Below are 143,885 nucleotides of genomic sequence, written 5' to 3' on the forward strand. Positions count from 1 at the left end.
AACATAGTGAATATTCTCCTCCGCAATGAGTAGCATCTCATCTCTGTCTCCATGTTAATATTTCATTAGGCAGCTTGCCTCCCCATTAAGAGACAGAGTGCCCTGTAATGGGAGCAATCTGAGGAATGTTTGGGCCTTGGGGGAAAGCGTAGCACCGTCTGCTCGCTCAACACTTATTACTGAAATGCTCCTCTAGGGGAAACTCCAAACGGTACAGTAGGAAATATGGCATACACAAAGGGACACAGATTTCCCCCCGGTGAGATGGGAGAGATATACAACAGAGAGCTCAGTTGTCAGGTGTGTGACCTATCTGATTTAAATAAGATTGCTTTTGACAAACACCTTATCAACCTCAGAGGAAATCCACTCAACCTTCCAATTATGCACTGAGATGTGCGGGAACTTGTAAACAGTGTTCCTGTGCATGCATAGTGAACAATGTATATTGATACGCCTCGTGAGCCCAGTATGCTCCAGGTGAATTGTTCTACATTACACTAGAACGTAACCGGCTCAGTGAGTGGGTGAACACAGCTATAAACCCCAGACTCTCTAGGTCTGCCTCTGCTTTGTTCTTAAGTTGTCAAAGTTGACATTTCCTCTAGAGAGGGTACAGTTGTATAATTCTGCTTTTCCACCTCTTCAGATCGCCCCCCTATCCCCACATCCCTCACCTCTCTTCCACCTTCATTTATTATTTTTCTCTCTCTCGCTCCTTCTGGGAGTCTCCACTTTAATTTTTCTCCATGAGCGCACTAGATTTATTGCTCCAGTAAATTTCTGCGAAAGAGAAGCAGGCACATTGGGCCCCCAGGGAATCTCGGCAGGAGATCACCTGACCATGTTGTGGCCACAACTGCAACAAAAACACATTCCTCAGGAGGAGCCATTTGTTATTCCAATTCTAATCCCAAACCTGGAGGAGGAGGGAGGGGGGCAGGGGCATGGCTACGCTACGCTACAGGAAGCAGCGGAACACCAGCAAGGAAATGCAAGGACATTTCCCTGGGAAACAAGGGACCAGAGGACCAGTCTATACAGTCCTGTCCTGACTCTGAAAGCTTGAGGGATGCATGAGCTCACTGAACAACAGAGCATGGTTCTATATATTATTAATTCAGGATGTACAGTATTTACAAATAAATGGATAAAATAAATATGTACATTTGGGATTTTTCCACCTCAGCGACAAATCAATTATACTGTTAAAATGGTTTGACATCTTGGAGTTCAATGTTCTGCTCTAGTTGGGAACATGGATCTTGTCATAATATTTTTCATTGTAATATTGAAACCTATTTTATGTCTTTCCAACGCCCCAATGTTTTTTGCTGGTTAGTTATGGTAAATTAAGAAAGTTGCTTAAAAAATGTATTTGATCAAATCATACAGATGTCATGAACAACATTCAATAAACATCTCCAATGTCATCTAAAGTCAAAGACCATAAATCTCCTGTGCTGGCTGTTCGATTCCTGTAGTGCTGCATATGTTAGCATAGTAATCAATCCCTTATTACCAACCTCATATACAGGCCTAGGGCCTCCTCCCCCCAATACTCGAACCTCGTCTACACAACTAGAAGGCACTGGCTCTCCCTACCCCCATCACAGCAGCTTGTGACTTGTGTTCTGACAAGCTTGGCATCATTAAATCCATTCTAGACGAGTAGAGACACGTTCTGACAGTCTAAAGAGGGCCATGTGTTAGAAAGCTGAATGGAAGTGTGATTGAACACTAAGGCTTATTTGCCAGTAACCTCCCAAGACAGGGTCAGAATAGTTTGGGCAATACATAAAAGGTACATTACATGCATGAATGGATTAGTAGCATTTGTCCTGGTACATCTAGACCTTGACGTCCTAAGGTCGCATTTACAAGAGCTGCCAAGTGAAAAGAAATAAAGTGAAGTTCATTGAAAGTCAATGGGTGAACTGGAGTGAAAATATTTCAATGGACATCAAATGGATTAGGAAAACAACTGGTTTGGACATCCCTAATTATGGTAATAGAATGCGAAGCATCTTATTATTGGTAAGCTATTTAAATGTTATTCACTTAGCAAATAACTATTTGGGTAAATAATTTCAAGTTATTCTTCTGAAGATATAGACATGGTACAAAAAAAGTCAAAAAGGAAAAAACTACCCCTACTACTACTTATTTCCTACTCAAGATTATTTTAGTCAGCCTTGAGGCAGCTCTTTATATAAGATCCAGATGATAGAAAATGTACTCATCTCCATCATTACATATGCATTGAGTCAATCTCCACAAGTTATTCTCTCATCTTTTTGAAAAGAGGCACTGAATGAAATAAGTATAGCACTGGCTGGCAGTCAGAATGGAGAGACCATCAACTGTTGAGCGAAGGGGAAGTAACTGCTGGATTTAGATTGCTGTAGACATGCCAACAAGATTATAGGATCTGCTTGCTGATTTACCTGGGCCCAGTGGCATAGTGAGGAGGAACAAATACTTTCAGATCATTGGAAATGAGACAAATGTAGCCCAAAGCATCAGGAAGTCATTTATACCTGCTATTTTGGTTTTTCACGCTTGGATGGCGGCAATCCTCGGGCAGATGGGATAAACTAATGACACTTCATTAATTGAACCAGCTTACTGAAAAGCTGCTGTCTATTATTCAATACGAAATAGCTCTGCTCCCGACGCCTCTTAATAAAATGCACTCTTTCATCATTCTGTCATCTCATTGTCTATATGAGTTTCTAATCACATGTTGACAATGTAGGCCGTACTGTGTTTCATTACTATATGCCATTAAAAGTCATTTTTCTACCTCCTAAAATTCCCCATTCTGTCTATTGTGTCTCCGGGTGATAGTGTCCCTCTGCAAGGTATAAACATGCATCCAGAGCAACGTTTCTCAAACGAAGACCTGCCATGGCTTTGAGCTTTGAAATGTTCTTGGCCTTGTTCCAGTATTGCAGGCCTGACTGTCTGAGAGACTGTTGGTTGTTGAAACAGCAGACTGCATGGGTGACTTCCCCGTGACCATGGCTGTGCTCTGCCAGCTGGCTGGGACTGGACAGAGGGCCGGACTGGGCCGGCCGAGCAGACTGCTCTGTTAGTGCTCAGTCAGTCTGATCTCACAGTCTCTAATGAACACACTGTTAATCAAGGACATTGAGCCTTCAGAACAGATCAAATCAAATTGTATTCTTCACATACACAGATATGAGCAGCTTTAAAAGGGGCAGTGAAATGCGCTAGCTCCCTCAACAATACAGTACATTAGTCAATATCAATAATAACAATAAAAAGAGTCAAGTCAAAATAGCAAGTAATAGAAGTAATAAGAGAGGTAGTATGCATCAAATCAAAGTTTATTGGTCGTGTAGACAGATTTGCTGATGTTATCGGAGGTGAAGCAAAATGCTTGTGTTTCTAGCTCCAACAGTGCAGTAATATCTCGCAAAAAAAATAAGAAATATCAGAATGAGCAATGTCAGCGACCGAAATATAAATATATATATACAGTACCAATCAAAAGTTTGGACACACCTACTCATTCAAGGCTTTTTCTTTATTTTTACTATTTTCGACATTGTAGAATAATAGTGAAGACATCAAAACTATGAAATAACACATATGGAATCATGTAGTAACCAAAAAAGTGTAAAGAAAATGAAAATATATGTTATATTTGAGATTCTTCAAATAGCCACCCTTTGCCTTGATGACAGCTTTGCACAATCTTGGCATTCTCTCAACCAGCTTCAAGATATAGTCACCTGGAATGCATTTTAATTAACAGGTGTGCCTTCTTAATGCGTTTCAGCCAATCAGTTGTGTTGGGGGGGGGATAAAGAAGATAGCCCTATTTGGTGAAAGACCAAGTCCATATTATGGCAAGAACAGCTCAAATAAGCAAAGAGAAATGACAGTCCATCATTACTTTAAGACATGATGGTCAGTCAATACAGAACGTTTCAAGAACTTTGAACATTTCTTCAAGTGCAGTCGCAAAAACTATCAAACGTTATGATGAAACTGTCTCTCATGAGGACTGCCACAGGAATGGAAGACACAGAGTTACCTCTGCTGCAGAGAATAAGTTCATTAGAGTTACCAGCCTCAGAAATTGCTGCCCAAAAAAATGCTTCACAGAGTTCAAGTAACAGTCACATCTCAACATCAACTGTTCAGAGGAGACTGTGTGAATCAGGCCTTCATGATCGATTTGCTGCAAAGAAACCACTACTAAAGGACACCAATAATAAGAAGAGACTTGCTTGGGCCAAGAAACATGAGCAATGGACATTACTTTTGGTTTGGTCCACATTGGAGATTTTGGTTCCAAACACTGTGTCTTTGTGAGACGCGGTGTGGGTGAACGGATGATCTCCGCATGTGTATTCCCCACTGTAAAGCATGGAGGAGGAGGTGTTATGGTGTGGGGGTGCTTTGCTGGGGACACTGTCTGTCTTTTATTTAGAATTCAAGGCACATTTAACCAGCATGGCTACCACAGCATTCTGCAGCGATACGCCATCCCATCTGGTTTGGGCTTAGTGAGACTATCATTTGTTATTCAACAGGACAATGACCCAACACACCTCCAGGCTGTGTAAGGTCTATTTGACCAAGAAGGTGAGTGATGGAGTGCTGCATCAGATGACTTGGCCTCCACAATCCCCCGACCTCAACCAAATTGACATGGTTTGGGATGAGTCGGACCGCAGTGAAGGAAAAGCAGCCAACAAGTGATCAGCATGTGTGAACTCCTTCAAGAATGTTGGAAAAGCATTCCAGGTGAAGCTGGTTGAGAGAATGCCAAGAGTGTGCAAAGCTGTCATCAAGGCAAAGGGTGGCTATTTGAAGCATCTCAAATATAAAATATATTTTGATTTGATTAACACGTTTTTGGTTACTACCGTATTTGATTCCATATGCGTTATTTCATAGTTTTGATGTCTTCACTATTATTCTACAATGTAGAAAATAGTAAAAAGAAAGAAAGACCCTTGAATGAGTAGGTGTTCTAAAACTTTTGACGTAGTGTATATATATAAATGTATATATATATATATATATATATATATATATATATATATATATATATATATATATATATATATATATATACAGCGCATTCGGAAGGTATTTAGGTCATTCTCCTGTTGGAAGGTGAACCTTTGCCCCAGTCTGAGGTCCTGAGCACTCTGGAGCAGGTTTTCATCAAGAATCTCTCTGTACTTTGCTCCGTTCATCTTTTCCTCGATGCTGACTTGTGTCCCAGTCCCTGCCACTGAAAAACATCCCCACAGCATGATTCTGCCACCACCATGCTCCACCGTAGTGATGGTGCCAGGTTTCCTCCAGACGTGACGCTTCGCATTCAGACCAAAGAGTTCAATCTTGGTTTCATCAGACCAGAGAATCTTATTTCTCATGGTCTGAGAATCCTTTGGTTGCTCTTTGGCAAACTCCAAGCTATCACGGCTCAGGCTAAGACCTAGATGCAGACACAGGAGGCAGATAGTATGAGTCTCCGAGTTTATTACTGAACAAGGGGCAGGTAAAAGGTAAGTCAAGGCAGGCAAAGAGTTGTAATCCAAATCTGCTCCAGAATGCTCAGGACCTTTAGACTGGGGCGAAAGTTCACCTTTCAACAGGACAATGACCCTAAGCACAGAGCCAAGACAATGCAGGAGTGGCTTCGGGACAAGTCTCTGAATGTCCTTGAGTGGCCCAGCCAGAGGCCGGACTTGAACCCGATTCAACATCTCTGGAGAGACCTGAAAATGTCTGTGCAGTGATGCTCCCCAACCAACCTGACAGAGTTTGAGAGGATCTGCAGAGAACAATGGGAGACACTCCCCAAATACAGGTGTGCCAAGCTTGTAGCATCATACCCAAGAAGACTCAAGGCTGTAATCGCTGCCAAAGGTGCTTCAACAAAGTACTGAGTAAAGGATTTGAATACTTACAGTTGAAGTCGGAAGTTCACATACATGGAGTCATTAAAACTAGTTTTTCAACCACTCCACGAATGTATTATTAACAAACGATGGTTTTGGCAAGTCGGTTAGGACATCTACTTTGTGCATGACACAAGTAATTTTTCCAAAAATTGTTTACAAACAGATTATTTCACTTATAATTCACTGTATCACAATTCCAGTGGGTCAGAAGTTTACATACACTAAGTTGACTGTGCCTTTAAACAGCTTGGAAAATTACAGAAAATGATGTCATGGCTTTAGAAGCTTCTGATAGGCTAATTTACATCATTTGAGTCAATTGGAGGTGTACCTGTGGATGTATTTCAAGGCCTAACTTAAAACTCAGTGCCTCTTTGCTTGACATCATGGGAAAAAAATTAAATAATTGTAGACCTCCACAAGTCTGGGTCATCCTTGGGAGCAATTTTCAAACGCCTGAAGGTACCACGTTCATCTGTACAAACAATAGTATGCAAGTTTAGTCAGCTACCAATTGTGCAAGTTCTCCCACTTAAAAATATGAGAGAGGCCTGTAATTTTTATCATAGGTACACGTCAACTATGACAGACAAATTGAGAGAAAAAAATCCAGAAAATCACATTGTAGGATTTTTTATGAATTTATTTGCAAATTATGGTGGAAAATAAGTATTTGGTCACCTACAAACAAGCAAGATTTCTGGCTCTCACAGACCTGTAACTTCTTCTTTATGTAAGGGATCGGGGGTTGGCTGGGTCTAGACAGAGTCTGACACTTCCCCGATCTACAGAGAGGGGGAGTCATCAGACTCGATCTGGTTCACCTGAGTTCTGAGCACACCTGTCAGTAATTAGTGTAGGATATAAGGTGTGCTCAGAAGCTCAGTCGGTGCGAGGTATTGTTCCATTGTGACTTGCTAAGCGTTTTGTTCCGAGAGAGGGAGAGAGTTTGTTGTTTTTGATTACCCGTGTATCCGACCTGTGCCTTGTTGTTTGACTCCCCGAATTGCTTAATCCTCTGCTTGTTTATCCCAGTGATTACCGTACTCTGACCCTGTGCCTGTGCCCTCGACTACGACTACGCCCGCTCCCTTGGTACCTCTGCCTGTCTCTGCCTGGCTCGGTTTTGACCACAGCCCGCCCGACTACGATTAAGCTATTCCCTTGTCTGTACTCTAATAAAGCATCGCTATTCTGCGATTGGATCTTACCACTCTGTCCTAGTATTCATTACAGAATACCTCGCCTTTACCATGGATCCAGCGGAATTACAGAGGCGATGGGAGATACAGGAGAAACGGATGGATGAACTCCTGCAGCTACTCAACGCTGGTGCGGCTGAAGGCACCACCCCGAGCACGGTCAGTCCTCGTCATGCACCTCCGATTTCTCTACCGACAAGGTACGACGGGAACCTGGCAAATGTCAGGGTTTCTACTCCAGACGTCCATGTATATGTCGTATAATCGTACTATGTTTTCCGATGACCGTAGCAGGGTGGATTTCATGATTTCTCTGCTAACGGGTAGAGCACTGGATTGGGCTACTGCGCTTTGGGCAGCTGAGGTCCCCGAGTTGAATGCGGAAGTTCAGTTTAAGAGACTGTTCCAAGAGGTGTTCGACCACCCAGTATCTGGGCGTAGCGTGGGAGACCAACTATGCGAACTTCAGCAGGGCCGTCGCACAGTAGCCGACTACGCTTTAGAGTTCCGTACTATAGCAGCCGGTAGCGGATGGAGCGAGACGGCTTTGCTCACCGTTTTCCAAGAGGGCTGCGCAAAGAAGTACAGACTGAGTTGGCTTGTCGGGGAGATATCACTGCGCTACATGAGTTTATCAACATCGCCATCTCTATTGATAATCTGATAGTGCAACACAAGGTATCCACAGTCCGGGAGCCCTCGGTCACTGGTCCTACGCAATCGTCAGAGCGGAGGAGAGAATCTGAGGAGGAACCTATGCAACTGGGACGGTCACCCCTACAGGGTTCGGGGTGAGACAACAACGTCGGCAAGACGGACTATGCCTGTATTGGTCAGTCGGGTCATTTCATTCGGCAATGTCCGTACGACCAAACCGTACCCAGAATATTGCCTCGGAACTGCCAAACCGGTGAGTGAGACTCACGTTTTCAACATCACATCTAAACAAATGTATGTGCCAGTTACCTTATCTGTTGGAGAGAGAGTGGCAGATTGGAAGGTCTTATTGATTCCGGGGCGGCTGCCAGTTTTATGGATGTGGGTCTCGCTGAGGAATTGGGAGTTCAACTTATCCCAATTCAACCTCCCCTGCGAGTCAACGCGCTAGACGGTGAGCCCATGGGCACTGGGTTCATTACGCACCGCACCGAGGAAATAAAGTTACAAGTGGGCTCCCTGCACCATGAGAACATCATTCTGTTCGTCATCTCCGCTCCACGGGAGCCGCTAGTCCTCGGCCACCCCTGGCTCGTTACCCATGATCCGGTCATCTCCTGGAGATCTGGCGATATCACGGCTTGGAGTGAGGTATGTAGGGCAGAGTGCCTCAATTTACCTTGCAAAACGTCTACTGTGGAGGATGCGCAGGGTGCGGTGTCTACTGTTGTTCCTACAGAGTACCAGGATTACGCGCAGGTGTTCTCCAAGGAGAGGGCTACCGTGTTACCACCGCATCGGGCCTGGGACTGTGCAATTGATCTGCTATCCGGGGCTACACCTCCTCGCGGAAGAATCTACCCTTTGTCACAGCCGGAACGAGAATCTATGAGCAAGTATATTGATGAGGCACTACAGCAAGGGGCCATTCGCCCATCTACGTCTCCCGCTGCATCCAGTTTTTTCTTTGTTAAGAAAAGGATGGCGGATCGCGTCCCTTGTATAGACTATCGAGGTTTGAACGATATTACCATTAAAAATCGTTACCCTCTTCCTTTGATTCCAGCAGCCCTCGAGCAGGTGGGGCAGGCCTCCATCTACAGTAAACTGGACCTCAGGAGTGCGTACAATCTGGTGCGCATTAGAGAAGGGGATGAATGGAAGACCGCCTTCATCACCCATCGAGGACATTATGAATATTGTGTCATGCCCTATGGACTTACTAACGCGCCCTCTGTGTTCCATGCGTTCATGAATGACATTTTCAGGGACTTGATTGATCGCTTTGTTATAGTGTACATTGATGACATCCTAATCTACTCTAACTCTCTGAGTGAACATGTGTCCCATGTACGACAGGTTCTGGACTGACTCCGACAACACTCTCTGTTCGTGAAGGCCAAAAAGAGTGAATTCCATGTCACTATGATTTCCTTCCTTGGGGCCATACTCACTCCCGACGGGGTAAAACTGGATGAATCCAAGGTGCAAGCTGTACGAGACTGGCCTCAACCCCAGACGGTGAAAGAGCTCCAGAGATTCTTAGGGTTTGCCAATTACTATAGACGGTTCGTGCGTAATTTCAGCACAACCGCAGCTCCCCTGTCGGCGATGACCAGCTACAAGGGTCGTGGTCTGAAATGGATGGAGGGGGCAGTGCGGGCTTTTGAGACATTGAAACAACGCTTTACCACCGCTCCCATTTTATGTCAGCCGGATCCTACCTTGCCGTTTATCGTGGAGGTGGACGCCTCGGAGGTTGGAGTTGGAGCCGTGCTATCCCAGCGCCAAGGTGAGCCGCCCAAATCACGACCCTGTGCTTTTTTTTTTTCTAAGAAGCTGAATCCGGCCGAGCAGAACTACGACGTGGGAAATCGTGAATTACTGGCGGTGAAGTTAGCACTGGAGGAGTGGAGACATTGGCTGGAGGGAGCAGATCATCCGTTCCAAGTGCTCACGGACCACCGCAATCTGGAGTATCTTCACAGTGCTAAACGACTGAACTCCCGACAGGCAAGGTGGTCTTTATTCTTCAACCGTTTCCAATTCACTGTCTCTTATATTCCCGGGTCCAAGAATTGTAAGGCGGACGCGCTTTCCCGACGGTTCGAGCGCGCGGAAAGACCCGTCGAACCAGAACCTATCCTCCCCATGAGTTGCCGTGCTGGTCCTGTGAGGTGGGCTATCGATGACACTATTCAGGAGAGCCTCCAAGCGGAACCAGCCCCTCCAGAAACCCCGGTGTCGAAGGTGTTTGTACCAGCTCCGCTTCGACCTCAACTGATGGAATGGTGCCACACGTCGCTAGGATCTGGTCATCCCGGAATCACTTGAACTACACGACTCATCAGTCGAAAATACTGGTGGGATTCCCTCACAGATGACGTCAGAGACTACGTATTATACTGCCCAGTATGTGCTCAGTCCAAGGCGCCTCGAGCACTACCGGAGGGTAAGCTGATGCCATTGCCAACTCCTCAACGACCCTGGTCGCACATTGCTATGGACTTTGTTACCGATCTACCAGAATCAGAGGGCCATACTGTAATTCTCGTGGTCATCGATCGATTCTCCAAGATGTGCCGGTTAGTACCCATGACCCGTTTACCTAACGCCACTCAGATGGCTGAGACTATGTTTAACCAGGTGTTCCGGCAGTTTGGTGTTCCGGAGGATATTGTTTCCGACCGGGGACCCCAGTTCGTATCCCGGGTATGGAAGGCCTTCTGCGAACGCTTGGGCATCTCGGTGAGCCTCACCTCCGGATATCATCCCCAGGCCAATGGGCAGACAGAACGGCTCAACCAGGAAATTGGGAAGTATCTACGGCAACAATGTTCGCGGCAGCCGCAAGAGTGGAGCCGATTCCTTCCTTGGGTAGAGTATGCTCAGAACTCACTCATTCACACCTCCCTACGTCTAACGCCCTTCCAGTGTGTTCTAGGGTATCAACCACCCCTGTTCCTGTGGGATACCGCACCCGGGATGGTACCGGCGGTGGACGAGTGGTTCCGTCGGAGTGCGCAGGTCTGGGAGACGGCCCATCAACATCTCAGTCAGGCCTCACAACAGCAAAAGACCTACGCCGACCGATGCCGGAGACCTACTCCCACTTATCAACCCGGGCAACGAGTGTGGCTGTCTACCCGAGACCTGCGGTTCCGACGGAGCTGCAAGAAGCTCCAACCCAGGTACATCGGGCCTTTCAAGGTACTGAGACGTATTAACCCTGTCACCTACCGTCTGTTACTCCCTCGACACTACAGGATAAACCCTACGTTCCACGTCTCCCTGTTGAAAGCTGTCCACTATAGCCCGATGCACCCCCCAATTGCTCAACAACCTACTACACCACCTTTGGAGGATGAACAGGATACCACCTATACAGTCCACGAGATACTGGAGTCAAGACGGAGACGAGGGGGCATCGAATATCTCGTGGACTGGGAGGGATATGGACCTGAGGAACGGTCCTGGATCCCTGCTAAGGACATACTGGACCCCGCTCTCAAGGCCACCTTCCACGCTGAACACCCAGATCATCCAGGACCCCGACTCAGAGGAAGACCACCCGGTAGAGGTAGAAGGCCGTCAGGAGCCGGCCCTGGGGAGGGGGATACTGTAAGGGATCGGGGGTTGGCTGGGTCTAGACAGAGTCTGACACTTCCCCGATCTACAGAGAGGGGGGGTCATCAGACTCGATCTGGTTCACCTGAGTTCTGAGCACACCTGTCAGTAATTAGTGTAGGATATAAGGTGTGCGCAGAAGCTCAGTCGGTGCGAGGTATTGTTCCATTGTGACTTGCTAAACGTTTTGTTCCGAGAGAGAGAGAGAGTTTGTTGTTTTTGATTACCCGTGTATCCGACCTGTGCCTTGTTGTTTGACTCCCCAAATTGCTTAATCGTCTGCTTGTTTATCCCAGTGATTACCGTACTCTGACCCTGTGCCTGTGCCCTCGACTACGACTACGCCCGCTCCCTTGGTACCTCTGCCTGTCTCTGCCTGGCTCGGTTTTGACCACAGCCCGCCCGACTACGATTAAGCTATTCCCTTGTCTGTACTCTAATAAAGCATCGCTATTCTGCGATTGCATCTTCCCACTCTGTCCGAGTATTCATTACACTTTAAGAGGCTCCTCTGTCCTCCACTCGTTACCTGTATTAATAGCACCTGTTTGAACTTGTTATCAGTATAAAAGACACCTGTCCACAACCTCAAACAGTCACACTCCAAACTCCACTATGGCCAAGACCAAAGAGCTGTCAAAGGACACAGAAACAACATTGTAGACCTGCACCAGGCTGGGAAGACTGAATCTGTAATAGGTAAGAAGCTTGGTTTGAAGAAATCAACTGTGGGAGCAATTATTAGGAAATGGAAGACATACAAGACCACTGATAATCTCCCTCGATCTGGGGCTCCACGCAAGATCTCACCCCGTGGGGTCAAAATGATCACAAGAACGGTGAGCAAAAATCGCAGAACCACACGGGGGGACCTAGTGAATGACCTGCAGAGAGCTGGGACCAAAGTAACAAAGCCTACCATCAGTAACACACTACGCCGCCAGGGACTCAAATCCTGCAGTGCCAGACGTGTCCCCCTGCTTAAGCCAGTACATGTCCAGGCCCATCTGAAGTTTGCTAGAGTGCATTTGGATGATCCAGAAGAGGATTGGGAGAATGTCATATGGTCAGATGAAACCAAAATAGAAGAGGAAACAGGTACAAAAGTATCTATATCCACAGTAAAACGAATCCTATATCGACATAACCTAAAAAGCCGCTCAGCAAGGAAGAAGCCACTGCTCCAAAACCGCCATAAATAAGACAGACTACCGTTTGCAACAGCACATGGGGACAAAGATTGTACTTTTTGGAGAAATGTCCTCTGGTCTGATAAAACAAAAATAGAACTGTTTGGCCATAATGACCATCGTTATGTTTTGAGGAAAAAGGGGGTCGCTTGCAAGCCGAAGAACACCATCCAACCATGAAGCACGGGGATGGCAGCATCATGCTGTGGGGGTGCTTTGCTGCAGGAGGGACAGGTGCCCTTCACAAAATAGATGGCATCATGTGGAAGGAAAATTATGTGGATATATTGAAGCAACATCTCAAGACATCAGTCAGGAAGTTAAAGCTTGGTCGCAAATGTGTCTTCCAAATGGACAATGACCACAAGCATACTTCCAAAGTTGTGGCAAAATGGCTTAAGGACAACAAAGTCAAGGTATTGGAGTGGCCATCACAAAGCCCTGACCTCAATCCTATAGAAAATGTGTGGGCAGAACTGAAAAAGCGTGTGCAAGCAAGGAGGCCTACAAACCTGACTCCGTTACACCAGCTCTGTCAGGAGGCATGGGCCAAAATTCACCCAACTTATTGTGGGAAGCTTGTGGAAGGCTACCCGAAACGTTTGACCCAAGTTAAACAATTGAAAGGCAATGCTACTAAATACTAATTGAGTGTATGTAAAATTCGGACCCACTGGGAATGTGATGAAATAAATAAAATCTGAAATAAATAATTCTCTCTACTATTATTCTGACATTTCACATTCTTAAAATAAAGTGGTGATCCTAACTGACCTAAGACAGGCCATTTTTACTAGGATTAAATGTCAGCAATTGTGAAAAACAGAGTTTAAATGTATTTGGCTAAGGTATATGTAAACTTCCGACTTCAACTGTATGTAAATGTCATATTTCAGTTTTTATTTATTTATACATTAGCAAACATTTCTCTAAACTTGTTTTTGTTTTGTCATTATGGGGTATTGTGTGTAGATTGATGAGGGAAAAAACAACAATTTAATCCATTTTAGAATAATGCTGTAACGTAACAAAATGTGGAAAAAGTCAAAGGGTCTGAGTACTTTCCGAATGCACTGTATATACATATAATGGTGTGTAAAGGCAGTATGGAGCGCATAGTAATAATGGACTGTATTTAGAAATATAAAGTGGGTAGTGACTTGTTCACGCAGTGGAATAAATAGTATATAATAGTGTTGCAGTGTTGTGTGTGTGTGTGTGTGCCTGTGGGTGGGTGTGTTTGTGTGTTAAGTTTTGGATGGGTGGGCAATCAGTGCAAATAATCTCTAAAGTGCAGATAGTCTCTGAGGTGCAAATAGTTCCTACGGTGCAGGTCTGTGCAGGTAGACAGCAACGGTTAGCTGTTCAGCAGACTGATGGCCTGGTGGTAGTAGCTGTCTCGGTGGTGGTGTGATTGGACCATGTCAGGTCATCTGTGATGTGCACGCTGAGGAACTTGAAGCTTTTGACACTCTCCACTGCAGTCCCGTCAATGACAATAGGGGTGTGCTCAATTGGAGCATGCTCCCCCTGTTTCCTCTATTCCACGATCAGCTCCTTGGTTTTGCTGACGTTGAGGGAGAGTCTGTTTTCCTGGCACCACTATGCCAGGGCTCTAACCTCCTCCCTGTAGGTTGTCTCGTCGCCATCGGTGATCAGGCTCACCACCGTTGTGTCGTCGGCAAACTTAATGATGGTGTTGGAGTTGTGCGTGGCCACGCAGTCGTGGGTGTAAAGGGAGTACAGGACGAAGCTGAGCACGCACCCCTGAGGGGCCCCGTGTTGAGGGTCAGCGTGGCGGAAGTGTTGTTGCCTACCCTCACCACCTGGGATCTACCTGTCAAGAAGTCCCAGATCCAGTTGCAGAGGGAGGTGTTCATACCAGGGGAGAATTTAGTTGCTAATGGCAGCCTGCAGTACCCCGGTTGGCCTTCAACTTGAGTTACTTAATGAGAGAGGGCACTGAGCCTAGGTGGAAGCCGACAAAGGTTAAGACAACGGGATTCTAATATCCAATAACTCTTTGCAAACATGGACCAGCATTGCTAGTTAGCAACAGCGCTAGTAGTTATCAACAGCGCTGCTCCCATGAATTTGTTTATTTTCAAACGCTGACGCATGGAATCATTAGGTTGTCTTAACCTGTATTTTGTCAACCTAGCACTGAGCTAGCCTGCAATGTCACTTCCTGGAGTAGCTCAAACTGTGCATGTTATGTCTCCATGAGACGCCATCTTAACCGACTTCATTTGGCTTCAATGCCCTATTGAGTCTTCACATTGCAATGAATGGTGTCACGTGATCAATGGCTTTGCTCATTCATAAATACAGTTATTGGTTCATACCCAGGGCCTTGAGCATAGTGTCGAGTTTAGAGGGGATTATGGTGTTGAACGCTGAGCTGTAGTCGATGAACAGCATTCTCACATAGGTGTTCAAGGTGAGGCAAACTCAATGTGTGTTGGTAATGTTATTCTTTTTTAAATTGTTGTGCCTGCATTATCTCAGCTTTAACTTTTCACTTAAAACAGAGTCAAACATTTAATTGAAATTATTGACCACTCAAGTCATTCACATTTAATAACATTTGCCTAAAAACCAGTGCTGTGTGCCATTTTATCAATGACAATGATATGGCTAGATATTTAGCTGTGGGGTCAAACTGATTTTGGTGGTGTAGCCAACAGCCAAATCAGTTCTCCCTCAGGGTAGCTGCAGCTCATTTCTATGTTAGGATTCCTGTGACTCCTATAATTCATGTCACCCAGGCCAGGATATAATTTAGTTTTTCTGTTATGCTAATAATTTTGTTCCCTGAGCTTGACTGTCCTGCTGGTATTCTGTGACATGCTGAAATAAAATAAAGCGATAAAATGCATAATGGTGCATTGCCAATTGACATACTGCCAAATCTTATCAAACTGTTATTTTACTCAGTTGGGGTCTCAACTTACTGTTGCGAGATAGAATAGTAGAATACACAAGGTGCAATTTCAATATTTGGTTGTGCTCCAACAGTTTTTTTAGATTGGTAAGTTAGTCTAGAGGCCAGCTATATAAACTTGTAGAAATCAAGGTGCCCACATTGATTTTGTAAAGTCAGTCTCACTCAGATACAGTATCATATTAAAAACTGCAAACACCCTGTGGCAAAATGTGTAGAATTGCAAGAAATTAGCTGTAAAACTACTCATTTTTCTCTCCGCCCCATGGCATAATGTGTAGAATTGCAGAAAACTAGCTTTAAAACAGAAACATTTTCTCTACACCCCATTGCAAATTGTGTAAAGTTGCATGCAATTAACTCTAAAACGTTAAAATGTTCTCCGGGGTGGGGGAGTTCAGATATTTTGTGTTGCCCCCACCCCCATCAAAGTTACACATCCCTTATTTAAGACTAATGATAGGACCAGTACATACATGCATTTGGTTCGTAGATACACTCTTAGAAAAAAGGGTTCCGAAAGGGTTATTCGGCTGTCCTCATAGGAGAACCCTTTTTGGTTCCCTCTGTGGAAAGGGTTTTACATGGAACCCAAAAGGGTTTTCCATAGAACCAAAAGGGTTCTACCTGGAACCAAAAAGGGTTCTTCAAAGGGTTCTCATACAGCAGGGGTATTCAACTGGCGGCCTGCGGGCCAGATCCGGCCGATTTATTCATTGAAACTGGCCCTTTGATCAATTCAGAACATAAATAAAAGATCTGCAAAAAACACCCCGCCAAAATCGGACGTTCAGTGCAAAAATGACAAGCACTATTGTGGTTGTCTATAGTGTGGTTTCTAGCACCTGTGTGGCATGTTGATAATTTTTTCTTCATATAAATTTACCTGTAGTGTTTGACCCCATTCCTGAAAGCTATGACTCTCAGGAACACTTATTCTCCTTCTGTTGTCCTCTCTGATGCTCAGAAGGACTAGTTAGAAGGGAGTGTGACAAAAAAACACACAATTCAAAGCATACCTCCTTCAGACTGGAATTTGGCATTACCTGATTTGACATACTGTACCAGTCAAAGGTTTGGACACACCTACTCATTCCAGGGATTTTCTTTATTTTTACTATTTTCTACATTGTAGAATAATAGTGAAGATATAACAATTATGAAATAACACATATGGAATCATGTAGCAACCATAAAAGTGTTAAACAAATCAAAATATATTTAATATTTGAGATTCTTCAAATAGCCACCCTTTGCCTTGATGACAGCTTTGCACACTCTTGGCATTCTCTCAACCAGCTTTACCTGGAATGCTTTTCCAACAGTCTTGAAGGAGTACTTGTTGGCTGCTTTTCCTTCACTCTGCCGTCCGACTCATTCCAAACCATCTCAATTGGGTTGAGGTTGGGCGATTGTGGAGGCCAGGTCATCTGATGCAGCACTCCATCACTCTCCTTATTGGTAAAATAGCCCTTACACAGCCTGGAGGTGTGTTGGGTCATTGTCCTGTTGAAAAACAAATGATAGTCCCACTAAGCCCAAACCAGATGGGATGGCGTATCGCTGCAGAATGCTGTGGTAGCCATGTTGATTAAGTGTGCCTTGAATTTTAAATAAATCACAGACAGTGTCACCAGCAAAGCACCCCCACACCATAACACCTCCTCCTCCATGCTTTACGGTGGGAACTATACAAACGGAGATCATCCGTTCACCCACACCGCGTCTCACAAAGACACAGCGGTTGGAATCAAAAATCTCCAATTTGGACTCCAGACCAAAGGACACATTTTCACCGGTCTAATGTCCATTGCTCGTGTTTCTTGGCCCAAGCAAGTCTCTTCTTCTTATTGGTGTCCTTTAGTAGTGGTTTCTTTGCAGCAAATCGACCATGAAGGCCTGATTCACACAGTCTCCTCTGAACAGTTGATGTTGAGATGTGACTGTTACTTGAACTCTGTGAAGCATTTATTTGGGCAGCAATTTCTGAGGCTGGTAGCTGTAATGAACTTATCCTCTGCAGCAGAGGTAACTCTGGGTCTTCCATTCCTGTGGCGGTCCTCATGAGAGACAGTTTCATCATAGCGCTTGATGTTTTTTACGACTGCACTTGAAGAAACTTTCAACGTTCTTGAAACGTTCCGTATTGACTGACCTTCATGTCTTAAAGTAATGATGGACTGTCTTTACTCTTTGCTTATTTGAGCTGTTCTTTCCATAATATGGACTTGGTCTTTTACCAAATAGGGCTATATTCTGTATCCCCCCCAATCTCAAACATAAAATATATGTTGATTTGTTTAACACTTTTTTGGTTACTACATGATTCCATATGTGTTATTTAATAGTTTTGATGTCTTCACTATTATTCTACAATGTAAAAAATAGTACAAATAAAGAAAAACCCTTGAATGAGTAGGTGTGTCCAAACTTTTGACTGGTAGTGTATATTTGTGTTATTTATTGAGATGCTTTGTTTTCAGATAATTTTAAAATGACTTAATTACTTTTAAGGAGCTTTTAATAGTTGTTTAAATATAATGTAAAAAATGGTGAGCGAGCGTTTTGCCTTTTCCTTTTCAATGACGATTACATTTTTGTGTTGCTCTTCCGAAGAATATTTGCATGTGGAAAATGTCCGGCCCCCCTACAATTAACCTTTTTTTTTTACATCTGGCCCCTGTAAGAATATAGTTGAATAGCCCTGTCCTATGGGTACAGCCGAATAACATTATTAGGTTCTAGATAGCACCTTTTTTACTAAGAGTGTACACCTGTGCCACTCATCTTATGCAAATACAACATTTGCACAGGCACTTTATAGTTCTCAAGCTTGAATACTGTATACATTACATATTTGTAAATACTGTGTGTAGGAGCACAGAAACAACCTATTCTTGTCTCATCCACCTAAGATGTTTTCCCAAGCAATTAACGACTAGACACTGTTCAATGTAATATGTAACTATTTTGTTTTGATATACTACATACTGACACGCTTGCATGCAGGTGCTGAAAAAATTATAAAAGCACAAAGATATTATTTTGCTGAGTGTTAAGAGGTTATTAAAATCATACAGGAGAAATCAAAGCAGCCGCACGGAGCTTCCTTAATTCTACATCACTTTTTAGAAAGCACAGTGTGCTTGACAGTTTTTAATTGCAAGTTGAAATTCACATTTTTTAAAGTAGTCAATGAAAGTAAGATTTTCCCTGCTTGCGATGTGGGTTTTCTATCACCTCATTAGGCTGATAATGATAGTGTGGGCAGGCTGTACCGGTTTGGAGCTGTCTGGCGCTCAATTCTCCGAGCTGTTTCCCTATCATCTCCTCATTCCACTCCTAGGTAATCGCACTAGACCACACAGAGCCATTACGGTTTGATCCAATCTCATCCAGGCAGCACTACAATTGGGATGTAGATTATGTCACAGTTTGCAACCTGTCTGATGGAGCGTCCTCATTAGTGTAGCAGTGTGGGAGGAACAGCGTTAGTTAGGAGGACTGAAGGAGACCTCTACTGAGTCAGACAGAGACCAGCTAAGAGGGGAGAGCCCTGAACAGTGGGAAGAGACTCCAGGGGCACCCAGCTACATGGCACAGAACCACAGGAGGGCTGGGGTGCGCTGCTAGTGCTAGGCAGGAAAAGTGTTTCTGTAACATATTCCTTTTCTTCACTCACCTTTAACTTGTGTATGAAATGACAGTAAGACCTCAAGTTAAGACTGAGGCATGAGCCAAAATAAGTGTGTGTGTAGAAATGTTACAAGGGGCTAAGAGAATATTTAGTGTAATCGTAATAGTCAAATGTACTCAAGTCTTGTTAGTTTAGGCTATTAGAACAGAATCAATAACCCTGTTAACCTCCTATTGTAATTCGTTTGGGAACACTACCAATGCCTCAGGCACACCTGGTATCTCTTCATCTTTAGCTAATGCTCTCTGCAAGTCATCAAGGCCTTTAATTCTAACAGGTACACCCAGAGCCTTATAATATAATAATATAATATGCCATTTAGCAGACGCTTTTATCCAAAGCGACTTACAGTCATGCGTGCATACATTTTTTTTTGTGTATGGGTGGTCCCGGGGATCGAACCCACTACCTTAGCGTTACAAGCGCCGTGCTCTACCAGCTGAGCTACAGAGGACCACATGCTATTGGCCTTCATGCCAATAGGGGGCACAAGGGCACGTTCCCCCTCAGATTGTTTTATTTCTTAAAACATGTTCAGATGTTGAATTAATTACTAAACTTCATTTTTAAACCCACGTTTTATCATAATTATTTATACAAATATCTGTCAGCGGTATTTTGCGGAGGGGGAACATTGACTGGACCAGGCGAAGAGTTCTATAACCCAAAATATTGTATTTTCAGCTGTTTGAAGCTGGTGTCCAAAACCGAAAGTAGAAGACGCCAAAACGAAACTTAAGAACGGGAGGCATAGAAATAGAGTACATAGAACAGATCTACTGCTTCTTAGACTTGCTTTCAACAAGAATGACAGATCTATAACTCACATTTATATGTGAATTTTGTCAGGTCGCCAACATATTGCAGCTTTAAACAGCAACAACAAAAAAGCTTTGCCCCATGCAAAATGTATAGAATTGCGGAAAATGTGTTTAAAAATGCAACATTTTCTCTCCGCCAACAACATGGGTTGCGAGGTGGGGGTTTGTTACTTGCCGATAAACGACAATATCCGTCAGATTTGTGTGACCTGACCTTCACAAATAGTACTTGAGTACCCCTGATCTAGTGCGTGCAGACAGTATAATCAGTGGCGGAGGAGAGAGAGTGTAGCGTGACACACAGCATTTGGTTTGATTTTACCTGCCGGTGTTGGGCAGGACTCGCAGGTATGTTTGTAAATTAATATGTTCAAGCTATGTAGCCTATTGATTCCTTCTTGATGAATAAATAAAATAAAAATGTTTTGTTGTTTCTCTGTAATTCTAGCCACCTAGACATTTTATGAAGTTGGCTGTAGCTAGCCAGCTAGATAGGTTCCCAATCTCCCAACCTCATAACTAGCTACCAAGCCATTTCAAGCTATCAAACAAGTTAGAGTAGCTAGCTTCTCTAACTATCTTAGCTGGCATGCCTGCTGGCAAGGTTGGTAGACTTTACAAAAGCAAGCAATAACTAAATATACTGAATACGATTCATATTCCTTTCAATCTTTTATCCAGATTTTAGCATAGATGTAGAGCAGCATATTTCATTAATTTGTTTTAAAAGAACCACCAATCAGGAGGATACAGACAACTCAAGAGGTATGTTTAGATATGCAGAAAAATACTTGGTTTAATGTAATCTGGCACTTTATGATAATATCATGATATTTGTTTATTCATTATGATGCCACGATATGTCTGTATTGATGATGTGTTTTATGATCCCATGTCCTGTGTAGAAATTAGGATGTAATATCCCAGGCATGTTAGTATTTTGGTAGTTTATTAGGATCCCCATTAGCTGCTGCTTTTGCAGCAGCTACTCTTCCTGGGGTCCACACAAAACATGAAACATGACATAATACAGAACATTAATAGACAAGAACAGTTCAAGGACAGAACTACATAAATTAAAAAATAAATACAAAAAGGCACACGTAGCCTACATATCAACACCAATACATACACACAAACTATCTACGTCAAATAGGGGAGAGGCGTTGTGCCGCAAGGTGTTGCTTTATCTGTTTTTTAAAACCAGGTTTGCTGTTCATTTTAGCAATATGAGATGGAACGGAGTTCCATTCAATAATAATAATTTGGGGACTGTGAAAAGACCCCTGGTGGCATGTGCAGTATATTGAGATGTGTGGTTTAAAACAGTCAGAATGGCAACCTCATTAAAATTACAATTGAAAAGGCAAAGAGGTATACTTAGGTAACCTATGCAGAAAAATATACATACTGTATTTTAGACATAAAATTAGGCATAATGATTATGTTCAAAAAATGCTAAATTTCCCCTCCATTGTCATGTACTTTGTGCCCTCTCTAAAATAATGGGTGCATGATGCCCCTGGGTACACTCAACTGCTACCTTTGACTCCAACTGAAAACCCTCCGCTAGCTACAGACATCACAATTACTTTAACACAACTACCCTTACATACTGTGCTCCCTAAGCACTTGGATGACCGATTGAATGTCTCTCGGCTAAATGACAACTGAATTCCATGTCTCAAAAGACAGCCTGTTTCGGATGGACATTACAATCCTCAGGACTGACAGTGAGCGCAGAATGCACATGGTGGTGATGTAACCATGGGAAAGTAAGGCATCATTGCCCAACATCTTCTCAACCAACAAGGTATTTAACCCGCAGCACCCAACTCAGCGGAGGAACAACTGGAAGACAAAGAAAGTTGACAAAACTATTTTTGTTTGGAACACCTGCTATGGCTCTTCCTTGCTTGAAAAACCATTTCCATGGTAATTGCCAGCAGTTAAACAGTGCAATAAGTAGTGTCAGGCCACTGCTATGTAATTACATGGCTTCTCAGAATGAGCGAGATAGAGAGAGAGAGAGAGGGGAGCGTTTCAGAAAGGAGAGGAGCTGGGTTCTCTCCCTCCCACCCTCCAATGTCCCCCTTGTCACCCTCCAACCTCCAATCAGCCAGAAGACTCCTGATTGCTGCACTGTAGTGGCAGCACTCCTGCCTTGTCATTCTCCCTGTGCTGCTGGCTAGGAATGTGAAAACAGCCACTCTGTCTCCACTAGCAGACATATTGTGTACAGTATGTTCCCTGGGTACAATTTCTTACCATTACCTAACTAGGATATGGGTAGGATATGGCATTAGAAAATGTTGTGCTACGGACCTGTCAAAATGTACTCAAATGGAATGAAATGTCTATTGAAACATATTGATTCATAGTTTAAGTGATAAAATTATGAATCGCTTTGACCATATGGACTTGGGAAGCGGTTGTGCAACCTCGAGATTTGCAACCTCAATTACTGTAGTCAAAGATCACATGGAAATTCCAGAGATTAAATTAAGGCACTGTCTATTCATCCAGAGCCATTACGTTTTCCATATATCCAAATGTACATAAATGGTTCACATGTCAGCAGACAGTCTCCTCGTTTTCAAATTTTCGCCCCCACTACAATTAACCTTTTTTTACATCTGGCCCCTTTAAGAATATAGTTGAAAAGCCCTGTCCTATGGGGACAGCCGAAGAACCTTATTAGGTTCTAGATATCACCTTTTTTACTAAGAGTGAACACCTGTGCCACTCATCTTATGCAAATACAACATTTGCACAGGCACTTTATAGTTCTCAAGCTTGAATACTGTATACATTACAAATGTGTAAATACTGAGTGTAGGAGCACAGAAACAACCTATTCTTGTCTCATCCACCTAAGATGTTTATTTTTTACAATGACGGCCTACACCGGCCAAACCCAGACGATGCTGGGCCAATTGTACGCCGCCCTATAGGACTCCCAATCACGGCCGATTGTGATACAGCCTGGAATTGAACCAGGGGGTCTGTAGTGACGCCTCAAGCACTGAGATGCAGTGCCTTAGACCGCTGCACCACTCGGGAGCCCAGCAATATCTATAGCTATTGCAATGTCCTATATCAGCCACAACATTGTCACACTATTGCTACCCGTGTGTAGAATGGATCTGAAAGATAAGAGACACAGATCTGGCAAGGGATCAGTCATTTATTGATGGTTGCTATTTCTTGTTGTTTATTTGCATCTTAACTTAATAAGTTTATATGTTGTTGATTGGTTTAATTGATCTGTGGGAACATTGGAATCAATAGGCACCTCTGCTTTTGTGGCTTGAATCAATTGTGGAAGAAGCGAGTAGAAGAGGATAAAATAAAATAAATTCAAGCTTAATGACAGACTGCCAAAGGGCAATTGATGTCATTCACATGCAGATAAAAATAACCACAAGCCTCTGTGACTAATTTAGATGCAAATGCTCTTGTTGAGTAATTCCCGAACCCCAGGAAATCACCTGAAGTCTTTCCTCCTTGTGTCTGATTATTTGATTGGGTAGACTGATTAGGACCTTCAGTGAGTACCATGAAGGTAGTTGGTAATTAACATTAGTCTTGTAGAAAATCAAGGCATAAACTACATTACTGAATATGTTCAAGTCGAGTATCGATAATTGTCTGACCTGATGCTCAAGAGCTGAACTCTGGCTGTTTCATTGGATAATGGAGATGCACATCTCTCCGATATCTCTCTCTAATATCATTATTAACATAATTCCTCTTATCTGGGGATGATGACAAAAGAATATTGATGCCGAGAGCGGAGACCCAAACAATCCAATAAGAGTAATTCAATAGCACATGATATAACACAAACAGCGACTAGTACAGAAAAGATTAACCTTGAAATCCACAAAAGATGTACAACGCCAGTATGTGCCAAAGCGTTTCCGAAAGTCAGAGGGTTTCAGTTGAACGATGTGAACACGACAACACAACATCTTATCTAGTCAAAATGCTCACGATCTTTAGAAACAGTCTATTCGCAGTGGTCATTTATCATTCCATGAGGCATACTATTAGAATAGAAAAGGTCTTGGCTTCCATATGCTGCCATTTTAGCTTGCAAATGTTGAACCGTTTTCAGATGTCTCCTTTGTAATCTGTCCACCTTGGTAACCCTGCTGTTTCAAAGCCCCCTTGATCTGCAGTCATTTTAAGCATCATGGCAGGATGCTGCTGCCCTTTGAATGTCAGAGGCAGCGTGGACTCTGTACCCCTGACCTCTGAAAGACATCGCTCCCCACATTTCACTTCATTATCTACTATGATGCTTTACAACATCCATATGGAACCAGGGAACACAAGAGACATGTAGGACTGGTTTCATGAACCCAGATTAAGACTTAGGACAAAATTGACATTTTGTAAGGCTGATCATTAGTTTTCACTGCCATGTCTTAATCCTGAGTTAATGTTAAACCTGCAACCAGGGTTATGGTCTAAAACGTTCAAGTTACAGACTGATATTTCTGATCTCCACCCCATAAATCTCCAGTCTCCTCACAACTGTATGCTACTTTTGCATAAAATCTCAATACCACTTTAGTTTCTCTCCTCAGTTTCAGTATTTGCCTTTTATTTTGATGTATTTTTATTTAACCTTTATTTAGCCAGGGAGTCATGCTGAGACCAACGTCTCTTTTACAGATGAGCCCTGTAATTACAAAAATATACAAAGAAAATACATTATGAAAAGCAAAACCGAGATACGAAACACAATCATAGAAAACAAACACATTCTTCAGTAAATAGCTCCTCAATCAGTCATTTGAATTGCCCTTGTGGTGCCAAATTGGCTTTACCTCCTGATGTTCTCAGAAAACATTTAGATAGTAGACACACTCTTTCCACACGGCAAATGAATTAAGACGAGAGACATCCCAAACATTGAGCCTATCCATGATTTCCTCAGTCTCAGAAGGCTATTTTTCAAATGATCCATATCCATAAAACATTAACACCCTAGCAGTCTATCTCAAGAAGTATGAAAAATGTATGCACTCACTAACTGTAAGTCGCTCTGGATAAGAGCGTCTGCTAAAATTACTAAAATGTAAAATGTAAATGTATCCTGCATTATCCAGACGCCTCAGCTCGGTCCTAATAAGACTATTCTTCCAGCAGTGAGTTTAGTTCAGAGAAACATTCAAGCAGCATTGTCAGGAAATATTGTTCCAACTCATTGGATATCTTTAGTGACCAAGAAAACGGGAAGTCTGCATGGACAAGCAAACGCCTAGAATGGAATTTCAGGGTCATTTATTTATTCATAGTTTTATTTCTGTGGAAGACTGTGCCTTCCATCCAACAGGCAGAGGTGTAAAGTACTTAAGTAAAAATACTTTAAATTACTACTTAAGTAGTTTTTTTGGGTACCTGTACTTTAGTTTACTATTTATATGTTTGACTACTTTTACTTTTACTTCTACTTTTTACTCCATACATTTTCCCTGACACCCAAAATTACTCCTTACATTTTGAATGCTTAGCAGGACAGGTGTCACGACTTCCGCCGAGGCTGCCTCCCCTCCTTGTTCGGACAGGCTTCGGCATTCGTCGTCACCGACTTACTAGCCACTGCCTCTCCATATATCATCATTCCATTTGTCTTGTCTTGTCAATTACACACACCTGGTTCTTATCCCCTCATTAGTCCGTGTATAAGTGTTCCCTCTGCCCCCATGTCCTTGTGGGTGATTGTTTATTGTGAGAGTAGTGTAGCTCGGTGGAGCTACTCGTACCTTGTATTGTCGGGGTAGATTTTTACCCTGTGCCTGTATATTGTTGGAGCTACCCGTACCTTGTATTGCCAGGGTAGATGGTTTCCCCTGTGCCTGTTATCTGTTGTCGCTATCCAGTGCAATTGTGTACGACGGAATAAACTCTGTATTCGGTGATATACCCTCCTGCGCCTGACTCCTTCAATCACACTCATCACTGAATCACCCACCCGAAATGGAGTCAGCGGGAGAGGAGCGTTGTATTTATGTTGAAGATTCCCTCATTCACTAAGTGAATCATGGATGCAGAAGACATTTTGTTTAAATTGTGACAGTCATTCTTCCTCCTTCATGAGCATTACTTTAATGCCCCTCTTCCTGTGAAAGATGTGCAGTAAATCAATGGTTTCAAATGTATTGCTCTCAATAGCTGTGATATAAGCTTTGTTGCCGCAATTCTATCCACTACATTTCATAGCTGTTGTAAATTCCAGACCCTCCAGTTCTCCCAGCTTTATCTTCATAATATATAACATTTTTTTGCTCACAATGTGCCATATTTCCATATCTTAGGTAGACAGAATTTTATGCCTGCAAGTCTTCTGTGTTCTGTCAGGAGAACAGAAATTTCATATTTATGAATAGAATATGTGCTATTATTATTTTTCTTCGGTGGGCACTGACAGTTAAAGGGAGTTATCACTGTCAAAATAACTGTCCTAAGCCTCTAAAAGCCTATTAAGTTATTGGTTTATGTATGGTTTAAAGGTTATAAGCACTGTCAGAGAGCACGGAAGGTTTTGTGGCTTTGGAACACAGGGGGTTGATACGCCTTGGGTTTCATCCTTCTGTCGCTGTCGTGACTCAGAGCCACAGAGAAGCCAGGCATTCCAGGTCTCAGATCCTATTAGAAGGATCTGGTAGTCAGAGCTGTAGCTAGCCCACACTGGTCTGGACAACTCCACTATCTACTGCTTCTGATGAATACATCCAGGCACTGTTCACCTACTCATCACCAACAAGATAAGGCCTAAACACTGGGAGTAATGGCCCACTGGGCACACCACGTCATTTCAACGTAGACATTTGGGTAATATTTGGTTGAAACATTGATCCATGAGATTTCAACCTTTATTCACCCACTCAAAAAGATAGCCAGAAGTTTGTTGAATTCCCAATGTGTTATCATTATGCTTTCAACCATCTAAAAGCACAACCAAATTCCACTGGAAAAACAATGTAAGATTTTTGGTTTAGTTGTCATCTGAATGTGTTATCACTGCACTTCAACCATTTAAAAGCACAACAAGGTTCAAATGGGAATACAATGTCAGATATTTTGTATTTATACAACTTAATGTGTTATCACTGTGCTTCATGTAGTAGCAGAACCAAATGACCTGGATTGCAATTGAGATTACATTAAAAGTACATACTGCAAGTGATCAATGCTGTTCGAGATTCTGTGCAGATTATTACAGCCCTGCGACCTTTGCGCACCACACTACATGACCAAAAGTATGTGGACACCTGCTCGTTGAACATCTCATTCCAAAATCATGGGCATTAATATGGAGTTGGTCCCCACTTTGCTGCTATAACAGCCTCCACTCTTCTGGAAAGGCTTTTCACTAGATGTTGGAACATTGCTGCGGGGACTTGATTCCATTCAGCCACAACAGCATTAGTGAGGTCGGGCACTGATGTTGGGCAATTAGGCCTGGCTCGCAGTTGGCATTCCAATTCATCCCAAAGGTGTTAGTTGGTGTTGAGGTCAGAGTTCTGTGCAGGCCAGTCAAGTTCTTCCACACCGATCTCGACAATTATTATTATTTATTTTTATTTAACCCCAATTTTTCTCCCCAATTTCGATCTTGTCTCATCGCTGCAACTCCCCAACAGGATCTGGAGAGGCGAAGGTCGAATCATGCGTCCTCCGAAACATGACCCGCCAAACCGCGCTTCTTAACATCCGCCCACTTAACCCGGAAGACAGCTGCACCAATGTGTTCGGCAAACCATTTCTGTATGGACCTCGCTTTGTGCACGGGGGCATTGTCATGCTGAAACAGGAAAGGGCCTTCCCCAAGCTGTTCCCACAAAGTTGGAAGCACAGAATCGTCTAGAATGTCATTGTATGCCAGAACCATGAAAACAGCCCTAGACCTCCTCCACCAAACTTTACAGTTGGCACTATGCATTCGGGCAGGTAGCGTTCTCCTGGCAAACCCAGATTCGTCCGTCGGACTGCCAGATGGTGAAGCGTGATTCATCACTCCAGAGAACGCGTTTCCACTGCTCCAGAGTGGTCCCCCCCCCCCCCAAAACAAAGATTCATCAGAAAATAGAAAAATGCTCTGTACTGCAAATTCTATGCTGTTAGAAATGGATTTCACCAACAAATTGTTGCAGCTTTGATTTAACAGTATTATGTACTGTTTAAACTTTAATCTGAGACTGTTCTCACAGCTATTACGCTGTACGCTGGACAAATTCTCTGGATTTCTCATTTTACAAGTTTTATGATCCTAGCAAGTGGTTCTCACTTGAAAACACTTACTTGAACCCATATGAAACAAAGTTGTTATTTGAACACATCTGAAATAACAGCATTATACTATAGGATACCTCACAGAAACAATGGCTGGTCTGTTTTACACCTAATATAATTTCAATGGAAATACCACAGTTCTGGTTATTTTTGTACAGCTTTGGACATTTAAGTTGATTGAGACGCAAACTATCATGCAAAAAGGGACATTTTCAGGGGAGTAGGATAAATACACACTAAGCTTGTGATTAACTATTAATGATAGTGATGTTGCACTAAGTAACACTTTCCGTGACACTTTCAATAACAAAATATTTAATCAGCAGGCTAACACAGCTCTGAGAGCACTTTGTATAATTGTATAATGGAAGACTTGAGGGGAGTAACAGTCAAAATCTAAATTGTTTCCCACATCTAATTCCATGTAAACAGGAGTTAGATGAAGAATGTGGATGACGAAACTGTGGAGCTGGAAGGAGCCAGCTTCAGGAAGCTCCTTAGGGAAAAGGCTTTCTTCCGGCACTGAAGGATTTAATGTCTACACACTTCCCTGTTGTAACAAAGGAGTTTTCTGCTCACTTTCATTCCTAGTTAAGGATAGGCAGATAAGAATATCCCCAAGGAAATATTCAAATCTGTAATATGTTTAAACATGTATGGTGTTTATGACTATACAATTATTTGCATTTAAAATAACACCACCAGCTACCCATATTTCCTCCTATTACACATGTGAATCATCAAATGAACAGTTGTTGTTTCTATGTGTGTTTCCCAGACTTATTCCATGTCTATTCTTTATAGTTTGTGCATAAAAGCGTTGACGAGAACAGATGTATGTTTTCAAAAAGAAATAAGGGGCGCTTAGAGCACTGTAGCAATCTCCAATGTCGCTTGCTCCATCTAATCAATATGTAAATGTCTGGCAGTACTAGATAAAAGGCACCAACCTATCCCTCCCCACTCCACGGCTAGGCACCTTTGGGTAAACTGTGGCATGCTTGAGGTTTCATCTGTTTAGAGTGGATTCCAGTGATGGAGGAGCCAGCCTTATTGCTGTTGTGCAGGGTAACTGCTGCTATCGATTTCCCACGAGCGGTAGAACTCATCCACTGAACCCCTCGGAGCCACACTGGAAAATGAAAGGCATAAACGTGCCAGCTGGTGTGTTTTAACCGTGGCTAGATGGTCAGGCTTGGCTTCGTCCAATCATAAACAACTGGGAAGATGAAAGAAGTAGGGCACTATGCTCAACATAGGTTGGAAAGGGGGGAGTAATATTTTGGGTTTAAAAAAGTGGTTGCTACAACACTACCGACACATAGACTAAATGTTGAAGACAGGAGACATTGTTTACAGGGTGTAAATTAATGAAAACTCTTTGTAACTGAAGGCACCTTCTGAGCTGAAGTAATGGAGGTGTAATATACTTATCCAGGGGGAGATGCAAGCATTGTATTTCAAGACAATGATAGGAATCATTCATCTGATTCTTCCAAGCACAGACAGAACTTGACATCACCTATACAGTATTGATGTTGTTGCCCCACAATCCAATATTGCAGTAGTCTAGTGACTCAAATTGAGATAAGCAGGAAGCAAAACATATTTTGTCAGTACCGAACTCTTCTGGGTGAGCGTCCGTATCATTTAACATAATATCAAACCACTCATTACTTTCAAGTTTTGTGAATGAGGACTTTTGGTAAAGGCTCTGAAGAATTCTGCTTAAAAGAAACAAACCATGGATAATTATAGATTCTACCAGGCATACTGTATCTCTGCCAAATACACTGATGTTATTCCACAGAGTCTCTGCTAGAAGTATGCCACTGTAATTTGTATGTTCAAAGGCACTGCTTTTCCCCCAGTATTACAGAAATAGAATTGTGAGGTGGTCTATATCTGCCAGTCATAGCAGAGCTGACTAGATTGCTCTGATTGCTCATGAAGAATTATTTAGTAAATAGCAGACGATGTGTATCATGTCTATCCTTGCCATTTCCTCCCTCTTATGGAGGGACAAAATGTTCTAATGTTTTGCTATTTGGATCTTTATCTTCAATAATCAAACATGTACTTGTATGAAACATTGTAGATGATTCATAATAGCCTCACAGATTTTATGTTGTAACATATATGAAAAAGAAGACCGACAGCATAGTGGAGAACAAAAATGCTCAAAGGGGCTGTTAGTCCGATCCAAATAGAAACACAAAGGAGCGCAACTGTGCATTTCAAAATGAACATTATATCAAAATAAATGAATGTCCTCATGTTAATAATTTACACAATGTGACACATCTTCAACTGCCAGAGGAAGACCATTGTGGGTCAAATGCGTTGTGTGCTTATGCAGAGTATCAGCCTAGGAAATGTCCTAAACATTTTTTATTTTTTTACATTTTAGTCATTTTAGCAGACGCTCTTATCCAGAGCGACTTGCAGTTAGTGAGTGCATACATTTTTCATACTAAACATAGTTGATTAAGGCTAGACAGACAAGAACCTTAGAAAATGGAAGTGTGTAATCACAAACAATGACTCTTCTGTCAGGTTTTCCATGGACCTTTTATGCTGTTGTTAATGCAACTGAGAATAGTGGAAGAAATCCCTTTTGCTTATTTTTCCTTTTTGGTAGATTACATCTGTACTCCAGACATGTCATTTTGTGGTGGAGAACAATAACATTGCTTAGCAGCTCTGCTGAATGGCACAAACATGCACTCAGCATCTGATTTACTCATCTTAGTCAATATGAAGCTCTTAGTGTAAGAGCTCCTGCAAAAACCTCTATGGAGTCACAACATCAACAGTGTTTCAAGCCCTATTCATTATGGGTAATCATAGTGAAAATGTACAGAGATAAAATTAGTTTTTTAAGTGTAGCAAGTACATTGGATAATACACAGGCGACATTACTGTTATATTGTTTTAAATTGATTAAGAATTGATCAAACCACCAGTATCGTTTTCAATAATATATGTCCATACACATTCCATGCCATTTCATGCTGTGTTCTAGTTCCTTTCATTTTAGACCCAGAGTTGCCTCAGATTATTCAGATCCTGATTTTCAAGACTGAAGGCTAGCGAAAACTTTTGCAAAGCTACAGGTCCTAATTCCTCTGAAGAGAATGTAGAGGGAATGCATTTTTTCAGCAGGCATTTCAAATATTCATGAAATTGCAAACAAACAATAGCAGGAGATAACTCGCCAAGAGCCTCCTCATACAACGGTATGCTATGACTCACTTCCATGGTGGTGATAAGATTATCCAGATAGTAATGTTTACAGGCTGTGTGTGTGTGTGTGTGTCCATCAGCATCTTCAGTCCCAGAATGCTCACTTACATATGAATCATGGTGTAAATATGATTGACATCCTGAACATGAGCAGTGCTCTGCTGCTGTAACTGTACTCCTCCTCTTTCCCTACATACATTCATGAGTCAATCAGCCAGACCTTACATTTTACATTTAAGTCATTTAGCAGACGCTCTTATCCAGAGCGACTTACAGGAGCAATTAGGGTTAAGTGCCTTGCTTAAGGGCACATCGACAGATTTTTCAACTAGTCGGCTCGGGGATTAGAACCAGCAACCTTTCGATTACTAGCACAACGCTCTTACCCACTACGCTACCTGCCGCCCCGAAGCATTTTGTTAACATCTTGGAATAAGGAGTAAGTATTTGAAAACTATAAACCCAAGGTATTGTAAGTGACAATCTTGATGTAGACATGTAAATTTGATAACATTAGCCTTTGTTTGAAGACCAAACTATCCGACTGATTTATTAGTCTAAAAAGCCCCACACAAAGGCATGCACTCTGCCTAACAACCCCTTACAACACTAAAACACTGTGCACAAGGCGCTCCTATTAAAGATTGGCATCCAAAACGGTCCGTGATGGACAATTTACATAACAGCACACATCCAACCTGTTCATTGAGGATAATTTGTGTTGCGGCCGATGCCATTGTGTAGACAATACTATTTCTATATTGGCACGAGACAAAGGTTGCTGCCCTGTGGATGCCTGATTTCACAATGACTACTCTACCTAGTGCAGTCCAGCACATCAAGCCTGGGCCACAGTCATGTTAAGTAATTACATACTGCGAATTCCCAAGCAAAAACATCAAACTAATTAAAAATACATTATGCATATTGCAACAGCATAGACCGTTCAATCAGTCAAATCAATCCTAAAGTGAGCCTAGATGGGTCGTTCCACCAATTCAGGGCCTCTTGCGAAGTGTAACTTGGTCCCCCTAATTTTTTTTGATGTCATCACATTTTTATATTCTGTCATACAAAACACGTTTTCCCATCTCAAGAGGTTAAAGATAGACTCAGCGACGTTGAAGTGCGAGGCTCAACTTCTCCGCTGTTTTGGTGCCCTGGCTACCACGTCGTAACATCATGAAGCGAACCCGTGCACATGCACAGATACTGTGTGTGACTGTGTGAGAGCGAAGTCTTGAATCTCGCTCATCTCAATATCTCCGGTGCTGCTCGTGACAACATCATTTTGCTGAGTCTACCTTTGAATAAAAAAGTGCCTATTAAGTGCCAAATAAAGTAACAGGGTTGACGATTTTATCTTAAATCAGCCATAAATCTCATCGTGAGAGGCGAAATAGAAGCGTATTGTGTACAACAGGTAGTGGCAAAAATCTAATAAAAATGTTAAAACATTTTAGCCTGTCTATCTATGTGTAACAGGGTTGACGTGTTATGCTCGACCCGTTCAGTTTTCCACCACAAAACACAAGAACATAGCCAAAAAGAGAAGAACCAGCTCACCTGCTTTTACACAATGATTTGACTATTATATGGTCTCTTTAGATTTTGTTTTTTAAAGGAATAGTTTCACCATATTAAAACGAGAGTTTAGTTCACGTAACAGGGTTGACCTTAAAATGAGGGACAGACATAAATTTATCACTTATCAAATTAAATAAATAATAATATTCAAAAATGACTGTCAAATCAACAGAATAACTAGGTCTTTACAATGATGGTGAAAACTTGGAGAAATGTTGGGGTGAAGTGAGTAAAAATATTCCTAGAAGTCAAAATGCTGAATTTTGGCACTTTAGTAAGTCTTCTTTATTCATATAAAAAAACAGACTTATTGATTTCTCCATGTGGTCTATATTAAAGGGCACTTCATTTCATATAACAGGCTTTTAAAATGCAATATTGGTGCACAATTTCTACTTAAAATATGCACTCTTTTCATGGAACAACCCAGACGCTAATAATAGCAATGGCATCCGTCTTCTTCTTCTTTATGACAATAAAATCACAATACCAGGGCTGAGTGATGCTAGCGACTGTCTCTGTCCTCTGGGGCATCTCGTTCTGTATCTCTCTGTATCCCCTTCTCTCTGCTCAACCCTTACGTCTGTCAAATACACTTTAACTAAGGCTGAGGGGAAGGAAAGCAGAGGAAAATGAGGGAGAGAATCATTAGAAATGAACGGGGTGATCGTTCACTGAAGCAGTTTGTAGCATTTGTCAAGCCATCTGTATAATGCCTATAGTAGGTGATAATTAGCCATTAGTCACCACGGCATCTCGTCTTTGCCCTCTCTAATTACTCTAGTGGTGCTAGAAGTAAGGATGAAACTGATCTGTTATTATTTTGTTTTCTTCTATAGTCCCCAAGCAACACACAGAGAAATGATTTGCAGCTGATTGATGAAGATTGCTGGGTGGAATGATCTCTTTGGTTTTTGCAGTGTTGTGAGTGACAGAAGCGATTGGTGGAGCGGCAAGTCTGCTGTCTCTTCCCTGTTATGTCCCCATCACACGACCTGACCTTATACATCACTGTTATTGGTCTGATTATGGAATCAAGGCTGGCCAGGGAAAATGAAAGATTCTTCCTTCCTTGTTGGTTTGTTTACTGAAGTGCAGAATACAGATGAATCTCTCTCACATGAAGCATTAACCTTCTCTGTGCTCTGCATTGTGAAGGAACAATAACGGATTGTCCCTAAATTATTCCCCAGCTACTTTGTGGGTTTGTGGTCTGTAATTGCTTGGATCATGTTTGGATTTTGGAAAATGGCCATGCTTAAAATCTGAGTGAGGAAACTCTTGCCATTTTCTGTGAAATATATAAACTATTGCCTCTCAGGGAGGAATCTGTCCTCTGCCATTGCAGTTTACTGTCAGAACTGTCAGGGGATTTCAACAGCTTGTTAGTGGCAGACAGTCATGCCTTGCAGATTCTTTCCTAGAAGAGCCCTCTCCTCTCTTCCCCAGTTGACATGTGGGTAGACAGAGAGGCATCTGAGAATCACTGTGTCACCTTGTCTTAGGAGACGTGACTGAAGTCCTGTCACAGAGACCACTGCAGGGCTACCTGCTTGCCTGGGACATCAATCACAGAGAATCACACACTTCCCGTGTTGAAATAACCAGGAAATGGTTAACCATGGCGTGCCAGGGAACATGGGCTACTTTATACCAGTCTGTGTTGTTGTTTAACAGTCACAATGAGTTCATAATGGGTGTGCCAAATAGTATGGCAATGACCACAGCTGCCTGCCACGTCTAATTTACTGGGATAGTCCTGTCTGTGCATTGTAGAGCCTCGGTCTAGATTTACAATCAGAAAAGCCTCAAACATGCTGAGATAATATAGGAGAAAGGTTGATGAGATTTGTATATGTCCGTATGTTGTGAAAGTAAAAATACTTCTATAAAAATGGATCATAATTTGTGCAATACAAGATGATAACATAAGGTAGAGATTATGATGCAACCTTGAACAGAATATGCAAACAAATATATAGGCTACACAACATTTATGTTATGACTATGTTAGAATAATGCAACTAGCAGATTAGTCAGCGATGTGAACTGAAACATGACACAGTGAGTGAGGAATGTGTCAGCTCCAATGAAATACGTATGTCTGCTCTGGTTCCACTGGAGGCCAGCCCTAATTGTTAGTCAAGTGTTAACAAATTCCAAACTGCAGCATTAGAGTCATCTTGCGCATGCAGAGCTGGGATGTGCTAACTTTAGGCCAGACTATTTTTGTCGGGCCCAGTCAAGCGTTGTGGGTAAGGCTTCTTTCTAACTGCCTGTCTGCTTATTCATGTACATACCACTCCTTCTCCCTTTCTCTCATTCTCTCTCTCTCCCTCTCATCCCTCTCTCCCTCTATCCCCGCTCTCTCTTTCTCTCTCTCTCCCAGCTGCCCTGGATACCGCCAGCAGAATGATGCTTACAGCTTATGCCTTGATTTGTATTGCGCAGCAGTATAGCGAGTTGAGCGTTTGTAAAGCAGGCATATGCCTAGATTCAAAAATATAAAAACGAAAATGGAAAAGGAAAAGGAGAAAATATGTGAAGATATCCAAATTCATCCAAATTAATATTTTTTCTTCAAACTTGTGGCACTGATTACAACACTGATTACACTGTGTAAACAATGTTTGACATGATGCATATGAACATTTTCACTAAGATAAGGGCTGAAGATGCAAATATATTTGTAAACTATTTTACATGTTCACTATTACTTATAAGAAATATACTGTATCTATGTTGGACTGTAACATTTAAAATCCTCCCATACCTCCCTAACTCAGCAGGAAAGATAATAAGTGTTTTTGACTATGATATCCTTGGCATCTCCGGCTGATATGCTTTGACCTACATACTCCCTTCTGGATGATGTCAGTAAGAATCAAGGCCCCAGACCCTTAAGACATATCTACAATAAATCACTTAAGACTTATCTACAATAAATCTGAAACTCATTTAAAGTTGGCCAAGTCTGTTTTTTAATTGCCTAGTTTTACAAATCATGTTCCTACCTCAAACCCATTCCTTAGTAACACACTTTATCTCTAACCGCTCCTTTGATCAGTTAAATGTCAATAATTACAGTTGCCTGTAGTTATGGCCAAAATAATTTTCTCACTTATCTTTGCAGCATCTTTTGAACTCGCTGGCAGTCTGAGGACAAGGCTTCCAGGCAGATCCTCTGGAGGTCTGTTTCACTGTGGACAGAGGGAGGGAGGGCCCCAGGTCCAGATACTAAGGGGTCTCCATCCACCTTCCCCACACCTTCACAACTGCATGTGCTTCCTTAAGAGCTGTGATCTGTGAATCTCCAGGGTGTTTCTCACCTCTTTTCCCCCAGGACTCTGCCTTTATCTCAAGAAATATTTCACCCTGCCTCTAATTGCCACGGGCTGCTGCGGCTGCAGGGCTGCAGACTGCCTCTGTTATTGCTCAGACACAGGTATTTCTACTCCCTGCTCTCTCTCTCTCTCTCTCTCTCTCTCTCTCTCTCTCTCTGTCTCTGTCTTTGGCCAAGGTGATGGTTCACTTCTAGAATTTCTAAGAAAGATGGTCATTTATTTCTCTAGGTTGCAACAGGGGTTAGATTTGCACTGTCCTGCCATTTTTGTCTTTGGGGATCCACTGGACAAATCACTGGCTTCTATCTGTAGTCTCCTCCAACATACGTGATCATATTTCAATTCAATTTGCTGTTGACATTTCCACTAAAATCCACTAGTAAGCTATTGGAATATTACACCTCACAAACCTCTTTGTATAAGCTTGCGCATCACAAGCTGATTCTAACAAAACAAGCTGATTCGAACAAAGCGTGGAATTTGACAGTGTCTTGCACCATGACATCCCACTGGGCACAGACGTAATTTCAACATCTAGTTTTGATTTACATTTGATTGAGTTGTCAACTAACGTGAATTCAACGTCAAATCAACAAAAAAGGTCACCATGTCATTGAATTAGGTTAAAAGTTGGGTGAAAAAAAGACAACAATTTCTTACGTTGATGACTTTTTGCAAATCCAATGCATTTCCCACATTGATTCAACGTCATCACATAGATTTTTTGTTGTTGAAATGATGTGGAAACAATGTTGATTCAACCAGTTTTTGCCCAGCGGGATATGATTCTGTTGGCATTGTTTGTAAGCCTTTGCTACAAATAGCCTGTTTTCAGAATGGGGGAGGGGTGGCTTTTATTCCTGCATTTCAAAGGTTGTAACCCTACACAGCAACTTCCTGCTGACAGTGCTAAATGCCAGGCATTAAAATGGTAACACTTATTGTAACAAACAGATCTTGTTGGCTCTGGTATTGCTTGGTTACTTACCAGAGAGCAGTGAGGGTACTTACCAGAGTCTTAAATAGGAAATAGATGGCTACAACTTGTACACAATTTCTCAGACATCATTGGAGCTTACCATTTCAAGTGTGTGGGGGCAGATGGTTAGTCAGAATGAGAGTCAGCAGTCTGTAGTTGTAATTGAAACTGCAGAGTGCTCTTTGCAGAGATTAGTAATGTAATTTGTGTCTTTCACAAGCCATACGCAGCAAACCAGCATCATCACTGGGCTCTAGGCAGACATGCTCTTCACTGTCAGTGCTGTGCTGTTTAAACATGAACATTTCCAACCCGTGTCATTCTCTACTGAGCAGCTCTATCTTGTTACTAGATTGTTACTAGATATCATGCACTTAGGTTAAGGCTAACCACATCTATATATATGCTTTACCATTTATGAGGGGTTTCTTTACTGCCATATGTTGTAGTACAATAGCATTCCCTTCAGCCGCCTCTCAACTTTCTCCACTTTTTTTTTTACAGAATTTTGAGACTCTAGCTGGCTCCAGGTGAACAATACTCTACAAACTCTGTCCTCCCTCCCATCCCCAGTGTTCCCTTTGAAAAGCCCTGCGATGCTTCAGGCGCCTGTTCTTCCCCATCTCTGTATCTTTGTTTAAGTCATGTCAACACGACATCCAGCATAAGACCATGTAGCCTGTTGAAGCCTTTACTAGAGGAGCCAAGCACAACTCAATAAATAGAATAAAAAGACAACAAAACAAAAACCATTATAAATTGTATGTGGATATACTGTCCAGACATAACATGGGCTGAATCTGTTTGAGGTGGTATTTGATGTTATAAGGGTAAAATGTTTATTAGCCAAGACAGGCCAAGTGTTCCTCCTGAGGCAGGTCTGCTGAAGCCTTCCTGCTCTGCTCGGAGGGCCAGGACAAGCCCTTCAGCTCACTGATCTGAATATCAAATTAAGCCTGCTCCTCTGCTTGCTGTTTCCAGTATGCTTGGTGCCAGGTTCGCTCCCTCTCAAAGCACAGCTCTCAATCCCCTATGGCTTTCCCCGACGGACAGCTAATTAAGCCTGGTCCAAATAATTTTCTCCATCATTATCGCTGTGCACTTCTCCCATAGCTGGGTGTTTGCAGAGAAAATAATCACTACTGCATTGGCTTTATTGACACATACAGTGCATTCGGAATGTATTCAGACCGCTTGACTTTTTCCACATTTTGTTACATTACAGTCTTATTCTAAAATGGATTAAATTGTTTTTTCCCCTCATCAATCTACACACAATACCCCATAATGACAAAGCAAAAACAGGTTGTTAGAAATTTTTGCAAATGTATAAAAAATAAATAAAAGAATATCACATTTATATAAGTATTCAGACCCTTTACTCAGTACTTTGTTGAAGCACCTTTGGCAGCGATTATAGCCTTGACTCTTCTTGGGTATGACGCTACAATCTTGGCACACCTGTATTTGGGGAGTTTCTCGCATTCTTCTCTGCAGATCCTCTCAAGCTCTGTCAGGTTGGATGGGGAGCGTCGCTGCACAGCTATTTTCAGGTCTCTCACGAGATGTTAGATCAGGTTCCGGTTCAAGTCCGGGCTCTGGCTGGGCCACTCAAGGACATTCAGAGACTTGTCCGGAAGCCACTCCTGCATTGTCTTGGCTGTGTGCTTAGGGTCATTGTCCTGTTGGAAGGTAAACCTTCGCCCCAGTCTGAGGTCCTGAGTGCTCTGGAGCAGGTTTCCATCAATGATTTCATTTAGCAGACGCTCTTATCCAGTTAGTGAGTGCATACATTAATTATTTATTTATTTCATACTGGCCCCCCGTGGGAATCAAACACACAACCCTGGTGTTGCAAACGCCATGCTCTACCAACTGAGCTACATCCCTGCCGGCCATTCCCTCCCCTACCCTGGACGACGCTGGGCCAATTGTGTGCCGCCCCATGGATCTCCCGGTCGCGGCCGGCTACGGCAGAGCCTGGATTCGAACCAGGATCTCTAGTGGCACAGCTAGTACTGCGATGCAGTGCCTTAGACCACTGCGCCAGTCGGGACCACTGCGCCACTTTGCTCAGTTCAACTTTCCCTCGATCCTGACTAGTCTCCCAGTCCCTGCCGCTGAAAAACATCCTCACAGGATGGTGGCATGTTTCCTTCAGATGTGACGCTTTGCATTCAGGCCAAAGAGTTCAATCTTGGTTTCATCAGACCAGAGAATGTTGTTTCTCATGGTCTGAGAGTCCTTTGGTTGCCTTTTGGCAAACTCCAAGCGGGCTATCGTCCCTTTTACTGAGGAGTGGCTTCCGTCTGGCCACTATACCATAAAGGCCTGATTGGTAGAGTGCTGCAGAGATGGTTGTCCTTCTGGATGGTTCTCCCATCTCCATAGAGGAACTCTGGAGCTCTGTCAGAGTGACCATCGGGTTCTTGGTCACCTCCCTGACCAAGGCCCTTCTCCCCCGATTGCTCAGTTTGGCCAGGCAGCCAGCTCTAGGAAGAGTCTTGGTGGTTCCAAACTTCTTCCATTTAAGAACGATGGAGGCCACTGTGTTCTTGGGGACCTTCAATGCTGCAGACATTTTTTGGTACCCTTCCCCAGATCTGTGCCTCGACACAATCCTGTCTTGGAGCTCTACGGACAATTCCTTCAACCTCATGGCTTGGTTTTTGCTCTGACATGCACTGTCAACTGTGGGACCTTATATAGACAGGTGTGTGCCTTTCCCAATCATGTCCAATCAATTGAATTTAACACAGGTGGACTCCAATCAAATTGTAGAAACATCTCAAGGATGATCAATGGAAACAGGATGCACCTGAGCTCCATTTCGAGTCTCATAGCAAAGGGTCTGAATATTTATGTAAATAAGGTATTTCCATTTTAAGTTTTTACACGTTTAAACATTTCTAAAAACCTGTTTTTGCTTTTTTATCATGGGGTATTGTGTCTAGATTGATGAGGATTTTGTATTTATTTTATCCATTTTAGAATCAGGCTATAACGTAACAAAATGTGGAAAAAGGGAAGGGGTCTGAATACTTTCCGAATGCACTGTATATCCTTGATGAATTTTCAGGGAGGTAAGAAATTGCTGGCTCTAAGTATTACTCACTTGCTATGGCTTTACATCACCTGACATCACATGGTTGAAGAGTTATTTATCCAATAGAACCCAAAAAGTGTTCTTCAATGCAAGCTTCTCTAACATCAGATATGTACAGTGCTGTGTCCCTCAGGGCAGTTGCCTTGGGCCGTTACTCTTCTCTATTTTTACAAATGATTTGCCACTGGTTTTACACAAAGCTAGATTATCTATGTATGCGGATGATTTCACACTCTAAATGTCAGCACCCAAAGCAAGTGAGCTCACTGAAACTCTAAATAAGGAGTTACAGTCAGTATCAGAACAGGTGATTTATAATAAACTGGTCTTAAATACATCTAAAACTAAAAGCATTGTATTTGGTTCAAAACATTCTCTAAGACCTAAATCTCAACTGGAGTTGTGTATAAAGGGTGTGACCATTGAGCAAGTTAAACTCCTAGGTATAACATTGGAAGGTCAACTATCATGGTCAAGTCATATTGACAAAGTTGTTGTGAAGATGGGGAGGGGTATGTCTGTTTTTTTTTTTTTTTATCTGTGTTTTTTACATAAAGATCAACTGTACTAAAAGTTGTTCAGGCTCTGATCTTGTCCCATCTAGATTACTGTCAGGTAATATGGTCAAGTGCAGCAAAGAAAGACCTAGCAAAGCTGCAGCTGGCTGAAAACGTGCCCTTAACTGCACATATAGAACTAACATCAACAACATGCATGCCAGTCTTTCCTGGATGAGGGTTGAAGTATTACTGTAAAGAAAATTCCAGATTGTCTGCACAATCAAATAATATTCAGCTCAGACACCCATAAGACATGCCACCAGGTGTCTCTTCACAGTCCCCATGTCCAAAACTAATTCACGGCAATGCACAGTATTATACAGAGCCATGATCACATGGAACTCCCTTCCATCTCCAATTACTCAAGCAAACAGCAAGATTACCTTTAAAAAAAAGATTAAACAACATCTCATGGAATGGCGGGGACTGTGAGGGGACACACACACACACACACACGAGCACACACAGACACACTCTAATACACACATACTTTTTTTGTTGTTGTATTGTTTGTATTATTATGTTATTTTCTGTTGTATTTTTTGTATATTGTATTTAAAATGTGTGTGAATGTCTATTAGTATACCAGTGTTTTGTTACTTGTCATGTTCTGTGTTTTTTCTGGACCCCAGGAAGAATAGCTACTACCTCTGCAAAAGCTAATGGGTATCCAAATAAACAAACAAATATTGACCATGCGTAGCTGGTGATGTCAGTTCATATGCAGTCCATTGAAACTGCAGGTTTCTAACAGTCCAATACATCCCATTGACATTCAACTGAGGGGGCTGTAGGAATGACAGTGATCTTTCCTAAATTCTCTCTCTCTATATCCGCCTATGATTAATCATCAGGCAAATTCCTGTTCATGACAAGCCTCATCAGCCACACTGACAAGGAAGCTCATATTTGCAATGTTGTAAATCCTTCCTAATGTAGATTATCATAGATTATGTGTGCATGAAATTACATATCCCACACACAAACAAACACATGCTAAGAATAGCCTACATTTTTCATACAGACCACTTGCTGTGGTTCATATAATTCACAGATCCTGTGGCCTTTACACTGATGACATCTAGACACTGCTACCTTGAATTTACTCTTTTACTCCTTTTATCCTTGTCACGACTTCGGCCGAGGCTGCCTCCCCTCCTTGTTCGGGCAGGCTTCAGCGTTCGTCGTCACCGGCTTATTAACCACTGCCGCCCCAATCATCATCACAATTGTCTCGTCTTGTCAATCACACACACCTGGTTCCTATCCCCTAATTAGTCTGTGTATAAGTGTTCCCTTGTCCTTGTGGGTGATTGTTAATTGTGAGAGTAATGTAGCTCGGTGGAGCTACTCATAACATTGTGTTGCCAGGGTAGATTTTCCCCCTGTGCCTATGTATTATTGGATTCCGTTACAGTGTAATTGCCAGGGATGTTTGTTTCCCCTGGGCCTGTTTCGTTGATCGCTATTGGAGCGCATTTATGTGTCAACGAAGGAATAAACTCTGTATTCGGTGATTACCCTCCTGCGCCTGACTTCTTTCACCACACTCACCACAATCCTGTATTTTGAGTGCATCGTTGGACATATCTCAGGGGTCTTTGTGGATTTGAAAACCCATATTAATAAGAAGTGGTGACCACAGAGGATGTGAGTGTGTGCGGTATCACAATATTGCATACAGTTTATAATCCAGTCCCCACTGATTTATTCCAACCTTGCCCCCTCTTTTCACTGCTGCCTCTTGCCCTCAGGAAACAGGGGATATTTGACCACATATTCACTTTTGAGAATGAATACCATCTGGTAGCGGTTTTTAGAGGTCATAGGAAGGTTCGTCAAACTTAGTGTTCCAGTGCATTCCGTCTGCATTCTGTCTCACTCCACATTCTATTTACTGACAATAAACTCTGCCTGCTCTTATTCACCTGCCACAGTCAATAGCATGCTGGATGTATTATGCACCCCTGACATTTAATCGAGAGGTATCTTTTAGAAAGCCCAAAGGTCGATTTTGTGTCAAGAATGAAAGGGGGGCCAATTCCAACAAAGACTAAAGCACTAATAAAAACACATAACAAAAACAATGTGGGAAAATGTGAATAGTTTAACTATGATGAATTCACCATCCACCAGTAAAATGCATTACATTAGCTCCCTGTTGTTTATACAAGTGTGGAGATACGTATGTGCTGCAATATCATTTTCTTTAATACATTTCCATTTCTGCTCGGGTGAGTTTCCTAGAAATTCCAATGTTGATGGCCCCTATGACCTTCAAGCCAACATTTATTGACTCTCTGTTCCAGGCACAAGTATGTTCTATTGATACAGCCCCGTCCTGCCCTTGTTAACTCCAGTGCTTAATTTTTGGCATGTTATTCAGAACCAGGCGTCACTGGGAACCTTGAGTGTGTCCTCACTTCAGATTAAGTCAACGTTACGAGGAGCTCTTCAATGTGCAAAGAGGCTTAATGAAGCTCAATAAAGTAGATTTTACTTTTGCCCAGATTACACAGAATACATTACTGTTCCTTATGTGTGTGTGAATGAATGAGTTTGCAAACAAATTGCCTTAAAGCCTTTTTGTTGATCACCCCTTCTGACATGATGAGCAGTCTGCTAACAGAGCAACAAACAAACTGCTGTGCTTTATCCAACCGGTTTTAACTCTTCACATCCTTTTGGTTTCTGAATAATACATAAAGGTGCAAAATCCACACATAGTGTACCTATTGAAACTGCAGTATACGTCTACAGATAACTTGCCTGAAAATATTTAGAAATGTGTGTCCATATAAAGCCATTCACAAAATCACATATTTAGATGGCTGTGTACAGTGCATGGTGGGCTACAGATCTATATATTGTTTACACAACACTGGCGTGAGTTGCATTAGCTCTGTGACAGCTCTTGTCTTGTCAGAAGTTGGACACAATATACACTGAGTGTACAAAACATTAGGAACACCTGCTCTTTCCATGACTTAGACTGACCAGGTGGGGGCCTCCCGAGTGGCGCAGCAGTCTAAGGCACTGCATCCCAGGGCTAGAGGCGTCACTACAGATCCGGATTCAATCCTGGGCTGTGTCGCAGCCTGCTGCGACCGGGAGACCCATGGGGCGGCGCACAATTGGCCAAGCGTCGTCCGGGTTAGGGGAGGGTTTGGCTGGCTGGGATGTCCTTGTCTCATCGCACTCTAGCGACTCCTTGTGGCAGGCTGGGCGCATGCACGCTGACATCGGTCGCCAGCTGTCCGGTGTTTCCTCCGACACACTGGTGCGGCTGGCTTCCGGGGTAAGCAAGCAGTGTGTCAAGAAGCAGTGCGGCTTGGCGGGGTCGTGTTTCGGAGGACGCATGGCTCTTGACCTTCACCTCTCCTGAGTCCGTACGGGAGTTGCAGCGATGGGACAAGACTGTAACTACCAATTGGGGAGAAAACCAAAACCAACCCCCAAAAAGTAGACTGACCAGGTGAAAGCTATGTTCACTTATTGATGTCACTTGTTAAATTCACTTCAATCAGTGTAGATGAAGGGGAGGAGACAGGTTAAAGAAGGATTTGTAAGCCTTGAGACAAGTGAGATAGGGATTGTGTATGTGTGCCAGAGGGTGAATGGGCAAGACAAAAGATTTAAGTGCCTTTGAACAGGGTTTGGTAGTAGGTGCCAGGCGCACCGGTTTGAGTGTGAACTGCAACGCTGCTGGGTTTTTCATGCTCAACTGTGTGTATCAAGAATTGTCCACCACCTAAAAGACATCCAGCCAACTTGACACAACTGTGGGAAGCATTGGAGTCAACATGGGCCAGCATCCCTGTGGAACGCTTTCGACACCTTGTAGAGTCCATACCCCGACGGATTGAGGCTGTTCTGAGGGCAAAAGGGGGTGCAACTCAATATTAGATAGGTGTTCTTAATGTTTTGTCCAGTCAGTGTATATCCACCAGTGTCTGGAGCCACTGAGGGGAGCGACCTTTGCTGCTCATCATGAGACAGGCAGGCAGCCTTTACCGGTCCAAATGTGACAAACACATTACATCACATACCCCTCACACATTGACTCAGTACCTGTACCCAGTGTATTCAGCCAAGTTATCGTTACTCATTGTGTATTTATTCCTCGTGTTATTTTTCTATTCTTTTTCGATTTTTCTCTCTGCATTGTTGGGAAGGGTCCGTAAGTAAGCATTTCACTGTTAGTCTACACCTGTTGTTGTCAGTGTTGATGTGGATGCGGTTGAGGAGTCAGACGCAGGACGCATAGGCTGAGTCAAACAAGACTTTACTAACTGTATAAACAGTACAAAACTAAAGGGCCTCAAACAAGGAGGCGAGCGACAACGCAACACAGTGCGTAACAATAAACAAAGTCCAGAGTACTGCACAGGTGACACCAACGGACAGGCGGACAATAACACACAAACTAACGAAAACAACACAGGAAACATATAGGGCACATAATCAGACTCAAACGGACACAGGTGTAACAGACAGACCAAACCAAACGCACATCGAAACATTCAACGGTGGCAGCTAGTACTCCGGGGACGACGAACGCCGAAGCCTGCCCGAGCAAGGAGGAGGAGCAATCTCGGTAGAATTCGTGACAGTACCCCCCCCCTTGACGCGCGGCTCCAGCCGTGCGCCGACCCCGGCCTCGGGGACGACCAGGAGGACGCGGAGCCAGGCGCGTGGGATGACCACGGTGGAACTCAGTCAGGAGGGATGGATCTAGGATATCCCTCCTAGGCACCCAGCACCGTTCCTCCGGGCCGTACCCCTCCCACTCCACGAGATACTGGAGACTCCCCATCCGGCGTCTCGAGTCCAAGATGGTCCTGACCGTGTACGCCGGAGCTCCCTCGATGTCCAGTGGGGGCGGAGGGGTCTCTCCTATCTCACCTTCCTGGAGTGGACCAGCTACCACCGGCCTGAGAAGAGACACATGGAACGAGGGGTTAATATTCTTATAATCAATAGGCAGTTGTAACCTGTAACACACCTCGTTCAATCTCCTCAGGACTTTAAAAGGCCCCACAAACCGCCGACCCAGCTTCCGGCAGGGCAGGCGGAGGGGCAGGTTTCGAGTCGAGAGCCAGACTCGATCTCCCGGTGCGTACACCGGTCCCTCACTGCGGTGGCGATCGGCGCTCGCCTTCTGACGACGGATGGCCCGCTGCAGATGGACATGGGCAGCGTTCCACGTCTCCTCCGAGCGCCGAATACACTCATCCACCGCAGGAGCCTCGATCTGGCTCTGGTGCCATGGTGCCAGAACCGGCTGATACCCTAACACACACTGGAAAGGGGTTAGATTGGTGGAGGAGTGGCGGAGAGAGTTCTGTGCCATCTCTGCCCAGGGGATATACCTTGACCACTCCTCCAGCCGGCCCTGGCAATAGGACCTCAGAAACCTACCCACATCCTGGTTGACTCGTTCTACCTGCCCATTGCTCTCTGGGTGGCTCACCGAGACCCCCAAGCGTTCCATGAACGCCCCCCAGACTCTGGAGGTGAACTGGGGACCTCGGTCAGACACTATATCCTCGGGAACCCCATAGTGCCGGAAGACGTGGGTAAATAGGGCCTCAGCGGTCTGTAGGGCAGTAGGGAGACCCGGCATTGGGAGGAGACGACAGGCCTTGGAAAACCAATCCACAACGACCAAAATGGTGGTATTCCCCTGGGAGGGGGGAAGGTCGGTCAAAAAATCCACCGAGAGGTGGGACCATGGTCGTTGTGGAACGGGCAGGGGATGTAACTTCCCCCTGGGCAGGTGTCTAGGCGCCTTACACTGGGCGCACACCGAGCAGGAGGAGACGTAAACCCTCACATCCCTAGCTAACGTTGGCCACCAGTATTTCACGCTAAGGCAGTGCACTGTCCGGCCAATACCTGGATGTCCAGAGGAGGGTGAAGTATGAGCCCAAAAAATAAGGCGATCACGAACCTCGAGCGGAACGTACGTCCGCCCCACTGGACACTCGGGGGGAGTAGGGTCGGTACGTAACGCCCGCTCGATCTCCGCATCGACCTCCCACACCACCGGAGCCACCAGACAAGACTCCGGCAGTATGGGAGTGGGCTCAATGGACCTCTCCTCTGTGTCATACCGCCGGGACAGGGCGTCTGCCTTACCGTTCTGGGACCCTGGGATGTACGTGATCTTAAAAACAATCCGGGTCAGGAACATGTTCCACCTAGCCTGACGAGGGTTTAATCTCCTAGCTGCCCGGATGTACTCCAGGTTACGGTGGTCAGTCAGAATGAGGAAAGGGTGTTGAGCCCCCTCAAGCCAATGCCTCCACACCTTTAGGGCCTGAACCACGGCTAACAGCTCCCTGTCCCCTACGTCATAATTACGCTCCGCCGGGCTGAGCTTCTTAGAATAGAACGCACAGGGGCGGAGTTTAGGTGGCGTGCCGGACCGTTGCGACAGAACTGCCCCAATACCGGCCTCTGACGCGTCTACCTCAACTTGGAATGGTAAAGCGGGGTCCGGATGCGCCAGCACCGGAGCCGAAGTGAACAGGTTCTTCAGTTTAACAAATGCCCTGTCCGCTTCAGCTGACCACTGCAAACGCACCGGGCCCCCCTTCAGCAGAGACGTAATGGGAGCTGCCACCTGTCCAAAGCCCCGGATAAACCTCCGTCTTTCTTCTTCACAAAGAAGAAACTCGAGGAAACCGGGGAAGTGGAGGACCGTATGTATCCCTGTTCCAAGGACTCGGCTATGTAAGTCTCCATAGCCGCTGTCTCCTCTTGAGACAGGGGATACACACGGCTCCGCGGAAGTGCCGCTCCTGTCTGGAGATCTATCGCAGAATCCCCCTGTCTATGAGGTGGCAACCGTGTTGCCCTAGTCTTGCTGAACACAAGTGCTAAATCCTCATATTCAGGGGGAATGCGCATTGCGGGCACTTGGTTCGGACTCTCCACCGAGGTCGCACCTACGGAAACACCTAGACATCTCCCTACACACTGGGCAGACCACTCCATAAGAGCCTTCTGTTGCCACGCAATGATAGGATCATGGGCGCTTAACCAGGAAAGCCCCAGCACCACAGGATACGCAGGAGAGTCGATCAGATAAAACTGAATGATCTCCTCATGACCCCCCTGCATAGTCATCTTAAGTGGTGCTGTGACTTCTCTAATCCACCCCGACCCCAGCGGCCGGCTGTCTAGGGCATGAACAGGGAAGGGGGCTTCCACCGGCCGAAGGGGAATTCCTAACCTAGAACAAAATTCACGATCAACAAAATTCCCAGCTGCGCCTGAATCTACTAGCGCCTTATGCTGGGAATGAGGTGCCACCTGTGGAAATCTCACAGGTATACACAGGTGACCAACAGAGAGCTCTGGGTAAGTGGGGCACCTACTCACCTGAAATGACTCCCCAGTGCGTGACCTGTTGTCCCCTCTCCCAGGAGACCCTCCCCAGCACCTAGCCGCAGTGTGCCCTCCACGGCCACCGTTGGTGCAGGGGACGGCCCCCCTCGGGTTCTCTCTCCTCCTCTCCCTAGTGCCAGTGTAACAGGTCAAAGAATTACAGATTTTTGCAACCGTTCATTTTCTATTTTTTATTTTATTTTGTGAGTTGATTTCACCAAAATATTGTATTGTTCAGCATTTCGTGTAGTCTACAGATATTGGGAGAGTTAGTTGTGTAAGTGCGCCCTCTAGAGTTGGTTTGGTTATATGCGGAGGGAGGTCATGCTTTTCTCAGTCTGCATTGTACTCGGCTGGGAGAGGCGGATTCTGGTCGAGGGTAGAGTTTTGAACATTTTCTCTCTTTGATGTTGAACAGATTGAGGGAGTTGTACACAATAAAGTGCCTTCAAGTACGCCAGTGTGTTGTCTTCAGTGCACCGGAACACAACGCAGTAGTCGGCAACGAGCAGACCGCGCCGGCTACATTGGTGCCGTGACCCGGATATCTTCGCTTCAGATCATCGCCAGGGTGATCGCCGGTGGTTGCTGTGACGAGTAGGAACCTCTTCGGAACGTTGACAAGTATAAGGGCAAACAATGTGTAAATTGTAGCTCTTAATTGCTTACCTCAGCTACTTCTATCATTGTACAATTTTTTTTCATATTCACATGTTCTGGTGATTCACATATCATTACCATAGTCTATTACAACTTTCTATTTAAAAAAAAATAAAAAATGGCTGATGGCAAGGATGCGCAGACACCATTTAGTGTTGGAGATGCTGCAGGGGTAAGCCTGGGGAGGGGCAGGTTTATGAGTATGGTGGAGAGCACGCCGGTTAGGGGTGCTGGTATACTAGGCAGACCTGTACTCTCGTCCACACGCTTACGCACTGATGAATATTCCCCCGCACCACACATGCGTAGCTTAGGAGATGCTCCAGACATTGCAAGCAGCGTTAGTTCAGGGGGCTGTCCTGCATTTTCATACACTCACACCCAAACAGATGAACATTCTCCACGTCAGCCAGTGTCTAGTTCACATGTGAGTTCTGCAGACCTAGGGAGTCTCATCACACAGTTAGCTCATGAAATAGGAGAGAACATTGCTAGCCAATTACAGAGATCTGTTGGTAGTGCAGATAACCAAACCACTCCTACGCCTAGCCTGAACTTAGGATATGGACAGTCTGATTTGAACATGACAGGAGTAAAGTTAGTCATGAAGACAGATGTCAAAGAGCCGCCGTACTTCAGGGGTGATGGAACAGACAAACACACAGTGCATGAGTGGGAAGAGATTATGAGCGTTTACCTGAATAAGAGGGGTGTACACCCGCAAGAGCACTCCCAGGAGATAATGTCAAGACTAATGGGAAAGGCTAGAGACATTGTTAAAGTTACCCTGCGCAGTATGCCATCGCTGCAGCCAGCTGAGAACTCCAAGCTCGTCTTTGATATTCTGAAACAACATTTCAGTGAGTTAACCTACTCCTCTATGCCTTTAGCAGATTTCTATAACACACTTCCTCTGGCTGGAGAAAGTCCCATGGACTATTGGATACGCTTGAACAAGGCTGTGGATGTCGCAGATGAGTGTCTGAGAAGGCAGGGGCGAAACATTGAGGACCCCCTCTCACGAAGTCACAATGATGCTGGTGAAACACTGTCCCGACCCCGCTCTTGCAAGTGTCCTAAAGTGCAAAACAGCTGAAAAGTGGACAGCAAATGAGATTCATGAACACCTCGTTGAACATCAGAGAGAGGCTAGAACAATGTGTCAAGCCAAATCTTATCGGCCAAAGAACATTGGTGCACATGCTCAGGCATTAACCACAGAGACAGTCGCTGCTGAAAACCCAACAGACCTTACGGGTTACCCAAAGGCAATGGGGCTTCCATCCTCTCCTCAGACAGAGAGCATCTGCATGCAGTCTCTCATTGGCTTGCTGGACCGTGTGCTAGAGCAGACGGCACACACAACAGCAGTCGTGCCACCAAGCAGGGGGCCAGCAGCCATTGTTCAGAGTAGATGTAAAGTCTGTCAGTCTGCCGAACATTCAACTACTGCACACTGTAGACAGGCGAACCTCTGTATGGGCTGTTACAAGCCCGGCCACTGGAAGAGAGAATGCCAACAACGCCGGCCAAGAATTAACGCTCAGCCACAGTTAACGCACACATCACCTAACTCTGAGCAAGGTGGAGCCAGTTTAAACTAGATAGCTCACATACGGAAAGGGGATGTGTGAGCGTTGAAGATTCAACCCTTGAAGAAAGTGAAGAATTGAAGGAGATGTATGTCAATGTCTGTAAAGCAATGTCTGATAATTGCACGGTAATTGTTCAGAATATTCACAGAGTTGAGACGTTCAGTGAGTTATTTCACGCACCGGTGACAGTTAATGGCTGTGCTCAGTTGCAAGGGCTCCTCGATACAGGCTCAATGGCTTGCACGATAAGTGAAGAGGCAGAGCAGAGACTACTATCGGATAGCGTCTTGACCCCACATCAAGAACTCTCACAGCATATCATCCTTGTTGGCTGTGGAGGAGTACAAGTGCGCCCCCAAGTGCATGTATGACATGGAACTAAGTCTGTATGGGGTAAAGTGCATGGTCCCAGTTCTGGTGATCACTGGTCAGAAAGACGACATAATAGTAGGCACCAACATGTTGAAACGTGTACTGCATCAGCTGAAAAACGAGAACAGTTATTGGACACTTATCTCGAGCAACACAAAAGGGTCTCCAGATGGCGAACAGTTTCTAGAAATGATGACCAGTCCCACAAGATGGAGGGGGTGAAGATGTCCCAGGAAAAGTAGGGACAGTGAAGCTAACTCAGGCGGTGACTCTCCTTCCCAAACAAGAGTACCTGCTGTGGGGAAGACTGCCAAGTAATATACCCAAGTCACCTGGGAGTACAGTTATGGTGGAGCCTACAACCTCCAGGTGTGTGCCTCGGGGCATTATATGGTGGGGAGAGTGGTAACACCGCTATGGGGAGATGGCTGGACTCCCATGAAAGTCACTAATATCTCAGACAAACCACTCACACTGAAAAGGAACAGCAAGCTTGCGGACGTCTCTACTTGTGTTGCAGCTGAAGATCTCACACTGTTCCAGGGTTCCTGTCAGAGTGATGCTGGCTCTGTTGGAGTGACTCATGTGAAACAGGACGACAACGGTGACCTGAAAGACAGACTGCAAAAGTCTGGTCTAGGAAATGTCGATATTGATCATTGTGAAGCGAGCCCCTCCACCAAGCTCCAACTTGTGACATTGCTGGAGAAATATCAGGATATATTTTCAAAGCATAATCTTGACTGTGGAGAAGCCAAGGGCTTTGCCCATAGGATCCGCCTCACTGACGACCGTCCCTTCCGTCTTCCATATCGCAGAGTGCCGCCAGCCCACTATCAAAAGCTGCGCCAAGTTCTCACCGAGATGGAGGAACAGGAAATCATACGGAAATCAATGAGTGAATATGCTTCTCCACTCGTGATGGTTGGATCGGATATGCACAACCGATGGCGAAAAGAAAAACCACTGCCAAATACTTTCGCCTTGGCGGAAGCGTCCACCATGGACCTCACGTCTGGATTTTATAACTTGCCCATGCATGAGGAGGACAAAAAGTATACCGCCTTCACAACACCATTAGGCCTGCACGAGTATAACAGAATGCCACAGGGGCTTTGCAACAGTCCAGCGTCCTTCATGAGGATGATGATGAGTATCTTTGGCGATCTTAACTTCAGCAGTCTCTTGTGCTACCTAGATGATCTCTTGATATTTGCCCCCAATGAACAGCAGGCCCTCAGCAGATTAGAGGTTGTTTTCCAGAGGCTACGGGAGCACAATCTAAAGCTGAGTCCAAAGAAATGCCATCTGTTGCGGAGATCTGTGAAGTTTCTCGGACACATCGTTGACAGTGACGGTGTTGCTGTTGACCCAGAGAAGGTCGAGGTCATCACCAAAATGTCAAAGAGGGACTTGATGGAAGATGATGGCTGCACTCCTTCAGTTCGCAGAGTGAAGTCATTCCTGGGGATGGTATTTTATTACCAACACTACATACCAAATTGCTCCTCCATCGCAAAACCCCTGTTTGCTCTCACAGCTGGCCAGAAACGGAGAGGAAAGGCCGGGAAGTACAGTCAGAATGCGGGAGTCTACAGAAAGCTCAAACCTGCGGATTGGACCCTTGACTGCGATTCAGCTTTCGCCGGCCTTAAGGAGAAGCTCCTGAATTGTGTGGTCCTTAGCCATCCAGACTTTACTAAGCCCTTGGTTCTGTCCATTGATGCGTCTCTTGATGGCCTTGGGGCGGTTCTGTCCCAGATACCAGAAGGAGAAACGAAGGCACGCCCGATCGCCTTTGCCAGCAAGACCCTCACTGGCTCACAAAAGAGGTATCCTGCTCACCGACTGGAGTTCTTGGCGCTCAAATGGAGTGTTTGTGAAAAATTCAGCCACTGGTTGAAAGGCCACACTTTTACAGTGTGGACCGACAATAATCCTTTGACCTATATAATGACCAAACCAAAACTTGACGCTTGCGAACAGAGGTGGGTGGCAAAGCTTTCCCCCTACACCTTCAGTATCAAACACATTCCTGGGGTAAAGAACATTGTGGCAGATGCCCTGAGTAGAGATCCGTTTGCTAAATCAGTGAGCCAAAGGTTGATCAGTGAGCCCTATGGAAGTCTTTTGGCCGAGGCGGAGGGAACCAAAGAGGAGAAAGTCCAAGATCTCTTCCGGAGTAAGACCCAGTGTCTCCAGGCACTTGATGCAGGGTGCTGTGTAACTATGGACCCCACTCAAGACAGGCTGGCCAGCAGTCAAGAACCCTCTCATGTGAAATCTGCTTGTGAAGCTCATGTAGAGTGGGAAAGGGGAGCAGAGATAAGAGCAACACAGTTTCTCAATGTTCTTCCCCAGGCGGTGCCCTCAGAACAAGACACACTTCCAGCCCTCTCCATCGGCGAGCTGAGGCACAGCCAGGAAATAGATCCAGTTATCAGGGAAGTCCTGCCACTCATTCAGAGGGGTGAGCCACCACCTAGGCGAGGGAGGAGGAGGTTAGCTCTTACGACCCAGACACTGTGCAAGCAGTGGCATCATCTAAAAGTCCAGGACGGAGTCCTATATAGGGTAACCAAAGACCCATTAAGCAGAGAGAAGAGGTATCAGTTTGTGCTGCCTGCTAGCTTGAAGGCCAAAGCTCTCGCTGGTGTGCATGATTTCGCTGGGCATCAAGGGCAGGCTAGAACAGCACACCTCGCCCGACAGCGTTTCTTCTGGCCGCAAATGGGAAGAGACATCAAGGAATATGTGAAATGCTGCCAACGCTGTATCCTTGCAAAGACCCCTGAACCAGCTGCCCGAGCTCCCTTGGAGAGCATTCGCACTTCGGCACCCATGGAGCTGGTGTGCATTGATTTTTGGAGTGCTGAGGACTGTAAGCAAAGATCTGTCGATGTGTTAGTCATAACAGACCACTTTACAAAATTGGCTCATGCCTTTCCCTGCGTAAACCAAACTGCAAAGCAAATAGCGAAGAAGTTATGGGATAACGTATTCTGCATCTACGGTTTCCCAGAGCGAATACATTCTGATCAAGGGGCCAATTTTGAAAGCAAACTCATAGCTGAACTCCTCAGCCTCACAGGGATTAAGAAAACACACACAACAGCATACCATCCCATGGGAAATGGGCAAACCGAAAGGTTCAATAGGACACTTGGCAGTATGTTGCGTGCCCTACCCCTGACAGCTAAGCAACACTGGGCCCAACAGATACAGACTTTGACTTTTGCGTATAATGCCACCACTCATGAAACAACTGGATATCCTCCATTCTATTTGATGTATGGTCGAGTGCCCAGACTCCCAGTAGACATGGTCTTCAAACAAGTCTTGAGGGATCCAGTCGTGGTGAATTATAAGACCTATGCAGAGAAACTGATGGCGAACCTCCATGTGGCTGCCGACATAGCTCAGCAGCATGCGAGGAAAGGACAGCAACATCAAGCTGATGGCTACAACAAGAGAGTTCGTGGAACCCACTTGAACGTTGGCGACCGAGTTTTGTTAGCTAATAAAGCAGAGAGAGGGAAGAGGAAGTTAGCGGATAAGTGGGAAGCCACTATGTATACCATCATAGACCGGAACCCTCAGACTCACGTTTACAAAGTCAGAGACGAAAGTGGGAAAACAAAAGTTGTTCATCGGAATTTGATGTTGGATGTGAGCTTCTTGCCCATGCCAGAACTAAGCGATGAGGAGATGAATGGAGCTGCCTCGGATGTGGCCAGTGAGCTTCAGCCTCCTTCTGTTGATGCTTTGAGTGGCCTAGCAGTAGATGCTTCTGAGGACCGTACATGTTCGTGGTTAAACGCATCCTCTGACTCTGAGTCTATTGGAGAAGCTGATGAGTCTGAGATGGAGAATGAGATGCCCCACTCTCTGTCCAGGAAGTCTGTTCAACTGACACCCACGAGAGCCCAGTCTAAAGAGGTCAGAGGCCAAGGGGAAAATGAATACTCACCTGTGAGAGACTTGTCGGATTCCAGTGACCCCCTGATTTGCACATGACTGACACTGACTCTGTTGCCCCAGTTGATGTTCCTGACTTAGATGAGACAGGGTCTTCGGACGTCAATTCACCTGTTACACTGATTGATAGTCAGATACCCTCCCAAGTACAAGGGTTTGAAAGTCAGGTTGTCAGAACACGTACTGGCAGGGTTGTTAAGGCAGTCGATCGCTTGATAGAGAACATGGTGCAAAAACCACTCACCAAGGGTTTTGTTACAGGAGTCAGAAGGTCACTGTCTTTCCGTTCTTTATTTTAGATACATTTTTGAGATTAAGATATTTTTCTTTATTACCAGTAGTATGACCTGAGTCATGAGATGTTCATAATGGAGGGAAAGTGTTCCAAGATTTCATATGATGTATAAGGCATCATATTCACTAGAAGGGGCAGTAGCCTGATCAACTGCTGTTTTCTTTTAACTTACTTTGTAAGTAGCTTTATACGCTGTATATGGGAAATGGAGTCCCAGGGCTATCTTGGACCAAGTGGACAAGAGTTTTATTCTATATGTTTTTGGTTATTTTCCACCCTCGAAGTGTGAAGGATTTTGGTGAAATTAAAGAGGGGTGAATGTAACAGGTCAAAGAATTACAGATTTTTGCAACCGTTCATTTTCTATTTTTTATTTTATTTTGTGAGTTGATTTCACCAAAATATTGTATTGTTCAGCATTTCGTGTAGTCTACAGATATTGGGAGAGTTAGTTGTGTAAGTGCGCCCTCTAGAGTTGGTTTGGTTATATGCGGAGGGAGGTCATGCTTTTCTCAGTCTGCATTGTACTCGGCTGGGAGAGGCGGATTCTGGTCGAGGGTAGAGTTTTGAACATTTTCTCTCTTTGATGTTGAACAGATTGAGGGAGTTGTACACAATAAAGTGCCTTCAAGTACGCCAGTGTGTTGTCTTCAGTGCACCGGAACACAACGCAGTAGTCGGCAACGAGCAGACCGCGCCGGCTACACCAGCACCCCCGAGCTCCATGGGAATTGGCTCGGAGGTGCTGGAGGATGGAATGGACGACCCCCATTCGGGACGTCCGCGGGTAGCCAGCAGGGTGTCGAGACGGATGGAAATGTCCACCAACTGGTCGAAGGATAGGTTGGTGTCCCTGCAGGCCAGCTCACGACGAACGTCCTCTCGTAGGCTGCATCGATAGTGGTCGATGAGGGCCCTCTCATTCCATCCCGCATCCGCCGCTAGAGTCCGGAACTCCAGGGCGAACTCCTGTGCACTCCTCTTCCCCTGTCGGAGGTGGAACAGACACTCCCCCGCCGCCTTCCCTTCAGGTGGATGATCGAACACTGCCCTGAAGCGGCGGGAGAACTCCGCGTAGGTGATGGTGGCGGCGTCTATTCCCCTCCATTCGGCGTTGGCCCACTCCAACGCCTTGCCGGAGAGACAGGAGATGAGGGCGGAGACGCTCTCGTATCCCGAGGGCGCCGGGTGGATGGTGGCCAGGTAGAGTTCCACCTGCAGGAGGAACCCCTGACACCCGGCTGCGGTACCTTCATATGCCCTCGGGAGCGAGAGACGAATGCCACTGGGTTCCGGTGCTGGGAGAGGAGGACTGGCCGATGGTGATGGTAAGGTGTGCGAAGGTGTGGGCACCTCTCCGGTGACCAAACGGCGCAGAGTGTTGGACACCTCGTTCATGGCGGCCCCAAGTTGCCGGATCATGGTGTCTTGATCGCTGATCCGTTCCTCCAGCGACTTGGGTGCCGCCGCTGCTCCTGCTGACTCCATGGGGGTGTGTTATTCTGTCAGTGTTGATGTGGATGCGGTTGAGGAGTCAGACGCAGGACGCATAGGCTGAGTCAAACAAGACTTTACTAACTGTATAAACAGTACAAAACTAAAGGGCCTCAAACAAGGAGGCGAGCGACAACGCAACACAGTGCGTAACAATAAACAAAGTCCAGAGTACTGCACAGGTGACACCAACGGACAGGCGGACAATAACACACAAACTAACGAAAACAACACAGGAAACTTATAGGGCACATAATCAGACTCAAACGGACACAGGTGTAACAGACAGACCAAACCAAACGCACATCGAAACATTCAACGGTGGCAGCTAGTACTCCGGGGACGACGAACGCCGAAGCCTGCCCGAGCAAGGAGGAGGAGCAGGCTCGGCAGAATTCGTGACAGTTGTTTACGAAGCATGTGACAAATACAATTTGATTTGATTGATTGATTTGATTCCTCCTTAATTAGCTCCAGTGTTGGGCAGTTGGGAAGAGAGAGCTCTACAGAGCTCTACAGAGGAGTCTGCCATGGAGAAAGAAAACAACCCTCTTTCTCTAATTGAAAGCAAGTTTGCAATGAAAACAAGATGGTGTTAATAGTGCAAGAGGATCCAACCGGTTCCACCTCAGACACTGGCATGCAAATGACACAGGAACAGCCCCGGCCAGCAAAATAAAAAAATAAGTGAGTAGGAAAAACAGAGTCAGCATAGCAGCCATGTAGTGTGGCTCTGCTCTCTCCCTTCCCCCTTCCTTCTGTCCTGGCCCTGCCTGCACACATGAGCCAGACAGCTGGCAGAGGCTTTTTAAAGACACAGTGCCTCAACTCGACTAGGACTTCATCTGGGAGCTGAGGTGATAGTCCACACTCCCTCCCCAGCAAATAAACACACATCCAAATATGGTGTCAGACAGCATGACCACAGGGCAGTGATACAATGAGAAAATGGCTCCTTTTGAGGACTGTTTGTGTTTCAAGATGGAGAGAATGTCAGAGAATCATGCTGTGATGTCAGAAAGGCTGAGCTGTGAAATGAATAAAGAGTGCTCCCTGCGTGGTGTGAGGGGAAACACTAGCTCTGAGGGAAGTGTGATTAGGAGGTGTTTTTCTTCACTGACCTTGGTGCTTACAAGGTCCTGATCCCCGGGCCAACTCTGTGGCTCATTAAGCGCTGGGCCTCTCTCATGACATGCTAAACCAGACAACTTTGTATTCCACTTATACAGTCATAAATCATATCAGTAGTTCACATTAGTTGAAGTAACTACAAGGACAGCTGATGGGATATGATTGGGTTCCAAAAGGTACATGGACTTTTCCATATAATTGACAGAACTGTTAGTCTATTATTCAATACCATGGGTGAAATGTTCCTCATGCAAAACAGCACTGAACTGTGCAAACAACAACAGTTTTACTTAACAGTGTGAAAATGCGTTGCACGCAATGCAATCGTTGCAGTATTCACAACTCATCTTGGATGACGTGCCTTCCCCATCTATTAAAAATGTTGTTACTTTTCTCACTCTGTGTCTTTCTTCCTCGTGAGGAACCCCATTCATAACAGCAACAGAAACAGTATTTCTGAAGTGCTAGAGAAAAGCCACCCAGCTGAGAAACTGTGGTCTAACAGTGAGTTGAACTTTGCCTTTCAATAAATCCAGAGCTTAACATGAAATTGACTCATATTAGAGTTAGCCAATGCTTCAAAGGAAGTTGTTACATGACCATGTATTTCCCGTCTTATGCAACAGCACGCCTGAGGTCACAATGGAAGTTAGATACCGGACATGGCCTCCCAAGGTTTCCTCTCTCTAACTTGTAGTAAGTCCATTTGGTTCCAATATTGAAAGTTACTGCCCTGATCATGACAACCTCATTAAATGAAATAATACAAAACAATCAATTTAGTATACTGGACATATTATTCATTGCTGTATTACAACCAATAAAGTGCCTTCTAACCACTGAAGCGCACAATGATTGTGAAATATTCTGGAGTCTGTGGTATCACATGTGAATGTTATACCCTTATTTATATATTTTAAGACACAAAAATAAATCTGTGCCTTTCACAATAACAAGAGCCTCTCAGCTTTGACCAAAACATTTTAAATGAAACATTTTTACAAGTAAAAAGCCCAATTGTCTCCAAACAATGCCTTTCACCTGCTATTTGATGAGCGAGAGAGAAGTGAGTCATCCTGCAAGTTTTGTTGCAGTAAACATTTGACATGATGTTCTGCTGCAGTTGCCTGGCAACGTTTGAGAGAGGAGAGGCGACAGGCAGCGAGGGCTAAATATGGGAGAGCAGCCTACACTGCTCTAATCAAGCTGCTGAGATGAAGCTAATTATTACTCTGGTAAAATTAAGGACAAAAAACTCCTTAATCTCATTAACTCAAACTGGGCCTCAAGCTGAGTTACAATGCCACGCTGGAATCTTCCAAGGCGAATCAAACAACCCTTTAACAATAGCAATTTCTGTCTGCTTGGTATTAGATAGCAAGAAGTTAGTGAAATGTCAAATGTCTTGTGTTAGTCCCGTGTAGCTCAGTTGGTAGAGCATGGTGTTTCCAATGCCAGGGTTGTGGGTTCGATTCCCATAGGGGACCAGTATGAAAATGTATGCACTCACTAACTGTAAGTCGCTCTGGATAAGAGCGTCTGCTGAATGACTAAAATGTAAATGTTAAACAGGGAACGCAATAAGCTATGCAGTCATTGTGTACATTATGTTTTCCTATACAACTCTGTTGTCCAATAGCTTCTTAAAGGGGGATTGGGTAAGCAGAACAAACTCACTGGGGGGTCGTTACATATGATTTCTGTCACTTTCTGACTGCACCCCTTTTGATTTGAATGAAACCTTCTATACAATGTTTGCCCATGGTAGAAGTGGTCAGAAAGTGACTTTTTGGACTTGAACACCAAAACATTCAGGAGATAGAGGTGCTTAAAGTTGACCTATTTTGCATACCCCACCCTACCCCACCCATTCATGTAGTCATTTTAAAAAATAAACGGTTGAGTTTAATATCATTTGAAAGCTTGCAAACAGGGTTGTCAAACAGTTTCATAATTTATTGAGATTTCTTTCTTTTTTTTTATGACTTTTTTTAACCTTTAACTTCAATTATCAAAAAAATGCGTAATCTCTGATTTTTGTCATGTTCATAAACAGGTAACTGTCAAAATAAAGGAAACATAACGTGTCTTAATAGGGCATTGGGAAACCACGAGCTGCCAGAACAGCTTCAATGTGCCTTGGCATAGATTCTACAAGTGTCTGGAACTCTATTGGAGGGGTGCAACACTATTCTTCCACGAGAAATTCAATAATTTGGTGTTTTGTTGATGGTGGTGGAAAATGCTGTCTCAAGCGCCGCTCCAGAATCGCTCCTGAGACACACACACAAACCCCCTTTAAACCCCCTATGCTCATTTGAGACCCCTCTTTCAAAGTCACTGAGATCTCTTCTTCTAGCCATTGTAGCCAAAATAATGGGCAACTGGGCATTTTTATACTTGACCCTAAGTATGATGGGATCTTAATTGCTTAATTAACTCAGGAACCACACCTGTGTGGAAGCACCTGCTTTCAATATACTTTGTATCCCTCATTTACTCAAGTGTTTCCTTTATTTTGGCAGTTACCTGTATGTTGTAGCTTACACCCTATTTTACATCATCTGAGGTTTTTGTGTTGTGCCCACCATCATTTGAGACACAGCATACTCTAGAATACAAGGTGGGTGTCATGTTTTAGCTGATAAATGTACTAAAATGTGAATACAAATGAAATTTCAACTTTCAAATGGTACCACAAAGATGGTTGGAGGTCCACACATCAGAGAATGTTGACTTGAGTGGGAATATCCATTGTTTTAAATCAAACTGTCAATCTTCCATAGGAAACCTATTGAAATCATAGAAATACACATAATGGAATAGACATTCAAGTCAACGTTCGACAGTGGGTGGACCGGTCGGCCATCTTTCTGTAGTAGTTGGAAGTTAAAGTTTCAATTAAATGTAAATGGTGTACCTGCTAAATTGCGGTGATCTGAAGAGAGTTCAATTAATTATATTTGTATGATTGAAATGACACCCACCCTGTATTCAAGAGTATGTTGTATCTAAACCGATGACGGGCACAACACGAACACCTCAGATGATGTAAAATAGGGTCTAAGCTACAACATATGTGAACATGAGATAAATCTGAGTTTACACGTTTTGAGATCATTCACATTAAAGGTTAACAAAAAGGAGAACATCTTTTATTAAAGGTCCAATGCAGCCGTTTTTATCTCAATATCAAATAATTTCTGGTTAACAATTAAGTACCTTACTGTTATTGTTTTCAATTAAAATGGTGTAAAAAAAATTCACTTTTATAGCAGCCACATACAAACAGCATGATCACTTTGCTCATTCATTCCTTCTCGCATCTACATGCTCTCCTCCTATCACCTTTTCCCTTCGCTTGTGGACTTCAGTGCACAACACATCAGCTGTCTGTGACCAGGCAAAAAAAATTTAACATCATAACCACTAACCGCTACACACAGCCTACATCGTTGTCACCATATTAGCTAACGTCATAGTCAACATAGTTCAAGTAGCTAACGCGTTAGTAAACCCACCACAATCATGCAGTACAGTGTATAGTCAGCAAGCAGTTTAGCAGTTACACCGGCGGGCCCCGGTGTAACTGCTCTCTCTCGCCTCTCTCTCTCTCTCTCTCTCTCTCTCTCTCTCTCTTGCTTCTCCTTCATTTTTGAAGAAATCATTTTGTTCAAAACTGTTCAACTATTGTCTTTCTCTCTCTTTGAATCAACTACTCACCACATTTCATGCACTGCAGTGCTAGCTAGCTGTAGCTTATGCTTTCAGTACTAGATTCATTCTCTGATCCTTTGATTGGGTGGACAACATGTCAGTTCATGCTACATTAGCTCTGATAGGTTGGAGGACGTCCTCCGGAAGTTGTCATAATTATTGTGTAAGTCTATGGAAGGGGGTGAGAACTATGAGCCTCCTAGGTTTTGTATTAAAATCAATGTACCCAGAAAAGGACGGAAACTAGCTGTGGTGCTACCCTACAGAGTGCTGTTGAGGCTACTGTAGACCTTCATTGCAAAACATTGTGTTTTAATAAATTATTTGGTGACGTGAATATTTAGTATAGTTGTTTCTAAAAAGGATAACTTTTTTAATGTTTCACTATTTTTATTTTTATGAAATTCACTGAGGACGATGGTCCTCCCTTTCCTCCTCTGAGGATCCTCCACTGTAAATCCACACTTACTGAAATCAATTGATCACATAAATCAAAGGAAAGCAAACTATAATCTTAGTGGCCCTTATCTCACGTGTGTATGTCAATGGATTTCTAATGTGTTTGCTCATGACATGTTACTGCTGCATATTGACACACCATATGGCCACCTAAACACAATCAACATCCATGTCCTTCGTGTGAATTCCTAATTGTGCTGGAGTGTTAATGGCTCTGTATTTACAGTAGTATTTACAAAAGAGGATAGTTAATCGTTCCACTATTACATGCCATAAAATGTGCATATGTGTAGGATAGTGTGTGAAATGCCTGAGTGCTTGATGTCTGGGAAAGTTAAGTAATATCACCAACATTTCAGCTAGAGCCACACAGTTTAATTTAATACCTTGAGGCTGGCAATTACATTCAGGGTAGCTACCAGTACACTGTCAATTCCAGAGTGTCGGATAGAGTATTAATTTCCAATGGCTCTTGTTGCTTGGAGACCAGGGGAAGTTGCTCTCTCTCTTTTTTATCTATGGATTACCTCAATGTTTACCTATCATGCTGCTCTCAGCTAGGTGATGGGGAAAATATTCTGGACGTACTTGGGATGAGAAAAACGCTCATGGATTAGTGGGTGAAAAACAAAGTGGTCATTCCTTATCTTGCTGTTTTTTATTTGAGATGTGCGCTAGATTGTAGACAGTGAAATAAATGCAGCCAATTAGAAGTATGTTTTGTTCTAAGCATTTTGTCTTTGTGAGATATACACTGAGTGTACCAAACATTAGGAACACCTTAAGGGATCATAGCTTTCACCTGCATTCACCTGGTCAGTCTATGTCATAGAAAGAGCATAATGTTTTGTACACTCAGTGTAAGTCATACAGACTGTGCTGTATGGTTTGTTCAATGCATAACGTCCGTCCATAAATGTATATACAGTGGGGTCTGAAATTATTGACACCCTTGATAAAGATGAATACTGAGCTGTATTGTATGCTCAAAAAAATTGGGGAAATTATATTTTATACTAATACAATTGCTCAGAGAAATATATTTTTTTAACAAGTAATAATTTAGACATGCTAACCTCTCACCATTACCAATAATGGGGATGTTAGCATGTCGTGGGGTTATGATCTTTGACTCTGTGTAATTTTCTCACTCCATTATTCCCAAGGGCTCCCGAGTGGCGCAGCGGTCTAAGGCACTGCATCTCAGTGCTTGAGGCGTCACTACAGACCCCCTGGTTCGATTCCAGGCTGTATCACAACCGGCCGTGATTGGGCGTCCCATAGGGCGGCGCACAATTGGCCCAGTGTTGTCCGGGTTTGGATGGTGTAGGCCGTCATTTGTAAATAAGAATTTGTTCTTAACTGACTTGCCTAGTTAAAAATTCACAATTCATTCAGGATTATCTGTAATCATGGTAGCCTCCATATTAATGTAGAAGTGTTTAGAAACATATTCTATTCTTATTTACAATAAAAGTGTCTACAAAATTACACAATACATTATTTAGCATTCATTTTCTATTGGGCACAAAATAATCTGAAACACAACCAAAACGAACTGCAAATCCATCCAACAAGTTTGTAGAGTCACAAGCTTGATGTAGCCATTATGTGCTAGGAATATGGGACCAAATACTAAACTTTTGACTACTTTATTTATAATATTAAACAAAATGTCTTTCTCTGAGTAATTGTATTAGTATAAAATAATATAATTTCCCCAAAAAATGTTGAGCATACAATATAGTATATTTATTTTATACGGTCATTATTGCTCATCTTTATCAAGGCTGTCAATAATTTCGGACCCCACTGTATATGGTAATATCACATATTAACCACATTCCCTAAACGAAAGCTCAGCACTTCTTTGGAGATGGACTCTTTTCATAGTGTGTTCATAGGTTACACTACTGTAAACAGAAAACAGAGAAGGGAAAATAAACCAAGCTATTACTGCACTGTCATGACGACTGTGGGTTATACCAGGACACAACTTCAAAGTTTCCATTCATCCTAATGTCACCTCACTCAATTCCTCCCTTTTCTTTAGGGGATCTCCTCCCATGCATGAGCTGGATTTATTTATTTATTTATTTTATTTGTCAGTTAAAAAACACACATATACACACACAGTACATACATTTTAAAAACGTGACAGGATATCACAAAAAAGTCATAGACTTTCCATTTTAGTCCCTAAATTCCATGGTGCAAAAAACATTACCACATTAGGTAGCACTTTATAATAACTCCACCTAATAAAGCATTTATAATATATTAGTAAATAGTTTATTCATCATTTAGTAATCATTACTCACACATTTATAAATCACATTTACATTTGAGTCATTTAGTAGATGATCTTATCCAGAGTGACTTACAGCAGCATGTTAGTAACCTAGTTATTCACACATTTATAAACAACTAATAGTGTGATTTGTAAATTCAGACACACTCTATGCTGCGTAAAATAAAGCTTTTAGTCCAAAAATGATAACATTTCTTGGCAGTGACTTTTCTACCAAAACCAAAATAAGGGATTGCAGTCACTCCTTAGAGCAGTCTAATCTTGTTAACCCAGAACTAAAATATTGCATAATTTGGTCAGCTGCTTAATTAAGTTCTAGGTCCATACCAGCGGCGGCTCGCCCATTAGGGCGCTAGGGGCGGCGCCCCACTTGTTATTGGTAAAAAATAGATACTATATAATTCATGGATTATGCTTTAAATGCTCATAAAAGTGCAGAAAATGTGTACATTTTCTTGTTTCAAAAATACATTGTTTAAAACAAGTTGTTCAGTTACTTACTACTTTGCGCAGCTCCGTCTCTGTGGGTGCACAGGCCGTGTGAACATTGCTTGGATTGGGTTGCCAACTATTTGCTATGAGGGGGAACAGTCACAATGAAATCGCAGGATTTCATAGCATAACTTATAACAGCAGAAAGTAAATGGACCGTCCTGGGGCGCTCAAATGTGCGTCCGTTCAGTCAGAACTTTTGGGTCTGCTCTAGTCTCCTCTTCCCAATGAGTCGGCTTACTTCTGCACGTGAGACTATAGTAGATCTGCTCTATCAGGTACAGATGGAACTAAAGCAAAAAGTTAATTGTAATTAACTTGTAAATAAATAATCATAACAGTCAAGGGAGCCTGGGACCTGATAAACCGGACAACTACATCCAACAAGAGTTGAAGGACAGAGAAATACACTAGCTAGAACCTTCTCATTGCGGATCTGGTAGGACAAAAAAGCATGGCCAATGTTATTGTTTCCTCCTGATGTTGTTTATCAGGTTCTACTGTAGGTGACAGGGTGACATGTTGTGTGGACTCAAACAGCATAAAACTGGTGTATCACAAAACATGATCAAATAAATTAGCCAGCTACAGTCATTTTGAGAAACTTTGAGAAATAGTTTGGTAGATTTTTTGGTCAAATTAACCAGTTATCTACCTCTGATAAGCAGCTAGCCAGTTACAGTGAGGGAAAAAAGTATTTGATCCCCTACTGATTTTGTACGTTTACCCACTGACAAAGAAATGATCAGTCTATAATTTTAATGGTAGGTTTATTTGAACAGTGAGAGACAGAATAACAACAACAAAATCCAGAAAAACGCATGTCAAAAATGTTATAAATTGATTTGCATTTTAATGAGGGAAAGAAGTATTTGACCCCTCTGCAAAACATGACTTAGTACTTGGTGGCAAAACCCTTGTTGGCAATCACAGAGGTCAGACGTTTCTTGTAGTTGGCCACCAGGATTGCACACATCTCAGGAGGGATTTTGTCCCACTCCTCTTTGTAGATCTTCTCCAAGTCATTAAGGTTTCGAGCCTGACATGTGGCAACTCAAACCTTCAGCTCCCGCCACAGATTTTCTATGGGATTAAGGTCTGGAGACTGGCTAGGTCACTCCAGGACCTTAATGTGCTTCTTCTTGAGCCACTGCTTTGTTGCCTTGGCCGTGTGTTTTGGGTCATTGTCATGCTGGAATACCCATCCACGACCCTTTTTCAATGCCCTGGCTGAGGGAAGGAGGTTATCACCCAAGATTTGACGGTACATGGCCCCGTCCATCGTCCCTTTGATGCGGTGAAGTTGTCCTGTCCCCTTAGCAGAAAAACACCCCCAAAGCATAATGTTTCCACTTCCATGTTTGACGGTGGGGATGGTATTCTTGGGGTCATAGGCAGCATTCCTCCTCCTCCAAACACGGCGAGTTGAGTTGATGCCAAAGAGCTCGATTTTGGTCTCATCTGACCACAACACTTTCACCCAGTTCTCCTCTGAATCATTCAGATGTTCATTGGCAAACTTCAGAGGGGCCTGTATATGTGCTTCCTTGAGCAGGGGGACCTTGCGGGCGCTGCAAGATTTCAGTCCTTCACGGTGTAGTGTGTTACCAATCGTTTTCTTGGTGACTATGGTCCCAGCTGCCTTGAGATCATTGACAAGATCCTCCCGTGTAGTTCTGGGCTGATTCCTCACCGTTCTCATGATCATTGCAACTCCACGAGGTGAGATCTTGCATGGAGCCCCAGGCCGAGGGAGATTGACAGTTATTTTGTGTTTCTTCCATTTGCGAATAATCGCACCAACTGTTGTCACCTTCTCACCAAGCTGCTTGGCGATGGTCTTGTAGCCCATTCCAGCCTTGTGTAGGTCTACAATCTTGTGCCTGACATCCTTGGAGAGTTTGGAATCTGATTTGATTTTGCTTCTGTGGACAGGTGTCTTTTATATAGGTAACAAGCTGAGATTAGGAGCACTCCCTTTAAGAGTGTATAAAGAGTGTATAAAAGACACCTGGGAGCCAGAAATCTTTCTGATTGAGAGGGGGTCAAATACTTATTTCCCTCATTAAAATGCAAATCAATTTATAACATTTTTGACATGCGTTTTTCTGGATTTTTTTTGTAGTTATTCTGTCTTTCACTGTTCAAAAAAACCTACCATTAAAATTATAGACTGATCATGTCTTTGTCAGTGGGCAAACGTACAAAATCAGCAGGGGATCAAATACTTTTTTCCCTCACTGTAGTTAGCTCCCATGCCAATTTCAAGTCTTTCTAAACTCATATCTAACTAACTCGGAAATATTAAGTTATTTCAGAATAAACGGTAACTGGCTAGCGCATTATGCTTTGTGACATTATGTTAGCTAGCTATCCCCAGTTTGACAATGTGTTTTCACTTACTGCATCTGTATGCTTGTTGTGTTCTCCTTGGTGCACTCATTCGTTTGTGAGCTGGCTGCTCATTCTAAATAGTATAAACTAATCTGTTCAAAACAGTGGCAACATGTACAGCAGTGGTCATTCGGTATTTCACATGCAAAAGTTAAATAGGTGTATTTATGCTGTTGTTCAAATGCACAGATCGCTTTGTATACTGTATCTTCTCAAAGAAACTACTGGTAGTTCAAAAACTGTCATGCTGCTTTGTTGATAACTCCAACCGTCTCGCACCCTGGGTATTCAGCCAATCAGTGGCCGCCGATCGCCCATACGTGTTAGAAATTGGGAGTTCCGGTTTGCGATGTCTCCGCCTTCGCAAAACATTTCACTGGTCAGGCAAAACAGTTATGGGTGTGCAAATACGGACCTTTTTGACTCTCAGGGTTAGATTTTTAGATAAAATGTTCATTTAGCTTATTTTTTCTCACATCCATTAAGTAGAGACTAAAATAACCGTAAACTTTTTTTTTCAGCTTTCAATACGTTTTTTATTTTATAAAGCATTTCATGTCTGGATTTCACTGTTTTGCACTGTTTTTGTCCTGTCTCACACCCAAAGTTTTGACATTCTGCTATGTATTACACTTACAAAAGTATTGATAATTAGAAAATATTGAATGGACCTATTTAATATTTTAATTATCAAATAGGCTATAATAGATTTTTGAAATTATGTTTTAATTATGTATATTTAGGATACATTGTATGCTAGCTGTTCAACTGGAGTTAGCATGCTAGAATCCCTGCTATTTATGACCAAATACTGTAAAAATGTCATTCCCACCACACGTCATGAACACCACATAATGAACTGTGATGGTAAGGACAGGATGTGATGGTAATGACAAAATGTATAAATTTTTACTTACCTTAAGACCTGAAAAGACACACAAATTACATATATTATCATGGTTATGTTGAAATGTAACACTTATTTGCGAAATAAGACCATTACAAATTGCTTTATGCTAGGATGATTGAGTGATTTTGATGTCTATTTATGTGACTTACTATGGTTATTACTGACTTAAATTATTTATTTTAGATTTTTCTATATGATGCCCCCTAAATCAATCAAGGAGAGGACAAGCAAATACACTATATATACAAAAGTATGTGGACATCCTTTTAAATTCGTGGATTCGGCTATTTCAGCCACACCTGTTGCTGAAAGGTGTATAAAATCGAGCACACAGCCATGCAATCTCCATAGACAAACATTGGCAGTATAATAGCCCCTACTGAAGAGCTCAGTGACTTCCAACAAGTCAGTTCGTCAAATTTCTGCCCTGCAGGAGCTGCCCCGGTCAACTTTAAGTGCTGTTCTTGGAAGTGGAAACGTCTAGGAGCAACAACTGCTCAGCCATGAAGTGGTAGGCCACACAAGCTCACAGAACGGGACCGCTGAGTGCTGAAGCATGTAGTGTGTAAAGATCATCTGTCCTCGGTTGCAACCCTCACTACCGAGTTCCAAACTGCATCTGGAAGCAACATCAGCAAAATAACTGTTAGTCGGGAGCTTCATGAAATGGGTTTCCATGGCGAAGCACCCGCACACAAGCATAAGATCACCATGCGCAATGCCAAGCGTCAGCTGGAGTGGTGTAAAGCTAGTCGCCATTGGACTCTGGAGCAGTGGAAACGCGTTCTCTGGAGTGATGAAGCACGCGTCACCATCTGGCAGTCCGAAGACAGAAATCTGGGTTTGGCGGATGCCCCAATGCAGAGTGCCAACTTTAAAGTTTGGTGGAGGAGGAATAATGGTCTGGGGCTGTTTTTCATGGTTTGGGCTAGGCCCCTTAGTTCCAGTGAAGGAAAATCCTAAAGCTACAGCATACAATGACATTCTAGACGATTCTGTGCTTCCAACCATGTGGCAACAGTTTTGGGAAAGACCCTTTCCTGTTTCAGCATGACAATGCCCCTGTGCACAAAGCAAGGTCCATACAGAAATTGTTTTTTGAGATCGGTGTGGAAGAACTTGACTGGCCTGCACAGACCCCTGACTTCACCCCCATCGAACACCTTTGGGCTGAATTGGAACGAATGGTCTGTTCTATATCTTCAATGAAATTAAACATGTGTTTTATATGAAATGTCATTTCCACCACACTCTGTCATTACCACAACGCTAAATCATTCCCATCACGGTACATATTTTTGAGGCAAAGGTGTATTCAATTACAAATGATATTGATGATTTTTCACGTATGCTTGTTCTTAAGATAATTCCTACAATAATGTAAAATATTAAGATTTTGATGTGGTAAATAAATGTTTCTGAGTATCATCAAGGCATATATGGACATTTAGACATGATACAAAATGAATACATATAATTAAGAAAACTTCCAATTAGTAAAAGAAAACATGAAAAAATAAAATGAATGTGAAATGTTATAGAAAATACCTTAGGAACAATTTCTGTAATTTCCTTTCAACTACAATAGCAAATTTTATGACCTGGTGGTAATGACATTTCCCCTCGGGTAATTGGGGAAACCGATAAAAATCGTTATATTCTTAAATAGTATGGTCTCCGCCACTATTAGATCTTGTTTCCAGACAAAGTGAAGAAAATATTCAGATAGATAAAAAGCAGTTTCGAGACGTTTCATTTTTTTTTAAAACATTTAACATCCAAAAGTGCCCGTATTTGCAAAATCAACCTTACAAATATTTATAAAGTATAAATAGCCCACACTTTAGATGAGGCCACGTAAAAAGACTTAACTAATGATTAGTAAATGGTTTATAAGGACCTATATTCAACATTGTATGAATGGAGTAATGATTAATAAATGATTAATAAACTATTTACTAATCCATTACAAATGCTTTAATACGTGGAGTTATTATAAAGTGCTACCCAACACTACATAAATACAGACATGTAAAAAAAGATCTAGTGCGGAGAGCTAAGTGAGTTTTCTGAAATAGCACTAGTAGTGTGAGGTAACAACTGCACAATATAGGTTGTGCCACAATCTCATACACCGCAGTCCAATTTGTCAAGCCATGTGGAATTTTGGTGTTGACCCTGCAGTTCTGTTATGCCAGTGTGAATCGAGCACAGGACTGGTCTTGCCAGTCTGTTGGAATTCCACAATCGTTTGGCAACGCTGAGTTACACAGCCATCAGACAGCATCACAGTCATGTAGTAACAGGGAGACATGATCAAAACACATTTTGTTTATTTGCTACAGATTTTTTTCATTTGCTTTTATAGATGCTACAAGTGTTAATGTTACATTCATTTGAGACCAAAATGTGAGAATAAGCACAAATATATTTACATATGGTAGTCAGTAGTTTACATATTCTGTCTTGAATGCTGTATCTGAATTGCAATAAACTATTCCAAAATGGGGAAAGAGGGAGAAGAGGACATTGAAAAGGAACTAATGCTTCATCCAAAAGGGAGAGAGATGGCAGCATGTGGATCATTAGAGAAGTAGCTGACTACGAGTAATTGATATGATAAGTGATCCAATCCAGGGAGGTAGGAATCATATACATTTGTTAATCCACTATAAACTCCCAGTTTTCTATCTCCACAGGTTCTTTGTAGTTTTTCTGTATGGATTTAAAATCACATGGAGGTATCAGAGCTCTCTCCCTCAGAGCCTCCTTTGACAGCCCAACACAGCAAGGACAAGCACAGGAGGGGGAACTCCATAATGATGCCATCAACACATAACATAAACCCATTAATAATAAAAAGCTCTGAAGCAATCCGGAGCAGAGGTGTTGCGAAACTCCTGCTCAAGCCTTCCCTCTGCTCGTCCATGATCAGAGCCCAGCTCGAACCCAAAGTTAATTGATTTATGGTAACATTGGGGGCGAATTGGCTCTGGAGTGTGTAAACATCCTGTGTTTGCATAATGAAACAAATGAAAGTCCCCAGCCAGCAGCCGCGTCTCACTGAGAGAGAGAGAGGAGCAGAGCCGAACGTGGAGCAGAGCCGAACGTAGCGCAGCGTGGTGGTCACATGTACACATTCCTGGTACGCCTGACCCCCCTGACCCCCCTGACCCTGCAGGCTGTTTTGGAGCACGGAGCTCATATCACGGGGGTGGGACTGGGACTGGGACTGCATGGGAAGGAGTGTAAAGCCTTGCTGCAAAACCCCAACATAGAAACACCTTCTGGCCTAACAGCATGCACACTGAAATTTGGAATAGCATGAAAGGACATTAATACACAGTGAACCAGTCAGCTTAGGGATACAATTAACTTAGAGGAAGGACAGATAGGAACAAGCTCTGTTTGATTGATGCATGTTGACTTGAAGTATGTAAGTTACTTTACAAATGAGGGGTGAGGGGAGACGTGTGAGGTGGAGCACCAATAAGGTTTAAAAAAAAGTGATGGCATTGATTGTACAGTACGTTTATGAGGGTAAAAAGACCATGCGTTTACTTTACGCTCATATATGTGAATACAATCATTTGATGAATGAGCGACGCAGTGATTATCCATCTAGAACATGTGGTCCTCTGTAGCTCAGCTGGTAGAGCACGGCGCTTGTAACGCCAAGGTAGTGGGTTCGATCCCCGGGACCACCCATACACAAAAATGTATGCACGCATGACTGTAAGTCGCTTTGGATAAAAGCGTCTGCTAAATGGCAATATTTATTTATTTATGAAATCTGATACTACAAGGCACCTCCTTCAAAGAGCAGCTAGTCAAGTGGAGAGTCCTCCTCTATGAGGGATGACCAAGAGATGGTGTATTTTACAGTCAAATAGCAGTACAGGGTAGGCTATATTCCAGTAGACAACAATCAATGCTTTTAAAGTATTGTGTGGTTGTGAGCTTTATAAAAACTAAAGCCCTTCAGCCACAGCACCAGATACAGATTCATCTGACACTCAAGCTCACTCTTTAATTAGAGCTGACAGAAGACGACTCAAAGCAGCTTCTTCTCTCTCATTATGACCATATACAAATGGGCATGTTTTATCCACAACATAACTAAAGCTGACTGAAAGTGTGTTGTGTTTATTTTCAAATGCTGACATTTTATAACCGGCTAAAATACTGTTTTTTTCCCCCGCTTCAGCCATTTCTGGTGACACACAAGGGTGCGATAGTAAACAAAAAACATGTTGCAATGAAAGCAGTCCAAGGTTTAACCCTCCCGTTGTCCTAGGGTCAAAATGACCCGCCACTGTGTTGAACCAACTTTATTTAATTTGTATATTTTTTTGATCATTTGTGAGAAGGAGGCAGTGATACTTTCTCACTGCCTCCTTCTCACAAATGATCCCAAAAATATAAAAATGTAATAAAGTTGGTTCAACACAGTGGCGGGTCATTTTGACCCTAGGACAACGGGAGGGTTTTAAAGAAATATAGGCTTCTGTAGGTTGAAATTCTTCAACCATTATGTGCAGTCTCAGTCTTGAACAATAAATATAAGTCAAAAATAACAAGTAGAGTATACCAATACCAACAAGGTGATGTAAATACTGTACAAGCAAATATGTCATCTGAACATGTACAATATTTTCCCACTGTAAGTTTCATAAGAGCTTGAGACAGACAGCTAATAAAGAAATAAAGATAATATATAATTCATGAATGTACAATATATACCCCACCCATGAGGCTCAATAAAAAATAAATAGTGTTATTTATGTGGCAGACAGACAGTTTTCTTGATGTTTAGAGAGAGAGAAAGAATGAGAGAGAAAGAATGAGAGAGAGAGAGAGAGAGAGAGGTGACACATAGTTTATCCATGTGCTGCTGTCTTGGCTCTGCTCCTTTGCCCTGGCAACTTTCACTTTCAAGTTACTATTTAACCTCAGATTACAGCAGGTGCACCTGGCCACCTATTTGTTTATGCCACTCCAGCCGGAGAATAAGACCTTTCTGCAGAGGGAGAAGTGGCCAGTCAGCCACACAGACCATGTAACACAAACACAGAGCAGGCTCTTTTACAGCCTGTAGCAAGTAGCAACTGTAATGTGAAATTTGAGCGAAGCCCTGCCACCCAATCGTTGAAAGCGTTGCAGCATTACAGGTCAATTGAGAGAGTTTATTTTCTAAAAGTTGTTTCTTCACATGCTTGCAGTCTGGTGTCCACGCACTCATATTGCTACAGCGGAGTTGTTGATCACATAGCTTGGCTAATATTTTGACTTTTTTGCTTAGTTCAAGGGAGTGAAGCTAACGGGTTGTGAACAAGAGGAAATGAGCTGGCCATGCTGCTTGTAAGCATATCATGTAAAGAGGTTAGAGAGTTGTAACGGCATCTCTTCATGATCTTTGACATTTATCATCATTTACATCCCTTGTTGAAGAGATTATCTAGTGAGAATATATTTATAACACACATTAACATGGTTTGAAAAAACACAATCCTTTGATCAAAGAAATCCATCGAATAGTGTGAAAATCTGTACTTTGCATGCACACACAGACACATGGACAGACACAGTATCCCCCTCTAACACACACACATTAAACCCAACCAAATCAATGATTAGGTCTACTCCTGGTTGCCCTCAGACTGATCAAGTGCCTTGGAGAGCCGTATCCACAGGCAGGTTTAATATAGCTGCAAATGGTCAGTCAGAACAGACCACAACAGTAGAGCCTAATACCTGTAAGACGGAGGTTTAATACCTGGATGTGCAGGCCTAGCTAAAACCACAGCGTTTGGCTGTATGGAAGTCTTATCCAGAGGGCTCAGCTGGATACTAGTTTACTGTGCTTAATGATGGAATTGTGCTATTGGAAACTATTGCAACCTTCTTTCTCTGATTGATTAAGAGGCATAAAGCAGTACTTTCTGATTCATTGAAATCATAATGGCCCAACTGGGTTTACTGGTTGGTTGGTTGCACTGCACAGCAGTAAATAAAAATGCAGGCGCTTCTAAAGAGATGAGTATAATGTCACACCACAGTGGATTTAGGGGGGATGGTGTGGTTTTTGGGTCTTCAATTTTTTTGCAACTGATGAAAAGGAAGGGAAATAAAATATGCCCAATGAATTAAACAGTGAACAGCCCATTAAAACATTAATAAAGCAGGTCGCATTTCCTTTCAAACAAAGAGAACCAGCCAGAGCACCCGGGTGATTTCTAGTGGCACAAATGTGCAATAGGTTTCCAACATACTGTATGGTTAAATGAGTGTAGGCTCATTAGTTCTATTCCCCACTGGGGTTGTGAGGCATGACGTTGGGATTAAACCACTGAGGAATGCTATTGTCCCTCCACATTCAACAGCTGGAAAGGGGAAGAAAACTGTACATTTGAAAAGGATAGACCAATTAGGAAAAGGATAGAAGCATGGGTATACAAGACGCTGGCTGGCTGGGGGAAAAGCCAGGCATTAAGAGTCTCTTTTATCATTATGTACAGAACTGCACTATAGGCATTATGTATTAGTCTACTGTGATGACTGAGAGGCAATAGTTCACCATTGTTTGTTCTACTTTATAATAATATCAGTCATATCAACTAAGGTGGTAAAATGCATGGGGTTTGTTTGCCAAACAGAATATGCAATGTCCCTTGGAGGAATGTGGTGAGAGACCGGAAATACAACAAATGCCTTTTAAGTTGTAGCCAGAGACAATACAGCATCATAACTATTAGGGCTTACTTTTAAAAGAAAAGTGGCAATGGAGACCTGAGTGCTTCTATAGAGGAAACAACGTTGATTCAACCCTAAATGTGTAAACAAGTTTTCTATTTCCTTCCTTTGGCTCCCTTCCCTTCTACTCCCCTCAGCCATTTTCCAGATCTGTGACTCAAATGGCATTTCACAAAGAGGCCGCCTGCCGAGGTCTCCGAATCCCCAGCTCTCACTTTTCATACGACGGCTAAAGAGTTTCCCTCCAGCTAGAGTAAAGAGTAAACTGTTCAACTTTCTAACCAAGCATGGCTAACTGAAACAGAATCCACCCATTCCACACTGTGTGCTCCACTCACTAGCCCCTTTCATTTTCACACTGTCAGCTGAGTGCACTCACATACCTAGCTCCTCTTCCCTCGCTCTCTGTTGACACTGGTTTCCAAACAGACTCAATGGAACTCAAGAGAACAGTTTGTCACTCTGTCGTGATGAGGTGAAAAAAAGTAATATGGTACATCCAAAAGCATTAGAGAGGGTGACTCAGAGTAGCAGTGTTAAATTCTACGTATGAATTACATTTATATTACTACATTATAACCAGGCTAAAATGAAGCTGCACCCAAGCAAATTCCAAGATTAATTTACATTCACACATATCATGCCATCATCACATGCATGAGCCACCATCACTTTAGTATTTACATACTATTCTGCAAATAATAAGCTGTTTACAATCATGCATTGCTAATTTGCCTCAAGTGTGACACTGGTAATTGGCAGGCAGATCATTGCGAGGTCACTTTAAGAGCCATGTGTGATAGCTGGCTTTGTACCCTCAGGAGAAGCCATGGTAGATGTTTTTGTGTACAGCAGTGGGCATCTTCAGGGTTGAGGTGATCAGGTTTGTTTACAAAGCATGGAGGAGTTTGGCTGTTCAAGACACTGGTGGCAACTGCTACAAGCAGAGTGCATGTCAGCAGAGGCGTTTGGATATTTGTAAAACATGGAATGCGCAAGGATTCCAGGGACAGTGGACTTATTCCACTGTTCAATATGGATTCATGTGTCACTTCACATGTAAATTTTAAATACTGAAAATACTAAGTCATTCAAATGAAATAGTAGACTATTAAAGGGCTGTATGCTATGTATATCCTCCTTATAGCCTGCTTTTCCAGGACAGATTATATAGGGTATTTTCATCCATAGTGAGAGTTACAGATGCACCAATATCACCCCCCCCCCTCCAATGTAATTATTGTGTGCGAGGAATATGGGACCAAATACTAAATGTTTGACTACTTAATAATAAACATATAAGTGAATTTGTCCCAATACTTTTGGTCCCCTAAAATGGGGGGACTATGTAATTTCTAAACTGTTCACCCGATATGGATGAAAATACCTCAAATTAAAACTGACAGTCTGCACTTTAACCTTATAGTCATTGTATCACTTAAAATGCAAAGTGCTGGAGTACAGAGCCAAAACGTGTGTCACTGTCCCAATACTTTTTAAGTTGACTGTATCTCATTTTAATTTAGGTTGATCAATTGTGGATACACGTATGCGTATCCTAATTATATTATTTCATGAGTTAATACATGTTTAGGTCTGAACCTCTGCCACAAGAGTAAATTGATTATACTCATTTTAGTCATTTAGCAGACGCTCTTATCCAGAGCGACTTACAGTTAGTGAGTGCATACATTTTCATACTGGCCCCCCATGGGAATCGAACCCACAACCCTGGGGTTGCAAGCGCCATGCTCTACCAACTGAGCTACACGGGGTATACCTCTGTCCATGAGGTAATCTTTTTCACCTCTATGCGCAAAAGTGGGGGACAGCTTCTATGCATGTTGATCTTTCCAAAGCTGTGAAATGTAAATCCACGTTTGCCACTCTTGCCTTGAACAGAAATAGCTGCAATGAGGTAATGTGCCTCGATGTTGCTGCTGTGAACGCCGGAGGCGATTGGTGCGAAGACTCTGCTCCACGTTTTGCGCGATCCTGAATCCAGACTTTAGTCTCGTCAGATTCAAGATTCTGCTTGCTCCGCCCCTGACTGCTTGTATATCAGCACTGGATGAGAGCGGTTGAAACAGTTTTTGTATTTTTTTGAGCTGAGTTTGAAAGTACACTATCTTGATTTTCAGAATGCACAGCATTCACTGAGTTGAGATCGCATAAACTGGACTGATACAGTCACTCGCCTTGTGCTGACAGCGGAGCCACATCCAAGGGATCCCGTGAAAGAGGTAAAGAGCGAGTTTTGTGTATGGAGTAGTGGAGTGAGCTGCGGAAATTGATTCACTGAAAAAAGGAAAGTAATTACAATGTCACGGAGACATTTGATACAACCTTGCAGCTCTGTTGATTGTGATTCAATCTGCAGTCTGCAGTTACATTGTATACATGCATAGTGTCTAATATTAATGTTTTGCAATGGATTGATGTTTCTAAATACTTTTTAATATAATAATTTGGAGGCTTTAACCGCAAAACTATTTACTGGGTGGTAATCGTTTTCATGTTTATTGTGCGTAAATTAATGGATAGCCTAATGTTTTTTTCTTATCCAGTCGATGCAAATGTAATGTTTGTATTTTAATTTGTGACAGCTTGGGGAATGGTAGACCGCATGATGGCAATGAACCATGGACGATTCCCTGAAGCTGTGAATGGTCTCCACCATCACCACCCAGCGCGCAGAATGGGCATGGGGCAGTTCTCGAACCCACTACACCAACAGCAACAGCAGCATGGCTACACTACTGGTATAATGGGAGATCATTTGCACTACGGAGGGGCCAATGTAACAGCTAATCACGGAATTCGGCATTCTGTGGGGAATTTAAACGTAAACGCTGGACACCCAAACAGCAACATGCCTCCCGGAGCGCGCTACAGCTCTCAATTTGTGGGACCTGCCGCCGCCGTCCCCACTCAAGGACAGCTCGCTGCAAGCATGCAGTTACAAAAGCTCAACACGCAGTACTACAGCCACCATACACACCCCTCTCACCATCATTATATGCATGAGTTGCATCCTGCGAATCATCAACTTAACGGGACAGGACAACAGTTCAGAGACAGCAACGCGAAACACAGCACGTCCAGTTTGCCTCCACAAGCGCATCATGTGCCTGCAGCAATACTGCCCCCCAACGTCATTGACACGGATTTTATTGATGAGGAGGTCTTGATGTCTCTGGTAATTGAGATGGGGCTGGACCGAATAAAGGAGCTACCTGAGCTGTGGTTAGGACAGAACGAGTTTGATTTCATGACAGACTTTGTATGTAAGCAACAGCCAAGCCGAGTGAGTTGTTAAATCTCACCAAGTGGACTTATACAGTCATCTACTCAAACAGACTTTAAAGCATTCCTTGTTGTCCCCTAAACTCGAGCATTGAGAGAGAAGATCTGCAATATACCAATGGAGAACCATTCAAACATGTACTACACCAGATTATATATTCCTCAAATATTTTGGGGTAATAGATTTATACTGCAGACATAATGGAAATTAGTTAGTTTGAAGTAGGAATGCACTACAATCTCAATTGAATCTTTGTCAAAAGGACAAATCTTCACATCCATGCTATGCATCATTACTTCAAGCTAGAATCCTTAGTTGCTACATCCATTTTTGGACTTAGAAATTAATTATATATACCCATTGATTCTTGAAGAATATAACTTATAAATGTCTCATGAGCTTAGTTCAACTGTCATACCTCATCACCCAAAGCAAAAAGATAAGCTTGTTTTTTGTAAATAATGTTGATGTAAACAACACTGTATAGCCTCAAAACATGGTTAAAACTATAATTTTGATATCATAGATGGTCAGTCCTTGCACCAATAGCTTTGTCTATGAATTTGAGACTGGTTACATTTCTCTAGGCCCACTTTGTTATTGTTTAATTAAGGATTCTAGCTTTAATTGAACGACAGAACATGGGAAATCAAGAAAACCTTTTAGATGAGTAGAGTTGTCTGCCTATTTGAATAGGCCTACTAGTCCTGGAGGAAAATAGAGCCGTACAATAGTGTGCTTGGTATATTTATTTTCCTGCCTTCTTCAAACATTTTGGATGACAGAAAATGTTGAATAATTATGAATTGCAAATGAACCATATTCAAAATGATCGAAGTGGTTAAGAAACATGCTTGTAGACAAGTACTGTGTAATTGTTCCCCACAATACTTTACTGTACAATGTTGTGGCCATATACTTACCAGATATCTGTGCTGTAAAATGATTTGTCTATCATGGAAGAAAACTGCAACTTGTGCTTCTTTTTTTAAATTTCCTCATCTGCTGCAAATGTATTTTTAACATTGCTTGTATCACAGCCAGGATGCACTGTGAGTTAACTTGGTTTTCTCTGATATTGTCAAGGTTAATGGTAGGAATGGAACTCGCATGTCTTTACAGAGATGTGGATCCTTCAATAACAGATGGGGTGATGTGTTGAGGTGTGGGTATTTTCCACATGCTTAAATGGGAACAATGTCTGTTAGAAAGAGAAAAAAAAAAATAGTATTTGGAAAAGGGATACTCCTCGCTTAAATATCCGACCCCCTCCCCCCCCGTCTTTCATGTGTGGACAATAAACAGTGTGGAATGTTGTCAAGGTAGAGAGTATAATTTCACAGGACGTCTTGTTCCTCATCAGTCCTCAGAATCGACACCACTGTGCTTATTTAGTGTATGCAATATAAGGCAATACTACTGTGTTGAAGCTTTCCAGGAAAGTTTGACAGTATTTTTGTAAATTTTTTTAGAAGAAAATTGTTAATTTATTCTATTTTAATTTGCAAACATGAATAAAGCAGCTGAAGTGAACATGGTGTCATTGTGGGGGTTGGCATCCGTTCCATGTGTTTTCAATTTGTGGGGTTTGTTGTTGCACACTTTTGCACAGTTGCAGGCCAAAGAATGAGGGCAATTCCACCGTAACAGAATGATGCTGAGACTCAGATTTTTCAATTAAAAATGTATGTCAAACAAAAACCAATGATAGCAAAGAAACAAACCATACAACTCTATGCACAAGGACTACTTTTAACAATTTCCACTGACATTTTTACAAAAACACATTTACTTCAAGAACAGTGCAGATGCAAAGTTTAGAAACAGAATGACAGAACAAACCATCATTATGTTACCAAAATGTACTGTTCTTCAAGTAAATGTGTATCAATCTGTTACTGTGGAACTGCCCATGACTATCCTTTTTCATTCAGTTTGGTTCACATGGATCCAAAGTTGTAGTTAGTGTTGTTGTGAGGAAATACTACTGGTGAGACTTACCACTGATGATGCATAAAGTCTCAAAATACCCAACAACATAACACTTCCAGTAGGTATTGGATAGTAGTTAATACGATTAATTTAGCCAAACTGTAAATAATATAACAAACTTAACACTTTACTTGGATGACATAAGAACTATGAAATTACATTTGGACTATTCCGCCCATAATACCTGTTTTTATGGATCCTTAATGGTGATATTTGCAGGCAGCTGTCTCTCTTTGAGAGATGGAGTGAGAGAGAGAGGCACCAAACACTTAACTAAAAGGAAGTGCTCAATGAGATAATGGCGTGAACCCTGAAGTGTAACACTGTAAGCGTCTAACCTTTACCATGCTGATGTTCAGCAGCTTCATGTGCTGAGCTCTTTCTCACCGTCTGACGAGACCTGAACCGTTTCTCAGCTAAGGAAATTATACTAGTGAAGATTCACTTCTAATTTATGTATCTGTTACAGGGAGTTAATTTGAAGAGAATTTTAAACACATCTTAAATCAATACTTGAGACTAATGAAAAGTGTGGAAGATGAGTCCCATGTGAGATTTTCACTGAATATTAAGGTGAAGAGACTCATTCATCCCAGAGGCATACTACCCTGTATTGTCCTTGAGTTTATATATTTTTTATCTCAGAATCAGTCATCCCTTTTATACAGGAAAAACGATTAGATTCTCAGAAAAAGAGACACTTTAAAAGAAGCTTGAATTGTTAGCAAGAAAATGTTCTGAAGACTTGAAGAGTTATCAGTAAATTGCAATGATTCCTGAAATTGATGTCATTGACTACAGAAAACAAAATTGACACACCAATACAGTAGCTTAGCAATAGAGACACTTGTCTTTATGTAGTGTGCTATGTAAACCCTTGAAAATATTAATTTCACTCAGACAAAATCAAATGCTCTCTTGGCTCCCAAATAAATAAAAAATACAGTGATTGACAGAGAAGGACATTAAAAATAGTATTTCCATAAACATTAAATATTTACTTTAATATACCTCAGCTTCAGCCCGACCATAGACACAGAACTGTCTTAGGGACAGTTGGCAGGGACGTATTACAGTGACGAGGAGTATCCTTGTGCCAAAAAACATAGATCCTGCTCTGCTGGTCAGTCTGTGTGCCATTAACACCTTGTCAAGTGTGCAAACAAACCCTGATTTGTATGTTTACAGTGTCTAGAAGAAGGAATAAAATTACCTGTCCTTAAAAAAGGCTTAATGCTTTCAGTGATTAATTTTGCTAACAGGTGTGCATGGATTTTAGTTGAAGACTTGATCCCAACCATTTAAAGGCCCAATCTGTAATTTCAACACCTGACCCTGCCACTGTTTGGAAACTGACGGATGAGGCTGTGAAAATGTAACCACTCTCAAATTTACAGTCAAAGCCATGGATGCAAGGAGTGACAACCCAACAGTTTTTACTCAAATGTGTATATGTGTGGGCATAATCTTAGTGTTTATCTATGGTGTTGTGTGTTAAAGGATCACCAACTAAGAAAAAGTGTAAGTCTCAAAAGAAGTCTATAAGAAATTCATAACAATTCAAACTTTGAAGATAGAAAAAAGGTAAAAAGGTAGTTGAATTGAAGCCCGCTGTGAATGTGATAGCAAACATCACAAATCTCCAGTCAGAATCCCTCGCTGCAGAAGATATGCAGGTGGTGGGTACAAATAGCATTAAAGGCAACCCAGAGAGATCTGCACGTTCTAAAGTACTCTGTCTAACCGTGGGATAGAAACAAGAAGAGATCTCCTACAGTTTTACAGGCCCCAGCTGCAACACTCTTCCTGCTCTCATATCAGATTCATTGGGAACCAAGACACTCTCCTGCTTTAACACTCCAGAGAACCTGAACATGTCATTCAAAAAAAGATAAATCAGAGAGATACAATGTCAGGGAAGTCAGTGGAGTGTGTGCAAGATTAAATCTGCCCTGTTACACAGTGCTACATGTGTATTTTGAATGTATAACTCCTCTGTAGACTTTGCAACATGGTGCCTCAGAAACAGAATATAGATTGACATCGATCAAGAGAGATGCATGGTATAAAATCCCCAAAGATCAAAAAGTATGTACATACATATGTATGTATCTAAGATCAGAGGTGATATAATACGTCTGCTAAATGACTAAAATGTAAAATGTAAATACCAGATTACAAATGAGCTAGTCAGCTGTCATGGTCGGATTATCTGATTGTTGGCCTACATTTGATTTAAACCATCAATTGATTTCTGTCCTGACGTTTATCTGAAATCATACCACATAGCTTTCTGTGTGCGTCACTTGCAAATTCACTGCACATACTGCAGGACTCCAACTCAACTTCATGAAAAGGAAAGAGTCACCTTGGGTCCTAGAAAAATAAAATCACCCAGCATGACAAGTCAAATTAAAGCAATGCCTCAGATCTCGGTTGCTTATGTAACATGCACTCAGGATATCATACCGTTTATGACAGCTACTGCAGCACTGGACTATGAGTTGGCAAGAGCAGAGCTGGTCCACATTTGACTACGGAATGTTTGATTGTGCCAATTATACTGGTGGTGTGTCATCTTATCATAAAGTGTCAGTCAGAGCAAAGCAAAGATGGAAGCAACTTTCTCAAAAGTACAAGGAATTGTCAATGACTAAACTCTAACCACAGATGTATCCGGATGTGTTTCAGGTGTGTTTCTGGTCTATTACAGAGACATTTTATATAAATAAATAATTGATCACTTAAATGTGTTTCAATTCGTCCCTGAGCTCCCTATCCATTGAATCAGTTTAATATAACAAACACCTTTGATCAATAGGACAGGAAAAATATGAGTAAATCTGACGTTGAATCTAGATGAAAAGGTACAACCAAGATTAATATGCTGTGTATCAATACATCTTGAACCGCTGTAGTTTACAACAATTATCATTTCTAAAGTGGAAGTTGGGAGAGTTATATTTGAGTGTTTCAGTGAAACGTAAGTGAGGGAGGCCCCGCTCTCTCGCTTTCCCAGATGTTTAGTTCATTTCATTCCAATCTCCTTTGCATTATTGTAGCCTTTTTCTGTAACCTGTCAACTGTGTGTCTGTCTATCACTGTTCTCTCCTCTCTGCACAGGCTATACAAACGCTTCACACCGCGTGGCTGCTGCCACTCTAATCTGGTGGACCCTGCGCGCACGACCCACGTGGAGTTCCAGGTCTCCGGCAGCCTCTGGAACTGCCGTTCTGCGGCCCACAAGGAAGAGTTAATCTCAGCCTATGCTACCCTCCAGTCCCTCGACTTCTTGGCGTGACGGAAACATGGATTACCACAGAAAACACTGCTACTCCTACTGCTCTTTCCTCGTCTGACCATGTGTTCTCGCATACCCCGAGGCACAGGAATCCTCATCTCTCCCAAGTGGACATTCTCTCTTTTCCCCCTGACCCATCTGTCTATCTCCTCATTTGAATTCCATGCTGTCACAGTCACTAGCCCATTCAAGCTTAACATCCTTGTCATTTATCGTCCTCCAGGTTCCCTTGGAGAGTTCATCAATGAGCTTGACGCCTTGATAAGTTCCTTTCCTGAGGATGGCTCACCCCTCACAGTTCTGGGTGACTTTAACCTCCCTACGTCTGCCTTTGACTAATTTCTCTCTGCCTCCTTCTTTCCACTCCTTTCCTCTTTTGACCTCACCCTCTCACCGTCCCCCCCTACTCACAAGGCAGGCAATACGCTTGACCTCATCTTTACTAGATGCTGTTCTTCTACTAATCTCACTGCATCTCCCCTCCAAGTCTCCGACCACTACTTTGTATCCTTTTCTCTCTCGCTCTCCTCCGACACTACTCACTCTGCCCCTACTCGGATGGTAATGTGCCGTCGCAACCGTCGCTCTCTCTCTCCCGCTACTCTCTCCTCTTCCATCCTATCATCTCTTCCCTCTGCTAAATCCTTCTCCCTCCGATCTCCTGATTTTGCCTCCTCAACCCTCCTCTCCTCCCTTTCTGCATATTTTGACTCTCTATGTCCCCTATCCTCCCGGCTAGCTCGGTCCTCCCCTCCTGCTCCGTGGCTTGACGACTCATTGCGAGCTCACAGAAGAGGGCTCCGGGCAGCCGAGCGGAAATGGAGGAAAACTAGACTCCCTGCGGACCTGTCATCTTTTCACTCCCTCCTCTCTACATTCTCTTCCTCTGTTTCCGTTTCTAAAGCCACTTTCTACCACTCTAAATTTCAAGCCTCTGCCTCTAACCCTAGGAAGCTCTTTGCCACCTTCTCCTCCCTGCTGAATCCACCTCCTCCTCCCCCTCCCTCATCCCTCTCTGTGGATGACTTCGTCAACCATTTTGAAAAGAAGGTTGACGACATCCGATCCTCATTTATTAAGCCAAATGACACCGCTGGTCCTAGTCACACTGCCCTACCCTATGCTTAGACTTCTTTCTCCCCTCTCTCTCCAGATGAAATCTTGCAACTTGTGACGGCCGGCCGCCCAACAACCTGCCCGCTTGACCCTATCCCCTCCTCTCTTCTCCAGACCATTTCCGGAGACCTTCTCCCTTACCTCACCTCGCTCATCAACTCATCCTGGACCGCTGGCCATGTCCCTTCCGTCTTCAAGAGAGCGAGAGTTGCACCCCTCCTCAAAAAACCTACACTCGATCCCTCCGATGTCAACAACTACAGACCAGTATCCCTTCTTTATTTTCTCCCCAAAACTCTTGAGCGTGCCGTCTCTAGCCAACTCTCCTGCTATCTCTCTCAGAATGACCTTCTTGATCCAAACCAGTCAGGTTTCAAGACTGGTCATTCAACTGAGACTGCTCTTCTCTGTGTCACGGAGGCTTTCCGCACTGCTAAAGCTAACTCTCTCTCCTCTGCTCTTATCCTTCTAGAACTATCCACTGCCTTTTATACTGTGAACCATCAGATCCTCCTCTCCACCCTCTCCGAGTTGGGCATCTCCGGCGCTGCTCACTCTTGGATTGTGTCCTACCTGACAGGTCGCTCCTACCAGGTGGCGTGGCAAGAATCTGTCTCCGCACCACGTGCTCTCACCACTGGTGTCCCCCTGGGCTCAGTTCTAGGCCCTCTCCTATTCTCTCTATACATCAAGTCACTTGGCTCTGTCATATCCTCACATGGTCTCTCCTATCATTGCTACGCAGACGACACACAATTCATTTTCTCCTTTCCCCCTTCTGATAACCAGGTGGCAAATCGCATCTCTGCATGTCTGGCAGACATATCAGTGTGGATGTCGGATCACCACCTCAAGCTGAACCTCGGCAAGATGGATCTGCTCTTCCTCCCAGGGAAGGACTGCCCGCTCTATGATCTCGCCATCACGGTTGACAACTCCATTGTGTCCTCCTCCCAGAGTGCAAAGAACCTTGGCGTGACCCTGGAAAATACCCTGTCGTTCTCCGCTAACATCAATGCGGTGACCCGATCCTTCAGGTTCATGCTCTACAACATTCGCAGAGTACGACCCTACCTTACACAGAAAGCGGCACAGGTCCTAATCCAGGCACTTGTCATCTCCCGTCTAGATTACTGCAACACGCTGTTGGCTGGGCTCCCTGCCTGTGCCATTAAACCCCTTCAACTTATCCAGAACGCTGCAGCCCGTCTGGTGTTAAACCTTTCCAAGTTCTCTCATGTCACCCCGCTCCTCCGCACACTCCACTGGCTTCCAGTTGAGGCTCGCATCTACTACAAGACCATGGTGCTTGCCTACGGAGCTGTGAGGGGAACGGCACCTCCTTACCTTCAAGCTCTGATCAGACCCTACACCCAAATGAGGGCACTACGTTCATCCACCTCTGGCCTGCTAGCTCCCCTACCTCTACGGAGCACAGTTTCCACTCAGCCCAGTCAAAGCTATTCGCTGCTCTGGCACCCCAATGGTGGAACAAGCTCCCCCACGATGCCAGGACAGCGGAGTCACTGACCACCTTCCGGAGACACTTGAAACCCTACCTCTTTAAGGAATACCTGGAATAGTATAAAGTAATCCTTCTTCCCCCACCCCCCATAAAAAAAAGGTGGTTGTCCCACTGGCTATCATAACTTGAATGCACCAAATTGTAAGTTGCTCTGGATAAGAGCGTCTGCTAAATGATGTAAATGTAAATCTTAGTTAGGATGGAACGGCCTGTGATCCTGTTGCATGTCTTCTCTTTGAGGTAGAGGACCTTACAAACATTAGTTGAGCTGCAAGCACTCGTTGATGTAATTAAGCCTTGAGCCAATGTCAAAATCCCTCTCTCTCTCTATAGTAATTAGTGAGACATCTATAAAAGACAAAATCCATGGAGGACATTGAGAGTGAGATTTCCCACTGTAAAGACCGATGGCCTCCCTAAGATCAGTATTGCTGTATTAATTATCTCCCATTTAGAAAGTACATGTGATTGAATGGATAGGTTGAGTCGCGGATGTTCTCTCCTGATAGCTACATTAGTGCAATAGGATACTATCACAAAAGAGAAACCATGGCTTTCACTATCAACCCCCAACATACAGAGATTGAGACAGAGACAGAGACAGAGACGGCGCCCCATCCCCCGCCCCCAATCCCCGACTGGCCACCTCAGTCACGTCCTGAATTACTGGATTTAGGATTATAATCCAAGTCCAGCAGTGGGATTCAACATATTATTCTGCTTAATCCACACCAATCAGATACGTCTGAGTCTACGTTTAACCAGTCATTGAATTTTTACCATATAGAGGGTTTGGGGTCAGTAGCTACATACGGTTTACTTTAAATAAACAGTTCAGTGTTGACCTATGAAATAGATGGGCTAGAGGAAAATCGTCCACATGAAATCCATGAAGTTAAATAATTAACATTTATGACTTGGCAAGTAGTTGTAGTTCTGCAAACAGCTCTATAAAATACTTCAACATAACATGATGAGACATTACCATTTTTACAGCTGTCACAACACAACATAAGCCTTTAACTAGGGCCAGGGGGTTATCCTGACCACATGATATGACCAGAAAAAAATTGGGCCCTACTTATAAGCTATCTAGGGCCCAGAGTTTTTCCTAGCCAGGTGATATGGTCAGGAAAAACTCAGTGCCCTAAACAAGAGCTATAATAACCAGACAATAACCAGACAATCCAAACCAGACAATCCAAAAGTGTACACCAAAGCTTTATTTAAAAACTGCCCCTGGAGCTTCCAGAAAGGACAGTCAAGGGTGGGCCTCGGAGCTGCCCTCCTGGAAAGCCTGATCAGAAAGGCTATTATTGTACCCCCCCCCCTCCCGATGGGCTGACATCCTCTCCCCTTGGTGTGAGCTAAGTTGAGTTGCAGGAAGTTATTTTAAGGGGCGTGCCTGTCACAGCTGTTGTCTCAGTCACTAGAGTCCTGTTGGACCCTCTTCATTTCTCTCTCCCCGCTGGACCTGGTAAGTGGCTGTCCCATAGTCTTTTACATACTGTTCAGGTACAGAAATTACATGTTAAGTTTGAGTTTTTGGTGGTCTTAGTGCTGTGTTCCTGGCCTGTTTGGAGATGATGGTTGGTAAAAGAAAGCTGCTTCATGATATGTGGTGACAATGTTTCTTGCCGTTACTGTCAAGTCATAGTGACAAATTTGTTGTTCTAGTGCGACATGTGTAAAGATAAATATTCTGTACCATTGTGGTGCATTGAGTTGGTGGTGAAGTTTTCTGCCTTGTTGATTTGGCCTGAAGTCACATTGAATTATTCAAACACTGACGACAAGTGTTTTTTGATGTGCGTTCTTAATTCAACATCATCATCAGAGGTGATTATCTGTTCTAAATCATCAACTGAAACACACCGTCGTTTAGAAAATACATGTAATCTCATCAGTTGTATTAACAGCTAACACAGAATGAAGGCAGACATTCAGAACAAAATGTCAACTCTGTTTTCCCCACTTCCAGGTAAAAGTGCCATCATTGACATCAGTAGATACGTGTCTAGAATACAAAATAGCTTGACCATATTTAGAGGCTCCTAAAATAGAGCGAAGCCTCAGAACAGGTGCCATGTGCCTGCCCGCTGGAAGCAGGGAGGGGGAAGGGGGCTGCAGGGGGGGGACTAGGGCTAATTTTAGCCTGATAAGCAGGGGGCAATCATGTTGCAATAGAGCTGGGGGATAAACAACCTCTGGATGCTTTAAGTTCATTCCGTATTAAATGAAATGGAGAAGTGGGAAGGGAGCCTGCTGGGCCTGATGTCTATTTGTGACAGGGCAGATTTAAATCCTCACAGTGTTATTGTGTCCTGACTCCTGACAGGCTACTGGGTTTTGTTCTATTTTTCACCAGCCCTAGTGATTTGTACCACATGCATCAGACTGAAAGTTACTTTGCTTGGAAGTAATACTCTAACTAGTATGAGGACAAACAGGAGCTTGAACTTCAGATTAAACATTAGAAATTTAAATATATTAGATTTCTTTCAAATATTGTTTACCTTTTAGTCTAACAAAAATATATTGCTGTTTGGAGATTTTGTTTTAGATGTAGGCAGCTGGTACACAGGTACCTTTGATTTTTTATAATGTTCAGTTTGTTTGTTTTATAATGTTTCTCTGTATCTGCCACATGGGTACTAGTATGGGTACTAACATCCTACATCTCCGTCCCCTCTCAGCCACATCTGTGAGAATGGAGACCAACGTCCAGTCTGCTGCAGAGGTCATTCCAGCCCAGACCAGTGTGACTCCACCACCGTCCCCAGTCACCACAGAGACCCAGGTCCCTCCACCCCAGGCCCAGGAGGCCCAGCACATGGACCCAATGGAGGAGTTTGGTCGTCAGCTGGAGGAGATCATCAACACCTATGGCTCCGCAGCCAACCTGATAGAGAAACAGTGCATTGTCCTGGAAACGGAGGATGTGGACGAGGAGGCCAGCAGAGAGCAAGGTGATGAAGTCACAGCCACCAAGGACGCCAGCACAGGCAAGGACACAAAGAAGTTGCTGAAAGCCTTAGGTGAGAGGTTTTAGGGTCACTGTTTTGTTTTGTTTTCCTCATGCATTATTTGGATTGTGCAGTTTTGCTTTTAAAGACAACATCCACACTGATTTATATGGAAAACATACAGTCAAGTCTTCACTAATCCTTACATTCAGCAGGAGAATGGTTTTGTTTTTGACACAGCTGTGCTGTAATCTGTTGTTGTTCGACAGCAGTTGCTGTGAGGGCAAAGACAGGGCAGTGTGCTGATGAGATAGCCCAGAGGAAATATGGTAGTCACAACTTAACAAGCAATCAATAGACAGAACATGTATCCCCAAAAAATATGGTATAGCTACTGCTCCTGAGAATAGATCTCATGGACTTATTTTAAAATATAGATTCATTCAGATGATGCATTCATTCTTAATCATCATCATATCCTTTCCAATCTAAGACAAAGTGCATGTTAGTTTACACTTAATCCCATTCATCATCACTTATCCACACAGGGAAGAGTAGACAAAATAGAAGTGTCATGCTGTTATTGTTTCTTAACATTACAGCAAGGTTGTGCCCCATGGTCAGATTCTGTTTTGAGGACAGGTTACACAAGTCCTGGGCAGAAGCAACACAAACATGTATTTTCTAACCAATAGCAGACAGTTGGTTTCTTTGCCACAACATGAAACCAGGCCAGCAATGGAGGGTTATAAACATCTTGCTTACGCATTTTCACCAATTTGATTTTATTTGCTTTTCCAAAGCCATAGGTGTCAAGAAGCAATAGCTTTCATGCTGGGGAAATGGCTTCAGAAGAGTATTTATTTTGAAGAAATTTATAGAATGATCCTTGGTGGGCTTTTTCCATCTTTATTTTTTAAATATCAGTCCTACTGAAAACAAACATTACATGATTTATCTCTATCAACACAGGAAAGGAGGGCATGCTACTAATGCAAAGTTTGAACAAGCTGCACACACCACAGGAGAAATTGGATGCTCTCCTCAAGAAGTATGCCGAACTGGTGAGTGTTCTCTTCTCCCCTCTATCAGCACACCAGAGAGTAGAGTCCTTCAGCACAGCAGTAACCAGCGGCAATAAAACAGACGAGGGAAAGTTAAAAGGAAACAAATAAAAACACACAAATGAATCAACGGGGAAAAACAGAGAGTGCCTGGTGAGATCTTGGAAGTGGTTCAGCCTCATACCGTGATGACCTAAATATTCTGCGCCTCCGGCAGCAAAAGCGAATCCGAACACAAGGTCATATGCCATATAATACAGCTCGCTATAACATGGCTCTTTAATTACTCGACAGAGATATCAGGAACACTATGCATTATGAATAATATTATCAAAGACATCAGCTATCACAGTCAGTTACATGTTTAATAAATGGATAGTTCCTTAGGCCATCCTACATATACAGTTCATAGTATCAACAGGATAAGGAAACAGAAAATCTAAATAGATGTCGAGTGTTGAGATTAAACAAATATATACCCATCCATCTCCACTCACCCAGCCATACCAAATCCTCTTAGGGCATGTTTTCTTATTTTAGTCACCCAGTCGGTTGTTAGCCAACAGCAGCTTAAAGAGCCCAAGTCTGTACAGAGCGCAGAGGCTGTGATCCAGTGTAATGTATATAGCACATCTGTCTGCGTGGTCCACAGCTGGAGGAGCGTTGGGGGGAACAGAAGCAGCTGAGGTTCCTCCAGAAGATGCAGGGCCACGTGGGGAAGGAGAGGGACCAGCTCCAGTACGAGCACAGCAGAGCCATCCTGGCCCGCAGCAAACTGGAGAGCCTCTGCAGGGAGCTCCAGAGGCACAACAAGACCCTCAAGGTGTGTGATCACTGCTCACTGCTCAGCTCAGCTTCAATTAACACTACACTAATCTAATCAACATAATGGGCTCAAGACCCTTGAGGTGGGTTCCAGGGGCGGTGTGTTCAATAGGGCGATATGGGCGACGCACTGCCAAACGGGAAAAGGAAGGGATTTTTTTTCTAATCAATTATATCACGGCAACAGTAGTTATCAGTGTTCTAATCTGATCTGACTGCCACTAAATGTCAAATCAGGCTAAAGTCGTGCTTCAAATGGCCCCGCCCGTTTTTGGGGCGATTTCAGTCATGTTGAAAATCGCCCAGAAGTCTGTCATAGACTCCCATGTAAAATCTATTTTTTTCAAATTTCAAAGCTTTCAATACAATCTCTATGGGTGTCTGTGGGCTTGCACTTACGCGCTTTCGTCATACGTGACGTAACCATGAACGTAACTAAGAAAATAGCGGCTAGCAGCGTCTCTGTTGCGACCTGCAGTGTGGCGTTATCTTATGTTTTTAATTTGTACACTTAGTGGCGTTATTTTATGTTTTTAATTTGTACACTTAGTTTACAAACATTCTGCCAACCATGGATTTCCAGTGGTGGGTTTTGGACTGATCTTGTTGATCGTGTACATACCCGCTACGAACGGACTAAATAATGAAAACGCTGCTGGCAGCGGAATCCAATACAGCTGGGAGACTTGGCTGGATGACAGAGTCCCGGACAGAGAAGTGGAGCCGGCCGGCTTCACCCTGGTCAGAGCGGACCGCGATCTGACACAGTCACAGGGAAAATCGATCCTGGTAAGAGAGCGACTCTGTACCCCCCGACATTGAACTGCTTTCTGTGTCACTGCGACCTTACTATCTGCCCCGTGAGTTCCCCCAATTGTTTGTTACCGTTGTGTACTGTTGATAATCACAAGTTTACTGGAGAACTGAGACCAAGTAGAGACTTTGGACAGGGTGGATATGGTATAATAAAGGCAGTTTATTCAGAGGTAAAGATATCTGGAATCGCGTGCACGGACTCGTTCGTCAAACTCTTAGGGAGCTATCTGAAGAGAGCCCCGAAAACATTGTGTGCAGACATTTTATACAATAAATGATGTAGGTTGAATCTAGTAGTTCTGATCTTCTGATTGGTCCTGATGAGTTGGGCGAGGTCCCCTCCACTGTTGCATTGGCTCTGAGTCGGGTTCTCTGTCTTCAAATGTTCAGCCTAAAGAGAGGGGATTTTTGTGTGTGTGTGTGTGTGTGTTTAACAGTGATGAGTGTGTGTGTGTGTGTGTGTGTGTTATCAGTGATGAGTGTGTGTGTGTGTGTGTGTGTGTGTGTGTGTGTGTGTGTGTGTCCTCAGAGCAAGAACTCGTGAGTTGGAAGAACTGAGAGACCTATGGCGTGGGTGTTGTCCTTGGCCACCTGCTGACAAGGCTGACAAGATAGGACTCTTTTGTCCATTGTTATAGGATAGGAACAGCATTGATTGAAAACAAACGCCCAACACAAAATGGGTCATGCACAAGATTTTAGTCAGACCAAGCTATAACATTATATATTTACTACGACAGTACATTCAACCAAAAGCTAATATAACAAAGGCATCAGAGATTATTTATAATCTGTCACAGAAACTGGAATCCATCTCCCCAGATCAGTCAATAAATGCTTCTGGTATTGACTTATATGCTGCCCCTGTCTTCATGTTGTTGCTGGACATATCTTTTTTTAAATGTGTGTAGGTCACCTAAATCATCAGAAAAATTGCCCCTCCTGAGAATTATTTCAGGAGCCGCCACTGGTGGGTTCTCACAGTCCAGTCTAACTCCACTTTACACTAATCTACTCAACATTATGGGTTCAACACCCTCGGGGTGGGTGTTCATAAGACCAACTAGGTTTTGAACCCGGGTTATCCACATGACGTAAGACTATGTTAGCACATTGAGCTAAAGCCTATAGGCATTAGCTCTGAAAGAAAGCATGAATCAGGTCTCAAGCAAGATTACATTCCAAAGTTCAATTCAATTTAATTCAAAGTGCTTTATTGGCATGGGAAACATATGTTTACATTGCCAAAGCAAGTGAAATAGATAATAAACAAAAGTGAAATAAACAATAAAATGAACAGTAAACATTACACTCACAAAAGTTTCAAAGGAATAGAGACATTTCAAATGTCATATTATGGCTATGTACAGTGTTATAACGATGTGCAAATAGTTAAAGTACAAAAGGGAAAATAAATCAACATAAATATGGGTTGTATTTACAATGGTGTTTGTTCTTCACTGGTTTCCCTTTTCTTGTGGCAACAGTTCACAAATCTTGCTGCTGTGATGGCACACTGTGGTACTTCACCCAATAGATATGGGAGTTTATCAAAATTGGATTTGTTTTCACATTCTTTGTGTGTCTGTGTAATCTGAGGGAAATATGTGTTTCTAATACGGTCATACATTTGGCAGGAGGTTAGGAAGTGCAGCTCAGTTTCTACCTCACTTTGTGGCCAGTGTGCACATAGCCTGTCTTCTCTTGAGAGCCAGGTCTACCTACGGCGGCCTCTCTCAATAGCAAGGCTATGCTCACTGAGTCTGAACATAATAATAATAATAATAAGCCATTTAGCAGACGCTTTTATCCAAAGCGACTTACAGTCATGCGTGCATACATAATTTTTTTGTGTATGGGTGGTCCCGGGGATCGAACCCACTACCTTGGCGTTACAAGCGCCGTGCTCTACCAGTTGAGCTACAGAGGACCACAACATAGTCAAAGCTTTCCTTAAGTTTGGGTTAGTAACAGTGGTCAGGTATTCTGCCACTGTGTACTCTCTGTTTAGGGCCAAATAGCATTCCAGTTTGCTCAATATTTTGGTAAATTCTTTCCAAAATGTCAAGTAATTATCTTTTTGTTTTCTCATGATTTGGTTGGGTCTAATTGTGTTGTTGTTGCTGTCCTGGGGCTCTGTGGAGTCTGTTTGTGCTTGTGAACAGAGCCCCAGGACCAGCTTGCTTAGGGGACTCTTCTCTAGGTTAATATCTCTGTAGGGGATGGCTTTGTTATGGAAGGTTTGGGAATCGCTTCCTTTTAGGTGGTTGTAGAATTTAACGGCTCTTTTCTGGATTTTGATAATTAGCGGGTATCAACCTAATTCTGCTCTGCATGCATTATTTTGTGTTTTACATTGTAAACTGAGGATGTTTTTGAAGAATTCTGCATGCAGTCTCAATTTGGTGTTTGTCCCATTTTGTAAATTATTGGTTAGTGAGTGGACCCCAGACCTCACAACCACAAAGGGCAATGGGTTCTATAACTGATTCAAGTATTTTTAGCCAGATCCTAATTGGGATGTTGAATTTGATGTTCCCTTTGATGGCGTAGAAGGCCCTTCTTGCCTTGTCTCTCAGATCGTTCGCAGCTTTGTGGAAGTTACCTGTGGCACTGATGTTTAGGCCGAGGTAGATATCATTTTTTGTGTGCTCTAGGGCAACGGTGTCTAGATGGAATTTGTGGTCCTGGCAAGAGGGCCTTTTTTGGAACACTATTATTTTTGTCTTACTGAGATTTACTGTCAGGGCCCAGGTCTGACAGAATCTGTGCAGAAGATCTAGGTGCTGCTGTAGGCCCTCCCTGGTTGGGGACAGATGCACCAGATCATCAGCAAACAGTAGACATTTGACTTCAGATTCTAGTAGGGTGAGGCCGGGTGCTGCAGACTGTTCTAGTGCCCTCACCAATTCGTTGATATATTTGTTGAAGATGGTGTGGCTCAAGCAGCATCCCTGTCTCACCCCACGGCCTTGTGGAAAGAAATGTGTGTGTATTTTTGCCAATTTTAACTGCACACACCTATTCTACTACAGCTCAACCTCAGCCAACCCTATATTGTTGAATGGCAGGGGTCCAGATAGCTCAGTTTATCCTCAGTCAACTCTTATGGCGTATTTCTACAAAGGACTTACCCCAGTGTTTACCCAAAAGGCTCAGACTTTTGTGTTTCCACCTCCTTGACCTGGCCCCATTGTCTCATCTTGCCATGGTCTCAGTGGAACTGCTCTGACTTGCAGCCAAGGCTCTGGCCACTAGTACCTTTTGGCTTCCATTAACATAACAATGGCTAACTGTGAACATGGGTTAACAACACCTTCCACGGTTAACACCTTCTCACAAAGAACTGTCTTGATTGTTGTTGATTCTGCTCTTCAAAAGTCTTTAGTGTCAGCCCTAGCTATGTTTAAACACAGTTCCCAAAACATAACACTAGAGCTCACATTAACATAATCACTGGCGACACACTGGTGCTTTATTGGAAAAAGCCCATTACTGTATGTTTGATTAACTGATCAAGTTTCTATTGATGTCTTGCTGTTGGTAGCTGTGAGTATTGAAACTCAAATATAAATAGACTTGATGAGGGAAATAAGACATTAAATGCAGGAGAGTCAAAATGTTACTGTCAATGCCTGTCAACTATTCTCATTGGGTAAATCCATTTGAATTCAATCACTTTTTGACAGCATCCCTTTTGATTTAAACAAAACTTTCAATACATGTTTGCCCATGGAAGAAGTGGTCAGAAAGTGACTTTTTGGACCTGAATGCCAAAACATTCAGGAGATAAAGGTGCTCAAAGTTGACCCATTTTGCATACCACACCATACCATGAGACATCCATGTCTCCATCATTGGAAAAGATAAACGGTTGAGTTGGATATCACTTAAACGCTTACAAACAGGGTTGTCAAACTATGTTTAATTTCTTGATTATTATTATTATTTTTATTCGCATATGTTGTAGCTTAGACCCTACTTTACATCATCTGAGGTTTTTGTGTTGTGCCCGCCATTGGTTGAGACACAACATGCTCTTGAATAGATGGTGGGTGTCATTTCAATCATAGAAATATAATTCATAGAGTGGATCTATCCCTTCAGACCACTGCAATTTAGCTGGTACACCATTGAAATTGAATTGAAATTGTAACTTCTAATTACTACCACAAAGACAGCCACCGATCCACCCACCGTCGAATTTCAACTTAAATCTATATTTCTATGATTTCAATAGGTTTCCTATGGAGGATTGACAGTTCAATTTAAAACAACAAATGTTCCCATTCAAGGCAACATTATCTGATGTGTAGACCTCCACCCATCTTTCTGGTACCATTTGAAAGTTGCAATTTCTGTATTCAAAAGCATGTTGTGTCTCAACCGATGGCAGGCACAACACAAAAACCTCAGATTATGTAAAATAGGGTCTAAACTACAACATCTGTGAATATGAAAAATCAGAGTTCACGCGTGATTTTCTTTTGCCGTTAAAGGTACAAAATAATTGACCAAATGTATATTTACATTTTTGTTTTTCAAGAAATGTGAAAATAGTTTGACAACCCTGTTTGTAAACTTTTAAATGATATCAATCAATTTATTTTCCAGTGATGAAGACATGGATGTCTCATCGTATGGTGGGGTATGCAAAATATGTCAACTTTGAGCACCTTTATCTCTTGAATGGTTTGGCATGGGCAAATATGTATGGAAGGTTTCATTCAAATTAAAAGGGGTGCTGTCAAAAAAAGATTGAATTCAAATGGCTTTACCCCGCTGTAGAAATGTGCTTAAAAAAACAATTCTACTGGTATTGTCATTCGAAAAGTTGGATGGTTAAAGCGGCCACTCCAAAACGCCTTGACTCTCTACCCTGAGTCAGAGGGATCTCAATGTGAGAGGGTCATAGCTCAATTAGCCCTTACATGGTTGAGTGTCCTGTTACATCTATAAATAATAGATTGACATACGGTATGTTTAGTCATCCCATTATAAGTGGTTCGTCTGTAACATTTCAAAGAAAGGGCATGACCAACGGCACTACCTAATTTGGGCAAAGGTCACAGGTTTAGCACAATTAAAGATTTCTATTGTGAGTTGACATATTGCCACTGCTGTTCTTCCTCTCAAAAGGTGAAACCTCTTCAGCTAAACCGTAGGTATTGATCAAGTTTATCCCTTAATCGACATCAATTAAACCACTGTTCACTTATCCTTTGATTCACAGGCAATAGTTGTGTACACAGTTTAATTATTGGCTATTTGATTTGTTTATGAATCATACATCACCCTATAAATCAATGGCATAATGCTCAATGATCTGTAAACAAATGGTCCCTTTTTACTGGATCAGTATTCTATCTATTGTGTAACCCTTACACAATCTCTGGGACATATTGAATCTCCTGTTCTGCTCCCCTTGGGAGGTAATTGGACTCCCTGTCTCTCTCCCTCTCTCCCCCTCGAGGTCCTCTGTCATCTCTCACCGCCACAAGGCACTTTGTGTGTGTGTGTGTGTGTGATTCACACTCAGGCCCTGGGAGGAGACCCCTCAGACACAGGGCACCGGTGATGCGGCTCTCTGACAAGAGGGATGGTTTCATTGGGCGTTTGTGGCATCTGCCCTTCGACTATAAATCAAAGGCGAGAGAAAGAGGCTCTAATGCCTTGACCCCTCCATCTCTTTCTGCTCCGTCTAACATCTTCACATTTCAATATATAGAGGAAATCAGGGATTATCATTTGACTATTGGGTATAATCGATTAATATGCAGATTTGTGTAAATAGCCAGCTCTTTGTACATCCTAAATCAAACAAACAATGTGCAAAAATCTTATTGTAAAGTAAACATGAATCCTACACGCTAACAAAAGTAAATCAAAATGTGCTGATCTGAATGGGAATGTGACAGCTGTTGAAAGTGGAAGATCATGTCTTGTCATCTGGTAGCGCCTTATGTAAGAGAGAGTCTGAGGAGGCGTGGCATTAATGTGCTTTGCTGCTTCAGTGGTAAGAGCTCTGTCTTTGTGCACTTATCGGCGGGTGTGGTTGAGTTACAGTACATTTCCCATGTTGGAGCTTATGCCTGTGTTGTTTGTAAACACAGTCAAATAAACAGCCATGTCTTAAGATAGAAACTCTGGCAATGCTTGGTTCGCTTCTCAGTAACCTGAGTCTGGAAACTGGCATTTCACAATCCTGACCCCAGGAACAAATTTTTTTTAGTGACTAACTTTTTATTTAGTTTTTTCTTAAAAACATTTTTGGGGTGGGGTATACAGGTACCAAAAAACAATAAAAGAAATACATACAAATATAACCCCAACACTGTCGATAATTCTAATGTTATAACTTCTAATAGTAACTGTATCCACTGGTTAAATGGGAGAGAATGAGGTGGTTGCAATCTTAAAGCCAACATTTTTTTGGCCGCAATGCTGTCTGCCAGCAGTAATCTTCTCTGATTGATTGAGAGATTCAAGGGGCTATCATCGTTAAGTAAGATAATAGATGCAAAGCATTGAATATTTAAATTCATGCACTTCTAAATTAATTTTGTAACTTTGCCCCAGAAGCATTTAACTGCAGGGCACTCCCACATCATATGAAGGAATGTGCCTACCTGATTTCAGGACACAGTGAACAGTTGGGAGTTGGTGCCAATTTAATCGTAAAATGTTTAATGGGTGTTAAATACAGTCAGTGAACAAACTTAAATGTATAAATTGATAGTTCGGATTACGGAATGCCAAGGTCATATTTTTCAATATTAAAGTTAAAGGGTTGTTCAGATTCAATTAGATCTGTGGACCATGATTTTTTTAATGGCTTGCTCAGAATATAAACTTTCCAAAAGTTGTTTATATATTATAGAGATCAGTCCTTTCGGGAGGCCAGATAATTTATTCATAAATCCCATCAATGGATGGTTCGGTAGTTGGGTTACCAAGGGACTCCATAGTTGTAAATATAAATAAAAAACATAGTTGTAAATATAGAAAAAAGGAGTTGCCTGGTAATGTGTGTGTCTTTCAAATCTTGGAATGTTCTCAAACCATTACTGGCCATGATATCAGTAAGGGTACGGATTCCCCATTTGGACCATTGGGGGGATGCAAAAGGCCACCCTCCAGATCGCAAGGCATTGTTGTGAAATATTGGAGTATGGGCATGCCATTTTGATTCCAGTTTTTTTTTTTTAAATCAATTTTACGGATGGGGTGAAATGCTAGTGCCTGGAAATACAATTTACATTTTTGTATGGATAGTCTTCCTACGTCTTTCTCTCTTTGTAAATGTGTTAATTTTATCTGTGATCATTTACCTTCCCATATACATTTTCAAACCACACTATGAATGTTATCCCAATAGCCAGAAGGGGAAGCCATGGGAAGCATTGAACTACAGAAATTCAGCCTTGGCAATATATTCATTTTGACAATAGATATTCTGTCGGTTAAAGAAACTTGGATATTAGTACATCTACTGAGGTCGGATTGAATTGATTTGAGCGTACTGTTAACATTTCTGGCAATGGTTTTATCTAAGGAAGGAAATATATATTTTCCCAAATATTTAAAAGTGGAGATGGAGTCCTCCATCGGAGTCTTGAGAGGCAGTAGGGGGTGAATTTTTTTTATTAAATTTTATTTATTTATTTATGTATTTTTTATTTATTTTTTTTCTGGGGGGATGGATCAGCTTAATATTGCAGATAGATTGTATCTTCTATCAATGTAATTGTCTGCATCACTTCCAATCCCCCATGTTTTTTTTTATTTTTTATATATATATATTCCCCTTTATTACTTTTCAACCCCACCATCCTTTCCCTACTTGGAGTAAATTAGTGAACAACAACGCCCAGGCCTCTACTTCCGGTCTATAATTACTATCTACACCTTATGGACAGAGTTAATTTTACAATAATTCTATATCCATATATATATATATATATATATATATATATATATATATATATATATATATTTATTTATTTTTTTGCTCCTGAACTTCTTCTACTCTCAACCTCTCCGATCATTTTCATGATGTCCATCCGGTTTGCTTCTAAATGCCATATCTTTCTAACTGTGCTCTTTCCCAAAAGCTCCCAACATACAACCTATATACTTATTATGGACACAGTATGCTTACATTATTAGCTATCTTTGTTATTATTTGTTGTTATTTGTTATTAGTCCCATCCTTCAACTCTATTCAATACCTCCCATCTATCTCTTAACACCATCCATATAGGATTTCTATTTGCCATATATATTTCAACCATACTGTGATGTTTTTACAAAAGTTCTGAACCTTTCTATTCTCATTGCTTCTACAGATTGTGAATTAAAAATAAACATTTTTGCTAAAAGTATTATTATATTATTGATTGATTGACTATGACTTTTCAGATCACCCAGTAATGCTATCTGCAAGGTTAGTTCCAGGTAAATATTGCAATCCTTTAGCCATTCCTGGACCTGTGTCCAAAAACAAGCTACAAATGGACAGAACCAAAACAAATGATCTAATGATTCTATCTCTTCACAGCAAAATCTGCAGAGCTGTGAAGATTGTATCCCCCATATAAATAACATTCTATTGGTAGCAAGAATTTTATATAATAATTTAAATTGAAAGATTCTAATTTTTGAATCCGGTGTCGCTTTTGGTGTCAGTTCATAAACACTATGCCATGGGATTGGTACGTCAAAGATCTCTTCCCAACTATTTTGCAATCTATATGGGACGGCTGTCAATCCTTTGGTCCTTAAGTGAAACTGATATACTTTTTTATTTATCACAGTTTTCCTTAACCAATTATGTTCTTTAATGCAAGGCCGACAGACAAGTTCCTTACTTTCTCCCCCTTCAACTTTCCTCTTCCACTTTTGCGGTAAGGCTGCAATTATTTGGTTGTAATTTTGGGTAGAGCAGACATTTCCATAAGTTTTTGTTAGCTGCATGTGCGACATAACTCCACCAGTCCTACCGATGATATCATTTACGAAGATAATAACTTTTTTAAACATTCTGTCAAAAAATAAAGGTTTTTTGTCAATTAGTATATTTGAATTTAACCACAATATTTGTTGCATTATTTGTTCTGTCGTTTCTGGAGGATTAAATTGAAATTGCAACCAACTTTCTATGGCTTGTTTTAGAAATAGTGACATTTGGGAGATTATTTCCTTTTCAAATAACTGAAAGTGAGAGATTGTAATCTGAATAAAGGGAAAAAGGCCTTTCTTGAACAGTGGGTGAGACAATCTTACTAATTTGCTTGAGAACCAATTCGGATTTAAGTATAACTTTTGGATGACTGAAGATTTTAGTGATAGGTCTAATGCTTTAATATTTAATAATTTCTGTCCTCCGAATTCATATTCATTATATAAATATGCTCTTTTAATTTTGTCTGGCTTGCCGTTCCAAATAAAATTGAATATTTTTTTCTCATATATTTTAAAAAACTGTTTGCTAGGTGTAGGCAAGACCATAAGCAAATAGGTAAACTGGGATAATACTAAAGAGTTAATCAGGGTGATTTTTCCACAAATTGACAGGTATTTTCCTTTCCATGGTAGTAAGATCTTATCTATTTTTGCTAACTTTCTATTAAAATTTATTGAAGTGAGATCATTTATTTCCTTTGGGATATGTATTCCGAGTATATCCACATCACCATCAGACCATTTTATTGGTAAACTACATGGTAATGTAAAAATTGTATTTTTTAGTGATCCAATACGTAATATAGTACATTTGTCATAATTTGGTTTTAATCCAGAGAGGTTAGAAAATGTATCTAGATCCTCTATGAGGCTGTGGAGGGATTCTAGTTGTGGATCTAAAAGAAAACATTAATCATCTGCATACAATGACACCTTTGTTTTTAAGCCCTGTATTTCTAATCCCCTGATATTATTATTGGATCTGATTTTAATAGCTAACATCTCGATGGCCACAATAAATAGATATGCCGATAGTGGACAACCTTGTTTCACTCCTCTTGATAGTTTAAAACTTTCTGAGAAATAGCCATTATTTACTATTTTACACCTAGGGTTACTATACATGATTTTGACCCATTTTATAAGAGATTCTCCAAAATTGAAATGCTCCAGGCATTTATATATAAATTCCAGTCGAACTTTATCAAATGCCTTTTCGAAGTCTGCTATGAATAGCAGGCCTGGTTTCCCCATATTTTCCATAGTGTTCTATTGTTTCCAATACTTGCCTTATATTATCTCCAATGTATCTTCCATGTAAAAAACCTGTCTGATTAGAATGAATAATATCCGACAATACCTTTTTAATTCTATGCGCTATACATTTTGCTAGGATTTTTGCATCACAACACTGAAGTGTAAGGGGCCTCCAATTTTGTAAATGGACTGGATCTTTATATTTTCCACTTGTATCCTGTTTCAGTAATAATGAGATCAGACCTTCTTCTTGAGTGTCAGATAATCTACCATTTACATAGGAGTGGTTAAAACATGCTAATAACGGTCCTCTTAGTATATCAAAAAAGGTTTGGTATACCTCGATTGGTATGCCATCCAACCCTGGAGTTTTCCCCGACTTAAAGTCTTTAATTGCATCCAGAAGTTCCTCCTCTGTAATTTCACCTTCACATGAGTCTTTCTGTGTGGCTGTTAATTTGACATTATCAATAGAAAAAAAATCTCTACAATTAGCTTCAGTTAGAGGAGATGGAGGCGACTGAAAAGAAAACATATGCTTAAAATACTTTGTTTCTTCCTTCAAAATATCATTAGGTGAATTATGGGTGACTCCGTCAATTGTAACTAGTTTCATTAAGTTCTTTTTGGTAGCATTCCTATGTTGAAGATTAAAAAAGAATTTTGTGCATTTTTCCCCATATTCCATCCAGTTTGCTTTATTTTTTATAATATATTACACTTGATCTTTCTTGAATAAGTTTTTCCATTTATTTTTGTTTTTCCTCTAATTTATTCTGAGCCTCTATGTTACAGTTTTTATTGCCATCTATCTGTTCTGTTAGACTTTCTATTTCCTTTCTTAGTATAAACTCTTTTGACCTAAATTTCTTTTGTTTTCGAGATGAGTACTGAATTGCATGGCCTCTAAAGGCACATTTAAAGGTGTCCCATACAATAAGGGGATTCGCTGTACCTATGTTATGTTGGAAAAAGTCAGTTATAAATTCCTTTGTTCTAATTATAAATAAATTATCATCTAATAGGCTTTGATTACATTTCCAATATCCTCGCCCACGTGGAAATTCAGTCAGAGTAATGTATATGCCTATTATATGATGGTCCGACCGCATTCTGTCCCCTATCAACACTTTTTTTTTACTTTTGGTGCCAACGAGAATGAGATAAGAAAGAAGTCAAGACGACTAGCTTGATTCAGTCTCCGCCATGTATATCTCACTAGATCAGCATATTTAAGCCTCCATATATCTACTAGTTCTAATGTATCCATGACATTCACAATTTCCTTAAGAGCATGTGGGTGATTGTTTGTGGTGTGATTTCCTTTTCGGTCCATTGAGCTATTTAAAACAGTATTATAATCCCCCACCATAATAATATTGTCTTGAGTTGCTTGCAGGCTTGATAATTTATTATATATATTGTCAAAGAATTGTGGATCATCATTATTTGGTCCGTAAAGGTTAATGAGCCATATCTGTTTATGGTCCAATACCATATTTAAAATAATCCATCTACCTTGCGTATCTATTTGGACAATTTGCACATTTGGATCGAAATTACTATTAATTAATATCATCACCCCTTTTGAATTTCTTTGCCCATGGGAGAAGTATATTCCCCCCATTCTTTTTTCCACGCTACTTCATCTCGAATTGTTGAATGAGTTTCCTGTATACAATAGATATTATATTCCTTCTCTTTGAGCCATGTAAATATTGTTCTTCTTTTGTTATTATCAGCTAAGCCATTACAATTATAACTGGCTATACTTATTTCACCATACACCATAATGAGATACAAGTTTCAAGTCTATTTATCATTATATATGTTTGTAAATTTATCAATAAAAAAATAGCGTAATGATTGAGTGTCCATATAGCTGTACCGTGATATTTGCATTGCTACGGAGTAACCCTTCAATTGTTCTCCACTAATTCCCCGCTAAAGCCCCTCCCCATCCCAAGTTGAGCCGTCATCCCAGTGATCAGCATCCCACCCACGTCCCTCCGTATCCCTAAGGCACCGAGAGGCCAGGACCCATCCATCGATAACAGCACACAGTGCCACCCACAAAACAGAAGCAGGTTAACCGCCAAAAGCATTTCCAATGCTTTTACCTCTATATATATATATCTATATAACTATTATTATTATTTTTATTATGCATATCCTATTTTCCATCATTATCAATTAATATGCGTAATAATGTCGGCAGTTCACGCATAGGATTCTAACATATAACCAGGATTGCCATTGTATTACATTTAATTCATTGACAAGCAATTATTATCCTAGCAAATAATTCCCGCGGTCCATCCCATACCCCCCCCCCCAACATCCACACCCACCCCACAACAGATGCCAGACCAGCACACACGCACATACTCACATACTCCAACACACTCAACCCCCCTCCTCCACAATCCACCATAAAATCCGATACTCAACGGCTGTTATATCCCAGAGCCCAACTCGATAAATAACTTGATCTACGAGTGCACATACAGTTAAAGCTGATTGAGAAAGCATGCAGATTGAGCAGAAATTGATAACAATGTGAGATTTGATTAATCTACTTAATCTATGTCAAGTCCTAGGTGATGGAGATCAGATCCACCCTCTTCACCTGAGACACAAACACTCTGATCCCCTGTTGTAACCATTTTCCCAAGCATCTCCATGCGGTCAGACCTTTGATTGTTTTGTGCCACCTGGGCCACAATGATAAACCCCCTCTCTGATTGTCCGAGTGTGACCCCCCCCCCATGGGTTACTGCAGCCAGTGTTGCCAGCACTGCCACTACCTGGGTGGGCGCCCACCGGAATCCCCACCGGCTAGGTAAAAGGTCGTCAAGGTTCTCATTAGCAGCTTTGAGAATTTCCTTGTATATTTTGCTCTCCCATCAGGGGGCTCTGGCTTTGTAGGACCAACCCTGCCAGGCAGGCTCAGAATCTTGAGGGGGCGGTGCTGCTCAAGTAGGTCTCTGACCGCATTTATTTCTCTGTTTAGGCTGCATATTCACAGCAGGTCCATAAAATAGATGGGAACTTCTCTTTGGTGTATGGGTCGCTCAGGTGGGTGTCCAGGTTTTAGGGTTAGGGATCTTTCCATCATGATAGGACAATGAATAATTAGATTAGATGTATACTATATTTAAAAATGTATATCCCTCATCTACACAAAATTGAAAGCTCTCTCTCTCACTACCCCTGTTCATAGACCCCCGGTCGGCTCTGGGATATGCAACCATTTCCCCTCTCACTCACTTAACGCCGTACCTTTTCAAATACAAAAATGCACACCACATGGTTGACTGCGGAAGAAATGGGCCGAGCGTGCAAACGCACCCGCATCCACATCTGCTGCAAGGGGGAAAGGACGCCAGAGAGAACACAGGACCAACCACAACAACCATCCGCCAAAACAACAATCTCCCGCCAAAAAATCCATGTTCTAATTATTTGTATATAAATATGTATTATTCTGCTTGTTATATCGTTTTATCCATTTATAAAATACTATACTTACTATAAATGTTATTTAATATTACAATCCCTATCATTGCTAGTATCAGGTGCTCCAATATTTGACTCCTCTATTACAACTTTTAGAATAGCCATGGAGTAGTCTTTGTGTCTCTGAACATTTGGTTGTCAATATATAATTTATCCACCACTAGTGCAACACGTTTCCCTTTTAATCTGTTTTCCTTGAAGATTGGATACAGGTGGTGAATTTGTTAGATACATTTTATAGCTTGAGATTAAGCTGAATTTATCCATGAGCTTCAATGTGTTTGGGAGCGATTGAGATACATTGGCTAGATATAGTAAAATATTGTCTGTGTGTAATGAGATGAAGTGATCAGATTTTAGGGAAATGTATGTTATTTCCGTCGATTGATACATACAGTGGGGAGAACAAGTATTTGAAACACTGCCGATTTTGCAGGTTTTCCTACTTACAAAGCATGTAGAGGTCTGTAATTTTTATCATAGGTACACTTCAACTGTGAGAGACGGAATCTAAAACAAAAATCCAGAATATCACATTGTATGATTTTTAAGTAATTAATTTGCATTTTATTGCATGACATAAGTATTTGATACATCAGAAAAGCAGAACTTAATATTTGGTACAGAAACCTTTTTTTGCAATTACAGAGATCATACGTTTCCTGTAGGTCTCGACCAGGTTTGCACACACTGCAGCAGGGATTTTGGCCCACTCCTCCATACAGACCTTCTCCAGATCCTTCAGGTTTCGGGGCTGTCGCTGGGCAATACGGACTTTCAGCTCCCTCCAAAGATTTTCTATTGGGTTAAGGTCTGGAGACTGGCTAGGCCACTCCAGGACCTTGAGATGCTTCTTACAGAGCCACTCCTTAGTTGCCCTGGCTGTGTGTTTCGGGTCGTTGTCATGTGGGAAGACCCAGTCACGACCCATCTTCAATGCTCTTACTGAGGGAAGGAAGTTGACCATCTGGATGATCCAGAGGAGGAATGGGAGAAGGTCATGTGGTCTGATGAGACAAAAATATAGCTTTTTGGTCTAAACTCCACTCGCCGTGTTTAGAGGAAGAAGAAGGATGAGTACAACCTCAAGAACACCATCCCAACCGTGAAGCATGGAGTTGGAAACATCATTCTTTGGGGATGCTTTTCTGGAAAGGGGACAGGACGACTGCACCATATTGAGGGGAGGATGGATGGGGCCATGTAACGCGAGATCTTGGCCAACAACCTCCTTCCCTCAGTAAGAGCATTGAAGATGGGTCGTGGCTGGGTCTTCCAGCATGACAACGACCCGAAACACACAGCCAGGGCAACTAAGGAGTGGCTCCGTAAGAAGCATCTCAAAGTCCTGGAGTGGCCTAGCCAGTCTCCAGACCTGAACCCAATAGAAAATCTTTGGAGGGAGCTGAAAGTCCGTATTGCCCAGCGACAGCCCCGAAACCTGAAGGATCTGGAGAAGGTCTGTATGGAGGAGTGGGCCAAAATCCCTGCTGCAGTGTGTGCAAACCTGGTCAAGACCTACAGGAAACGTATGATCTCTGTAATTGCAAACAAAGATTTCTGTACCAAATATTAAGTTCTGCTTTTCTGATGTATCAAATACTTATGTCATGCAATAAAATGCAAATTAATTACTTAAAAATCATACAATGTGATTTTCTGGATTTTTGGCAGATAATCGGCAGTGTATCAAATACTTGTTCTCTCCACTGTAACTTTCAAAATACAGAAATCATCCCCGTATGATGCATTTTGCATATATGATGGTGTGTTTTGCATCATATGATGCAAAATGCATCACACGGCGATGATTTCTGTATTTTGAAAGTGACATATCTTGAAAACTTGATTGCTGACAAGCAAAACATGTTGGGACTTTGTCAACAATGGAATAATGAAACTAATATCAAAATATCGTTTTTAGGTGGTTTTCCTGTAAGCAGGTATCTGCTCTATACTATGCACAGTATGGGACCAAAAATCGGCCCTGGCATTTCTAACACACCGGCCCATTCCTTTCCTTGAGGCCTCCAAACTGGCCCATTATTTTCCTTGAGGCCGCCATTATTAGCCAGATCGTTAGCATTTTGCACAAAAATACAAAAATTAGACAGGCCCACTGGGATAGAAATGGACCAGCACATCTGGCGTTTGCCCGAAATGCCAGATGGCCAATCCGCCCCTGCGTCTGAATGTCTCTCTCTCTCCCGCTCTCTCCCTCCCTCTCCCGCCTTCTCCCTCTCTCTTTCCCTTCCCTCTCCCTCTCTACTTCTCTACCTCCCTCATTCTCTCAGGAGGAGACCCTAGCACGTTGTCGTGAGGACGAGGAGAAGCGCAGGGAGATAACCACTCACTTCCAGAGCACACTGACAGACATCCAGGCTCAGATCGAGCAGCATAGTAACCGCAACAACAAGCTGTGTTTGGAGAACACCAACCTGGCAGACAAACTCAAACACATCATCAGCCAGTACGAGCAGAGAGAGGAGGTACACGACAAGAATACTTAACCTTAACCTCACTGTTACATGTCTGTATGTCTGTACACCCTCATCCTTGGCCTACTAACACCATGCATCCGGGCTCCAGTCATGGAGTCATTTGATAACCAAAGCTGTTATTGATCATGATTAATCTGTCCCCAAAAGGAACAAACGTCTCTACAGGAAATAGACACTTGTACCTCATGTTCAGTGAGATAGCTGTGACAAAAGAGTTGAGTCAGATCTTTGAATAAAGACACTTAGAGGTATTATTGCTCCCTACGGACATCAATAGTCAGAGATATAGCCAGCAAAGGGTGCTCATTGAATAACACTATAGCATGTCATATGTAATCACACAACAATACACCAGGGAAATGACAAGCCTAAAGTGACGCACGAAAACCAGGATCTGTCATGCAGTTGGTTGCCACTGAGGCTGTTGCAACACGTCTGCTGCCCACACACAGCTGGGGCTGGTGTTGTAAAACATAAGAAGATTTCAATTTCTTATCATTTGTATTTTTTACTTGTGGAGTTTCTAATAATTTGTCTTGAGTGCCATCTGCTGGTTGTAGTCAGTATAAACACTTAAGAAAATTTTGATTATTCGATATCCAAATAACATCTGTGTCTTATTCAAATAAGTGATTAGATCCACACATTGCAATGATGAACAAGCAATTATGACTTAAAATTTATACAAGTTGATATTTGATTGTTGGATAAATGCTGAGAAGAATTCAGTATGAAAAAAAAAATTATGCACTCACTTATGCATAAGTCGCTCTGGATAAGAGTGTCTGCTAAAATGACAAAAATGTTTTAAAAAATCCAGATGGACATAAATGAACTCTGCTGCCTTTGGCAGAAAACTTGTGGATTATGCCACACTGTTTATGCATATAGATATTTTCCATAGTACAGAAAATAGATTAGTCTTACACGCAAAATAAACAATATCTATAGAAACAATTATTTTCCCCAATTGAACTAATCTGGGGTCAGTATTCTTATCAGAATGTGTGCCCTGATAATACTAATAATAATAATAATAATAATAATAATAATAATAATAATAATAATAATCCTGATAAAGACAATACTTTATAACCATTTAATAAGGCTTTTACATTTGCCCTCCTGATAAATGTGAAACAATAATTCAGTAAGTCCCAGGTTTTAATTGGTTCTCCACCCACTATTGTGTCTGTTCTCACAGGCATCATAAACAGTGTCTGAACTTTCCAATGAAAGACTGTAGGCAAACAACAATGGTCTTAATTACTTATCAAGGCACATGTTTATGACCATTTCTCATAGACAGACATAGGATAGCATTGGTGGTTTAAGCTAGATAAAATGTGTGAAATGTATCCTAATTGATTGAGTTATGACCTGTACAGAATGTCTCAGAGGCCCTTCTCAAACCAAAGTGTCTAATCTAGTGTGTCATCTCACCTTGTCTATCACTCAGAGCTTGGAGAAGATCTTCAAGCACCACGACCTGCAGCAGAAGCTGTCTGATGCCAAACTGGAGAAAGCCAACGCACAGCTGCAGGAGGCTGAGGAGAAGCACAAGAGAGAGAAGGAATATGTGAGTTACTATACTTTAACCAATTGTTACAGACCTTACCCACAAAGTACTGTAAAGCAATGTAAATATAGTAGAGAAACATTTGCCTTACTTTTTATTCTGGTTTACTTTCAAGTCTACAACCAATAAGTCTTATTGTGCATGTGATGCTCACACAAATCAGTATTGTAACCATTCACTGTCTCTGTTGTTAGCTGCTTAGGGAGGCAATTGACAAAACAAAGAAATGCTACACATTGAAGGAGCAAGAGTTGCAGTTGAAGAAAAAGGTACATTTGTGCTTTGCGTGTGTTTTGTTTTTAACCAGTTACTGGTACACGCAGCTGAGTGGAAACTACAAGTTAAACTTCTGAGAGAGCAAGAGACAGTCATGCAGGCTCAGGTGAATATATCCAATGTGGTGTCAAGCACTCTTATTCAAACCATTTCTTTCAGGTCCAAGCCTACCAAAGGCAAGCACAGTCCAATTAAGGACTGTTAAGGTCCTCTGGATTGCTCAATGTGTCGTAAAGGCCCAATGCAGACATTTTTATCTCAATATCAAATCATTTCTCGGTTACAATTAAGCACCTTACTGTAATAGTTTGCCATTAAAATTGTAAACAAAAAAATAGCTTTTTAGCAAAAAACTATTTCTCAAGCAAGAATTTTGCTGACTGTTTGGGAGTGATCTGAGTGGGGCGTGGGAGGGATATGTGATGTGAAAACTAGCTGTTGTTGGCAGAGAGGTTTGGAACTCTCTTTGTTATTGGTCTATATTAACTTATACCGCCTGGTGATGTCACCAGGCAAGCTAAAACTCCACCTACGCAAAACCTGCTGATTAGAAGGTCCTGTGTAGATTGTATTTTCAACCAGCAACTATCAGGAAATAACACTGATAACATATCTTCACACTTTTACAGTGTTAGTTTTATCAGCTGTTGTCCAATATGATACAAAACACAGGAAAACCTGATTTTTGACTGCACTGGGCCTTTAAAAGACAACTACTCTATTTCTGTATATTTGTCCATTGGGATCTAAAGCCCTTCAATATCGCCCCAAAACATTGGCAAAGTGACCTCCTCATTTGAGAGTAATCCCAAATCGGATTATCCTCTCTCATAACTATATGGCTTGATGTACATAGCACTTGATATGAAAGGAAGGAATACCTGTTAGCTGAGCTGTACACATTTTTTCTGTACACGGTTAAACCAGCAAAGAGAGTAGTCATAATTCCCATCATAGCAGCAGGCAAGGCAAGAGCAACTTCCTCTCCCTGAACCAGCAGGATGACCCACTGCATCATGGGAATACAAAAAAAGCTCTTGCTTTGCAATTAATGTGACTAGGAGTCGATAAAAGTGATGATTTCATCAATCCAATGCAGCACTGTTCTTTTTTTCTGTTGGAACATTGAGTGCATACTCCAGTACCATTGATTATTCCATTTGAAAATGATGATACAATTACAATTGCTATGTTTATTGGATGTGGTACAATCATTGTATGGGTGCAAGCAAATTATACAATGAAATTAGTTGGGCTGACACACACTATGTTAAATGGTAAATCATACAAAAATAATTTATGAATCCAATGGAAAAGCATTTATCGCTGACAGCTTATATGGTTATAATTAATTGCAGAGAAACCTTGCCATTATTTAAAGCCTTGGGTTTTCTCAATATAAATATTAGCCTGGCTCCCAACTAAATCAAATTACAAAGTAATAATAAAACATAAATTATGTTAATATTGCATTTCAGTACCCATACAATTCATCACACATTTGTACCACGGCATGTCACATTTCCAATCTAATTAACTGGGAATGTCAACCTTCATTTCTCTGTCCAATAACAGACTTAGATTTAGATCACACAAGGAAATGGCCAAATCAGCCTTGAGGCAGAAACTGATCTGTATCAAGTGAGCTTTTCTGAAATACAAAACATATTCAAGCAAAAGCCTTTCCTCTTTTATAAAGCGTGTCAAATCAGTTGTTTTGCTTTTGTGCCAAACCAGTAACTTCCAAATAAAGACAGTTGATCTCAACAGGGTGGCTAGCAGAGACATGTTTGAATATTGGAGACAGGCTGTGTGTGCAATGCTGCTTTCCCCTTGGGGCCTCCAGAGATTAGCATGTTAACTCTAGCTGGACAGACTGCCTTATTGGAAGTGCTTATTTGTCAGGGAAAATATACACAGAGAAAAGATGAGTCAGTCAGCCCCCTCATGAATGACCAAATGTTTGCTGAACCCCCCTGGCTCTTCCTCTCTCAACTCCCTCTAAACTTTAGAACATTTATTTCTGGTGTGAAATAATGTTAAAATCATAGATCTGATTGTTCCTGAGGTGAATAGATGCATATTATTGCTACATGTGAAGTCAACATGCCATCTCCTGAAATACATTTCTGGATTTCTCTCCTGTTTCTCTGCAGCTTGTTCTGTACTCCCAGAAGTTTGAAGAGTTCCAGACTACGTTGTCTAAGAGCAACGATGTGTACGCCAGCTTCAAAAATGAAATGGAGAAGGTATTTGGCATCCTTAAAATAAAATCATCCTTCCTTAAAATATACAGTGTATTTTTAGGGCCAAGTGCTTGGAGGTGATATAAGGTCAGCATAATCCTGAAATGAGAAAACAGCTATATTCTGGAGGGATTGATTGAAGCTTCTATCAAACATATTCAGAATGATGGTTACATTTTCAGATACGTTTTAACACAACAAACATATTGCTTCATAGATGACAAAGAAGATGAAGAAACTAGACAAAGAGTCGAATGTTTGGAAGACCAGATTTGAGAGCACTAACAAGGCTCTCTCTGAGATGATTGAAGAGGTAACTACTTATCTATAACACATACAAAAGTGTCAGCCTTCATTCAAATGAGCTACAACAAGTTTAACTGCATGAACAACAGTGTCCCTGACTCTCTCTGTTCCACTCTCTTGTCCCACAGAGGACTCTGAAGGAGAATGAGTATGAGATGTTCGTTGTGAAGATTGACAAGCTGGAGAGGCTCTGCCGAGCACTCCAGGACGAGAGGAAGATCCTGTACTCCAAGATCAAAGGCATCCGCCAAACCCCTAACGCCCCCGAGGGGACACCCAAGGACGAGACACAGGAGCAGGCCCATGAACCAGTCCACAGCCTCATGGACATTGTTGAGGAGCCAGAGATGACAGAGGAGATGGCCCGTCTGAGAGCTGAGCAGAACAGGCTGGCGGAATTCGCCGCCTCCCTACTGGCCCCGTCCACAGGAGACAATGATGACGATGACTCTGACAGCGAGGAAGAGCCAGAGTCTACAGAACCGGCTGAGGCCCAGAAGATCTCTGAACCAACACAGGCCCCAGAACAAATACAGGTAGAGGCACCAGCAAAGGCAGAGGAACCAGTACACGCAAAGGCACCAGCACGGGCTCCCTCACAGGTAGAAGCACCAGCACAGGCTCCCTCACAGGTAGAACCACCAGCACAGGCTCCCTCACAGGTAGAAGCACCAGCACAGGCTCCCTCACAGGTAGAACCACCAGCACAGGCTCCCTCACAGGTAGAACCACCAGCACAGGCTCCAGCACAGGTAGAAAAACCAGCACAGGCTCCCTCACAGGTAGAAGCACCAGCACAGGCTCCCTCACAGGTAGAAGCACCAGCACAGGCTCCCTCACAGGTAGAAGCACCAGCACAGGCTCCCTCACAGGTAGAAGCACCAGCACAGGCTCCCTCACAGGTAGAAACACCAGCACAGGCTCCAGCACAGGTAGAAGCACCAGCACAGGCTCCAGCACAGGTAGAAGCACCAGCACAGGCTCCAGCACAGGTAGAAGCACCAGTCCAGCCAGAGATCCCAAAACAGCCAGAGCCCTCTGCCAAGAAGCAGACACCAAAGAAGAAGAATGCAAGGAAGACCAGCTGAACCGAAAAATGTGTCATTGTGTGAGCGTTAGTACTGTAGTCCCTGTGCCTGGTGTTATGGTTGAGTTGAGATATCTAATCCAGCTTGGTCTGTCTATATGCTGGTGTATCTAAAGTCATGGCATGCAGTAGAAGTATGTTTAAATTGTATAGCAGATGACGACAGAAAGAGATGTACTGTTTTTTACCGTTTAGAAATACACTGGCATAACCAAAGAATGGGTAGCAAGGTTATTCAGGACATTTCAGCCTAAATACCTTCCAATGCCAAATGTGGCCTTGCAAAACAGCATCATAAAAGCCACTGTCTTTTTTTTCATCTGAACCCTATAATGTAACTTCAATAAATATCTTATTGTAGACTATGTAGACATGTCGGTGCTCTTTGGATTGTTTTTTATAGGCCCACTTCTCTGTTTTACACAATAAAAGCTCATATCTAATATGACCAAATATTGGAAGATGGTATGTAGCTAGATAATGGACCAGTCTCTCTCTCTGTATGAATTGTTAACTGGACATCACAAATGGCTTAGAAGACACGTGGCCACTCTTTCACAATAATTTAGGGATGGATCCTTACAGTAGTTTCCATGACAACCCAACCAAAAAAGCTAAGTGGACAGTGCACATTTCCTTTTTTAATACAATCTGTGTCAGACAGTCTCTATCCCCAGAGTGTGTTGTTTTTGCCAGGCCGTGGTCTGTCTGTGTTCTGGGAAAATAACTGAGTTACACAAACTCTCCTCCACCAAGGACACAACAGTAGGCTGACAGGCACCAAGTCGCCATGTCAACTCCATCTGCCTATCCGTTGAGGAGGACATGAATGTATACATGATAATAATAGTGCAGAGGACCCTGGGTTTTTAATAAATACAGATCAGGGTTGAGTGCCCCAGGGAAAACAAATTAGACCTGCCACTGATCAATTTGAATACCATGTTTATTAGGGGTGTAACGATTCGTTTTAACAACGATTCGATTTGTATCACGATTCGTGGTTGTCGATTCGATTCAAGGACGATATTGGTTCATTTAGAACGATACGATCCGAAACGATTCAGTGACTTGAAATCGATTCAGTAACCTTTTAGCCAAAAATTCAACCAGTGTGACTGAAATAAATACCTGGATACTGGACAGTGCAGGTGAAGTTTCCTAGATTCCTGTTTCTTGTAAGGACCGCAATGGTGGCTTGATAATTTCTCGCTCGTCGGCTTCTCCTCTGTCGTCCGCCATGCTATGTTTTGTTGTCTTTGCGCCTTTGCGCTGCTGCTGGCGCGGGGCGATGACGTCACGGATAGGCAGACTGAATCGAGTAATGTTTAAAGCCTTTATCATTAAAAGTGCTAAGAAAAAACATCCATATAAAGTCTGACGTGCTTAAATCCAATGGGTTATTTCCTAGTATCGATACAATCGATTTATTACATTTTAAAACGATGTTAGATTGATATATGTTGTCCAAAAGGCCAACTCGCCGAGCACAGATCGATGTAGTTGGATCATAGGAATATAAATCGATACATCGATGTAGTAGATGGATCGTTACACCCCTAATGTTTATGTTCTGGTTGTATTACTGGCTCAGCAGATTGCACACCACACAAAAATGGTATACAATATCTACCGCTAGGACAAAAGGACCTAGTTGTCACTCAATGAAGAAACTGACAAAAGTAGAACTAACTCGAGTCCTATGCAATGTCCCACTTTATGATCCTATCTACACCAACCTATGGAAGTAATCTTGCCGCCTGAAATAGCCTCTGAAAACATACACATGATGTGAGTAAATACACAGTTTCACCAAGAGGATGACAAAGCTTCAAAGATTTCCCATCAATCCTATTTTACTTCATGGTTGTGACCACCAGCTGGGGACTTTGAAACCATTCACAATTCCACCAAAACCTCCACACTGACTTCCCTCTCATTGGTAATCCCATGTACATTACTGTGGATTTATACAGTATGTCTAAACACACTCACATCAGCTTTAATGATCTCAGGAAAATTAATTGCATACTTCAGTTTAAAGAGCACTTGCACATGATAGTCTCAGAGATTATTGTTTCAACCAAGAGCCTATAGAAGTAATTTTATCCTGAAGGGTGAATATTGAATTAGGTAGGCCAGGGAGGGGCAACTTTGATGGAGGTGTGGGCCCCAAAAAATCTGAACTTATCATGAGGGGCCGCGGGTCTGCCTACCCACATCCATAGCCACACATGCAGTCAGAGCCGGCCCTAGCCTTTTGGGGGCCCTAAATGAAATTTTGTTTGCGAGCAAAACATTTTAGCAGACCCCTTCTTGACAGCGGAGAGAAAAAATGTAAGTTTTAGAGTTCATTTCCTGCAATTCTACACATTTTGCCATGGGGCGTAGAGAAAATGTTTCAGTTTTAAAGCAAGTTTGCTGCAATTCTACTCATTTTGCCATAGGGCAGAAAGAAAGATTAGCAGTTTTACAGCTCATTTCCTGCAATTCTGCTCATTTTGCCATTGGGTGGAGAGAAATGTTTGCAGTTTTGAATATGATATCTGAGTGAGAGTTACTAATAAAATAGTAGTAGGTGGATTGTTTGTCCAGATCTGCAATAGGCTAACTAGGAATCATACCTCACATAAAAACATTCAAAGCTGCCTCAATTTTTCATATGAATCTCAATAACAAATAGGAATAGCTGATAGGCAGCGGAGAGGCCAGGTGCATCATTGCACATGAAAGAACAGTGAAGATACGACACACACAGCTCACAAATCTCCCCTATTGATCTTGTTTAGGGACAATACAATTATCCTACAACACCACAATGCAATTAATCATTGCATTATTGTTTTCAAGTGAGTACAACATTCTAGCCTACTCTAGGCTGCAGTGAAAATGTCATTTGAATAACGGCGCAAAAGCCCTGGGATTTGAATGTTTCATTCGATTTGGATCAGTTGTGGGCCTACTCTACAGTCTATAAGGTATAGAAAGGCACAGTAGCACTCCAGGCTGTATTTTTACTTCTGATACTGAATGCGCTGTCTGTTGCTGATCATCACTCTCCCAAGTCATCCTATAATAATGTGACCACATATGCTCCCCGCAGGCCCAGTTATTCAGGAAAGCTTAACACATGCTCTGCCTCCTCCCCAATCCGAACAGCTATTACCCGCGCACCTAGAACCTAATGCTTCAATATAGTCTAAATAATTATCATTTAACTTTTTTAATGTGTTACCTTTTATATGTGTCGTAAACACAACCAGTCACAATGTTTTAATATGATTAGGCTACTTCAAAAGTCTCCTGTAGGCATGCGCACGTTACTCCAAATTATATAATTCCAGCATCCTCAAAAGGGTTTGACATTAACCAGGTTTCCCTCCAACCTTTTTATGCGAGTAAAGTAGCCTACATGTCTGATAAAAAAATGTCACCCCATCATAGGAAAGCATGCAGTTTATTAGGCTACAGATGAAATAAGTTATGATGAACTTCACAGGGTGGTGAAAGTGCAAGGTGATGAACCTCATCACTGTGCACTTTCACCACCATGTGAAGGTCATCATAACTTATTTCATCATAACTTATTTCCTGCTCTTTTCAATAAATATCGAGGGTATTATTCTGGTGACATGATGATTGATGCTTGGCTGCCATTTGACAAATAAAAATAATCTTGCACTTTTGTCCATAATAATCTCATCATGTAGTAGGCTATACCTGCACTGTTTCTGCAAGCTGTTGGCTAGAGTGCACATTTGCTATACCTATGCAACATTTTTAGTGACAAAACCATCAGTATGCTTAGAGTTGAAAATGTGATGGAAACCCATTTAACTTGTATTTTTTATTCGGTACATGGGAATTTAACCTCAAAAGGTATTCTTATGTGCACTACATATTTACCGCACACATTTTTCAATTTGATGGAAACACAACTCTGATGGGAAAATGCTCCAGGGTTACCCTTAGCTGGTAATTGTGGGCATTTGGCTGATTAAAAAAATGAAAAGCCAATAAATAAAATTGTAGCAGGCCATATTGTCCAGGAGAGGCTGTCTACAACCTGAATTCGGCTTCAGCACCATTCTCTCACACCTTGCGCGCACGTGCGCCTGCTGCTGAGGAGAGCGAGAGCAACCAAGGAGCCTTGGCCTAGGCTACTGTTGATTGCAAAGATTGAGGCCTTTTTCATTGAAGTAAAACAAAAGTTAGAGGAAAAAGTGAATGCCTATAGTGAAAAGCCTACAAGGAGAATTTAATATACATTTTAATATGGTAGTGGACTAAGATGAGAAGAATGCATTCTACTGTGCAACTCCCTATTCAGGTTGCAATTTTGGAACTTACATTTAGATAATCCTTTGTTTTATCATTATTATTGAATATCATTGTTATTATCGTAAGCCTATTTATTAATCGAAGCCAGTTCTTTAAATATGCGAAACCTGTTTTGTTTGGTCTGTCTCTTTAATTGTGTGCTCTGTATTTAGTTTAAGATAGGTTATAAGTAGGTCTGTTGTAAAACAAATAACATTACCCTATTTCTGTCATTTGTTGGATATGGTAGGCACCTCCCTTTGTTGGGAATTGCTGCAATATAGCCTGTTCAAAAGGCTTAAACCAGTTTGCAATTGTTTTGTTTCATTCTGTTGAGCCATTTTATTTGGCCAAATTAAGTTCCAACTATAATGCTGTGTTTGCAGCAATATAATAGCCTGCTCTTATTTTTCCTATAAACAATGGCTTGACTTACTTTTGATATTACCCTAATAACGTTTAGAAACTTTTGTGAAGGTTTGGTGTGGCAATTATTAAGCTTTAGCTACTGCAAGCCTATGATATTTACATTTACATTTTAGTCATTTAGCAATGTGCACTGGCCCTCCAACTAACTCCAACAGTTGAACTTGAGGTGAGCAAGAATGTTTCAGGCCTACTAGACTTACTCCTATAATCTAACAATATAATGCTTATCTTTATACAAAATGTTCTAATTGAAAATGTATGAATTAGCCTCCTTCTGTACATCTATATCTGTATAGCAGACGCAGTAGCCATCTAACAAAGAAATGCATGTTGGTGTCCTAGCATCCTGCCGGCATATCTCTATCTCTCTGGGGCTAGGCCTAAGCTTCTCTTCCTTTATATAGGCTATATATATATATATTTATTAATATCATACAGTGGACACCTAAGCCTATAGGCCTATGCATGCAATGCTCTGATGCATTTAGTGCTCAAATCTCCGACAGCTGAACCGTGAGGTGGACATTTGTTATTTTAGTAAAGTAGCCTAAAAAAACTAACAAAATGGCTATAAAGTTTTCCACACGCTACACATCGAAACACAAGGAATAGTGTTTTTTTTTTATTGTTATAGGCTGTTTTTAAGGACACCTAAATGTGGCTTAAAAACAGTATCCCTCATTTAGTCCGATCTGAATGCATATGGATGTCCAGTAAATGTCTGAAATGTCTGATCAATTGAAATCTTCCCAGTCATGTTGTCCGGTGCGGATTTTTGAATATTCGCATGAAAATCTGTCGCCAATTGGATGGAAACCTGTAGACACCCTAAAGACTCTGGCAAGTGCGCTAGTCCAGTGTCACTTTGATTATGCCTGCACATCATGGCTCACCAGCAGCTCCAAACATCAAAAGAATAAGCTACAGACTAGGATTTAGTATTTTGCCAGTATTTTACAAATGTTCCATCCCGAAAATAATCACTTTTCTCCTGGGTAACCCGGTATTTCCCGCCCAAACTGGAAGCATCATTCTAAAGCATATAAAGGACATTAATATGTCTGGATTTGATTAGAGCTTTGATCGGCATGAACATTCAAGTCTGATGCTACCTGAGCCTGATGAGCCATACATTACATGCATTTTATGAGCCCTATATTAAATACATTTCATGAGCCCAAGCCCAAAAAAGCCCAAATGATTGTGCCGTTATCCAATATGATATAGGCTACATTAGGCTACACTACGCATGACAGAAAAACATAAAAGCCCATAGATGTAGCTAAGAAATAAGGTGACCCCCGAAAGCCAGATGGAGATGTGTAAATTAGACATGCAATCAGTCCTTATATTACTGTAGCATATGCTGCAGCAAAGGTAGGGACCACAATGGAAAAAAGTACCTGACTTTATTGTGCAATCCAGGTCACTTAAAAAATGATGTGTGTATATGTGTTTTTTTTAAATGACAAATAAAATAAATCAATCCAAACTGTGCAGAGGCAATTTTGATCAGAAATACAGTGTAGACATTGTTAATGTTGTAAATGGCTATTATAGCTGGAAACGGCTGATGTTTAATGGAATATCTACATAGGCGTACAGAGGCCAATTATCAGCAACCATCAGTCCTGTGTTCCAATGGCACGTTGTGTTTGCTAATCAAAGTTTATCATTTTAAAAGGCTAATTGATCATTGGATAGAAAACCCATATCTCAGACTGCCCATCTTAATCTTTTATTTTTATTGGCCAGTCTGAGATATGGCTTTTTCTTTGCAACTCTGCCTAGAAGGTCAGCATCCCGGAGTCGCCTCTTCACTGTTGACGTTAAGACTGGTGTTTTGCGGGTACTATTTAATGAAGCTGCCAGTTGAGGACCTGTGTGGCGTCTGTTTCTCAAACTAGACAATCTAATGTATTTGTCCTCTTGCTCAGTTGTGCACCGGGGCCTCCCACTCCTCTTTCTATTCTGGTTAGAGCCAGTTTACGCTGTTCTGTGAAGGGAGTAGTACACAGTGTTGTACGAGATCTTCAGTTTCTTGGCAATTTCTCGAATGGAATAGCCTTCATTTCTCAGAACAAGAATAGACTGACGAGTTTCAGAAGAAAGTTCTTTGTTACTGGCCATTTTGAGCCTGTAATCGAACCCACAATTGCTGATGCTCCAGATACTCAACTAGTCTCAAGAAGGCCAGTTTTATTGCTTCTTTAATCGGCACAACAGTTTTCAGCTGTGCTAACATAATTGCAAAATGATTTTCTAATGATCAATTGGCCTTTTAAAATTATAAACTTGGATTAGCAAACACAACGTGCCATTGGAACACAGGACTGATGGTTGCTGATAATTGGCCTCTGTACGCCTATGTAGATATTCCATTAAAAAATCAGCTGTTTCCAGCTACAATAGCCATTTACAACATTAACAATGTCTACACTGTATTTCTGATCAATTTTATGTTCTTTTAATGGACACATTTTTTTTTTTAAATCACCTTGTTTTTGAAAATTATTTCAAAAACAAGGTGACCCCAAACTTTTGAACGGTAGTGTATATATACAGTACCAGTTAAAGGTTTGGACACACCTACTCATTCAAGGGTTTTTCTTTATTTTTACTATTTTCTACATTGTAGAATAATAGTGAAGACATCAAAATTATGAAATAACACATATGGAATCATGTAGTAACCAAAAAAGTGTGAAACAAATAAAAAGATATTTTATATTTTAGTTTCTTCAAAGTAGCCACCCTTTGCCTTGATGACAGCTTTGCACACTCTTGGCATTCTCTCAACCAGCTTCATGAGGTAGTCAACCGTCTTGAAGGAGTTCCCACATATGCTGAGCACTTGTTGGCTGCTTTACCTTCACTCTGCGGTCCAACTCATCTCAAACAATCTCAATTGGGTTGAGGTCAGGTGATTGTGGAGGCCATGTTATCTGATGCAGCACTCCATCACCCTCCTTCTTGGTCAAATAGCCCTTACACAGACTGGAGGTGTGTTTTGGGTCAATGTCCTGTTGAAAGACAAATGATAGTCCCACTAAGCGCAAACCAGATGGGATGGAGTATCGCTGCAGAATGCTGTGGTAGCCATGCTGGTTAAGTGTGCCTTGAATTCTAAATAAATCACTGACAGTGTCACCAGCAAAGCACCCCCACACCATCACACCTCCTCCTCCATGCTTCACGGTGGGACACGGTGGTTGGAACCAAAAATCTCAAAATTGGACTCATCAGATCAAAGGACAGATTTCCACCGGTCTATTGTCCATTATTCGTGTTTCTTGGCCCAAGCAAGTCTCTTCTTATTATTGGTGTCCTTTATTAGTGTTTTTTTTGCAGCAATTCGACCATGAAGGCCTGATTCACGCAGTCTCCTCTGAACAGTTGATGTTGAGATGTGTCTGTTACTTGAACTCTGTGAAGCATTTATTTGGGCTGCAATCTGAGGTGAAGTTAACTCGAATGAACTTATCCCTTTCCTGTGGCGGTCCTCATGAGAACCAGTTTGCATATAAATTTGAGCTGTTTGTGCCATAATATGGACTTGGTCTTTAACCAAATAGGGCTATCTTCTGTATACCACCCCTATCTTGTCACAACAATTTACCACAGGTGGACTCCAATCAAGTTGTAGAAACATTTCAAGGATGATCAATGGAAACAGGATGCACCTGAGCTCAATTCCGAGTCTCATAGCAAAGGGTCTGAATACTTATGTAAATAAGGTATTTCTGTTTTTTATTTTTTATACATTTGCAAACATTTCTAAAAACCTGTTTTCGCTTTGTCATTATGGGGTATTGTGTGTCGATTGATGAAAAAAATATATATTTAATCAATTTTAGAACAAGGCTGTAACGTAACAAAATGTGGAAAAAGTATATATAATTTATTTATCTTTTATGGGGGTGCCTGTTTTGCATGTTATTTTGGCATTAATATGTGTCACATATCAATTTGCAAACAATGTAAAAAATATATATATAATTGAGTTAATAAAGCTGCATACAAACATTGTCTTTTTTTTGCTTTCTTGAGTAAGGCAGCTCCAAAATGCAGGTGTTTCAGCCTAGTTCAGTGCTCTCTGTGGTGGTGGGGCAGCCAGCGGAAAGTGTAGGGGTTGGTAATGTTCTCTAGTTGCGCCGTGATTGGCTCAGTGTTCTGTCACTCATGGGGACACTATGTCACCACAAAATCTACAGGGAGAGCAAAAAAATTCAAGCCCCTTGGGTGCCGCCATAGATTTACATTAGAAGTGCCCATCCAAGAAGGCTCAGGGTCATTGGCCACAGATAAAATGATGTCAAATCACACTATATTTACCATAGCGTTGATTGGGCTGATCATGTCAACATCATACTTTCAAAATATTAGCCATCATCATGAATCAAGTCGACAATCTAATGGCAAATACTTTTCAATCCTTGTCATTTTAAGAGAAATTATAGATAAAACGTATCGGTGCTCATCGGCCATTGGACATAAACATTACACAACAAGTTGGAAATTGCAAATTCAACAATGAGTGGTTTGGAAGGAATCAGTGGCTAACTGCAAGTGTTGCAAAACAATCACTAGCCTGCTATTCAGTGGAGAGGGTGTGTGGTCCAAGTCTGGGTTTAAGGGTCTCTTTTCCAAACTTACAAGGATAAACATTCTCATTCAACACCATGGGCCAGAAAAGGTTGAATATATTGGCCATGCTGTCAATCCAGCAACACTTCTGACACATTCAAAACCACTGGAAACTCGGAATCTCAGACTTCAGTGAGTTCAAGACAACTTGGAACTCGGAATTCCAAGTCGGGAACTCGGACCTCTTTCTAGACCTCCAACCTGAAGATCATGACGTCATGATTCAACCTTGTTTTTTTCAGAGTTCCCAGTTGTCTTGAAAGCACCATAAATCCAGAGAATGCCAGACTTTGATGACAAAGTTTGATGACAAAATTTGCCCACAAGGACCGCCGCGCCACCTTCTTGTTCAAGTGAGCACAGCACATCAAGGTGAGTCCAAAAATGTATTGTATGCTGTAGCATAAATTATATAATATGCCAGGGAGATATGTATACTGTAGCTAAGAAAGTAATACTAAGTGTATGTTGTGTAGTAAGCTGTTAGTAGCCCATGTGCCTCACCCTAATAAATTGGTCCCTTTCCCCCTCATAACTTAGCCTACTGTTCTGACTTGGTGGTGCACATGTAGCCTATAGCCTGTTTTAGAGAAATGTCATCATCGAATATTGTAAGAGCTTTCATTGTCTGCTTTTATGCCCCCTTTATTTATCCTACGGTTCTGACTTGGTGTACAGGGAGAATACTGTAAGAACGGCCCATGTTCTGAATTCTGTTGCTGTACATTTCAAAAGCCTTTTCTTTTGGCCTGTTGCTATAGGCCACCAAGTGCTAACAGTCAGTATCTAAATAATATGTGTGAAATGCTTGATAGTGTTTGTGATGTAAACAGAGAGGTCTATTTTCTTGGGGACCTGAATATTGACTGCTTTTCATCAAGCTGTCCTCTCAACAGGAAGCTTCTCACTGTAACCAGTGCCTGTAATCTTTTATCAATACTGTAGAACTTTGTTCTAAAGCTGTATCCATACCCATTGGATGCAGTGATCACAATATAGTGGCTATATCCAGGAAAGCCAAAGTTCCAAAAGCTGGGCCTAAAAAAGTATATAAGAGATCATGCAAAAGATTTCGCTGTGACTCTTATGTGGATGATGTAAAAAATATTTGTGGGGCTGATGTAATTCATAAGGAACATCCAGACGCTGCACTTGATGAATTTATGAAATTGCTTCTTCCAATTATTGATAAACATGCACCTGTTAAGAAACTGACTGTTAGAACTGTTAAGGCTCCATGGATTGATGAGGAATTGAAAAACTACATGGTTGAAAGAGATGGGGCAAAAGGAGTTGCTTATAAGTCTGGCTGCACATCTGACTGGCTGATATACTGTAAATTGAGAAATTATATTACTAAACTCAACAAAAAGAAGAAGAAACTGTATTATTAAGCCAAGATCAATGATATAAAGAATGATGGGGGAAAACTTTGGAGTACCTTAAATGAAATTATGGGCAGAAAGACAAATTCAACTCCATCTTTCATCGAATCAGATGGCTTATTCATCACAAAACCATTTGATGTTGCCAATTATTTAGAATTTTTAAAGTTAGTGTGGGAGAGTTGGAAAAATTATTGTTATCGATCAATAATGTCAAACCTCCTGGCATTGACAACTTAGATGGAAAGCTACTGAGGATGGTAGCTGACTCTATAGCCACTCCTATCTGTCATATCTTTAATCTGAGCCTAGAGGAAAGTCTTTGTCCTCAGGCCTGGAGGGAAACCAAAGTAATTCCAATACCCAAGAGTGGTAAAGCGGCCTTTACTGGTTCTAAAAGCAGACCAATACGCTTGCTGCCAGATCTTAGCAAACTGTTGGAAAAAATGGTGTTTGGCCAAATACAATGCTATTTCTCTGTAAACAAATTAACAACAGACTTTCAGCATGCTTATAGAGAAGGGCACTCAACATGTACTGCACTGACACAAATGACTGATGATTGGTTGAAAGAAATTGATAATAAGAAGATTGTGGGAGCTGTACTGTTAGATTTCAGTGCAGCCTTTGATATTATTGACCATAACCTGTTGTTGAAGAAACGTACAGTAACAGTCAAAAGTTTGGACACACCTACTCATTCAAGGGTTTTTCTTTATTTTTATTATTTTCTGCATTGTAGAATAATAGTGAAGACATCAAAACTATGAAATAACACATATGGAATCATGTAGTAAGCAAAACATTGTTAAACAAATCAAAATATATTTTAGCCACCCTTTGCCTTGATGACAGCTTTGCACACTCTTGGCATTCTCTCAACCAGCTTCACCTGGAATGCTTTTCCAACAGTCTTGAAGGAGTTCCCACATATGCTGAGCACTTGTTGGCAGCTTTTCCTTCACTCTGCGGTCCGACTCATCCCAAACCATCTCAATTGGGTTGAGGTCAGGGGATTGTGGAGGCCAGGTCATCTGTTGCAGCACTCCATCACTATCCTTCTTGGCAAAATAGCCCTTACACAGCCTGGAGGTGTGTTGGGTCATTTTCCTTTTGAAAAACAAATGATAGTCCCACTAAGCCCAAACCAGATGGGATGGCTGAGGTAGCCATGCTGGTTAAGTGTGCCTTGAATTCTAAATAAATCACAGACAGTGTCACCAGCAAAGCACCCCCACACCATAACACCTCCTCCTCCATGCTTTACGGTGGGAAATACACATGCCGAGATCATCCGTTCAACCACACAGCGTCTCACAAAAACACAGCGGTTGGAACCAAAAATCTCAAATTTGGACTCCAGATCAAAGGACACATTTCCACCGGTCTAATGTCCATTGCTCATGTTTCTTGGCCCAAGCAAGTCTCTTCTTATTATTGGTGTCCTTTAGTAGTTGTTTCTTTGCAGCAACTCGACCATGAAGGGCTGATTCACACAGTCTCCTCTAAACAGTTGATGTTGAGATGTGTCTGTTACTTGAACTCTGTGAAGCATTTATTTCAGATGCAATTTCTTAGGCTGGTAACTCTAATGAACGTATCTTCTGCAGCAGAGGTAACTCTGGGTCTTCCATTCCTGTGGCGGTCCTCTTGAGAGACAGTTTCATCATAGCGCTTGATTGTTTTTGCGACTGCACTTGAAGAAACTTTCAAAGTTCTTGAAATGTTCCATATTGACTGACCTTCATGTCTTAAAGTAATGATGCTTATTTGAGCTGTTCTTGCCACAATATGGACTTGGTCTTTTACCAAATAGGGCTATCTTCTGTATACCCCCCATACCTTGTCACAACACAACTGATTGGCTCAAACGCATTAAGAAGGAAAGAAATTCCACAAATTAACTTTTAAGAAGGCACACCTGTTAATTGAAATGCATTCCAGGTGACTACCTCATGAAGCTGGTTGAGAGAATGCCAAGAGTGTGCAAAGCTGTCATCAAGGCAAAGGGTGGCTATTTGAAGAATCTCAAATATAAAATATACTGTATGTTGATTTTTTTAAACACTTTTTGGGTTAGTACATGATTCCATATGTGTTGTTTCATAGTTTTGATGTTCACTATTATTCTACAATGTAAAAAAATGCCAACAAAAAAACAAAAAAAACTTGAATGAGTAGGTGTGTCCAAACTTTTGACTGGTAGTGTATGTGTTATGGCTTTTCAACCTCTGCCATATCATGGATTCAGAGCTATCTATCTAATAAAACTCAAAGGGTTTTCTTTAATGGAAGCTTCTCTAATGTCAAACATGTAAAGTGTGGTGTACCTCAGGGCAGCTCTCTAGGCCCTGTACTCTTTTCTATTTTTTACCAATGACCTGCCACTGGCATTAAACAAAGCATGTGTGTCCATGTATGCTGATGATTCAACCATATACACATCAGCAACCACAGCTAATGAAGTCACTGAAACCCTTAACAAAGAGTTGCAGTCTGTTTTGGAATGGGTGGCCAGTAATAAACTGGTCCTGAACATCTCTAAAACTAAGAGCATTGTGTTTGGTACAAATCATTCCCTAAATTCTAGACCTCAGCTGAATCTGGTAATGAATGGTTTGGCTGTTGAACAAGTTGAGGAGACTGAATTACTTGGCGTTACCTTAGATTGTAAACTGTCATGGTTAAAACATACAGATTCAATGGTTGTAAAGATGGGGAGAGGTCTGTCTGTAATAAAGAGTTGCTCTGCTTTTTTGACACCACACTCCAAAAAGCAAGTCCTGCAGGCTCTAGTTTTGTCTTATCTTGATTATTGTCCAGTCGTGTGGTCGAATGCTGCAAGGAAAGACCTAGTTAAGCTGCAGCTGGCCCAGAACAGAGCGACACGTCTTGCTCTTCATTGTAATCAGAGGGCTGCTATAAATACTATACATGCCAGTCTCTCTTGGTTAAGAGTTGAGGAGAGACTGACTGCATCACTTCTTATTTTTATAAGAAACATTGTGTTGAAAATCCAAAATTGTTTGCATAGTCAACTTACACACAGATCTGACACACACACTTACCCCACCAGACATGCCACCAGAGGTCTTTCACAGTCAGAAAATCCAGAACAAATTCAAGAAAGCGTACAGTATTATATAGAGCAATTATTGCATGGAACTCCGTTCCATCTCATATTGCTGAAGTGAACAGCAAACCTGGTTTTAAAAAAACAGATAAAGCAACACCTCTCCCCTATTTGACCTAGATTGTTTGTGTGTATGTATTGATATGTAGGCTACCTGTGCCTTTTGTAAAAAGAAAAAAAATGTTTTATGTAGTTCTGTCCTTGAGCTGTTGTCTATTAATGTTTTGTATTATGTAATGTTTCATGTTTTATGTGGACCCCAGGAAGAGTAGCTGCTGCTTTTGCAACAGCTAACGGGGATCCTAATAAAATAAAAAAAATACCAAATACCAAATAGTTATATTGACTACGTCCATCCTAGCTCGCACATGAATGCCTTAATCGAAATTACGGATTGCCTCTTATCCGCTCATCATTCCCTTATGCCATAGTTTGTACATCTCAATTGTCTGTAGAAACCATGTTTGTTTAAGCAAGTCAACCATTTCAGCTATGTTTTTTTTAAAGGCAGTAAATGAGGCTGAATGAACTATTATGCTGCCAGACAAGGCTCCGCTGATAGCCAGGTGTAGCGGTGGTAAGGATTCACTCCATGGTGCTGAAAATAAAGCTCTGCTGTTGGGACAGCTTTATGTAGGCCCTAACCGTTTGCCACCGTTATAGTGCAATTAATGTATTGTTTAGTGTTGTGTAGTGTAGTGGCTTTACTAGCATGCATCTAAATAATAACAAAATAGTTTGCCCCACCAAGATTGACATGATAAAATCGCCACTGAAAGAGACATCTGTTACAAAACACCACAAGGTTTAATGACATTCAGAGATTGTCAAGCCAAGCCTTCGATACTGGGTAAGCCTACAAGGTAGCGAGGGATTTGTTTTCTGTTTTTTGAGATTGACATAGTCTATTTATTGTGGTGTTGAAAACGCAAACCATGTCGGTATGTTTTGTTTATTGGTTGTGTGGCGCATTGGCACAGAAACCCGTTAGTGAAAAATTCGTTGCAATACAGCTACAAAATTTTGCAACCGGCTCTGATCGTGAAGTTATGAAACAGGCAGGGAGAGTGAGCTTCTGGCCCGTAGCCTTGCGTGGCATTGTGCGTGGCATCGACCGTGCCACAAAAGCAAAGCAGATATCCTCGTTTATAAACACAGGGTCGCTACAGTTATTGTTATTTGTGGTTGTAAACATTATTTTGAGTTAATTCTATGAGGGGGAGGGTGTTCAATTTATTTTACAGTCCAAGGGGAGGGTCATGTAATAATCTTTTTTACGATTTTCTTTAAGGTAACTGGCCGCAGTGTCCATGGCACCTACCTACGCATTTTAATTCCAGGACGACTTTGCAACCATATCGTTGGTGCGAACGGCGCGTTGTTATAACCCGCCAACTTGCAGATGCGCGCTACATTTTCACGTTTCCGACGCCCCTTCCAAGTCCAGCTGCACCCCATCCTTTAAGTCAAATACAGGTAGAGGTTGGTTTGTGTATTTAAAAAAAAAAAAAATAGCCTATGTACATTTCCCATGAAAATGCCCCATGAGCAGTGGCGGCTGGCCGATAGAGGGCGCTAGGGCGCCGCCCCCTTAAATAAAATTATATTTTTTTTTAAATAAAAAAATAAAAATAATAATAATAATAATAAAAACATCAGTATGTCAATATTTGTGTGTTTGAAATATGGAATGCACACAGTAATATGTGTAAGATATGATAGAAAATCATATTCGCAACCTTTCCTCTGCCTGTCAAACGCCTCGTCAGCTCTGGGCGATACAGAAAGTGCCCCGAGGAGGCGGGTCTACGTAGCAGTTAAGCCAATTGCTAATTTAAGATATGAATGTATGACATAAAATGTAGCTAATCAGCGATTTTAATTCGAATCCAAGGAGGGCGATTATTTTATCGCCCCAAGCTCGCCCCCTGATAAAATAAGGACCGGGCTCCAGTGGCGCCATTTTTACTAGACGACAATGGCGAACGCAAAGCGTTACTCCTCCAAGACCCAACCCTAACTCGGTGAAATCTCTCCTCCAAGATCCGTTTGAGAGGAGAACTTTGTCAGAGAAAGTTCGGGTGAAAGAGCTGGGCCCAGATCAACCTGACCTCTCAATCAGACAGCAGGCTAGCGAGAAAGGGAAGCAGTATATGCGCGGCTTCTCCCGTAGCTGGTACACCAGGAAGGCTTGGCTAGCTGGGTGCACTGATGCTAATGCTTTATTTTGCTTTCCGTGCTTGCTTTTTTAAAACGACGGGGTCAGATTCAGCATGGACAGGTACCGGAGTGAGGGATATGAAGCACCTGTCAGAGAAGGTAAAGAAACATGAGAACACCAGGGCACACATGGACAACTCTGTAAAGCTAGCTGTATTAGGAAGGGTGAACATTGCTACGCAGCTGGATGACGGCCACAGGATTGCGGTGAGGAAACACAATGAGGAGGTGGATAAAAACAGGCACATTCTATCCAAAATTATCGATTGTGTGAAGTTCTGTGGGGCTTTTGAGTTGGCCTTGCGTGGGCACGAGGAGACTGACTCCTCGGACAACCCCCGGCATTTTCCGGGGCTTAGTGGATTTTGTTGCCTCCCTCGACAGTGTGCTGGAGGAGCACCTGAAGACAGCTACCGTTACACAACACTGTGTACGAGTACAGGGATGACCTCCTAACGTGTTTCCAGACCATCAGAGACTCTGGGAACTTTGATGCCCCGACTGTCAGAGAGGCGGGGGGCTTTGTGAGGATGCTCGAAGACGAGGCTTTCTGTTTTTTCCTGGCACTGTTCCACAAGATCATGCCAAATGTGGACATGCTTTTCAGCCAGCTGCAGAAGAGGAACATCGACCCTGTCTTCATTAAAGCACTTGTCCAGAGGTTCACAGAAAGCATGCTAACAATCAGGTAAATAACTATATTTACTATTGGCTGATAAAGATGCTGTTAGAAAGATGAATAGTTCACTTACAACAGTTTAAAAGCCTAAATGTGTCTGGTCATCAAAGTGAGTGATTATCATAGAGCCGTCACAATTATATTTGTTTTAGTATTTTAAAAGGAAAGAGAAGACATTTACATTACATTTTAGTCATTTAGCAGACGCTCTTATCCAGAGCGACTTACAGTTAAGAGTGCATACATTTTTTCATACTGGCCCCCGTGGGAAACGAACCCACAACCCTGGCGTTGCAAGCGCCATGCTCTACCAACTGAGCTACACGGGACCACATTAGTTTTGGCAAGATCTGAAAAAAGAAGTTGGTGGAGTGCAACCCTCAAACATTGAAGAATTACAGCAGTTTGCTGCTGAAGAATGGGCCAAATTGCCAGCAGAAAAGGTGCAGCAAGCTCATTGATGTCTACAATAAGCATATGTTGGCAGCTATCTTGGCCAAAAGCTGTGCAACCAAGTACTAGCTCCAGGGTGCCAATAATTTAGTCCATGACATTTGTCTATATTTTCTAAATTACAATTGTAAACTTAAGTTTACAGAAATATAATTAAAGGTGTGGAGACCCATTTTTTCCTCTCAAATTTCAACTGATTTTAGAAGAAATAGGGAATTATTTAAGAAAAGCCCAAGGGTGCCAATATATTTGGACACAACTGTATGCCTTCAGTCTAATTGGAATGTATGGCAGTAGAGTTGTTTGTATTTCTCCCTAACCAAAATGGCTGCCATTAGGATACCATTCAGGATTTTTTTCACCTGTGTTACCACGACAATCACGCCAAATGAGCATTGCATTTGTGTGCTCCTTCAGTGTGAATGCGCAAATTTGATATGGGTCACATGTAAAACTGATACATAATTGATACAGATTTACGGTATGTTGCCTATATATTACTATATACCGGTATTGATGCACAGACCAGTTTGGGTTTTTACTTTACCTTCTATAACGGTATTTCAATGTTTGGTTTGTTAAATGTGGTAATGCCACTCCGCCAAGTGTAACGTCCGTTTTTCTAGTTTACTCCGCAATTTGGGTCGTCTCTCTCCCTCTCTCACCAAGTACCACCCCGTCACTCAAGGAGCGCAGTTGTTGTTACTCGACCACGAGAACAAGTGTTTGTCCAAAAGACACAATCAGACGTTGATAATAATGCAGGAAAGTACTACACAGTTTGTAATAATTATTCAGGTGTCCACCAGGTCAATTTCTAGAAGAGGCCTAGTTGTTATTGAAGATTAACTTTATTGCTAAGTGCACAGCAGAACAAAATTATGTTGCATCCCTCTCACAAATGTAATAGAAAAAGGCTTTAAAACGTAATAACATCAGTTAATTATGTACATCACAGGTTAAAAGCAGTTACTAGACATAGTTTGTGTGTATATACACACTATCTGTCTGTCTGTCTGTCTGTCTGTCTATATATATATATATATATATATATATATTGTGATGTCACGAGAGGCTGTGTCCTGGAGGGACGTTACATCCCCCTGAGGTGGCTGCAAACCCAGACAGCTATGGCTCCATCTGCTGGTATGGTCGGGAACTCCACCCCTCTATGGCCAATCTTCCCACGCAGCTGAAACAAATGAGGAGCTGATGAGCGGAAGGTTTGGGAAGTGAAGAGACACAGTCTCCAACCTGGGCTCTCTGGAGGACAAGAGTGCTGCACGTCCACTTCCATGAGGAATATAAGGATTTGGAGATACTTACCTTTGGGAAATACTCACCTTTGGATATATGCACCTGTGGAAATACGTGTGGGACATTTGGAAGGACGTTTTGCTGGGTTGGCCACTAGCTGCAACGTGGAAGACAGTAAGACTGGGGAAAAGTTATTTGAGCAAGGGAGAGTTATGATTTTGGATGTGGAAGAGACATCCCTGAACTGTTAACCCTTAAGAGCCACCCGAGAACAGTATTGTGTTATACTTTCGTTAGTTTCCCCAGACCTTTAATAAAATCCTTGTTTTGGTTGAACCTGGTCTCCTTGCACTACTTGAGCAATCCCGCTGAAAGCTGTGTAGCCTCTCGTGACATCACAGATGGTGGAGAATACAGGCACGCTCAAGCGTTAATAGTGCATGTCAGAGGAGGATACCGAAGGTTTGATCACCCAGTTTTCCAAGTTGGCCGTAGGCTCCCCGCCCGACTGAAATGGAGGACATATTGAAAGCCCTTGTTGCTGGCCAGCAAGGCCAGATGCAAGCAAACGTGGCTCTCTTGGAGGAGCAAAAGAAAGCCAACCTTCTGAAGGCAGAGGAATTGCAGTTGCAGAGACAGAGGGTGGTCCAAAATACCCGCCCAATAAAGGCAAGTGACTTTATATCTAAGATGGGAGCTACCGATGACATTGAGGCATACCTGCATGCATTTGAGGCCACGGCCACTAGGGAAGCCTGGCCCAAGCAACAGTGGGTTGGTCTGTTAGCCCCCCTTTCTAACCGGGGAATCGCTGAATGCTGTCCGGGACCTGGGCCCTGACCAGGTTACTGACTATGATGCCCTGAAGTCTGAGATCCTCAGCAGATATGGACTCACAAAGTTTGGTATGGCCCAGCGCTTTCACAGTTGGACCTTCCAACCAGACCAACCTCCTCGGGCGCAGATGCATGAACTTGTCCGAATCGCAAGGAAATGGCTGGATCCGCAGAGGAATACAGCAGCGGCGGTGGTGGAGGCCGTTGTGGTGGATCGTTACCTACGCGCCCCTGCCTTATGAGGCAAAACGGTTCATCAGTCAACAGGCCTTGACCACGGCTGATCTGACCGTGGAAGCTGTGGAAAAGTACCAGGCCACAGCGGAGATGCTGAATGCTTCCCGAAAAGACCCCAGGAGTGCGGCCCCACCACAAATGGGAAGAACCCGTCCCAAAGGACCCCAAGGTCTCGAACCCAGCCACGTCAGGACTTATCCCGGCTCCAGGGGGAGCCAGAAACCAGACGGGTCCAAGAAGAGTACACCAGGAGGGGGAAACTCGACAGTGTTACCGGTGTGGGGAGATGGGACATATCTCCTGGCAGTGTGGGAAACCAGCCGATGAACCTATGCCCACTGCGGAGTCCTCCAGCTCAGCACCCACACACCGTGTTGCCTCGCTCTTGGGAGTCGTAGATGGCGGCCCAGATCGACCCCCCACCTGCCCGGTAACTGTGAATCACCATGATGTGGAGGCCTTACTGGATTCTGGTAGCCGGGCCACCCTGGTGCGTAAGGATTTGGTGGGCCCAACGTGTCTGACCCCGGGGAAAGTCCTCCCAGTTTCCTGTGTCCATGGGGACACCAGAGAATACCCCATTACTGAACTTACAATGACCAGCACACGGGGAACCATACACACGACGGCGGGGGTGGTTGATTCCCTCCCCGTCCCTGTCCTAATTGGACGAGACTGCCCAGCCTTTTACCCACTCTGGAGAGAGTCTCAGGAGAGGATAACCCGAGTACCTCGGAAACGGAGAGGCAAGACTCATCCTGGGAAGGCTCCGGTGCAATCCTCCGAGTTACTCACTCCCGCCCCGGGCTCTGATAGGGATGGCAGGTGCCCAGACCGACACAGAGACGGAGCTACAGAATCTGGACAAAGAACTGTCTGGTCTGAAGGGGACCGCTGAGAGGTATCGTTTGTTAAAGCAACAGTTAGACATGAAGACAGAAGAGTTAGATATCCTCCAGGCTAAACTCCAACAGAGCTCCTTCCCTAAGCAACAGGAGGAGCTGGAGAGGCTGCGCAGGACCATCGAGGAGTGTGAGGAGACCCTGCGCAGTAGTAAGGAGGTCCAGAAGAAGGCAGAGGAGAAGTACAAGGTGTTGGAGAACAAGATGAAGAATGCGGAGGCAGAGAGAGAGAAGGAACTGAAAGCTGCTCAACAGAAGCTAAACTCTGCTAAAACCAAGGCTGATGCGTTCAGTAAGAAACTCAAGGAGAGACAACAGGAGGCTGAGTCCCTGGTCCTAGAGTTGGAGGAGTTGAAGAGAGAGCAGTCTGGCAAGCACCACGGCAATGCGGACGCCCTCTCCCGGCGTGATGCCTTCTTCGCTGCCTTTACCCCGACGAGGACGTCGGTCCCGAGGAGGGGGATGTGTGATGTCACGAGAGGCTGTGTCCTGGAGGGACGTTACATCCCCCTGAGGTGGCTGCAAACCCAGACAGCTATGGCTCCATCTGCTGGTATGGTCGGGAACTCCACCCCTCTATGGCCAATCTTCCCACGCAGCTGAAACAAATGAGGAGCTGATGAGCGGAAGGTTTGGGAAGTGAAGAGACACAGTCTCCAACCTGGGCTCTCTGGAGGACAAGAGTGCTGCACGTCCACTTCCATGAGGAATATAAGGATTTGGAGATACTTACCTTTGGGAAATACTCACCTTTGGATATATGCACCTGTGGAAATACGTGTGGGACATTTGGAAGGACGTTTTGCTGGGTTGGCCACTAGCTGCAACGTGGAAGACAGTAAGACTGGGGAAAAGTTATTTGAGCAAGGGAGAGTTATGATTTTGGATGTGGAAGAGACATCCCTGAACTGTTAACCCTTAAGAGCCACCCGAGAACAGTATTGTGTTATACTTTCGTTAGTTTCCCCAGACCTTTAATAAAATCCTTGTTTTGGTTGAACCTGGTCTCCTTGCACTACTTGAGCAATCCCGCTGAAAGCTGTGTAGCCTCTCGTGACATCACAATATATATATATATATATATATATATATATATATATATATATATATATATAAAAGTCACTGGTTGTGTGTTGAGGGGGAATTACAGTGAGCTAAGAAGTCTGATTGCAAGTTATCAAATTAAACTTTATTTTTTGGACCCAGGGCCTCAATTCCCTCTTTGTGTGGGGACAGCGCATCTGACGAGCAGCAACAGCCCATCAAGCGACGGAGGATGCTGGGACCAGGAGAACAACAGAGGTTGGCTATAGAGGTAAGTTGTGATGTAATTGTCAGTGTTTCCCCATATAACTTTTTTCAGGCCTGGTAGTATGTAGCCAAAACCCTGAACAATCAGCACCTTGGTAATCATATACTTGAGTTGGACATAGGCATGTGTCAGTCAGGATCACTTGCATCAAAATAGCTTAATTGCAAATTAAAGCTGATGATGTATCTTTTACAGGTATGTGATACCATCCTGAGTCATGCCAAAGAGAGGTTCTCCTTCACCCAGCACCTCATCAGCGCAACACTATTGCACGGAGAGTTGTTCCCACAACACAGTGTGAAGTTCCCGATACAGCGCTTGAAACAACCGTGGAGGCGTACCCCATGTTGAACAAGGCCAAGCTCAAAACCGAACTGTCCCTCATCTATGAGAACAGTGAGTTCAAGGCTTGTAGTGGTGCAGTGCCCCTGTACCAGTTCTTCATGGAGAACAACCTTCAGAGCACTTTCACAGAGACTGCCAGCCTCCTCAAGATCCTCATCACCACACCCATGACAACTGCTGAGTCAGAAAGGTGCTTCTCTACACTGAAAAGGATCAAGACCTTCCTGAGAAACAGCATGACACAGGATCGCCTGAACGCTCTGGCCATGCTCTCCATGGAGAAGAAACTTGTCAGGGACATTCCTGACTTTAATCAAAGGGTCATTGAGAGGTTTGCCACTCAGAAGGACAGACGGGCAAAATTCCTGTACAAATAAGATGACAGACACACACACACAGAGCAGCTCTGGCCGCATGTTTCTTTGTATATAGTTGACCTTAGCATAAAAATCCAGTTATATATGGTACTCTAGAAAGTCTTAATAGTGTCTTTGCTAATATTACTGTATATATGTTGTTTTGTATCAATTAATTGTTGCAGTTCTGGAGCACATTAACAATTAGTCACATTTAGTATGATCATAAAATACTGTATGCTATTCTTCCAGTCAAAGGTTTGAGTTCATCCACTTGATATCCATTTCTATATTATACATCCTTTTATACAGTGTAAGATTTCCTATAAACTTTATAATAATTTCATGTTATTGTCCACTTTCCACTCTGTTCTGACAGCATGCCTGTTGCGTTGCCTGTTTACTACCAATGGTAAAAAGTTCACTTTAAATGCAAATGAAAGGCTTGGGTTTGTGTAATATGTTTTTGTGTAAGAATGCCTCAACTTTTTAATATTGGCATTAAATAATTACTGAATGTTTCACTGAGCACTGCTGTCCTGCAGTTTGTGTTAAAATATATCGCGATGGTTACAGGAAAAAAAAAGTATGGCACAGCCCCACCGAGAATATTTTTCACCAGCCGCCACTGCCCATGAGCACTAACATTTGAAGTTCATAGGAACACACCAGTGCAGTAGAGCACACTAGAGTAGAGTACAGTATTATTTACTGTATTGTACTATACTGAACTAAATATACTATGTGCTGTGCTGTAATGTGATGCAGTGTTCATTTCGTCAACAAAAATGTTGACTAAAATATTTGTCAAACACCTATTTTTCAGTGGCAATTGACGAGACTATCATTTAGGTTGACTGAAAAGAGACGAGACAAAATTATCTCTGTGACTAAAATCTGACTAAGTGTACTGGACAATAGTTTTTAGAGAGATTGAGAGCTTTTCAGTGATAAGCACAATTCATATTAGCAGCACAGATGCGCAGTGTAGTTCTGTTCAGCAATGGGAAGGACGTCACACCTGACAAACCAGCCTGGTCTCATAGACTAGACATAACATAGTAAAATTAAATCCGGGACATTCAAATTAGTATAATGTGTTAAGTTTGGTATTGTTACATAAGACAGATGGTTTTTAAGACAAAAACGTTTGGTCGGGGTAGATGGGTGGGCGTATAACGCGAACGTCTACCAACCCAAAGGTTGCGGGTTGAAATCGCATCACGGACAACTTTAACATTTTAGCTAATTAGCAACTTTTCAGCTACTTACTACTTTTGAGCTACTTTGCATGTTAGCTAACCCTTATCCTAACATTAACCCTTTTAGCAAACCCTTTTTCTAACTCTAACTTTAACCCTTTAACCTAACTCCTAAACTTAACCCTAATCCCCTAACCCCTAGCCTAGCTATAACACGAAAGTCTACCAGTCCAAAGGTTGCCAATTCCAGTCTCATCACGGACAACTTTAACATTTTAGCTAATTAGCGACTTTTAAACGACTTACTACTTTTTAGCTACTTAGCATGCTAGCTAACCCTTCCCCTAACCTTAACTGTTTTAGCTAACCCTTCCCCTAACCTTAACCCTTTAACCTAACTCCTAAACTTAACCCTTTAACCTAATTCCTAAACCTAAGCCCTAGCCTAGTTCACGTTAGCCAGCTAGCTAATGCTAGCCACCTAGCTAGAACATTTTTACATTTACATCATTTAGCAGACGCTCTTATCCAGAGCGACTTACAGTTAGTGAGTGCATACATTTTTATTTATTTTTTATACTGGAATCGAACCCACAACCCTGGCATTGCAAATGCCATGCTCTACCAACTGAGCTACATACCTGCCGGCCATTCCCTCCCCTACCCTGGACGACGTTGGGCGACGTTGTGCGCCGCCCCATGGGTCTCCCGGTCGCGGCCGGCTACGACAGAGCCTGGATTCGAACCAGGATCTCTAGTGGCACAGCCTTAGACCACTGCGCCACTCAGGAGGACGAATAGAATTCGTAACATATCATACGTTTTTCAGATATTGTATGTTTTGAAAATTCACAACATATTGTACGTTTTGCTAAATTTGTAACATATTATACGAATTGTAATTCGTAACATATCATACGAATTGGGTGATAGAAATCCACAAATTAATACATACCATACGAAACATAACATATCATATTAAATGGAGTGTCTTGGATTTAAGTACAGAATAATACAATATGCTCTGAGACCAGGTTGGGCAAACACAGCCTACATCAGCTGGTGAGCTGCAGGGTATCAAGAGATGAGTGTTGGCAGACCAGCAGACAGGCTCCGTATTGTGCTGGTGACGACTGTGCTGGTGACGCTCTTGCTTCACCTTAGCTAACCAGTCACCACCAGCCTTCTAGTTAACTACCATTTGCCTGGTTAAGAAACACAAGCTACTTTACAAAATTAAAAACAATAGCAGCATTGAGTTTAATAGTAAACAAACAGTCTAGCTATGTTTCTCTCCCTTGAGTAGGCTGTAGAAAAGTAGGCTGTCTTTGAATTTGTAGTCTCGCTCAACCCTTCCACTTTTCCCACTGCATTTTATATACAGGTTCTGTAGCCAAGTCTCCTTCTTTTCCTCAGAGAAAACTGCTTGATTGTAGTTCAAAAGACATTACCCATAATACCAGCTCTACGTTTTTTTCTTTCTATCATGCATTGGCGGGACGCATTCTACATTCATAAAGCACATCATGGGCTGTTATAAAACTAGGCTACTTGCGGACCGGACCGTTAACCATTTGTTTAGGTTACACCTTGTTCAGTCATGTTACCTCATTAACTAGCTATAGCTAACAACCTAGGGCGCGTTCAGCAAGACACAACATTTTGGAACGTTCAGATAGAAATATGCTATGTAGAACAAACATGCCTCTGACATGTTGAATAAGGAATAACGTCGGCTCTATTCATGTAATTTCTATCTGCTACATTCAAGAAAGTTTTTTCAAATGAACGTGGCCCTGGTAACATTACCAGTAGCCTACATGAAAACATTTGGTGGCACAGAAAGAAAGGAAAAGGAATTGCAAACAATTTATTGACTAAATTCCTCTTGCCACTACACTATATCTGACTGGGTAAATCACTTTATTTTGAGTTAATGTAGACCCTAGTGACTCAGACTTGAGGAGTTGGACCAGGACTTGAGCACTGGGACTCAGACTTTAGCCATAGGGACTTGTAACTCGAACATTGGGGAATCGGACATGGACTCTGACTCGAGCACAGGGGACTTGGGACTCAATTCGGACTTGAGGTTTAGAGACTCAACTACATCACTGGGTGAAACAGTCATTAGCTCCCGTTCTACTTCTGGACATCAATGAGGCTTCGGCGTCTGTGGAATGTTGATAACAATGGCAATGACGCAACCGATACTACTTTGCCAATACTTTGTTGCACCATCTGCCGATTGTGCTTCTCTCTCGCTCTCTGCTTGTGTATGTCTGTTTGTTAGTTTTTTATGTAATGTGCAGTATTCATGTAGGCTGAATTAGAAATTTACATTGCCAGATAATTGTTATATAATATAATATTATTCTTATATACACTGAGTATATTATGTTTACTATAGGTTAATGAGGCAATACAAATGTGTTGTGACTAAAATGGACCACTTTTTTTGTAATAACTAGACTAAATCATTATTCAAATGAGAAAAATGTGACTAATACAATTATATTTGAGTCAAAATGACTATACTACATCTAAAAAAAGAGTTCCAAAATGAACACTGCTGTGATGTTCATGATTGGTACAGATTTTGTCCGGTCAGGACCAACCAAATTTGGTCTTGTTTGGGGGCAGAGCTCATTAGAACAATAGCCAGTGTGTAGGATAATACCCAAACATGCAAAGGAGGATATTACATTGTTCTACCTTTGTGTACATCTTCAGGATAACATGAAGAGAATGGCATTCATAATTATGCATTTCTTTATAGTACAGATCAGGGATCCATGATGTCATTCTGTTACCATCATTCTATTACCGGGTGTTAATCCACTTCACTTACTGTAGTTCAATAATCCAAGGAGATTTTTCAAACTCAAGGTGTCATATCATAGCTGACACCCCATTCTTTCTGCAGACATCTTTGAATCTTAATTCAGAATAGATATTTACAAATTTTAGAAAATGTGGTCACAAAAAACTGGGGGAGATTTTACCGTAATTCTGTCACCAAACTTTACATCTGCACTGTTCTTTGAGTAAATGTTGTTTTTGTAGTCCTTGTGCATAGAGTTATATTGTTTGTTTGACTTTGCAATGAATGGTTTTTATTTGGCATACTTTTAAAGGGAACATTCTGAGTCTCTGTTAACGTGGAATTGCCCCTATCCCAATAGGGTGAGTGTCTTTGGTATCTCTGAGAATACGCGGAACACCTGTGAGTTTACAGAAGTTCTACCTCCAATCACTTATAAGGCTGAATAATTCGTCACTACATAGAGTTGAAGTCGGAAGTTTACATACACCTTAGCCAAATACATTTAAACTCAGTTTTTCACAATTCCTGACATTTAATCCTAGTAAGAATTCCCTGTCTTAGGTCAGTTAGGTCACCACTTTATTTTAAGAATGTGAAATGTCAGAATAATAGTATGATTAGTAATAGCTGAAATAAATAATAGTAATGATTTATTTCAGCTTTTATTTCTTTCATCACATTCCCAGTGGGTCAGAAGTTTACATACACTCAATTAGTATTTGGTAGCATTGCCTTTAAATTGTTTAACTTGGGTCAAACGTCGCATCTCATTCCCAGCATAAGGCGCTAGTCGATTCAGGCGCAGCTGGGAATTTTATTGATTGGAATTTTTGTGTTAAGTTAGGGATTCCCCTCCTACCTGTAGATGTGCCTTTCCCTATTCATGCCCTAGATAGCCGTCCGTTGGGATCTGGTTTGATTAGGGAGGTCACAGCACCACTAAAGATGAAGGCGCAGGGGGGTCATGAAGAGATCATTCAGTTATATCTGATCGACTCTCCTGCGTATCCCGTGGTGTTGGGGCTTCCTTGGTTAATCACCCATGACCCCAACATTTCGTGGCAACAGAGGGCTCTCAAGGAATGGTCTGACCAGTGTGTTGGGCGATGTCTAGGTGTTTCCGTAGGGGCGACCACGGTGGAAAGTCCGAACCAATTGCCCGCATTGCACATTCCTCCTGAGTATGAGGATTTGGCACTCGTGTTCAGCAAGACTAGGGCAACGCGATTGCCACCTCATAGACAGGGGGATTGTGCGATAGACCTCCAGGCAGGCGCTGCACTTCCACGGAGTCATGTGTATCCTCTGTCTCAAGAGGAGAAGGCGGCTATGGAGACATACATAGCCGAGTCTCTGAGACAGGGATACATACGGCCCTCCACTTCCCCTGCATCCTCGAGTTTCTTTTTTGTGAAGAAGAAGGATGGAGGGTTGCGCCCGTGTATTGATTACCGTAGTCTCAATCAGATCAGTGAAATACAGTTATCCACTCCCTCTGATTGCGAGTATGACGGAATCATTACACGGAGCGCGTTTCTTCACAAAACTGGATCTCAGGAGCGCCTACAACTTGGTGCGCATTAGGGAGGGAGATGAATGGAAGACAGCATTTAGTACCACCTCGGGTCACTATGAGTATCTCGTCATGCCATACGGGTTAATGAATGCTCCTTCAGTCTTCCAATCCTTTGTGGACGAGATCTTCCGGGATTTGTATGGGCAGGGTGTAGTAGTGTATATTGACGACATATTAGTTTACTCGTCTACACGAGCCGAGCATGTAGCCCTGGTGCGTCGAGTGTTGGGTAGGCTGTTGGAGCATGACTTGTATGTCAAGGCAGAGAAATGTCTGTTTTTCCAGAAGTCCGTCTCCTTCCTGGGCCATCGATTGTCCGCGTCAGAGGTGGAGATGGAGATTGACCGCGTTTCAGCCGTGTGTAATTGGCAGACTCCAACCACGGTTAAAGAAGTGCAGCGGTTTTTGGGTTTTGCCAATTACTACCGGAGGTTTATCCGGGGTTTTGGACAGGTAGCAGCTCCCATCACCTCCTTGCTGAAGGGGGGCCCGGTGCGTTTGCAGTGGTCAGCTGAGGCGGACAGGGCGTTTGGTAAACTGAAGGACCTGTTCACCTCTGCTCCGGTGCTGGCGCATCCGGATCCCACTTTAGCGTTCCAGGTGGAGGTGGACGCGTCAGAGGCCGGTATTGGGGCTGTACTGTCTCAACGTTCAGGCACGCCCCCTAAACTCCGGCCCTGCGCTTTTTACTCTAAGAAGCTCAGCCCGGTGGAGCGTAATTATGACGTGGGGGACAGGGAGCTGCTAGCCGTAGTTCAAGCCCTAAAGGTGTGGAGGCATTGGCTTGAGGGGGCTCAACACCCTTTTCTCATTCTGACTGACCATCGTAACCTGGAGTACATCCGGGCAGCTAGGAGACTGAACCCTCGTCAGGCTAGGTGGACCATGTTTCTGGCCCGGTTTGTGTTTAAGCTCACTTACATCCCAGGGTCCCAGAACGGTAAGGCAGACGCCCTGTCCCGGCGATATGACACAGAGGAGAGGTCCATTGAGCCCACTCCCATACTGCCGGAGTCTTGTCTGGTGGCGCCGGTGGTGTGGGAGGTCGATACGGAAATCGAGCGGGCGTTATGTACCGACCCTACTCCTCCAGAGTGTCCAGTGGGGCGGACGTACGTTCCTCTCGAGATTCGGGATCGTCTCATATATTGGGCTCATACGTCACCCTCCTCTGGACATCCTGGTATTGGCCGGACAGTGTCTTAGCGAAAAGTACTGGTGGCCAACATTGGCTAAGGACGTGAGGGTTTATGTCTCCTCCTGCTCGGTGTGCGCTCAGTGTAAGGCGCCTAGACACCTGCCCAGGGGGAAGTTACAACCCCTTCCCGTTCCACAACGGCCGTGGTCTCACCTCTCGGTAGACTTTGTAGACTTTGTCACCTCGGGTTTCCACCCTGAGAGTAATGGGCAGGTGGAGAGAGTGAACCAGGATGTGGGTAGGTTTCTGAGATCATATTGCCAGGACCGGCAGGAGGAGTGGTCGGGGTGTATCCCCTGGGCGGAGATTGCCCAGAATTCTCTTCGTCATTCCTCTACTAATCTGACCCCTTTCCAGTGTGTGTTGGGGTATCAGCCGGTTCTGGCACCATGGCATCAGAGCCAGATCGAGGCTCCTGCGGTGGATGAGTGGTTTCGGCGCTCGGAGGAGACATGGAACGCTGCGCATGTACATCTGCAGCGGGCTATCCGTCGGCAGAAGGCGAGCGCCGATCTCCACCGCAGTGAGGGTCCAGTGTACGCACCTGGAGATCGAGTCTGGCTCTCGACTCGAAACCTGCCCCTTCGCCTGCCCTGCCGGAAGCTGGGTCGGCGGTTTGTGGGGCCATTTAAAGTCCTGAGGAGATTGAACGAGGTATGTTACAGGTTACAACTGCCTAATGATTATCACATTAACCCCTCATTCCATGTGTCTCTCCTCAGGCCGGTGGTAGCTGGTCCACTCCAG

General features: G+C 42.5%; 2 protein-coding genes and 1 non-coding gene across 6 annotated transcripts; all 3 read left to right on the plus strand.

Moving 5' to 3' along the window:
* The first annotated feature begins 59,554 nt into the window (after positions 1 to 59,554).
* trnag-ucc lies at positions 59,555 to 59,628 on the plus strand. Its single transcript has one exon. It is a non-coding gene; the product is annotated as a tRNA-Gly (tRNA).
* Positions 59,629 to 77,263: 17,635 nt separating this feature from the next.
* cited2 (Cbp/p300-interacting transactivator, with Glu/Asp-rich carboxy-terminal domain, 2) lies at positions 77,264 to 79,034 on the plus strand. The gene is made up of 2 exons (XM_041860586.1): positions 77,264 to 77,420; positions 77,784 to 79,034. Exon 2 carries the CDS (start codon positions 77,792 to 77,794, stop codon positions 78,494 to 78,496), a length of 705 nt encoding a protein of 234 aa, XP_041716520.1. The 5' UTR covers positions 77,264 to 77,420; positions 77,784 to 77,791; the 3' UTR covers positions 78,497 to 79,034.
* An 8,779-nt stretch (positions 79,035 to 87,813) lies between these two features.
* Positions 87,814 to 114,189, plus strand: LOC121548918 (beta-taxilin). Of its 4 annotated transcripts, none has more exons than XM_041860588.1 (11): positions 87,814 to 87,895; positions 89,115 to 89,456; positions 90,357 to 90,448; positions 91,101 to 91,271; positions 108,124 to 108,318; positions 109,790 to 109,909; positions 110,104 to 110,178; positions 112,342 to 112,434; positions 112,649 to 112,744; positions 112,866 to 113,699; positions 113,730 to 114,189. In XM_041860588.1, exons 2-11 carry the CDS (start codon positions 89,129 to 89,131, stop codon positions 113,823 to 113,825), a joined length of 2,100 nt encoding a protein of 699 aa, XP_041716522.1. In that variant the 5' UTR covers positions 87,814 to 87,895; positions 89,115 to 89,128; the 3' UTR covers positions 113,826 to 114,189. The 4 variants fall into 4 exon arrangements, with proteins under 4 accessions (XP_041716522.1, XP_041716523.1, XP_041716524.1 ...); XM_041860589.1 differs by having other exon boundaries at positions 112,866 to 113,339; positions 113,400 to 114,189; XM_041860590.1 differs by having other exon boundaries at positions 112,866 to 113,327; positions 113,388 to 114,189.
* The last annotated feature ends 29,696 nt before the right edge of the window (positions 114,190 to 143,885 follow it).

This window comes from Coregonus clupeaformis, chromosome 33 (genome assembly GCF_020615455.1).
Source record: "Coregonus clupeaformis isolate EN_2021a chromosome 33, ASM2061545v1, whole genome shotgun sequence".
Taxonomy (NCBI): domain Eukaryota; kingdom Metazoa; phylum Chordata; class Actinopteri; order Salmoniformes; family Salmonidae; genus Coregonus; species Coregonus clupeaformis.

What these genes read in the sequence shown, in the direction of transcription:
- LOC121548918 (XM_041860587.1), top strand. Translation starts at nt 89,129, where the DNA reads ATGGAGACCAACGTCCAGTCTGCTGCAGAGGTCATTCCAGCCCAGACC. An exon ending in GAAGTTGCTGAAAGCCTTAG is followed by an intron (nt 89,457 to 90,356) that starts GTGAGAGGTTTT and finishes CTATCAACACAG; the next exon opens with GAAAGGAGGGCATGCTACTA. An exon ending in GGCACAACAAGACCCTCAAG is followed by an intron (nt 91,272 to 108,123) that starts GTGTGTGATCAC and finishes TCATTCTCTCAG; the next exon opens with GAGGAGACCCTAGCACGTTG.
- cited2 (XM_041860586.1), top strand. Translation starts at nt 77,792, where the DNA reads ATGGTAGACCGCATGATGGCAATGAACCATGGACGATTCCCTGAAGCT.